The sequence below is a fragment of the Gorilla gorilla genome, chromosome 5 (assembly GCF_029281585.2).
Source record: "Gorilla gorilla gorilla isolate KB3781 chromosome 5, NHGRI_mGorGor1-v2.1_pri, whole genome shotgun sequence".
NCBI classification, from domain to species: domain Eukaryota; kingdom Metazoa; phylum Chordata; class Mammalia; order Primates; family Hominidae; genus Gorilla; species Gorilla gorilla.
Window position 1 is genome coordinate 43,926,094 of NC_073229.2, and position 142,103 is coordinate 44,068,196.

A 142,103-nucleotide genomic window follows, 5' to 3' on the forward strand; every position below is an offset into this window, starting at 1 on the left:
ATCAATTACTGGTAAACTTAATCCACCACTTGTGTCCGGGCGCGGTGCCTCAGGCCTGCAATCACAGCACCTTGGGAGACCACGGCGGGCGGATTACTAGAGCTCAGGAGTTCGAGACTAGCCTGGGCAACCAAAATGGTGAAACTCCGTCTCAACTAAAAATGTTAAATAGGAAAGTTAGCCTGGCGTTGTGGCGGACGCCTGCCGTCGCAGCTAATCTGCAAGGGCTGAGGCAGGAGAATCGCTTGAGCACGGGAGGCGGAGATTTCAGTGAGCTGAGATGGTGCCACTCCACTCCTGCCTGGGCGACAGAGACCATGCCTCGAAAAAAAAAAAAAAGTCAAGTTTGGACGGGCTCGGTGGCTCGTGTCTGCAATCCCATCTGTAATTCCAGCACCTTGGGAGGCCGAGGTGGGTGGATCACTTGAGCTCAACGAGTTCGAGACCAGCCTGGCTAGCACTGCAAAACCTCGTCTCTACTAAAAATACAAAAATTAGACGTAGACGTGGTGGCACGCGCCTGTAGTCCCAGCTACTCGGGAGGCTGAGGCAGGAGAATTGCTTGAACCCGGGAGACTGAGGTTGCAGTGAGCCGAGGTCGCGCCACTGCACTCCAGGCCTGGGGCACAGAACAAGGCTCCATCTCAAAAAGAAAAAAAAAAAGCCCAAGTTTTCGTCTTACCCAGTGAATTCTTTGTTGGGGCACTTACTGTGATTTCAGGTCATTGATAATTTTACTGCTTTATTTCTCAAGTACTAGTAATTTATAACCTAAAGTGTTTCTCCTTGTGCTTTGTCAACCTACCCGGTTATCACCCGCGATCCTGCCTCCTAACGTTTTCATTTTTTCACCATACCGAAGAAGTGGCTTCTCATCTGTTCTTTTTTTGTCAATGGTAATTCATTACATACACTGTTCCACAAATATTCTTCAACTTGGGGTTTCCTCTTCAAGAAGCCTTTACCTGATTCCTATGGGCAAAATCAATATCTGGGGTTTCCTTACAATTCACGAAGCACACTCTACACATGTCCCTAGTCCTACTTCAGAATTCCCTATATGACTTAGGAGCTACTGCACACTTAAATAGTTGGCAGTAATTCTTGCCCTCTTCCCAAGATATTTTCAGGCCTTGAACAATGTCTTTAATTTAGTATCCTCAGGACGTAGTATTTAGTTCATAAATGTTTGTACAATGACTGAAGGAATCAATGAAATACAGCTATCTGGGCCATCACCAATATACCGTTATAAGAATCATTCCCCTTTAATTAAGCAATATCTCTACTCCCACAGAACCATCTTCTCTATTCACCTTTACACAAATGTCAATATTCATGGCTGCCAATAATTTATATTACAGACTTTTTAAAATGCAGATTGAGATCCATTCACGGGTAATGAAAATAATTTAGTGGGTCCCAACCAGCATATAAAACGTAAATAGAATCCAATATAACAACTAGAAATTATCAAAGTATCCCATTTAGTAAGTAAAAATATTGTGTCATAAAATTTTAGTTTCAAATAGATGTACTTTTGGTTTTACTTTGGAACTTGAAGGAGAAAAGTTTCAAAAAATACTGGTCCATTTATTTAATGTATATATTTGTCAAATTCTCAGGTTAGGACATTGCCTCACTTCCCTGGGTTTCAGAACTTCAATACTCAGCCTCATTTGCAGCTGGAATGCAGATATGTAACCTAGGCTTCACCAATGAGTCACAGGTTTAAAAGACTTCTCTTCAAAAATGGGACCCAGGAGAGAAGAGACTGCCTAAAGCTTCTGTTTCTGCTGTGACAGATGTCAGATGGGCCAACTTTTGGTAGTAGCAGCAGCCATAGGTTACAGGTGAGTCAAGTTCTGATTCAGAAATAACAGGTGTGACACACCAGCACCTGACTAGTTCTGCAGCACAGCTTTGGAGTTTGTCCCTGGAAGTGTCATCAGGCGTGGTTCTACAGCCCTCCCAAGAATGCTAATATCTATTCAATATCCCTTTAAACATCACAGTTAATGTGCGATTACCAGTCAGCTGGCAACTAAGAATTCAGAGTTTCAAACAAAAAGGGTTTTAACTATTTTCTAATGGACTTTTGTGTATTTTAGGAATTCGGAGTCGTTTTACAACACTATTGAAAGGTTTTATGCCTTACTATACTTCTGGTAGCAATAATGCCTCCCCCCCAGATGCCCGCATCTTAATCCCAAAAGCTGCGAATATGTTTCCTTAAATGGTAAAAGTAACTTTCCAATGTTATTAAATTAAGGCTTTTGAGATTGGATGATTCTGGATTACCTGAGTGGTGCCACTGTAATCACAAGGATCCTTATAAGTAGAAGCCAGGAGAGTCAGAGTCAGAGAAGTGATAAGGGTAATGGAGTGTGATGCCTTTTGTAAACAGAGGAAGGAGCCACACTGGTTGCCCTTTGTTTCCTGAAACACATAAAGCTTTTCTCACCTTGAGATTTTCCACTTGCATGTCCTCTGGCCCAGAACATCCTTGGCGTGGCTCCCAATCTATGTGTGACTTCACACAAGAGCAGTGATATTTAAGCCAGTCATTTTGGCTACAATTCACTGTTTAAACACTATGTCATACTTTACAGGGCCATAGAAAATTATGGCAATTTCTGGAATGTCGTTTGCCAGAATAGAGTGGAGAAACCCTGAAAGGTAAAAAGCTTGGCTTTGACAGAAAAAATAAATAACAATGAGAAAATGTGTATCCTAGAAAGGGTTTTTAAATTCTAGACTGACTCTTGCATTAAAATCTATTTTGAAAAAGTTTTGTTGTGTTCTGCTTCATGTGTTTGTTGTTGTTAAACAATGATTATTGTGTCGTTTCATTTTCCCCTATGAAAGCGAAATAGTACAAATCAAACATACAACATTGTAAGGTAAAAACTCATAGATTGAGAAAGTAAATATTTAATTCTGTGGAATTAAGTATATAAAGTTTTTCTTATATAAGAGTCTGTAGATCCTGTGTGGTTTACAGAAAATTTAAACTTTGACACCGTCTCTACAAGCTGTTTCCAGTGGCAAGGCAAAGGATTGGCCAAAAAGAAAAAAAAAAACACACATGTAATAGAAACACAGAACTGTTCACGACATTTATTTTATGAAACATGTAAGTGGTGTCATTTCCTCATAAAGTGTCTTCCAGTCCGACCTCTAGACTTATTTCCACTTTCTCCTCCAAGCCCTGGGCTTTGGGAGACTAACTGTATGGTTCTGACCAATATGCTACCCAGACCTCCACCTTCTGGAAGTACTCAGCCAGTGGAAATCCCACGCAGGAGACTGGAGGAAAGGAGGAAAATGAGATGAGGTATTTATTCCCCAGTTTCCCTTTCATTGGCTGTTAGCAGCATCTCTCCAGACCAGGGATCCCTCTCTCTGCAGCTATAGCAATTGCTTCCCATGCCCCTTCGGGGTTATAAGTGATCCTTACTAGACCTGGATGGAGGCACTACTTTTTTAGTTTTCTGTATCCTGCCCTTAATTTGCAAATAATTTCTTTAAGAAACCCTCCTCCAATTATCCCACGTGAGTAGGCTACTTGTTTCCTGTCTTGACTTTAGCAGAACCCAATATTTTCACTACACAGCACAAAGTTTATGGCCATAATATCCAAAAGAATTGATGTAACTTAAATGCAAGTTTCTCCATGTCACATCTCGTTAACATGCTTCCAACAGCATAAGGTTGTCAGTTTCTCAATTTGCAAGAGGAGGCCCTCCTCAATCAGGCAACTGCCAGGCATGCATCTTTGGTCATATATGTATTCCCAGTCTCCATGGCATCAAACTACTTATTGCCCCTTGTGTCTTCACACTAGTGGAGACCTACCCTCTCCCAACAGTACCTGAAATGCCCTGTTCCCATGTCCCTCCCCTCTGGCTAACAGCTGATCAGAGTGAGAGCAAGAGGAATAAATGTGCCTGCATATGACAAGTGTCATGCAGCTCAGTGTCCTGCTACTTGCATCCTCTCTCTGCAGACAGGTCTTTTACACTTACCTGTTCAGAGACCTCTCCCGTGATGGCACCAGAGTTTGTAACAGTTTATTATGTTAATTTTTCCCAAATTTTTATTATAAAAATATTCAGAATAAAACATAACAAAAGATGGGTTTATCAGTCATCCACTACCTAGATTCAATAGAGTGGATTTTACCACCATCCAAAAGTAAATGACAGACTCATGAGAATTTACACCTACACACTTCAGCATCTAACCCCTAACAATAAGGGAAATTCCATGTAATCTCAATATATCAAACCTTTCTTTAAAAACTTACTAAAATGACCTGTTATCCAGTTCACGTTCAAGTTTGCTTGATTATCTCCAAAATGCCCTTCAAAACTTTAGACACAGAATGCAATTAATACATTTAGTTGCTATGTTACTTTAATCTCCTTCAAACTTAAAGTCCTCCAATTTTTGTCGGTGGCTTTTTGAACAAAGCAATTGTCCCAAATGTTCCACATTCTGGAAGGTTTTTTCCCCCTCTTGAGATGTTTAATTGGCTCTTTGACCCCTGTACTTGCATAAACAGTAAATTGAGACACGAATTATTGCAGTTACACCTTATCAAGGTGTTTCTATATTTACGATGGATCACAAGCAAAGGCACAAAACAGGTAAACTTCTTTTAGTGCTGCTAAATTAGATCATTGAACTAGCAAGGGGGCCAGTCCCTCCACCTCAGACACATTTGTCAGAACGGCACCTGGCAAGTTTGTGCTAATTATTGTGTATTCTCTGGTTATTGAAATTGCTTATTAAGCAGAATATAAAAGTCGGGTTATCTTGGCACTAAAACTACAATTTTAATTACGGAGGGTAATCCTAACAGTAAGGAGAAAAACACACTACCATAACCACATTTTGAGAGCTTTTAAGTGACGATGTAGCCGTTGATGTCCTCAGCCAGCCCACCAGATTTCTAATCTCTGAACACATGATTAACTTACCACCTGTATTCCATGTTGTATGTCAGCCTTGGCGTAAATTTATACTTTACAGCATTATACACTTAACAGCTTTTGGGCACCTACAGCAATAAAACACACAATATTGCTGAGTGCGTTAGTTAAGTTTCCACAATGTCAAACGTGAGCCCTTCGGAAGAAAACGTACGCGGCCCTGAAAAGGGCCATTAACGATATTGCAAGGAAAGGCCTGGCCTCACTTAACCGCCAAAGCCTTACAGGGTTCGTCCCTGGCGTTTGAGCACGTAGACCACGGCCATGGCGGTGACCGTCTTGCGCTTGGCGTGCTCCGTGTTGGTCACGGCGTACCAGATCACATTTTCCAGGAACACCTTGAACACCCGGCGGGTCTCCTCATAAATGAGGCCCGAGATGCGCTTGACACTGCCATGCCGGGCCAAGCGCAGGATAGTGGACTTGGTAATGCCCTGAATGTTATGGCTCAGTACCTTGCGATGGCACTTGGCACCGCCTTTCCCAAGGCCTTTTCCGCCCTTGCCCCGACCAGACATGATAAACAAGTCAGAACTATCTCTAAACAAAACGATTACTCGCTTTCCGCAGCCTTTTATATAACGGTGGAGTAGACCTTTTTGAAAACTGAAAGACCAGGAAAGGCGGGAAAACGTATTCAGTCCCCGCTCATCTACTTCTAGTAATAACAAGACATAAGAAATCCTCCTGTAGTAGGGAGATTTGCTGGCATTTAGAGAATAAGGATCTCTAAACGAAAGTGTCAAACATGTACCTAGAGGAAAGTATCTCGATTTTTGATGTCTGTATGTGTTTAAAGATTTACTCCTGGCCGGGCGCGGTGGCTCACGCCTGTAATCCCAGCACTTTTGGAGGCCGAGGCGGGCGGATCACGAGCTCAGGAGATCGAGACCATCCTGGCTAACACGGTGAAACCCTGTCTCTACTAAAAATACAAAAAATTAGCAGGGCGAGGTGGCGGGTGCCTGTAGTCCCAGCTATGCAGGAGGCTGAGGCAGAAGAATGGCATGAACCCCATGGGGCGGAGCCTGCAGTGAGCCGAGATCACGTCACTGCACTCTAGCCTGGGCAACAGCGAAGCCCGTCTCAAAAAAGAAAAAAAAAAAAAAAAAAAAAAAAAAGATTTACTCCTTCCCTGTATAGTAGAGCATGTACCATGCTGAAGTTGAAACAAGCCCAAATTCCAAGACATAAAGGAATTCCTAATCATATTGCCAAGACGCCCTGCTAAAGAGAAGTAGCCTGGTTTTTGGTTTCGAATCTGTGAGTGACTGCTCTCTCACCGATATTAGACATGTTAATCTGAGTTTCAATGGCCCTATCTGTAAAAAGGGTAAATACTTGTTAATAATTGAGTTACTTTAAGCAAAACACTGGCATATAGTTAGTAAATGATTTTTTTTTTTAAATACGGAGTTTCGCTCTTGTTCCCCAGGCTGGAGTGCAATGGCGCAATCTCTGCCCACTGCAACCTCCACCTTCTGGGTTCAAGCTATTCTCCTACCTCGGCCTCCCAAGTAGCTGGAATTACAGGTATGTGCCACCACTCCCGGCTCATTTTTGTATTTTAGTAGAGACCGGATTTCACTTTGGCCAGGCTGGTCTCCAACTCCTGCCCTCAGGTGATCCGCCCGCCTTGGCCTCCCAAAATGCTGGGATTACAGGCGTGAGCCACCTCACCGGCCAGTTGGTAAACGAATTCTTATTGCCACAGCCTATTTTTTACAGACAAAATAATAATGCAGAGGTAAAGCACACCGAAGGATTTTAAAACATTGCCTTTGCAACACTAATACATTCAGTGTGCTATCACTTATATTAAGCACTATACAATTAAGCAATGAAGAATTGCCCAGAAAAAAGATAGTGTAAATTGCCAGAGGCTCCATGCCCTGTTCTTCTCATGTGGAGGACAGAAGGTACAGGGGGTGACTGTCTTCTGGGGTTGATACAACTGGAAACTCAGGGAAAGCTGTCATAAATGTTAATAGGAGAAAAGGGGAATTTGCACACAAGCCAAAATAAAGACATAAGCACCACTAAATTTTTACATTACTAAATACTTGCAGAGCTAGTTAAACGAGAGCATTTTAGTGGAAATAAATGATGTCTCTAAAATAGAATGTTCAAAATAACAGTGGATTTTTTATTGTGCAGTTACGATGCACCAAACACACAGTCCTAAAGATCATGGGTTTTTGAAGCAGGGTCAGCAATATCTAAAAAATCATGTAACTGCATAAATGAATTATGGCCTAATGAGCACGTCACCACAACAAAAAGCCAAGAGTGCAAACAACTATTTGTGGGGAAAGCAAAGCAAACAAACAAACAAACTTGATAAACCATGGAATTCCAAGCAATAAAAGCAGCAATCACATCACAGCCTATTTCTACATTATTTTGAAATAATTAGATTTTTTTTTTTTTTTTTTTTTTTTTTTTTTGAGGCGGGGTCTCACTCTGTAGCCCAGGCTGGAGTGCAGTGGCACGATCTCGGCTCACTGCAACCTCCACCTCCCAGGTTCAAGTGATTCTTCTGCCTCAGCCTCCCTAGTCGCTGGGATTACAGTTGCCTGCTACCACGTCCGGCTAATTTTTTGTATTTATAGTAGACAGGGTTTCTCCATGTTGGCCAGACTGATTAAATAACTAGAATAACAAGAAATTGCGCTGGGCACGGTGGATTACGACTGTAATCCTAGCACTTTGGGAGGCCAAGGAGTCACATCACCTGAGGTCAGGAGTTCCAGACCAATCATAGTTAACATGGTGAAACCCCCCTCTCTGCCAGAGCTACAAAATTAGCCGGGCGTGGTGGCACACGCCTGTGATCCCAGCTACTCGGGAGGCTGAGGCAGGAGAATCGCTTGAACCCGGGAGGCGGAGGTCCCAGTGAGCCGGGATCCCGCATTGCGCCACTGCACTCCATCCTGGCTGACAAGAGCGAAACTCCGTCTCAAAAAAAAAAAAAAAAAGTTGCAATATTTCCTTGAACCCCGTTTTCCCTGAGCATAGTGTACAGCTCCACATGCACCTCGGGGTTTTAATTGGAAGGCTCCCATGCCACGTAAAATTTGTATTATATTAACTTGTATCCGTTTCTCCTGTTGATGTCTCAAATGAACTCTCAGGGCAAGCCAAAAAGAATAATGACTTAACTCCCCATAATGTCACAAATAAAGCTTTCGTACATTTTTGTCAACAAGTTGTTTCCTTTGTCCCTGTAGTTTTGGTTTTGCCTCAGCACACAACCATTTTCTTTTCTGTTGTTTTGAGACAGGGTTTCGCTGTCACCCACGGAGGAGTGGAGTGGCGCGATCTCGGCTTACTGCAACGGCTGCCTCCCAGGTCCAGGCGATTCTCCTTCCTCAGCCCCCGATATAGCTGGGACTGCAGGAGGGCGCCACCACGCCCGTATTTTTGTTTTTTGGTTTTGTACTTTTAGTGAAGACGAGGTTTCACCATGTTAGCCAGACTAGTCTCGAATTCCTGACCTTTGTATGAGTAACTCGCCCTCCTCGGGCTCCCACAGTACTGGGATTACAAGGCGTGAGCGGCCACTACCGGCCATTTTGAAGACAATGGCCAAGAGACAAAAGCCTAGTTTAGACGAGCCACCGGCCCTGCCCCCATCCCCTAACCCTCCACCCTCCTTGTTTTAGGAGACGTTACTCCCTAGTGCTACGGCGCTTTCAACTGAAATTGTTGGTGGCTCTGAAAAGAGCCTTTGGTTTAAGTTGGCGCACACCCTAAGTACAACTTATGCCCTCTCTCCGCGAATGCGGCGAGCGAGCTGGATGTCCTTGGGCATGATAGTCACTCGCTTGGCGTGGATAGCACACAGGTTGGTGTCCTCAAAGAGCCCCACCAGGTAAGCCTCGCAGGCCTCCTGCAGCGCCATCACAGCCGAGCTCTGGAAGCGCAAGTCGGTCTTGAAGTCCTGCGCGATCTCACGTACCAGACGCTGGAATGGCAACTTGCGAATCAGTAGCTCAGTCGATTTCTGATAGCGGCGGATTTCACGGAGGGCGACAGTACCAGGCCGGTAGCGGTGGGGCTTCTTCACGCCACCGGTGGCTGGCGCGCTCTTGCGAGCCGCCTTAGTGGCCAGCTGCTTGCGCGGGGCTTTGCCGCCAGTGGACTTACGAGCTGTTTGCTTCGTGCGTGCCATGGGAATGGGTTTCAAGCAACGGTCACAACTGAACAAACAGTTGTTCTTACTCCTATTTATAAAGGCAAAGTCCTTCTGATTGGTCCGAATCTTCCAGTTTCGCGCCCTGAATTATGTAGTGTGATAGGACTTGTGATCAGCTACTAGGTCTCATTTTAGAAAATCTTAACCTATCTAAATGCTTTTTTCCCTAGTTCCTTACATTTTATTATGTTTTATGTGACTACCTGTATTACGTACCTTCATTGATTTTATTTTAATCAGCTTGTTTGGGATTATGTTTGACAGACGGAAATGAACGTTCTGCAGTTCCGGAGCGATTTCAAAAATACCGCGTTTGAAAGTGATTGGTCCAGCTCAATTTCTCCTTTATATTTTTTTAAAAATTCTTACTTTGAAGAAATATTTTATTTTTAATATAAGTACCCTATTTCATATATTCTGAACCTTTCAACAAACACTGGTTTCACTTCCAGACACTCCGTTCCTAGGGGATATTAAAATCCCATCGCTCCTGAGATGTGTTCATCCTTTGATTACTGAAAAAGCTTAAATTTTTATGTAAGAATGCTAATGACCTTGATCAGATTATAAAAGAAAGCCAAAAGTATAATTCTGGAAACACGTAAATCTTTAGCTAATTTCCATTTTAGAATTAGTTATTCATAGATAATTTTAAATCCGGAAGCTGCAATTTGGTAGGAAACTAGAAACATAATTTCCGTCTTTGTTTAAATTCGCACCTAAGGAGACAGAACTTATAGCTAGATGTTACTGGCAAGGCATTAGTTTTTCTAATGTTTTGAATGAAAAACTACGTTTTTTTCCCCCGGGTGGTGTAGAAAAGGATTTAGGGTAGGTTTCGCATAAATATCCAATCAAAAAGTAGACTTGAATTTAACTTTTTTATTGGCTGATTTGGTCCAATCAGGGATTCAGAATGATTAAGCACCTATTTGCATAAAAGACCTACAAAAACGGCCAGCTGTGCTGTTGAGCCTCCACTTTAGGGTGTATTCTTACTCCTTTATCTTGTTGCAATGCCTGACCCAGCTAAGTCCGCTCCCGCCCCGAAGAAGGGCTCCAAGAAGGCGGTGACCAAGGCGCAGAAGAAGGACGGCAAGAAGCGTAAACGCAGCCGCAAGGAGAGCTACTCCGTATACGTTTACAAGGTGCTGAAGCAGGTCCACCCCGACACCGGCATCTCCTCCAAAGCCATGGGGATCATGAATTCCTTTGTCAACGATATCTTCGAGCGCATCGCCGGCGAGGCTTCCCGCCTGGCTCATTACAACAAGCGTTCGACCATCACCTCCAGGGAGATCCAGACGGCCGTGCGCCTGCTGCTGCCTGGGGAACTGGCCAAGCACGCCGTGTCCGAGGGCACTAAGGCCGTCACCAAGTACACCAGCTCCAAGTAAATGGACGCATGTTCAAACCCAAAGGCTCTTTTCAGAGCCACTTAATGATTTCAATTAAGAGTTTTAATGCTGGGTGCTGCTGTATTCTATGGCAGAAGTGTCGCCAATACAGGTAAAATTTTCCTACATCACCTGTTTATTCTGTGCGTTTGACAAACACTAAGCTTTTAGAGCTTATTTGTCTTTATAAAGGTGGGGTATAACTACATTGTTCAGGCTGGTCTGAAACTCAAGCAAGTTTTCCCACCTCGGCCTTGCCTTGTATTACTGAGCAGATAATTTGACACAGCAGGAAAAGTGGGCATTCTTGTTTAGGAACCAAAAACTAAGTTTGCAACTTAAAATGCAATCGATTTGGAGCAACACGTCCACCAGTCTAGAGCTGGTAAGTTTGAGTATTCAAAATGAGTTGAAAGTACATTTAGTGCCTATAATAACCCACTCTAGATAGCATAATGTGGTCTTTGTAGGAGTCTCGTGGAAGTTAATGTCAACTGGGATATTGTAGTTTACCAAGTACCTAAGAAAAATTTAAATTTCTTAATAGATAAGGATTAGGAGACAAACTTTATGGAAATGAAAAAAAAAATGCCATGGAATAAACCTTTAGTTATTCGGCAAGTAGTATGAGGGCTTTTAGCTGTCTTTGAAAAACTTAAGATTTGTTAAGACAAGGAAGAGCAGAGAATATAAATAGTAAAGGTCCTGGCAACAATGTGTCTTTGTTTTTAGGTAATGTTGGTTGGCAGTCAGCAAAAAGGCCAGGCTCAGGCAGTCTTAACTTGAAAACGCTAACAGGAATCACCAAAACTATGTATACAACTCCTGCTGTGGGTTTTTTAAATACCAAGATTACTGATTTTAATGGTAGGGTAATATAGACTGAAATTCCCACATTCCTCCACCCTCATGGGCATTTCTCTTGGCTCATAAAATGTGGGGGTAGCAGGAGGAAAGGGAAGATTATTTTAAGAGCCTATATCTGAGAGGTACGTTCAGTTTTTCCTCAAAAGTATCTGGTGGTTGGACTAGTAATTTATTCATTTATTGAGAACCTATTAAATTACAGAAAATACTTAGTAAAGAGCAGTGAGAAAGAGAAACTATCCCTGTCCTTTACCTGGATTGAAATCTAAAGTGGATATTTGTACAATAAACTCACAAACTGAAGAAAGAAACATAAGTCTGAAGGTCACGTTTTTCTTTTAACTGGCTTTTGATGGGACTGAATTTAAATTGCCAAAAGGTGAATTAACATAATCTTGAAAACTTGCAAGTTCCTGGAGGCAGTTCTGGAGGGAGGGTGGAGCAAAAGAGATGGCAGAAGAAGAGGAGCCAGCAGCATGGAATTCAAAAGTAGACATTCTTGCCTCCTCCCCTAGTGGACAGGGAGGAGGGGTGGGGAGAGCACAAGAGAGCCATGACAGAGGAAGGGAGAGAGCACAGAGTTTAAGTCTATATTGATGGAACTATGGTTACAAATAGCGGCAACCCATTTATATTCTCATCTGGCCATGTCTCATCAGTGGTTTACAAGGATTTCATAGAAGTGCTTTAGCAAAATGTACAACCTCACTGAAATATAGAAAGTAATACTATAAGACAGCAAATATTGTATATTTATGCAAATAATTTTTTAATAAAAGGTTTTTTTAATGTCCACCTGTGTGAGTTAGTATTTGATACCTCTGGAAGTAACAATTTAAAATAGCTACTAGTTAATAAAAATGAAAGTCTACTTTTCCCTCACACAAAGCTAATACAGCCCAGACATGGGAGTTCGAATATCCTTAGAAATTCCCTCTCACGGCCGGGCGCGGTGGCTCACGCCTGTAATCCCAGCACTTTGGGAGGCCGAGGCGGGCGGATCACGAGGTCAGGAGATCGAGACCATCCTGGCTAACACAGTGAAACCCTGTCTCTACTAAAAATACAAAAAAATTAGCCGGGCGCAGTGGCAGGCGCCTGTAGTCCCAGCTATTCGGGAGGCTGAGGCAGGAAAATGGCGTGAACCCGGGAGGCGGAGCTTGCAGTGAGCAGACATCGCGCCACTGCACTCCAGCCTGGGCGACAGAGCCAGACTCCGTCTCAAAAAAAAAAAAATAAAATAAAAAGAAATTCCCTCTCTCACGGCCGGGCGTGGTGGCTCACGCCTGTAATCCCAGCACTTTGAGAGGCCGAGGCGGGCGGATCACGAGGTCAGGAGATTGAGACCATCCTGGCTAACACAGTGAAACCCCGTCTCTACTAAAAATAGAAAAAATTAGCTGGGCGTGGTGGCAGGCGCCTGTAGTCCCAGCCACTTGGGAGGCTCAGGCAGGAGAATGACGTGAACCCTGGAGTCGGAGGTTGCAGTGAGCCAAGATCGTGCCACTGCACTCCAGCCTGGGCGACAGAGCGAGACTCCGTCTCAGAAAAGAAAAAAAATTTTTTTCTCTCTCTCTCTGTGTATATATATATATCATATATACATAAAATGTGTGTTTGTCCTCTATATATGTGTTTCTTATTATTTGGAATTCTCTCAAATATATTGTGCTATTGAATTCTCCCATGGAGGACCAACCTAACAAATGGGACAGATGAAATTCACAAGAAGTGTTAAGTATTACCTATACAAGAAGTCTGTGAGATGTAGACAAAATTCAAAACCTATATTCATAATCAGTCATAGATCAGTAGCCTGTGAGACGTGTTAGACATAGAGAAATTCAGTAGGACTTGTGTGTGCACTACTCAGAGACAGGAAGAGATGAAAGAACCAAAAACTGCTGGATATTTATGAGACACCACATATTTATAAAGTACTCAATATTTATGGGGTCATAAATTGACCGCCCACTGTTAACATCCATTTTGGCTGGTTTCATTGGCCCTCTACAGACAGCATGCATATAAAAGGCATGGCTGGTCCGTATGCCACTATTGAGCAATATAAGTGGCTGTATACCAATAGAGCAAGCATGTGTTGGCTCCACATAATTTGCATCTGCTGACTCCTTTGCTTATCATGAACTCTGTTTCTCGAAATCACCCTCTCAGTGGGGAAAATATGCAAGGGGGAGAGAGAAACCTCACACATATGACATGCATAACCAAGGATTCAGGTAGTGAGACTGTGTCATTTGCAACCTATCTGAAATGTGTTCACTTGCCAAAGCTCTTTCCGCTTGTTTCTAGCTATATGTTTCAAATTGATTCAATAAAATTAAATAAGCCGTGGAGCTCAGGAAACTTACATTGGGCTATGAGACTTTCTATTCATAGCCTCTGGAACAGCCTCCCTGGTAGCGTATTTGGAGGCTATCATTGCATTAAAGTAGTTTTCCGCATGACATTGTAATTTTGTCTTTCTGAATATATCCCTGTTCCAGCTCCAGCTATCATGTTTACATTTAATCCTGAAGGAAGGGAAGGCCTGTGCAGTGGCTCACACCTGTAATCCCAGCACTATGGGAGGCCAAGGCAGGCGGATCATCTGTCAGGACTTCGAGACCAGCCTTGGCCAACATGGTGAAAGCCCATCTCTACTAAAAATACAAAAATTAGCTGGGCATGATGGCCTGTGCCAGTTATCCCAGCTACTCGGGAAGCTGAGGCAGGAGAATCACTTGAACCTGGGAGGTGGAGGTTGCAGTGAGCCAAAATTGCACCTCTGCACTCCAGCCCGGGTGACAGAGTGAGAGACCCTGTCTCAAAAAAAAAAAAAAAAGTAAACATTGGCAAGAATTGCTTCAGTTAGGAAGATAAGAAAACAATGCATCTCTAACTAGAATCAAATGTTCATTTTAACATGAACAGACGGTGCTGACTTCAAATGTAGCTGTTTGCAATCAGCATAGGGCTTAGGAAATCAGAAAAACACCTTGAGAAGTGAAGTCAGGGCTACATGGTCAGACTCAATGCCTAACATGAATGAGACTGGGCTGAGTTTGAAGTCCAATGGCACTCTGTTTTTCTGTTTTGTTTTTTGAGACGCGCTCTCACTCTGTCACCCAGGCTGGAGTACAGTGGTGTGATCACGGCTCACTGCGGCTTCGACATCCCTGGACTCAGGTGATCCCACCTCAGCTTCCCAAGTAGCTAGGACCGCAGGCACACAACAACATGCCCAGCAAATTTTTTAATATCTTCTTGTAGAGACAGTGTTTTGCCATGTTGCCTAGGCTGGTCTCAAACTCCTGGTCTCAAGTGATCCATCTGCCTTGGCCTCCCAAAGTGCTAGGATTACAGGTGTGAGCTACTGTGTCTGGCTATGCTATTTTAAATATCCATTCTAGCCAGCAATCTGGTGAAGTTCCAATTCTACCTGCCTTAGTCCTGTCCTCTATCTTCCTGGATTTTCTCAACTCAACATTGGAGACATACCTATTGGTGTCAATGTTCTTTATGCATTGACTCCCCCTGACCCTCACCAATAAGATTCAACCTTGCCTTTTGCTTACTTGCTTGCTTGCTTGCTTGATTTATTTATTTAATTATTCTGAGACGGAGTTTCACTCTTGTTGCCTAGGCTGGAGTGCAATGGCTTACTGAAACCTCTGCCTCCAGGGTTCAAGTGATTATCCTGCCTCAGCCTCCCGAGTAGCTGGGATTACAGGCATGCACCACCACGCCCGGCTGATTTTGTATTTTTAGTAGAGACAGGGTTTCTCCATGTTGGTCGGATGGTCTTGAACTCCCAACCTCAGGTGATCCTCCCGCCTTGGCCTCCCAAAGTGCTGGGATTACAGGCATGAGCCACCACACCCAGACACCTTTTGCTTTAAACAATTCAGCTTTCTCATTTCAAGGTACTCTGCGTTGTTCCTCAAAGCCTTTCACATCTGAAATGCCCACATTACTTGAATCAAACCACAAAGGTGAACCACACATGGTCCTTATTATCTAGGATATGAAACATTGTCCCATGGAGAAAATAATGTCCCATGGAGAAAACATTGTCCCATGGAGAAAACAACTTATCAAACAAAAATAACCAAAAGGGTCAGAATATATTTTTCTTGTTTTTGTTTAAGCCCTTCTTCTTGCACACTGAAGAATATAAAGAATTTATTCAAGCACAAAGCATAAGGATGGAACACCTGGAAATACCAATAGCTGAATAGAGAATAGCTGAAGGCAACTGTTCTCTAACCTTGAGGCAGAGGGTAAGGAGCAAGTGCAAGGGAGCAAGGGGAAATTATCTTGATCAGGCTTGTTTGAAGTTATCCTGGAATTGACCTTTGAACATCCATGTGTGTGTGACATTCCCTGAAAGGGGAACAATAAATATTAATTACCCACAGATTGTGTTTGCCCCAGGCTTTCGGCATTCTGCCTGCACTGAATAAAAGCAAGCAGCTCCAGCTTCTCGGGGCTGCACTTTGGCCACTTGAGCCAGGCAGTCTCCTAGCTGCTCTTACACACTGCATAGCTGTGTATGAGTACTCTTTTCATCCATCAGTCAGCCAGGGTCTGCGGGACAGATCCGGCAAGTGGTGCCCTGTGTGAGGAATGCTGCAACGGATCTGGACTGAACCCTCAAAAATAAAGTAAAGTGACTGCTCAGTAAGTAATTGGTCCCCACTGGGGATTTCTAAGTTCGAGGGGATTTTCAAGCTAGGGTTTCATCATGGGACAACAGTTATAAGCTCAACAGCAACAGTAGATAAAAGCATTGAAACAGCTGCTTAAAGCTAGTGGAGACTTGGTTTCGGAGGCTCAATTAAGGGATGTAATGCAAACTGTTGTATTCCATAACCCATGGTTCCCAGAAGAAGGCACACTAGACCTAGGGCTCTGGGAGCAATTGGGAAGAAATCTTAAACAACATCATGTACAAGGGCAACAGGTCCCAGTAACATCTTTAATGTTATGGGCCTCAGTTAGGGCTGCTTTGGCCCTGCTCTACACAGAAGAGCCTAAAAAAGGAGGGGAGGAAGAACCACCTTACTGCCTCCTCCTCCTCCCTCAGCCCCGCCATTACCCGGGTAAAGATACCAAAGAGGAGACGGAGGTTTTTCCTAATTCCCCTCCCCCAATAAATCGGGAAGAAGACAAGAGATATACTACAGTTATGGGACCCTGTCTTAGGCAAGCGGCATTAGAAGGGGAGCTCCTGGCTTGTCCCGTGATGGAAGATCAACAGGCCAATTGGGTACATGAGCCTATTACTTTCAACACTTTTAAGGAAATCAGGAAAAGCATTAGAGAAAATGGACCTGCTAGCCCATTCACAAGAGGATTAATTGAGGTCATAGCAGATAACTACCATATTGACTCCATGGGACTCGTCAGTGCTAGCTAAAACAACTTTAGAGGCCCGTCAATACCTCCTCTAGAGGGCAGAATATAATGAATTGTGCAAACAACAGGCTAACCAGAATCAATTGGCAGGACAGAACATCTGCTGCTATGCTCCAGGGGAGGGGTCCCTATGTTAATGTACAACAACAATTAAATTTTGTCCCTCAAGCCTATGCGCTACTGTCTTTGTGCACTCACAGGGCCTGAGACCAAATTCCCGAAGGTAGAGTTCAACAGGGATCTTTTATAAATGTTCCACAAGGTCGTCAGGAGCCATTTGTTGAATTTATCAATCAGTTAACCCAGGCAATTAAGAGACAAATTAGTCATGCCAAGGCCGCTGATATCTTATTGTTGCAATTGGCCCATGAAAATGTTAATGTGGATTGCCAGCAAGCAATGCAAGCAGTCAGAGGGAAAGCAGCTACAGTAGGGGAACTCATACGAGCATGTCAGCTGGTGGGGACTGAAACACACAAAGCCAGAATATTGGCTATGGCATTAAAGCCTCCAAAAGTAAAAAGGGATAAAAATCCAAATTGTTTTCAGTGAGAAAAGCCAGGTCATATGAAGCGGGAATGCCCCAATAGTAAAGACCAAAGTAACTCAGGAAAAGAACCCCCTTCTATATAAGGACAAGCCATAAAACAGAAAAGGGGGAATATGAGTAAGGACCCTACAACACTACTAGCACAAGGCTTATTTACCCTTAACTTCTTAAATTTAGACTTATTTACCCTTAACTTCCTAAATGTAAACGATAAATTTCAATCAGCCATAGAAAACCACTTTGCAAAAACCTTTCAAAACATAAAACCTTTAGTTTTTATGGAAAGATGTAAATAGTAAGCTATGGTGAGGTCCAAATGATTTGTTAACGTGGGGAAGAGGATATGCTTGTGTTCACACCCCCTCAGGTCCTCTTTGGATTTCTGCGCGACATATGAAACCATACCATGGCATGGCTGGAACCCAACCCAGTACCAAAAATAAAGGAAATGACCCTGCAGGACCCGCAGCCCCAAAACGATGCGGCTACCTCGGACGACACAGGCCCCGGACATTATGCTGAAGAAGACAACTCAGGAAGCTGAGCAAATCCTGCTCCAGACACAAACACCATTCACTCCAGATAATCTGTTCCTTGCTATCCCCTCCGTTGTACATTGCAACACTCGTAGGGTATTGGTTTTTCTTATTCTCTCACTCTGCCTGCAACTCGTACCTGCTACACTCTATTAGGCCCATCTTCTAGATCCACCTTTCTTCTGCCCTGTTACTTGGGCAGACACCCCCTTCCCAGCTTCTACCAATGTGACTGCTTGGGTAGGAGGGATAAACATACCCCTGGTGGGGTTCCTCAGTAACAGCCCTATAGAACAATGTTTAATATACTAAATTTTTTTTTTTTTTTTTTTTTGAGACAGAGTCTCACTCTGTCGCCCAGGCTGGAGTGCAGTGGTATGATCTCGGCTCACTGCAACCTCCACCTCCCAGGTACAAACGATTCTCATGCCTCAGCCTTCAGAGCAGCTGGGACTACAGGCACGTGCAACCATGCATGGCTAATTTTTTGGTATTTTTTAAGTAGAGATGGAGTTTGGCCATGTTGGCCAAACTGGTCTCGAACTCCTGACCTCAAGTGATCTGCCCACCTGGGCCTCACAGGCCATAGACTTTGTGTAACTTGTGTTTCTTTCTCCCACATGCATCTTCAACCTTGGCAAAAATAAACCTGTGAATCAGTGATCTGCTCAGTCACTTTTTGGTTTACACTATCGGGGAGAACAAAAGAAGTACAGAAAAGAGCTTTCACTCTTATGGGCCTGGTGATGCACCAGAAGATTCTATAAAGCAAGGTTTACTAACTACCCTTTATCTATTTGTTTGCTTTCCCCAACATTGCTGCCCCTGGAGACTCAAAGTATTTCTCCTTTGTCTTCTAAATTATCTAAAAATTTACTGTTCTTTGTTGAAGACACTACACAAAAGCTGGAATTCAAAGCCACCTCAATGTGTACTCATTCCCTAGGTGTCATTCATGTACATGTAATATATATGTTAATACACTTCTGCTTGTTTTTCATTTGTGAATCTGTCTTTTGTTACATGGGTTTGTTTCAACTAAGAACCTGTGTGAGAGGTGGGAGTTGAAGGGAAAATTATTCTGCCCTTTCTCCACCTTCATCTCCTGTCCCCTGCTCATTCCCCATAGTCACCATGGTGCCTCAGCAGTCTCCCTCCTCTTCTCCCTGAACACATCCTCACAGGTTGCTTCCTCACCTCTTTCAGCTCTTTGCTGAAATATTATCTTCTTAGTGGGGTCTTCATTGGTTGCCTTATCTAAATTTCACCTTCCCATGACACTCCTTAGTCTTGCTTTATTTTTTTTTCCTTCTCACCATCTAACATATTACATAAACATATCTAGTTTATTTTCTGTCTATTCCAGACTCAAATGTAAATTCCATGAAAGCAAAAATTTTGTGTTTTGTTCTCTGGGTGTATTTCCAATGCACAGACCAGCATCTGGTACATTGTAAATTCTCAACCAGTGTTGTTTGCAGTAAATAAAAATCAATGTTGAAGAAACATGTCACCCAAAATGGATCATATTAAATTTTTTTTAAAAAAATACTATTTGTTATAAAAGTAATGATGGCATCATAATTTGTTTTTATTTTTGAGATGGAGTCTCGCTCTGTCACCAGGCTGGAGTGTACTGGCATGATCTCGGCTCACTACAACCTCCGCCTCCCAGGTTCAAGAGATTTTCCTACCTCAGCCTCCCCAGTAGCTGGGATTACAGGCGTGCACCACCAGGCCTGGTCCAGCTAATTTTTATATTTTTAGTAGAGATGGGGTTTCACCAAGTTGGCCAGGTTTGTCAAGAACTAACCTCATGTGATCCTCCCACATCGGCCTCCCAAAGTGCTGGGATTACAGGAGTGAGCCAAGGCACCTGGTCCATAATAAGGTGTTAAATAGCAGATAACATATATAAAATAGATGAAATGATATTGAAATTGTCATTGCAAAATTGTAACTGAGACAAAGAGATCTGACCTAACCAACTCCATCTTGCTTCTAACCTTCAAGCTGTCCTTGTTCATTCCTGGGTGTAGGCTGAACTACCTTTGGGAGGAACTTAGTTTATAGTTTAAAACTAATATGATAACAGCCCTTTCCCAAAACAAACCTCCTTGCCTGCGGACTAGACTGCCTTTGTAGGACTAACAAATTACTCCCAAGATTAGAAATTATGGTTTACGGGTAGGTCGTAATGGCTCACGCCTGTAATCCCAACATTTTGGGAGGCGAAAGCGGATGGATCACTTGAGGTCCAGAGTTCGAGACCAGCCTGGCCAATATGATGAAACCTCGTCTCTACTAAAACTACAAAAATTGGCTGGGCATGGTGGCGCAAGCCTGTAATCCCAGCTGCTTGGGAGGCTGAACAGGAGAATCGCTCGAACCTGGGAGGCAGAGTTTGCAGTCTCCATCCTGGGCAACGCAGTGAGACTGTCTCAAATTAAAAAAAACACACACACATTATGGTTTAGGAGTCCTGCAGCTGGAACCTACAAGATTCTGACCCCACGTAAACTGCTCCTAAGATCAGTGCTTGAGATATTTTGCAGACCTGATGGATCAGTTGGCCCCACCCAGATTGGTAAACTGACTCATCCGATCTTGTGACCTCCACCCAGAAACTGACTCAGCCCAAGGAGACACCTTCGGCTCCCTATAATGACATCTCTGACCTGACCAATCAGGACTCCTGGTTCATCGGCTTCCCCCCATCTGGAATGCTGGGGAAACTGATTTGAGTAACAATAAAACTAGGGTCTCCCACACAGCTGGTTCTGCGTGAATTACTTTCTCTATTGCAATTCCCTGCGTAGATAAATCAGCTTTGTCTAGGCAATGGGCAAGTTGAACCCATTAGGCAGTTTCATTATTTGCTTTACAAAAATCAATAGATAAAACACTTAGCCAATGTTGTTATTGAAGCTGGATGAGAGGAACATGGGTTTTATTAAACTATTATCTCCTTTCCCATATATTCTGGAATGTCAAATAAGTTTTTAAAATAAAAGCAATTTGTGAAAAAAAATGACAAGTTGCTAAATTAATAAAGATCATAAAGAAGGATCTGCTGAATACCCAAACAGGGCCTTGTGCTAATCTGTAAAGGAAGGGTTCTATATGAAAACATATCTTGGTTGTATGCCAAGCAGCCCAGGATGGTATGTGTTCCTCCTTGTAACATCCCTAAAAACCTGATACTTCCAATCACTGAAAGGACCTCGGTGTTTCAAAAAAACAAAAAACAAAACAAAACAAAAAAGAAAAAACTTACATTAGTGTTGCCCTAAGAAATTCTTATAAAAGCCAGGTGTTGAAAGATAGTCAAGCAAGCCAGAAAGTCTTTAGAGACCAGTATATTCTCTCTGAAGGCAAACTACAAGGAAACTGATTCAATTAGAAAACTGCTAAGCCTAGAGTCAAACCAGAGCTAATGAGAGTATTAAAATTTATGTAGCAAGGAGTCTCAGCCCCAGCTGTTTGTTAGAAGCACCTGAATTTTAATAATTACCATTCCCTGGGCCCACTCTAGATTGCTATTAGTCTCATTGAACCCCAGGTAGATTTTTCTAAGGCCTTCCCATGTGACTGTAATCTTACATTGAGAAAACTGATCTGTAGAGAAATCAAACTATTTTAGGGGACTGTTCTGTGCACTTGCTTTAGAGAACATTTCATAGAATATTTCATTCTGTAACATAAATAAACATGCATTTTGCAAAAGCTCACTCCTTGTAAGAGTTCACAGGCAGGATGCCTTTACTGTTGAGACCAAAACCATCAACCTAGGCTTCCTAAATCAGTGTTCATGAGAATCATCTGAGGTATACGCAGATTGACTCCAGCCCTAGATGGGGATTGAAACAAGCTCCCATATAATGCCCTGGGAGCTTCTAACAAGTTCCCAGGTAATGCCCATGCTGCCAGTAATGTAGAGGCCAATCTGGCTTTCGTTTCTGTCGCCAATTTCTAATATTGAATTAACTATCAGCCAAAAATGGATCATTTCACAGAAAAACCAAGAACTGTTTAAAAAAAGGGGGAATTGTAGAAATAGCTTGCTTCAGACACTAAAAAGCAGCAACCAAGGATATCCCTACCTACTCTCAACTGCCAATGCTCATACCTGTAAAGTTTTAAAAGGGATTAACCAGAAATACACAACGAAAAAAAATCCCATCTATAATGGGGATAAGTAGACAACGCGATTAACGCTTGAGACAAACAATGTATAAAACGCCCCTAGGTGGCCCCTTCCGCTACCAAATCGAAGCACCAAACCCCTAAAAGCCAGTTTAGAAAAGGACGCTGACAATCTGGCACTTTCGGGAAAAAGCACGGGAACAAATATAGCAAGCTTACCATTAACTTTAGCCAATCAAATGAGGACTTAAGTACTAAAACCAACGTCTAGTTTCAGAGATTTGATTAGTTAATCACAGCTATTTTCGGGTGAAAGTAGGCGGCTCTTAAAAGAGCCTTTTTAAGTTGGATAGAATTACTGCCCAGAAACCTCTACGCTCTCTCCCCACGAATGCGGCGAGCGAGCTGAATGTCCTTGGGCATGATAGTCACTCGCTTAGCATGGATGGCACACAGGTTGGTATCCTCAAAGAGCCCCACCAAGTAGGCCTCGCAGGCCTCCTGCAGGGCCATCACCGCGGAACTCTGAAAGCGCAGATCTGTCTTGAAGTCCTGAGCGATTTCTCGCACCAGGCGTTGGAAAGGCAACTTTCGGATCAGCAGCTCAGTCGACTTCTGATAGCGGCGAATCTCGCGCAGAGCCACGGTGCCGGGGCGGTAGCGATGAGGTTTCTTCACGCCGCCGGTGGCCGGCGCGCTTTTCCGAGCCGCCTTAGTGGCCAGCTGCTTGCGCGGCGCTTTGCCACCGGTGGACTTGCGTGCAGTCTGCTTGGTGCGGGCCATCTCAGACTACCTGAAAAAAAAAACTCAGCCACTTGGCAGAGTGGAAACTGCCCTTATATATACTCAGAAACATTCTAATTGGCCTTGTTGATTTTCAAAAGTCCCGCGCAACAAAACCATTGGCTGAAGAGTCCAACGATGTGATTGGTGAATTACTGGAAAATCTGATTGGATGAATCACTTCATTTTTGAATCCTCTCTTCTCGGTTAGTCTGCGATCCAAGAGCGTTAACTTCTTAAAGTTCTAATTCTGCCCTTTTCAAGCTGTAGTCCGTAAACGACTACTTTAAGACTTTGGAAGACGCGAATTCTCATTCAGCAGATGTGTTGTGGGGCCAGATTCGGAGGACCACGTTTTGAGAAGTTTATCTTGTGCCGTTTTCTTGAGTCACCTGGACTGCTGCTAGCTAGAAACCTTTGACCATTATAAGGCAGGATTCCTGGGTGATGTACCTGGGAAATCACAAGCCAAGAAGTCACCGACATACAACAGTGAGCAACAAGTGTTAACTGAATTCTATTTTGTCCCAAATGGTGTTTTGCTTCGGTTGAGAATTTTTAAAGCACAGGCTAATTTTAGGTTTTCCAACGACTCTTATCATTTACTTTTCGTTGGGTCCTATTGATGATATTCCAGGATACCACCCCCACTAGCCTCTTCTGCAGGATAACTTGAACACTGCAGTGGCCCTGTCCATCTAAACTTTACAAGGTTTTGTAAACGTTACTGAACTTGCTTCTTCCCGACTACATTAAAGCACTTACTTGAGATGTTAAACATTTTCTCATTAGTCCTGTTTGCCTAGTCAGTCACTTGTATAGACAGGGCAACAGCACGGCCTGAATATTGGGCAGGACACCGCCCTGCGCGATAGTAACTTTGCCCAACAGCTTGTTGAGCTTCTCGTCGTGGATGGCGAGCTGCAGGCGTCGGGGGATGAGGCGGGTCTTCTTGTCTCGGGCCGCGTTGCCCGCCAACTCCAGGATCTTGGCGGTCAGGTACTCCAGCACCGCCTCCAGGTACACCGGCGCACCGGCCCGAACCCACTTGGCGTAGTTGCCCTTGCGGAGGAGGCGGTGTACTCGGCCCACAGAAAACTGGAGACCAGCCCTGGAAGAGTGCGTTTTAGCCTTGGCGCGAGCTTTGCTGCCCTGCATTCCACATCCAGACGCATTGAAGTATTTAAATAATTGTTTAGAAGAAGGAAAGTGATTGATTCTAGTAAAACGCAAGCAGCTAAACTATTATAATCTATATTCGGCAAAGTAGACTGTGCTACCTCCTGAACACAGATTTCAGCCAATCGAAAAGCAGGTGTTTAAAAAAATTAAAAAAAAAAAAAAGAAAAAGAAGAAAAAACCCAACTCTGACTTACATACTTATAGTTGAAAGGTCAAATTATGCAAGGTTGAGCTTCTGGGAGAGCCAATGAGATTTAGGAGTTCAGAAATGGCCTATCATATATTCAGACACTAAAAGAACCAATCAGAAACCGAAACTCAGCAAGCCTCATTTGCATATGCACGAAATAAATAATGACGGCGTTTGGGCTCACCAGCATTTTCCTGTGGTCATCTGACGGTATTACTTCAGCTGCGAACATGCCTGAACCAGCTAAGTCAGCTCCTGCCCCGAAGAAGGGCTCCAAGAAGGCGGTGACCAAGGCACAGAAAAAGGATGGCAAGAAGCGCAAGCGCAGCCGCAAGGAGAGCTATTCCGTGTACGTGTACAAGGTGCTGAAGCAGGTCCACCCCGACACCGGCATCTCGTCCAAGGCTATGGGGATTATGAACTCCTTCGTCAACGACATTTTCGAGCGCATTGCAGGCGAGGCTTCCCGCCTGGCGCATTATAACAAGCGCTCGACCATCACTTCCAGGGAGATCCAAACGGCTGTGCGCCTGCTGCTACCCGGGGAGCTGGCCAAACACGCGGTGTCGGAGGGCACCAAGGCTGTCACGAAGTACACCAGCTCCAAGTAAACTAGTTACCTGGGTAAAAGCGCCAACGACCCAAAGGCTCTTCTAAGAGCCACCCATGTTGTCATTTAAAGATCTGTAATTTTCCAGACTTGGCATTGGCAAGGTAAAATGGCTAAGCAACACATTGGGATAGTAAGGGTTTACTGAAACATCCAAGTTCGGCCGGGCGCAGTGGCTCACGCCTGTAATCCCAGAACTTTGGCAGGCCGAGGCGGTCGGGTCACCTGAGGTCAGGAGTTCGAGACCAGCCTCGCCAACATGGTGAAACCCCGTCTCTACTAAAATATACAAAAATTAGCCGGGAGTGGTGGCAGGCAACTTAATCCCAGCTACTTGGGAGGCAGAGGTAGGAGAATCGTTTGAACCCAGGAGGCAGAGGTTGCAGTGAGCCCAGATAGAGCCATTGCACTCAAACCTGGAGTATAAGAGCGAGACTTCTCTCAAAAAAAAATCCAGGTTCGTTGTTTTTTTCCCCTATAGACATCCTACTGCCTGTGGCTGTTTGATTTCCCTATCGTTGCTTGCCAGTTCAAGCAACATGTCTCATATTTTCCAGGGACTGTCTCATGCCCTCACTGGAACTAGGGGTGCCTCATTTAATGGTCAGATGTGTTGAGTTGTAAGGAAACCTAGAAATTCACATGAGAAGTGCTTAGTACTTTTTTACTCTTTTTTCTTCCCAAGTTTCCTATTAACTTTGCTAACCTTGCTACATTTATTTTCCATCCATTTGTTGACTAGGTTTCCCTCATATACCTCCAAATCACAGCCCTGTTTTCAGATGAACTTCTGCACCTTGATAAGTATGTTCTTTAATTGGAACATAGGAAATTGGCTGGCTAATGAAGGCCACACTTTCCTGAATCCATTGTATCCCTGACATAGGTCACTTCAAAGGAAACTGATTGGTGTAAATTCCTGGCCTGAAAAGCTGAAGAACACCACCTCACCACTAGAGAAGTAACATCATTTTTAGGCTCTGATTTGAGTAGCTGCTACTATTGTATTTGTCACTCCTGCGGTAAATAATTTCTGAAAAGAAACAAGAAGTTACTATCTCCCATCTACCCTCAGCAGCGTGTATCTTGATGTCATTCAGAACATACTATCTCAAAATATGGCCCCTTGACATACTGAAAATTTTAAGGTGAAAGAATATGAGAAGCATCGTGGGCAGGAAGGTCTCTCTGATTTTTCCCAACTCTTCTCCCCTGAAACAGGTCATAGGACCCTCATATGAGTCCTAGAGAGTCTGAGAGAAATCTGAACAAAAAGACCTTGCTAGGTTTCTGTTTTACCCTTAGCTGACAGTCTTCTTTTTGTCCTATTATATTTCTGCATGACTCTCCACTCTTCATCAAACCTAGTGTAAAAATACTCAGGTTTACCCCTTCTCCAGGTCTTCATTTCCTTACGAAGCCTCCCATGTCATGTGAAATTTATATTAAATAAATGTTGTATTAGTCCATTCTCACACTGCTATAAAGAAATAACTGAGACTGGGTAATTATAAAGAGAAGAGGTTTCACTGGCTCATGAAACCGCAGGCTGTACAGGAAGCATAGCAGCTTCTGCTTCTGGGGAGACCTCAGGGAGATTTTACTCATGGCGGAAGGCAAATGGGAAGCAAGGCATCTTACATGGTGGTGCAGAAGCAAGGAGAGAGGTGGAGGTACCATACCCTTTTAAACAACCAGATCACAAAACTCACTATCCCAACAGCTCCAAGAGAGTGGTATTAAACCTTGAGAAACCACCCCTGTGATCCAATGACCTCCTACCAGACCCCACCTCCAACACTGGGGATTGCAACTGAATGTGAGATGTGGGTGGGAACACAGATCCAAACCATATCAAATGTATATGCTTTTCTCTTGTTACTCTGTCTTTTGCTACAGGGCCCCAGCCAATGAATTTCAGATGGGTAGAAGGGAAAGCTGTTTTCTTCCCTACAGCACACAGTAGGTGTGGGCAGGCATCTGTGTTCTCTATGTCTGTCTTGCTAGGGTAGAGAAGCAGACATATCGCTGAAAAAATGCAGAGAAAAATAATCCCAGAATGAAAATGTTTGAGATGTGTATTCGTTTGCTAGGGCTGCCATAACAAAGTACCACAGACTGAGTGGCTTAAACATTTATTTTTTCACAATTCTGGAGGCTACGACTCTTAAGATTAACCTGTGAGAGCAGGGTTGATTTCTTCTGAGGTCTCTCTCCATGGTGTGTCGATAACTGTCTTCTCCCTGTGTCTTCACATTATCTTTCTCTGTGTGTGTCCAGTCTTCTTTACTTATAAGGACACCAGTCAGATTGGATTCAGACCCACCTCAATAACTTCATTTTATATCTTTAACGACCCTAACTCTAAATGCAGTCATATTTTCAAGGACTTCAACATATGCAGCAGGGAGGAGGGTAAATCAGTCTATAACAACAAGTGCAGTAATTAGTCTTCCAAATACTATATGAACTAAGTATTCCACAGGTGGCTCAAACCCAGCAGGACCAAGACTGTCCTCATTATCCTCATAGCTCTGTTTATCCAAGTTTGAAATTTGGTCCTCATCCTAGATTACCACCATTCATTTTCATCATATATTTAATAATATACCAAATCCTATTCTATTGATTCTATTTTAACATATTTTTGTTTATTGTGGCTAAAAATTGGAAATATGTTGAAGAGCAGGAGTTTCACTAAAAATAGGTTTTATCAGGCCCGGCACAGTAGCTCATACCTATAATCCCAGCACTTTGGGAGGCCGTGGTAGGCAGATCACTTGAGCCCAAGAGTTTAAGACAGCCTGGGTAACATGGTTAAACCCCATCTCTACAGAAAATGCAAAAATTACTCCGGTGTGGTGGTGTGCACCTGTAGTCCCAGCTACTCAGGAGACTGAGGCAGGAGGATCACTTTAGCCAGGGAGGCAGAGGTTGCAGTGAGCCATGATCCCGTTACGGCACTCTAGCCTGAGCAACAGAGAGAGACCCTGTCTTAAGAGAAGAAAAAAGACAAAAATGGTTTATGCATAATGAAATACTGTGCAGCTATTAAAACTAACGTCAAAAAAATAAACATAAAATATGCTTGAAGGATAGTACTTTGGGAAAGGTGCCAAATCATATATTCTCATTTATATTAATATATCATATACATGTGTAGTATAGCTAGTAACAGGAAAAAAAAACTGACTAGAAGGCTCAATGCCAAAATGTAAACAATTCTGTTGCATTCTTTGGGATGAAAGGATCAGCTCCTCTGGAGAGAACTTTCTCTATTTGGCTGTCTCTAAAACTCCCAATACTGTGGTTAAGAAAAAGGAAGTTCTCCATTAAGCCCTTTCCTTTTCCAAGTTTCTCTGTCCTGTGTTAAGAAAAATAAAAGTAATTTTTTTCTTTTTTCTACTGCCTCCATATTTTCAGGAAAAAAATTAATTATTGGACACCAACTATGTATACAGTATTATTCTAGGTTTGGTATATAAAAAATTAATAGGATAATTGTAAGATACAATTCCTTACTAAGGAAATTGAAAAACAAGGCAAGAGACAAGTATCCTAACATTAAAGGAAAGAATAGAGTAAGATTAGTGAACCACTTAATAATCCATGTGACTCTAAGTATATGTTCTTGTTTATAAAATAATGCACTAGTGACCTCAAAGAGGAGCAAATGGGAAAGTCAAGCAAAACTTGCAGTATTAGTGTAAGGACCAGAAAAGCATAAGGAATTTTAATGCCTAGCAAGCAACATTTCAAGGCAATGGCTACCTCAAGGGGAAGTAGTGGGAGGTTGAGAGATGAGGTCAAAGTTGTTATTTGTAATATTTGTTATACCTGGTTGGCAACTGGGTTCAAGCATGGTCATCATATTATCCTTTATAACTTGTATGTGGATTTAATACTTTTTTTTTTTTTCAGACGGAGACTTGCTCTGTCATCTAGGCTAGAGTGTAGTCGCAATCTCAGTTCACTACAACCTCCACTTCCTGGGTTCAAGCAATTCTCCCACCTCAGCCTCCAGAGTACCTGGGACTACAGGCACGCACCACCATGCCTGGCTAATTTTTGTGTTTTTGGTAGAGACGGGGTTTCACTATGTTGGCTAAGCTAGTCCCGAACTCCTGACCTCAGGTGATCCACCTGCCTCAGCCTCCCAGAGTGCCAGCATTACAGACATGCACTGCAGTACCTGGCCTTACAGTTTTTTGTTTTTTTTTTTTTTTTTTGATACGGAGTCTCGCTCTGTCACACAGGCTGGAGTGCAGTGGCGCAATCTCAGCTCACTGCAAGCTCCGCCTCCCAGGTTCACACCATTCTCCTGCCTCAGCCTCCCGAGTAGCTGGGACTACAGGCACCCGCCACTGCACCTGGCTAATTTTTTGTTTTTAGTAGAGACGGGGTTTCACCGTGGTCTCGATCTCCTGACCTTGTGATCCGCCCACCTCGACCTCCCAAAGTGCTGGGATTACAGGCGTAAACCACTGCGCCCAGCCTACATTCTTTTATATGTATCTAGAATTATAAATTTTAAAGCAAATAAAGAAACAATAATGAACAAATGTATTCACGGAAAAGTCATCTCGCCTTCCATAAAAATACAGAACCTCCATAAATATTGCTGGTATTAGAAATTTGGTTATACAAAAGGCAATCTCCCCTTATACTCAAAGTCTGTAGATGCTCAAAAGACCAGGCACTTTACAAAAATCACTGCTAATATACAAGACTTGCTGTGTAAAGGATAATTCTTGAAATATCTTCCTTTTCTGCCAGAAGGACATAACCTAAAATGTACACTAAAGTATATCATTTTGTCAATTGTAAATTTAGATTTATGTACACTAAAGTATATCATTTTGTCAATTGTAAATTTAGATTTATATTCATTTTATTTATATTCATCTAGGCACTTATTAAGATAAACACATAATTTGAGTCTAATATGCTCAGTTAAAAAACTAGTTTCATGAAAGATGCTAGAATTGTGACATAATCAGAACCAAAGCAGGGAGGGGAGATTTTGTATGGTTCTCTGCTGTCCACAGTAAAGTCTACATTCCTGTCACTGGCCCAACAGGCCTCCAACATCTGGCACCAAGCCGGGAACTATCACTTCTGATACTGACTTGAATTACACTCATCTGACATTCCATATAATATTCCATTCCTGCTTTCCTTTTCATAAGCATATGTTCTCACTCTCCAAATAGACTGCAGGATCCCTAGGAGCAGGGAAAAATATAGTGGGAAGGCCGTGAGGAAGGGAGCAGGATTGTAATGCCAGTGGGGTCACAACCAGCCTCACAGAGAGGGTGTTATTTGAAAGAAGTGAGGCAGCAACACTTAAATCTAGAAGCTGAGTTGCCCACACAAGGGGAACTGTCAATATATAGTCCCTGAAAGAGATACATACTTACAGCAAGTTTGAGGCTAGCGGAGCTGGGCGAGGAAGGAAAGGAGTAGTGGGATTTGAGGCCAAAGAGATAACAAGAGCCGGAGTGTGGGGCCTTGCAAGGTACTGAAAGGACTTTGGGTTTTCTTTTTAGCGAAATGAGAGCCATTGGAGGGTTTTCAGCAGAAGAGTGACCTGATTTTATTCCCCTTTTATTGGAAATCTGTGGGACAGAACTAGGCAATGAGGGTGCTACAATAATAAAGGTGAGTGTTGGCAGTGGCTTGACCAGAGCAGAAGTGGGAATGAAACAGTTGGATTCTGTTTGTTTTCAAAGAAGAGCTCATAGAACTTACTGATGGATTGTTATGTAGGATGTGAAAGAAAACCACAGAAATGACTCCAGCTAAAACAGTAAAATGCCATTCACTAATTTCAAGATGATGGGAGAAGCTGTTTTGCAGAGATAATGAAAGAAATTCTGTTTGAAGCCTATTAAAGTTTGAAGTGCATATTAATTGGACTTTCAAGTTGAGATGTCAAGTATGTAGCAGGGTCTCTGAGTATGGAATACAAGGCTGTGGGCTAGTGACTTAACGTCTGCAACATCAACATATAGGCAGCATCTCCATAGCAACAAACATCAGTTCAAAATACTCAGACAGATTTTCATCCTCCACGTCCATCTTCTCAGATCCATCAGGAGCCACAGAACTAAGGGAAGAAAAAAGGCAGCATCAAATACAGAGCTTTCAAGCTGAGATCCACAAATACATTTCAGGAGGCCTGAGAACTCCTGGAATTGCAAGCAAAATATATGGGGAAAGTGGGCACATTTTGAAAAAGGTGTGACTATCTATCACTGGGTCTCCAAAGTAACCCCTTCATGGCTCTAACTTTAATAGGTTATTTGAATGAAAATTGCAATATTATTGCATACCCTTATTACCAAGGGCATTTTTCCACATTTGTAAAATAGGGATAACTTTTTCTGTTTGTTCCAAAAATTACAGAAACAGAATTACTAAAGAAAGCACTTGTAAAACTGTAAGTTAGGAATCCAGATGTCGTATATACAAAGCAAACATTCCTTACTTCCTTAACCCAGGGCCCAGTCCTTGCACTGCTTCTCTTCATTATCAATCCTCTTTTCCTAACAGATATCATTTCACCTTCTGGCTTTTTTACTCTCATGGGAGTAAAAACTCAATCTATGTTTCCAGCCCAGACCTCTTTTCTGAAATCCAGATTTATATATCAAACTGTTTACTTCGTATCTTCCTCTTAGATATGTGTAATAAGCATCTGACACTCTCTCTGGATGTCCAAAACTAAGATATGGAATTCTTTCCAAAACTTGTTCCTTCAGTATTCTTCCCCATTTTAGCAATTGATACCTCCATTTCAGTTGCTGTCAATGAAATCACTGGAATCATCCATAAATTTTCTTTCTCTCATACTCTACACATTCAGTGACTCAGAAACGAACTATCAACCTTCTTTCAAAATAAACAAAGAATCCAACAACTTTTCACAGCCTCTACCACTAATACACTGCTCCAAGCCACTGCCATCTCAACTCCTTTATTTTAGTACCCTCCTAACTGGTCTCTGCTCCTATCCAGGTTCCATCACAGTTTATTCTTCATCAGGCATCCAGACAGCTCATTCTAAAATATAAATCAGATCATCTCAGTCCTCTGCTCAAAACCCTGAGTGGCTCCCACCTCACTAGGAATAAAAGCCAAAGTAGTTACACCGCCCATATAGGAACTGCTCGCCTCCATTTGCCTTTCAGACCTCATCTCCTTTCCTCTGCACCCTTCTCGCCTCCATTTGCCTTTCAGACCTCATCTCCATTCCTCTGCACCCCTTCTGCCCTTTTGCCCAGACACAATAACTCTCTGCTATCTCCAAGGCTTTGCTACTTGGTCGTCTATTTGGAATATTCTCTCGTCTTTTTTTCTGCAACCATCGCTCTATCAGTAAAGCTTTCCATGACTCTATCATTTAAAATTATCACGTTCTCGACTGGGCGCGGTGTGCTCACACCTGTAATCCCAGCACTTTCGGAGGCCGAGGCGGGCGGATCACATGAGGCAGGAATTCAGGACCAGCCTAACCCCATATGTACTAAAAATACAAAAATTAGCTGCGTGTGGTGGCGCATGCTTGTAATCCCAGCTACTCGGGAGGCTGAGACACTAGAATTGCTTGAACCCAAGCGAGGCAGAGGTGGAATGTGCCGAGATCGCGCCACTGCACTGCAGCCTGGGCAACAGAGCAAGACCCTATCTCAAAAAAAGTAACTAGGCCGGGCGCGGTGGCTCACGCCTGTAATCCCAGCACTTTGGGAGGCCGAGGCGGGCGGATCACGAGGTCAGGAGATCGAGACCATCCTGGCTAACACAGTGAAACCCCGTCTCTACTAAAAAATACAAAAAATTAGCCGGGCGTGGTGGCGGGCGCCTGTAGTCCCAGCTACGCGGGAGGCTGAGGCAGGAGAATGGCGTGAACCTGGGAGGCGGAGCTTGCAGTGAGCCGAGATCGCGCCACTGCACTCCAGCCTGGGCGACAGAGCGAGACTCCGTCTCAAAAAAAAAAAAAAAAAAAAAAAAAAAAAAGTAACTAATTAAACATCACCTCGTCCCTCCACACGTCTTTAGCCTGTTTCAGTGATAGCACTTAGCACCATCTGATAGTTTCACTTACTTTGCGTGTAAACGCACACCCAATAGACGCCATGCATACAGAAAATACTGTTTTGTTCACTGTCATTCACTCCTATAATTCTCAGAGCCATGAACAGTACCTGGCATACGTTATGTGCTCAAGTTTTGTTGTTAAATTTATATCCTCATACAAACCAGTGCCTTAGCTCTGATAACATCGTTCATATTAATGTACAAGTCCATATCTTTAAAAAAGATGAAACCCTAACTCCATTGATTTTCTCGATTTCAAAGTTATAACCCTACAATTTGCTTGCTGACCACAAAGGGGAAAAATCTGATTTTACAATGGAACTATCATCCTAAAGCAGCAATTGTCCTATTATCTTCAACGTAGATAAACCAGACATATGTCTCTGTATAAACTGACAAGCATATTAACCTGATTTCAACTAAGTATATAAAAGTCACTTCTGCTCAGGACAGAGTATAGAAGCCAAGTAAAATGATGCCATAAGAAAAGCCAATCCAGGCCGGGCGCGGTGGCTCACGCCTGTAATCCCAACACTTTGGGAAGCCGAGGCGGGCGGATCACGAGCTCAAGAGATGGAGACCATTCTGGCCAACATGGTGAAACCCCACCTATACTAAAAAATACCAAAATTAGCTGGGCGTGGTGGCGCGAGCCTGTAGTCACTTGGGAGGCTAAGGCAGTATAATCGCTTGAACCCGGGAGGCAGAAGTTCCAGTGAGCCGAGATCACGCCACTTCACTCCAGCATGGCGAGGGTGAGACTCCGCCTCAAAAAAGGAAAAAAAAAGCCAATCCAAATCTCCTACAGGTTTGGTCTCTAGCAAATTATTGTCCTGATGCCTGAATGTATACTTTTTCAAAAGGCGATCATTGCTGGTTAAGAATTTAAGTTTTCGTGGCCGGGCGCAGTGCCTCATGCCTGTAATCCCAACACTTTTGGGAGGTCGAGGCGGGCGGATCACGAGATCAGGAGTTCGAGGCCAGCCTGGCCAACATGGTGAAACCCCATCTCTACTAAAAACACAAAAATTAGGCGGGCGGCTGTAATACCAGCTATTCAGGAGGCTGAGGCAGGAGAATCGCTTGAAACCGTAAGGCGGAGGTTGCGGTGAGCCGAAATCGCGCCACTGCACTCCAGCCTGGATGAAAGAGCAGAACTCCGTCTCAACAACAAAATAAGTTATGGTGATGTTTCTATATGGCTCACTAAGCGATACCCTACCTACCTTTTAATATTTTCGTAATATTCAAAAACACATTTTAGGTCTATTGGAAACAATACTTGCAAGCTCTCAAGTGAACATTTATATTGTTACCCCACACTGCCTTTTGTTGAAGAGTTTTGTCACCAACTCAAAAGCAGCAGCGCGCACGCCGCCTGGACCTGGGTCTGCGATCCTACTCACGCAGATGTGTTGCGCTCACGGATTCGCCTTGGTTTAAGGCCCGCCGTCTGGGTGCGAGCTTTCTTTGTTTTTAGCCCTTCCCGCCATTTTGGAAAGGGTAACTTGCAGTCTCTCCGCGAGTTTCCAACTTCTGTAGTCTTTGAGAACCTTACGAACGCTTCAAGCTTAAACCGAAGGAGGAAGGCCCACGGGAATTATAAACTGTGGCAATCCAGCTTACTCACTGATATTTAAAGTGTTACAATGCCACAAGAAAGCTAAACATATTCAACATACCAACTTCCCTCAAGCAGAAAACAGTGACTTTAAGTACTTTATGCCCAAATCCTAAACATGCGAGATTAAGCACGAGTAATTAAACGTTACCTGCAAATCTACACATGTGCACAGTAACTACTTCTCAGCAAAAATCTGGAACAAAACAGGATAACAAGATGTCCGCTCTTCTATGAAAAAGGTGGGCGGCCCTGAAAAGGGCCTTTGGTTGAAAATGAAAATAGAGTGGAGCAAGCAGAAGCTTTAGCCACCGAAGCCGTAAAGAGTGCGCCCCTGTCGCTTCAGCGCGTAGACCACATCCATTGCTGTCACGGTCTTGCGTTTGGCGTGCTCTGTGTAAGTGACAGCGTCACGAATCACGTTCTCCAGGAACACCTTCAGAACACCGCGAGTCTCCTCATAGATAAGGCCAGAAATTCGCTTGACACCGCCGCGACGAGCAAGGCGCCGGATAGCTGGCTTAGTGATGCCCTGGATGTTATCGCGCAAAACCTTGCGATGACGCTTAGCGCCTCCCTTACCCAAACCTTTTCCACCCTTACCACGGCCAGACATGACTAAGCAACTCCTAAAACCAGCTTAAGAAACCTAAACGCCAAAGCAAAGCAACGCCCTTATATGCAGGGAATTCGGACCTAATTGAAGACTGAAAGCGCGCATACCGGAACTTTGGTCCTGCTTCTTGACCCCACCCTGCATAGCCCAGCCCTGGATGACGTCACCAACAACTCCAGCCTTTGGCATCTGAGCGCCGGCTCCACGGAGGCGTCTCTTGCAATTGCTGGGAAATAGGAATGAGAGTTTTAAGGCTGTTTTAACAACCAAATCAGATTAAAGAAATTAACATGTTTAAATTGTTATCAATTGTTCCTTCAGTTGCTTTAGGACGATTGGAGAGGAGCCTCGGTCCACAAGACCGGAAGCCTGAGGAGTGCAGCTTTGTCCCCAAGGTCACAGTGACTGGCTTTCTGCTGCCTGCTGTAAAGCACATGCGGACCGAAACCCCCCTTCGGAAGTGTTTGAAAACTGCAAGATTTCACCCTCTCCATCACCAAGCCAAGGGAAACATAACCAAAAGGGTTTTCTTCCCGATGGCGAAGGCATGATAGGTTAGTGATTCGTGGTAGAATTATCGCCCTCCGCGCGGAGGCCTGATTCTATTCCCAGTTTGTTCTCTTCTTTTCCTGCTTATTAAAATTTGTAATTGCCATTTAAATATCTAACTGCCCCTCACAACTGCACCCAGTGTGTAGGTTTCGGGGTGGGGTTTTTTTTTTTCCTTTTTTTAATTTTATTGAGACGGTCTCGGTATGTTGCCTGCCTGGGTCTCCCAAAGTGCGGTGCCTACAGGCGTGAGCTACCGCGCCTAGCCCACCAGTGTATTGATATTTATTTTTCTATCCCTAGTTTTGTTTTCTGTTTGATTCTGGTGATGCTTTTTTCCAAAGTGAGTTGGCAACCTGTGGTAGCCAAAGAAGTAGGCAACTGCTCTTAGGTTTTTTCTTAAATTACGAGGTAGTCTGAACGCAGCTCCTGTAAGTAGTTAAGAGTACTGTGAGAAAGTGGGCTTAGCAGAACAGCAGAGTGGCGCAGCGGAAGCGTGCTGGGCCCATAACCCAGAGGTCGATGGATCGAAACCATCCTCTGCTAGGTCTATTTTCTTTTTTCCACCTTGTCTATTTTCCTGAGGATCCCTTTTTTTTTTAAGTTACAGTTTTTTAGGTTAAACAATGACGAAAGAAAACAAAAGGAAGCCGAGTATTTCTTTAATTCCAGAATTACAAGCATTTCCGGGAAATAATGTGAAACTACAATCTCTGCATGTACAATTTTGATTTTCATAGACACCCAAGTGTCATTAATCAATATTTCATCTGTAAACAAAGCAAATTTCTCTTGTTTAGAGACTATACCACTGTTGCAGCCAGTTATGACAGTTGTAAGTTAACCTGCCAAGCAAGGAGAATGCTTACATAAACTGAGTGCCAAGGGTGGGGTGGGGTGGGAGCCCAGGAATGGAGTTTTATATCTTTTGATACATAATTCAGAAAGCACTATTTGCCAAGTACTTAAGGCAATCGACTAGGAATTCCTAAATCCCCACACAGATTCTTTTCGCCTACAAGGATCTTAATCTCGGAAAATGAGTTGCATTTTGAGGTGGGTGTGGAGTCTTCATAGCACTGATTGAACTCTGACCTGAGAAAAACATTTTTGCGGACCCTACTGGTAAATGTGTCTCTGCTCTCTACCATCTCTTAATATCTCAAATAGAACTATTCACTGTGCTTATTTTTTAAACATATGTGTGGACTGCTTTATGCTTCTCTCTCTCAGAAAGGATTCCTATTCAGATATTTATGTGTCACATACTGTATTAGGAACTAAGAAAAAAAAAACAACCTTAAGTAGTCTACAGTCTAGATATGCTTTTGTTGTTTTTGTTTTTTGTTTTTTGTTTGTTTATTTGTTTTTGAGATGAACTCTCACTCTTGTTGCCCAGGCTGGAGTGCAGTGGCACAATCTTGGCTCATTGCAACCTCCACCTCCTGGGCTCAAGAGATTCTCCTGCCTCAGCCTCCCAAGTAGCTGGGATTACAGGTGCCTGCCATCACACTCAGCTAATTTTTGTATTTTTAATAAAGGCAGGGTTTTACCATGTTGGCCAAGCTAGTCTTGAACTCCTAACCTCAGGCAATCCGCCAGCCTTGGCCTCCCAAACTGCTGGGATTACAGGCTTAAGCCAACGCACCTGGCCCATATGCTTTTAAACAAGTAAATATGTAGAGTGCAATACAGTAGTTCTGTGAAAGGATTGTACACTAAGTGCACTGGGAATAAGGAAAATAGTGCTTGTAATCCCATGACCACCCACTAATTCAGTAATTCACCAGAAGTAATCACATGACTCAGTATACTCTCAGTTAAGATTTATTATATCTATTGAGCATTTTTTGTTTGGGTTAAAGAACATGTTTTAAAAATAAAAACAAAAAAGATTCATTATAGCACAGGATACAATGCAAGAAAAGCAGAAAAAATATGTATATACACAGGTAAATGTGGCTGTTACTATAGGACTGAATGAAGAAGGATGAACACAGAAATGAAGACAAAGACAAAAGGATTTGTTTAAAAGTAGGGGTCAGGGGGCTCCTAGCTTCTAGAGAACAAGGGCCCTGAGCTTCTACAACCCTTCGTATTTATTAGGTAGAGTGAACAGGGAGGAAGGGGTAACTGTCGGTCAGCTACTGGATTTATCACAGGCTCACATGATTGCTTTCTTTGTTCAACAGACTCTAGATGTTCCTATAGATAACCTTAAGGAACACAGTGCCTGGGACATGATTGCTCTCAGCATTCCTTCTAGTGGCAGATGCACTTGTCAGTTTGCCAGCATCCTGCTTTCATGAGAACAGTTTGCTGTTTGCTCATATAGCCTCCAGTGGTATATTGAGTTGGTCACGTCCCTCATTCCTTTGGCCTCCAACATCTCCCCCTTTTTGTTTTTGCATTAATTGAATAAAGGCAATTCCAGACTGCAGCTTTCAATTGCCAGTTGGTGGTCCAGCCGATGTTACAGACTATGAACAGAAAACAGAGACACAATAACATCATTCCTATAATTATAAAAGAGACATTGAGGTGCTGTTTAAAGTAGGTCCAAGGGTTAAGCTTCTCTAAACCTTGCTGGAATTAGGTCCAAGCTTCTAAAGAGGGCTGATAGTCTTAAGTTTGCCTATTCAAATCAAGAATTTTACTCTGTAAATCATTAATATCAAAAGTAACATTGGATGTAAAAGCCCTTGCAAATGGGCCTTTACAAGTCTCCATGGATATTCACTTTGATTATATTACACAAATTAGTTACACAAATATAAGTATGGTTAAAATGACAATGCAATTGCTGCTGCAACTGCAAACATTGTATTTGTTCTCCTAGCCACAGGACAGTAGTCTTTAACATTGCCACCTCTGTTTGTATTTTGGTGTTAATTTTATTTTGAAGCATCCGTGCCTGGTTGGCCATATGTGTCCAATTTTTCACATATTGAGCTGTTTGAATAGAGCTGTGCAGTGCTACTGAGGACACTACAATAGAGGTTATTAGTGTAACTAGGGAGACTGTAGCAAAAAATATTATGCCTAAGGCTCTACAAGCACAGTGAGTGAGCTGAGTAAGAAGGAGTTGTACAAAATATAAAGCCGGGATAGCCACCCAAGGCTCAAACAAATTGACAGGAATCCATAATCTGGGAATGCGACCCGGAATTATTAAGGTGGATATGTTGTGTGTTTGTATCATGCTATGATTTATGCAGTGATACAGTTGACAGGAGTCACAAGTCAAATGGGTGACGTTTACCTGGAGTTGGTCCTTTTTAGCCGCCAGAAAGATACAGGGATTAAAAACACAAATTGTAAATTGAGTGGTAATATTTCTTACAAAGGTAACATTAAAACTGTGTTGAGTCCTATTACTATTATTGGATAGTGTCCTGACCCAGATGCTGCCATTCATAAATGGGAGTGCTAACTTCCATATCGACTGCTGAATTGGGCCCCTCTTTCCTTGATGATGCCACTGAGGCAAAGGCAGACTAAAGCCTGTTCCATGCCAAGCCAGTTGCGTGGCAGATTAGGATTGAATCCCAATGCGATATAGCGAAGAAATGTTAAATGTTCACCACCAGTGGCAGCGAAGTTTGTGCCATGAGGTCTAATTCTCATCTCTCCCATCCAAATGACCACAGGGACCCCAGTCAATAATGTCTCCCATTAACATAGACTTGTCTAGCTAAGGGGTCAAGACACTGGATCCAAGGAGGGGGGTGAGAATTATTGAAGGGAGCCCATGCTGTATAATCAATACAATTTGGACGATGGGGCTGGGAGAGATTAGTAAATCCACCAGTAATATTAATAGAGCTAAGGCCTAATAGGTACATAATTTTTCCATGGTGACTCAACCATGCCTGGGATTGGACTGCAAGGCAACTGCCATTGAGCGATGTATCCTTGGTGATGCATAAAGGGAGTCCCTCCAATGGGGCAGTGTAATTGATACTATTGTTCTGAGAGTCTAATAGTTCTGTGTCAGGGGGAGTTAGGGGTCCTGGGGTCCATGCTCCCTGATCACTATATACCTCAGGAGGAGTGTCACTCCAGAGTACGGGTCGCACTACTCAGGGGTTAGGAACATATGCCCAACGTGTTTTTGCTTCTACACAGGGGAAACATACCACACAGGACATTACAGCTAGTATGGCCAAGAACATTGATTCAGGGGTTTTTGCCTGACCCTGGCACTCCAGCATTTTCTCAGCTTCCTGCATGGTTTTCTTGATCTGTCCCCATGTTATGAGGGTGGATGTCAATGTGACTCCAGTCAGCCCTTGTTCCATCTTTGCATTCAGATTCAACTGGCCTATGGCTTGTATTGGGGGAACCGGGCCCATGGTCGCGATCCACGGATCCCTCCAGTCTCCCGTTCCATGGTTGCACATACCTGGAGGGCACCTACACAGTTTGTCCATCTCCTGTAAAAACACAAGCATACCCTCATCCCCACATCAGCAAATCCATTGGGCCTTTCCATTGTCCTTTTTCCGGGGATTTCCATAACACCTTTGGATAAACTTGCCTCTTTCCCTCTAACACTTGCCAATGTTGTTCTGCTAGAGTCTTACCATCCATACCAGGCATCAAAAAATTTAAAGTAAACAGGGCTAAATGTAATTTTGTTTAAGGTGGTAGCTGGTCTCCTATTCCCCCTTTTTTTCTCAACATACGCTGTAGTGTTTGATGTGCCCGCTCTATAATGCCTTGTCCTTGGGGATTGTAAGGAATTCCTGTTTTATGAGTGATTGCCCGTAACTGTAAAAAATTTTGAAAAGCACGACTAACATAAGCAGGTCCATTGTCAGTTTTTAATTGTTTACAGACCCCCATATGGGCAAATGACGACAAACAATGCCATTGGACATGGCCAGCAGTTTCCCCTGTTTGACATGTGGCATGTAACATATTGGAGTAGGTGTCTATAGTCACATGAACATAGCTAAGTTTGCCAAAGGCTGCTGTATGTGCAACATCCATCTGCCAGATTTCATTTGGAGCCAAGCCTCATGGGTCGCATCCTTCCACGGGTGCAACACCAGGGACATGCTGACAAGTGGGGCAGGCTTGCACAATAGCTTGAGCTTGACTGCAAGGCAGATGAAACATATGAGTAAGGGCAGAGGTGTTTTGATGCAGTAATGCATGGGAAGCTTGGGCTTGTTGGAATACAGAACCAATTAATTTATCTGCTTTATCATTACCTTGAGATAGTGGTCCAGGAAGTTGCGTATGAGAGCGAATAGGAGCAGCACGAGAGAGAATGGCTTGTTGAAGTCTTAGAAACAAATTAAGCAGCTCTGGTTCTAGGGTGCCCTTAATAGTGGCAGTCTCAATGCAACTAGCTGCATTTACAACATAGGCTGAATCACAAACAATCTTAATAGGAGATAAAGCCGTGAGCTCTAAAACCTGAATAACTGCGATTAACTCTGAGCATTGAGCTGAAACTCCAGAGATCTTTATTGTTTGAGTATGTTTAGTTGCATAAATAGCTGTGCAGCCTTTGTAAGAGCCATCAGTAAAATATGTCTTTCCACCTGGAATGGGCTTGTGATGGGTAATTATAGGGAGGATAAAATTGCAAAATCTTGTCTGATGGATAATGGTTATCTATTAATCCCACAAAATCTGCAAAAGCAATTTGCCATGCAGTCGACATTTCCCATGCTGCGGCCTGTTGTTGCGAATCCAAGGGAACAATAATTTTATCAGGATCATATCCCGTAAGCATTTTTTACCTATGCCTACCTTTTGTTATAAGTTGAGTAATTAAAGAAAGATAAACTTGCAAAGATTTCACTGTCTGATTGAATAAAAAAAAAAGCCATTATATTACCATTACAGATTTGTCTATGAATTGGCCTAAAAATCCTGATGGAGAATGGGGGGTAGGAAGAATAAACAAAAGCAAAGGCTTTTGTGGCTGTAGCCGGGAGGCATGTTGTTGCTGAAGGATCTGTTCTACACACTGTCACTCAGCTTCTGCCTCGTTAGTAAGTTGCCGAGGAGAATCTAATGAAGAATCTCTTTGGAGGGTTTGATAAAGGTGTGTGGGTTGGTAGATGGCAATACCTAGCATCAGGCACAGCCAATTGATATCCCCTAATAATTGCTGGAAGTCATTCAGAGTTTGTACCCTCTCCCTACAGAAAGTTACTTTCTGAGGCCGAACACTTCTTCCAGTAACAATAGTACCTAAGTACTGGTATGGGGAGGTTGTTTGCACCTTTTCAGGAGCTATTTTGAGATTCCATGCAGTCAAGGCTCATTTTATTTCCCTGAATAACTGATGTAACATTTGATCTGTAGGAGCGGCCAAAAGAATATCATCCATATAATGAATGATGTAGGCATTGGGAAATATATCGTGAGGCTCCTTTAAAGCTTTTCCTACAAAATGCTGACATAACATAGGACTGTTGAGCATGCCTTGGACTAAAACTTTCCACTGAGAGCGAGAGACAGGCTCTCTTTGATTAATAGAAGGCACAGAGAAGGCAAATTGAGGCTTATCCTTTTTGTGTAATGGTATGTTAAAAGAAAAAAAAAAACAATCTTTAAGACCTATTACTACAAGAGGCCAATCTCTTGGAATGGCTGCTGAGGATGACAGACCTTGCTGTAATGCACCCACTGGTTTAATCTGTGCATTAATAGCTCTCAAATCATGTAGCAGTTGCCATTTTCCCGACATTTTCGGATCACAAATACTGGTGAATTCCAGGGGCTGACTATTCTGTATGTTCTGCTTCCAATTGCTCTCTCACTAGCTGATGGAGTTGCATCAGTTTCTCCTGTGATAGGGGCCATTGATCCACCCACACAGGTTTGTCAGTCAGCCACTCTAGCGGCAAAGCAGTGGGTGGAGGAGAAATATCAATGACCCCCACCAAAAATCCTGATGACCCAGCCCTTTTCTGTTTTGTCCAGTTATTGATATTGGATCAGGGTTTCCCTGCAGGGGCTTTCCTAAGCCTTTTCCACTCTGAATCACATTTTCTTTAACATTTTAAATCCTGGATTATCAATAGTTTCATTTTTAAGTCTCATGTCCCATGCTGTCAGTAAATCTCGGCCCCATAGATTAACAGCTATATTCGCAACATAAGGTTGAAAAGTACATGACTGTCCATGTGGTCTGAGACAGGATAAAATCTCAGCACTCCATTGAACACTTTGAGCTTTCCTAGTCCCACTAGGGATGTAGAAGTTAATTACAGGTGTCAAGATGGTGGGCCAATAGTGTTTGGATATTACTAACACATCAGCTCCCGTATCCATAAGCCCATAGAACTTCTTTCCTTTAATTTGCACTGTACAGGTGGGTCGATTAAATGCTATGGGTTGTGATAGATAAATTTACCACCTAGTTGTACTTCCAAATCCTTGATTCCCTCGTTTTTCCTTTCATGCGGAAGGGTGCAACTTGCAGGGAATAAGCAATAGTTGAGCAGTATATTCTCCCAGTTCAAAAACCCAAAGATCTTGTGACATTACTACTACTTGAATTTCTCCTTCATAATCACAGTGAACAACTCCGGGGACCATGGTAATGCCCTGTAAGTTAAGACGGCTTTTGCCCAAAATTAATCCCATATATCCTGTTGGCAAAGGTCCCCAAATACCAGTGGGAATCTTCGTGGGTTTGTCTCCTCCAACAAATGTAACCCGTTCTCTGACTGGAAGATCTAATCCTGTGCTTCTGGGTGTTCCTGGGGAGAGGGAATCAATGTTCTTCTGGGAACCCATCCCTGAAATGGGGCTGTGGCCTGGATGGGAAATGCCCTCATTGTTTGAGGGGCCCGGATCCAGGCCCCCTTCTCGTTTCCCGACAGGGGGGTGCTATTCTGATGAAATTTTGAGCAGCATTGATTAACCCAATGATTTCCTTTATCACAACGAGTGAAAAGTCCTGGCGTTTTTTCTGTTGGGGGGGACTGCATTATAAGATCCTCTCTGCCCAGAGGTCTGATGGCATTCTTTTTTGAAATGTCAAATTTTTCCACAATTATAACATTTTCCTACTTTAGGGCTTGACCCTTGGCCCTTTTTAGATTTGTTTACTACTAAATTAGCCATTGCTTGAGCCAACATTGTAGAATGATGGAGTTCAGTTCCCACTTCCTGACAGGCTTTGAGAAATTTTCCTAAGATCTTTATACACCTCACAGGTGCCAGAGCACGTTTACAATCTGCACTTGCATTTTCAAAAGCTAGAGTCAAAGTAAGCATTTCTGCAGCAGCGGTATGAGGAATCTGATGCCTCACTGCCTCTTGTAATCGTACAACAAAATGTGCATAGGACTCCTGCGACCCTTGCATAACTTGTAGAAAAGATTGTACTGGGACTCCTTGCTCTGGAATGGTGTCCCAGGCGCGTTTAGCGGCCAAGGCAGACTGCTTGTAAGCAGTGCCTGGGAGTGTCAATTGTCACAGCAGATCTGAATAAGGGCCATTACCCAGTTGCATATCCTTTGTAATGTCCCCGTGTCCAGCAGCACGATTCTGTCTAGTCTGGTCTGCACACAGATCTAGCCAGTTTAAATTCCATGTCAGATATGCACTACCAGACAAACAAGTGTGAGCCAAATGCTTTATATCAAAGGGTGGAAGGCACATAGCACCGAGTACAGATTCTAGCAATCCTAAAGTAAATGGGCTCTGTATTCCATTATTAACTACACTAGCTTTTAATTCCTTCAACAACTTAAACTCTACCTGGGTGTGTTCATAAGTAAACTGCTGTGGATTATTCAGATTGGGCCTTACGGAAATAGGAAAAGCGCAAGGTCCTAGGGGCTCTCCAGCTATGGCAGCAGCACAGAGAATTCTTTGTATTGGGGTCTCTTTCTGCTACTGAAGGAGGTGGTACAGATGTTTCTGCTATTGGGGGGATGGTACAGGCCAATTTTCATCCTTTCCTGTTTATCATTTTCTTTTTTTTTTTTTTTTTTTTGAGACAGAGTCTCGCTCTGTCACCCAAGCTGCAGTGCAGCAGCACGATCTCAGCTCACTGCAAGCTCCGCCTCCCGGGTTCACGCCATTCTCCTACCTCAGCCTCCCAAGTAGCTGGGACTACAGGCACCCACCACCACGCCTGGCTAATTTCCTCGCATTTTTAGTAGAGATGGGGTTTCACTGTGTTAGCCAGGATGGTCTCAATCTCCTGACCTCATGATCCGCCCGCCTCGGCCTCCCAAAGTACTGGGATTACAGGTGTGAGCCACTGTGCCTGGCCTCCTGTTTATCATTTTCAATGCATGCTGTGGGTGAGACAAAAGATTCTTTCAATTTTTGAGATTCAGAACATGGCTCCTGTGGTCCAGCAGAATAAGAAGGGGACAATGGCAGAAGGACAGTACAGACTAAACCCCAAACAGAGAAAACAGAAGGATCAACTTTGAGACCTTTTTGATGAGCCCGTTTTAATCCGTCTCCTACTGGGTCCCAATTTTCCACATTGAGGGTGCCTGTCTGTGGAAACCATGGGTTATGCATAATAAATTCCTGCAGAAGCTTAGTTAGTGTTTGAGAGCTAACCTGAGCATTAAGCAACTGCACATAATGTTGCTCCTCCATAGACAAATTCTGCCCCATGTTACCCTGATTCAGAAACTTCCCGCTCCCAGTACCTCCTCAGGGCACTGACTTTATATCCTCCGCTGGCTGACTCGTCCTGGGGTTCCTCGTTCATCTGATCAGTTTCACTTTCTCTGCTCCAGCAGACCTTCTTCATTCAAGTCTCTGTTTGGGTGCCATTGTGGCTGTTACTGTAGGACTAAACGAAGGAGGACAAATGCAGAAATGAAGACAAAGACAAAAGAACTTGTTTAAAAGAAGGGGTCAGAGGGCTCCTTGCTTCTAGAGAACAAGGGCCCTGAGCTTCTACAGCCCTTCATATTTATTAGGTGTAGTGAACAGGGAGGAAGGGGTAACTGTTGGTCAGCTACTTGATTTATCACAGGCTCACATGATTGCTTTCTTTGTTCAACAGACTCCAGATGTTCCTATAGATAACCTTAAGGAACACGGTGCCTGGGACGTGATTGCCCTCAGCATTCCTTCTGGTGACAGATGCTGTTGTCAGTTTGCCAACATCCTGCTTTCATGAGAACAGTTTGCTGTTTGCTCATATACCCTCCAGTGGTATATTGAGTTGGTCACGTCCCTCATTCCTTTGGCCTCCAACAGGTGAAGGCTAAAGAAGGCTTTCTCATCCAACGTCTTCATTGAGGATAGGAAAGCCCTTTCTCTCCAATTGTGAACTGCATGCATGTGTGTAAGCTGTGCTTGCATAGCAAAGTCCACTTGGGCATTAGAGTCAAAGTTGTTAAGGGGAGCTAGTCATAGCTACCACGTGGCCAGCCATGTGGAACCAGACACCAGGCACACATCATGAATCATCATATTTACTTTAAATAATGCTGACAACCTAGTTCATAGTGACTCACTACTTGAGATATATAGAATAACATTATTACCCAGTAAGTATGTGAACATTCTGATATTTTAGTAAGGGTCATCACCATGGCACTTATCTACAGAGATAAATGAAAACTAAAACAGGGTTGCTGCATTAATTTTGCCCTGGCAATTGTCTGATTCTGAAATGGTGGCAGGTTTTGAGCCAAAACTTGAATGAGTAAGAACTTGCCATATAGCCGAGAAGAGCACTCTAGCAAAAAGAAATAAATATAAGGAAGCATAATAGTTAAAGGTTTTTAAGGAACTACAAATAATTCAGTGTGATGAAGTATGGAGGTGAGGTCATGTGAGGGAGAGGGATTTGGAGAGAAAAGTGGCTGTGTTCCGATCACCTCCTGTGCACCTGTTGAAAGACAATAAATTCTCCTGCCCTAAATAGTAAGAAGGCTGGACACATGACACTCAACACTGAATAAATGAGACTGGCAGAAATTTATTAGTCATATGTACTCACAGCCTGGAAAAAAGAGGGCACTGCACACCGTGCAAGGCCACAGAAGGTTTGCACTCAGGAACAGAATGAACCATTAGGGGCTGTGAGAGGTAGGCTTTGTAGTCATCAGAGGGTTGGGTGACTCCTGGTTCCCTCCAGAGAATGTAGTTGGCTTGCTTTAACAGTTTTAGGGACTGGCAGTGAGACGAAACCCATTAGGTTGAGGCCTGAGTGAGATGCAGCTGGTCTGTCAGATAAGGGAACTGGACAAGTAGGGAACCTTTCCTGCTTGTGGGAGTCATAGCTATCAAGACAGGGGAACTTGTGGATAAGCATTTTTGGGGAGCTCTGTGAGGGTCAAAAATCTCAAGGCAGCAGTTGAAATTTTAGGTCTTACAATACCTACAATTGGTTTGGAGTTATGGCAGAACAAAAAGGGAAAGAACAGGTCATAAGGGGGTGAGTATACAAGGCAAACACTTGGATTTTATTTTTCAGTGGGCAATAGGAAACCACTGACCAATTGTGAGCAAAGAATATTATTCCAGTTCTCTCCTGAGAAAAAAAAAAGTCTCTGTCCCATTCCAGGAGGTGCAGCAATCAATCAATCAATCAATAAGGGGGGAAATAAAGGAAAAAAGTCTTTAGAGTTTTCATGTTTATGATCTGGTCCTTGATTGGTTTATTTTTCAGCAAGTCACTTCTTTTCTAACTTGGGAAAGGGAAAGTTTGGGACTGTATATATGTATTTAAATCTGACCACTCCACACCAGTCCTCTCCACTTGAATGTTCAATACACAACTTGAAGTAAATGCTGAAACAGATTCTAGATCCCCACCACACACATACACACTCCACTCTCAAAATGCTCTTTCTGAAGTCATTCCTGCCTCAGTAAATGCAAACTGTGTTGTTACAGCAAAAGAAACTGGAGATATATATGACTTTTCTATTTATTTCACACCAATTTAATCACAAACCCTTTAAAACATACCCAGAATTCAACCACTCCTTGATACTTCTACAAACACTACCCATAATGGTTTATGGGTCATCCAGATATTATAATAGCCTTTCAATCAATCTTCCCCAGGAAGGAGAAAGAGAGAGCAACAAAGATTTTTGCAGAATAGAAGAATATTGTTAAATAATTATCACATTGGCCAGGCGTGGTGGCTCACGCCTGTAATCCCAGTACTTTGGGAGGTCAAGGTGGGAGGATCAGCTTAGGTCAGGAGTTCGAGACCAACCTGGCCAACATAGTGAAACCCCGTCTCTACTAAAAATACAAAAATTAGCCAGGCATTGGTGGTGGGCGCCTGTAATCCCAGCTACTTGGGAGGCTGAGGCAGGAGAATCGCTTGAACCTGGGAGGCAGAGGTTTCGGTGAGCCGAGATGGTGCCACTGCACTCCAGCCTAGGCCACAGAGTGAGACTCTGTCTCAAAAATAATAATAATAATAATTCTCACATTGAAGATGATTGCAGAATACAAAAATAAATGAGAAATTCGGCATATTTTTATTGAGCTCCTACTATTTGTCAGATGTTATTCTATGGATAGGGAAAGAAAGACTATGTAAAAGGCCCAATTTCTGTGCACCAGAAGCCGCTATATTTGCTAACCAAGAGAAACCAAGACTTATCACAAATGAGCCAGGAGAGCCATTATTCCCAGTATCTGGGGTTTAGGAAAATTAAGGAAATGTCTTATATGTAGGCTGTTGACATTATCTTCAAATGAAGTACTTGACTTCACAGAGATTCACTGACAGGCTTGAAAGAAGCCACACAAAATAGAACTTTATATGCCATGATGGGGCCAAGAGTGCTACAGAACATTATAAATTCTATAAATATCTTCTCCATAGTATGATGCTAATGCATTACATTTTCGTGTTGATTCATCTATTAAATGTAAAAATTGTTAATAATAAAAATTTTTGCATTTCTATTTCGTGTTCCTTCACTTCTTAATGTATGGGAACCTCAAAAACTGGTAATGGCTCTAGTCCACTCGGCACTCCTGAGAAACCCCAAGGAAAGTATTTTCTTTCCTTTCTAAACAGAACCATACCATGAAAAGTGCTCTGATATCACATTATCACAATCAGAGAAAGTACCAGAACAGCATGGAGAGGGGGTAATTGTCTCCGGGGTCTGCAGATATCCATGCAGGGTGGCGAGAAAGACCACGGTGCAGATGTTGCCTTGTGGTAAAACTGCCTTCCAGGTACAGTTTTCTTAACAACTATCTGGGCAGACCGTGCAAGAACCTAGTCTGTAGATGGTGAATGTGGATGAGCATCATAGGGAAGAAACCTTGAGTAAGCTTATTTTAACATATCCTTCCATGCAGACAATATGCAGAATTTTAGCATCTTTTAGATGCCATAAACTCCACTTCTTCTGCCTTGGGAGTCAGGACAAACGACTTTTCTCTCCAAGGGGTAGTCATACTACCAGAAGACTAAAATAATTGTCTATACCAACCGTTTATAAATCCCGATTCTGTGGCCCCAAATATCCCACCTAATCTAAAGTTTTCATTTTCTCATTGGCGAAAACATGGGCGCTGTGGATGCCAACACGGGGGGTTGGAGGGGTGAGGGGGAAGCTCGTTTTATTTTCTAAGTATTGCAGCAAAAAGAGAACTGTGAGGGACCACGTGGCCTAGTGGATAAGGCGTCTGACTTCGGATCAGGAGATTGAGGGTTCGAATCTCTTCGTGGTTAAGTAGAGTCCGTTTTCGGGCCTGAAGATTTTATTACCCATTTCATTCCAAGAAAAAAATAAATTATACACTCTCTGGGTTTTCTGAATCCTTTTTTTTTTTTTTTTCCATCTCCTCTCCTTTAAAGGGAAGAAGGAGACATTCTCAAAGGCCTTAGGAGAACAAGAGACAGAGTGAAGAAAGACTGGAAAGTCAAAACTGAAATACAGCCATCTACTGTTTTGGAGCTGTCAGGTTCTCCCCAAGTCTGGATTTTAAGCACCTGCATTTCGGTTTTGTAGGCTTAGATTCAATTCAAGGATTCAATTCCTTGAAAAAAAGAAATTCAGATCTATAAGCCAAGCTGTCTCAAACTGTAGCGTCTCAGACTAATGCCAGGCCCCAGTGGCTAGCACAGTAGGAAACCTGTTGCTTCTTCTGATTAAGCACTAGGCCAAAAACTCTTCACATTTCTTTTTTAGTCTACATCCGCGTGTACCAAGGAGTTTTGGCAGCTGCTGAAGGCTATGTTACTAGTTCTTACTCTCCATTTTAACTTTTTTGTTGTGGGTGTGTTGCCATCAAAAGGATGAGAATACCTAATATTGAATTTTATATTGCAAAGCAAAAATATAAAGGTAATTAAAATAGCCCAACTGGTTACAGTGTGTGTGTGCAAACAGGAAAAGACAGGGAACACAGCTGTGCAAAATATATACAAAACATTTTGTATTCCTAAATAACATTTTGTGTGCCTGAATTTAATAATAATTTAGGATTAAGGAAAAGTAATTTCCAATTGCTGACATCATGATGAAACATAAGACATTTGACTCCATCCAGATGAGATCATTGATTCAAATCACATAGTGTTTCTAGATCAAAGCAAAGAATATTAAAATTAGTAATAATTACCTCTCCCTGTCCCCAGCTTCTTCCATAGCTCTGTTTCATTCTGGTTTCCTCTAGTCATCTGTAGATTCCAAGTTGTATAAAAAATGTGGCGATTGAGCATTGGTTTCCAGACTTTGAAATTTATTGGATTAGAAAGTGTCAATGTCCTAATGTCATGCAAAACCATGTTCTGCCTTGTTAATGGCAAAACCCACCATTTGCACTGAGCATCCTTTTATAAACTAGAAAAAGGATATAACCTCAAAAGAAGAGTAACCTTTTAAAATGAATACAGTGATACTTGCGAATTACGTAGCCCACCTTTTTTCTTGATTCTAAGAACAGGAAAAAGCTTCCTCCTCTCTCTCTGATCAGTATGTAACCATGTGTACCAGAGGATGAACAAGACTTTTTCCAGGGGCCCCATAGCCTCCCTCAAGCATTTAATGAAAGTGGAAATTCTGATGCAAGAATATAAAAATTTGCCTGTCATAACCCTTTCTCTCTTCTTTTTCTTTCTTTCTCTACTGCACTGATAGCAAAGAAAACCAAAAGGAGGAGAGAGACTTTCCAGACTGGGAAGTGCCAAAAGGGAGAAAACTGAAAAAGATGGGGAAATCTGTGGACATCCTGAGTCTTAAATGGTCACCGTAATTTAGGAACTTGTCCCAAATCCACCAAATAAAAATATATGCACCCTTTGATGAATGTGTAAGCCTTTCTGCTTTGAGAGTGGGATTCAGAAAAAAAATAAATAAATAACATGAAAAACATCTTTTGGAGCTGGATTAAAAAAAAAGCAACTGGAAGAAAATAAATCAAGAAGAAAGATTTCTAGATGTGTATCACAAACACTGGGAGTTGGGTCCAGTTGCACAGGGGATTAAGAGATTCATGAATTTAATAGAGTAGCCCCCCTTATTTACAGGAGTTATGTTCCAAGACCCCAGTGGATGCCTGAAACCTTGGATAGTGCTGAATTCTATATACACCATGTTTTTTCCTATACATACACATATGATGAAGTTTAATTTATAAATTAGGCATTTTAAGAGATTAACAACAATAACTAATAAAACAATTATAACAATCTAAATATAGTAATAAAAGTTATATGAATGTGATCTCTCTGTCTCTCAAAATACTTTATTGTACATTACTCACCTATTTTCAGACCTCAGTTGACTATGGGTAACTGAAACCACACAAAGTGAAACCTTGGATAGAAAGGGGACTACTGTAAATGTTTATGGAGCACCTACCCTGTGCCTGCTTCTCTCCCCAGCCACTGTGCTAGGTACTGGGATTCTAGAATATAGGATCTAGCAATCTAGGAACACAGTAACAAAAGTACACAAAAACCCATGTCCTTAAGAGGTTTGGAGTTGAAGGAAGAGAGGAGGAGACAACACAGAAAACACAAAATGAATAAGTAGATTATATAAGTAAATTATACTTTATATTAGAAGAGATATATTCTGAAGGAGTTAAAAACTATGCCCCTCTGGCATAGTGACTATTTTGAGTTAAAGGCACTTGAAAAATAGCAGGTGCAAGAATATCACTCTGACTCTCATTCTGTTTCTTAAAAGCAGAAGATTAAATTCCTCTGTGAAATAAGTCCTCCCTAAACTAGAATGACAGTATCATTCATTCTAGTTTCTAAGGTAACTGAGGCTGAGGGAAATCTGTGTAAACAAATCTTGTTAAATGAGCCTTTATCCTCTCAGCCACTTCTCTACCCAAGTAACTACCCAAGCCCAAGCCCCTTTGCCTTGTTACATTTACATAGTTTACCACTTTCTGTCTAATTCAGCATGTAAGTGTTCCACTCTCACTGCACTGTAGTATCTTCATTTTCCAATGAAGCCTCTTGTGCCACAGAAAACTATTAAATGAATTTGTATGGTCTTTTTGTATTAATCTGCCTTACATCAATTTAATTCTCAGGTTCAGCTGGAGAAATTGTAATAAGAATAGAGGTAAAATTCTGCCTCCACTACAGTTCAAAAACGTAAAGATTATATTATATATTTTTAAGACATAGGCTCTCACTTTGTCACCCAGGCTGGAATGCAGTGGTGTAATCATGGCTCACTGCAGCCTCAACCACCAATCCTCCTGCCTCAGCCTCCCAATTAACTAGAACTACAGGTGTGTGCCACCACATCTAGCTAATTTATTTTTTGTAGAGACAGGGTCTCGCTATGTTGCTCAGGCTTATCTTGAACTCTTGGCCTCAAGCAATCCTCCTGCCTCAATTCCCAAAGTACTGGGTTACAGATGCGAGCCACCATGCCCAGCCAAAACCATAAAGATTTTTATTACGACTTGCAAGGAGCAAAGACTATGTGTTTCAGTCAGCTATTGCTCCATTAAAAGACACACACACACACACACACACACACACACACGAATGCTTAAAAACATATAATAAGCATCTGTGTGTGTCAGTTGAAGGTCAATAGCTCTAGGCCAAATTATATGAATGGCTGTACCTTAAGATGTAAGTACACTTCAGCTTACCTCCTTTGCGCTTCACAGTAGGAACTCTAGTTAGTTCAAAGCATGTTCTTTCTGGGGCCAAGGGTGAAAAGACAGCAGCTACCCAAGGGAAAATTTTTCTCATGAAGATGGCAGAGGTGCATATGGACACCCAACTTTGCAGGCATATTCAAAGGCCCTAATTGACTCATGCCTGCTAACATCACATTGACCAAAGTCATTGTCATGCCCAAGGCCAAAGTCAAAGTGGTATGGAAATATACCACATATCTTTGGGAGGAATTGCAGAGTTGTTAGGCAAAGGGCTTAGATATGGAAAGAAATGAAGAATTTACCAAAACTTACAAATTAACCTATATCTTGAGGAAGAGAAAAACAGCCCCAGTAGCCAGAACATTAACAGCTTGGAGTTGCTGGGAGCTGGCCTGGCTCTCACAGCAAAGCTCTGGTCAACTCCTATTGGATGTAACCAATCTCAAAAAACACCAACAGGCAAGGACACTTTGTGGCCATTATGACTTGAGATAAAACAAGACAATTCATAATCATGGTGAGTAAAAATAAGAAACAAGGACATCGTCAAATAACAAAAGTAACCAAACATCTCCTCCTTTCTGGCTAATATGGCTACTGCTTCTTTACCAGTTATAGCAAGAATCCTGCTTTATCCTCTTTGTTTGTTTGTTTGTTTGTTTGTTTTTGAGACAGAATCTCACTCTGTCACCCAGGCCAGAGTGCAGTGACGCAATCTAGGGTCACTGCAACTTCCTAGATTCAAGCGATCTAGGCTCACCCACCTCCTAGGTTCAAGCAATTCTTGTGCCTCAGCCTCCTGAGTAGCTGGAATTACAGGCATGTGCCACCAAAACCCAGCTAATTTTTGTATTTTTAGTAGAGACGGAGTTTCAGCATGCAGGCTCAAACCCTGACCTCATGTGTCTGCCCGCCTCTGCCTCCCAAAGTGCTGGGATTACAGGCATGAGCCACCACACCCAGCTTATTCTCTCACTTTCTAGATAAAAATTATTAGGATATACAATCTCAAAATTACGGTCAGCTAATGGTTCACCATGGCATTTTGTCTCCCTCTTTGCAACAAACCAACAAATCCAATTTTGCTTGTCTACAGGTGTGTCTCTGGTGGTCTTTGTCAGGAATTTGCCAAAAGTCTTGCATTCTGAAACATTAAACATCACAGACACAGAGGCAGCTAACTTTTATGTAACACCTCCCCTTTGTCCACCACTAAACCAGATGAAGGGGATATGTGTTAAACGTGGAAGACAACAGAGCCTCTGATAAACCACATGAAAAAAAAAAAAGAAAGATTTTTTTTTAAGTTGAAAAGTTTTGCATGGCATAAGCATAACCAATTTTTCGTGTTTTTTGTTTAGATATGGGATGTTTAGATATGGGCCAAATGGCAGTTTTAAATATTTATTTAGCAAGTTTAGCAGTCTTTTTTGTGTGTGATTTTTATATAACATAAATTTTAATGGTCCTGTGGGCTTCATTATTTAGGAATGACATAGCATATGTAACCAATTCCTTTTTTCTTTCTTTCTTTCTCTCTCTTTTTTTTTGTTTTTGTTTTTGTTTTTAATGCGGGGAGGTTGGGGTTGTTGGGGGGTGGCGGTCCTGACATATTGCTCAGGTTGGTCTCGAACTCCTGGACTCAAGTGATCCTCCAGTCTCAACCTTCCAAAGTGCAAGGATTGCAGGCGTGTGCCACTGCGCCAGGCCCAATTCCTTGTGATTACACATTTATGATGAAAACTGCCAAAACAGCGAAACCAAAACTAAGAAGGAAGTGAGGACAGTGATGGTTCTTATCCCGGGAGACCCAAGGCACTTGCAAAACGACCACTAGACTCCACCCCCTAAAGATTTCGATTTAACTGGGTCTAGGGGAGGGGAGGAGACACGAGCATTTTGAGAAATCTCCCCAGTTATGTATAATTAACAACCACCGGATCACAGCTAGATAAGGAGAAATGCTAGGCGCTACTCAGGGGGTTAAGCAAAAAATCAGAGGGTCGGAAATCAGTTTTCAACTACAACAGAGTCTTGCGGATCTGGAGCAGCGGTGGATACACCTCTGCCTGCGCGGAGGGAGCGGAGCTAAAATACTGTAATTTTTCGGTCCTTTGGAATCAGTAATCATGTTACCAACACAAGGTTGTTAGTGCCAGCACACGTTAGTGAGCTAATACGTACTGAAGAATACCTCTCTTAAAGGGAGCTAAAAACACCTAATTCTCAGTGAGCAAACAGGGAGGTATAGCAGACCTTACTGAGGGGAAACCTTTAAAAAATTCCTGTTAGCAGAGAAAGCCGAGCGACGAGGATGGGATTCGAACCCACGCGTGCACAGCACAATGGATTAGCAGTCCATCGCCTTAACCACTCGGCCACCTCGTCACATGGCTGGACTTCTCGTGATATGTGTAATGTTTCTCTTCTCAACAGTTTGATTTGGCAATTCCTATTCTTTTGTTAAATGTTTTCAGTGACGGAAATAATGGATAAATGGCCCTCTTACTCTCATAAAGGAAGAAAAACTAAAGAGGAGACTGGGAGGGAGGAATAGACCCTAATAAAGATGACAAAGTACACTTTCTAAGGGAAAAATAAGAGAAATTGAAAAGGAAAAACGAATTAGTGACTGCTCCTGTTTTTTAAATCAAATTGGATTTTGTCTTTTTTCTTAGGTCATGTATATGAACACCATCATTAAACCAGGTATGTCTATTGTTGCATTCCTGGACACTCCCTGGTAGGATTCCCAGAGGGATGCCTGCCATATGATGGCACTAACGCATCTGAGAAATAACCATTGTCTCTCCTAGAAGCCCAAGTGGGTGACAGGTAAAGTGTTGAAGTGATGGGTTACAGTCAAATTGTGATTGGTTCTGAGTATCAGACCCTAGATTTTGGACTGTATCTTAAAGAATCGTGGGGCCATCTGAGGGATTTTTGTTTTGTTTTTGCTTATTTTGCACAAAGAAATGTGATGAAAATGATACTTAGTGTTGTCATTTTTATTATCTCTTTGTATTTCATTTAAATTCTAAATTAAAAAAATAAATTTATTTTTACAGAGACAGGGTCTCACTATGTCACTATGTTGCCCAGGCTAGCCTCAAACTCCTAGGCTCGAGCAATCCACCCACCCTGGTTTACCCAAAGTACTGGGATTACAGGCATGAGCCACCGTGTCCAACCTTTCTTTGGTTGTTTCTGACTCATTTCATCACAATCAGAAAAGTCAGTCTGATGCTAATGTTCTGTGAAATTAGGCAAAACAGAAGAACCCCATGACTTAGCAGTGACTGCCTGGCCGATTCCTGACAACATGCAGGCCTAGTGAATACGGTCAGACCAGTTCCTGGATACCAGGGGCTGTTTTCTCACCTATACCCAATAAAATTACAAAAACAATAATATTGTGTATGTGTGTGTTTTGACATGATGTAGCATTAAAAAAATAAGGCCGGGCACAGTGGCTCACACCTGTAATCCCAGCACTTTGGGAGGCCAAGGCTGGAGGATCGCTTAGGCAACATGACGAAACCCCGACTCCACAAAATATATAAAAAATTAACCGAGTGTGGTGGCTGGTGCCTGCAGTCCCAGCTACTTGGAAGGCTGTGTTGAGAGGATCAGCTGAGCCTGGGAGGGCGAGGCTGCATCAAGCCATAATCACACTACTGCACTCCAGCCTGGGTAACAGAGTGACAGAGTAAGACCCTGTCTCAAAAGCAAAGCAAAGCAAAGCAAAGCAATTAAGAATATGATCAAGATTCAAACTGTATCCCCTAGGGAGGTACCAAGGAATTACCTAACAAATATCAGACATATTAGGTATCAAATCACCATCAAAACATAGCAGGCCAGGAAATGTACGAATTTTCATTTTTTTAAAGCTTCAGTTAGCAACAAATTCTAAAGTGTTCTGAAAAGAAAAAATATTGCTTGGTCTTGATTGTGTTTGGATTAGAAATTATAAAGCATGATAAACAAACCTGGACCTGAAGGGTTCATTAGTTCTTTGATTCATTCAATGTTTTGATGAATATTTATTGAGCATTGCGTATGTTCCAGGCATTGTTCTAAGAACAAATGTATATGCCACACACAAAATTCCCTGCCCTGGTGAAACCTAATTATGTAGAAATAAGCAATAAACAACTTATAAAGCAAAATATAGGCCAAGCACAGTGGTTCACACCTATAATCATAGCACTTTGGAAAGCCAAGGCAGGCAGATTCCTTGAACTCAGGAGTTCGAGACCAGCCTAGGCAATATGGTGAAACCCCATCTCTACAAAAAATACCAAAATTAGCTGGGCGTGGTGGTGCACATCTGTAGTCCCAGCTACTCAGGAGGCTGAGGAGGGAGGATCGCTTGAACCCGGGAGGTCGAAGTTCACTGAGCCAAGATTGCACCACTGCACTCCAGCCTGGATGGCAAAGTGAGACCTTGTCTCACCAAAAAAAAAAAAAGCAAAATACACAGTATGTCACAGGATGGTATATGCATAGGAGTGGTGGCAAGTTAAATAGGGTGGTCAGGGGAAAATTAGCTCAGTGGTTTTCCATGCTGCACATTTGAATCCATAGGGAACTTTTGAGAAGGATTCATGTCAGGGCATTATCCCTATAGATTCTAATTCACTTGTTCAGTCATGATATTAAAAGAGAGTAGCAGTCAAGCTCTTCAATACTGGCTTGATTATAAAGGAAGATACACAAAGGAAAACTAGTTTTAAAAAGGTGAGGGCAAGAGATAATTTTCCCAATCCAAAAGGTACCAGGAATTGCTCCCAATACAGCACTTCCTGACCAAGCAAAAGAAGGTGTCTGCAAAATATCGGTCATAGCATTAGACCAGCTCCAATTAGGGCTTATTCTGCCCTGAGGTCTCTACACTGTTTAACAGTGTGGTGGCCACACTTCCTGTGTAATCTCCTCCCTTTGAATGTTGGCTGGATCTAGTGACCTGCTCCTAACCTACAGAATATGAAAAATGTGATAGGATATTACTTTCATGATATCTCATGTAAGATATGTGTCTGTTGTTTTAAGCTTCCAATTTGGGTGCAATTTGTTATACAACAGATAACTAATACATGCAGGAAGGCCTGATCAGCCAGAGAGCAGTGGATCCTACGGCTGAAAGGGAGTATAGTTGAGAATGTAAAAATACAAGACATCATTGCCATAAATTTGCCAAATCTGAGTTCAGATGCTAATCATTACATCATAGACCCTTTCCATAAGATTCTCCTATTGAAAGACTTGTGTATAAGCTTGGTGTAAATCTATACATTATCTTTTTGAAAAAAGCCATGACCAATAGATTAAATCTAAAGAGCATTAACAAATGCCTGCTATTTATTAATAAAGGGTATGGTAGGCTAAATAATGACCCCCAAAATAGGTCCACAACCAATCACCAGAACCTGTGAATAAGTTACCTTATGTTACCTTAAGTGGTCAAAGGAATTTTGCAGATGGGATTTCATTGAAGATTTTGAGATGGGGAAATTATCTTGGATTATCTAAGTGGGTCCAATGTAATCAAGAGGGTCATATAAAAGGAAGGCAGGAGGTTCAGAGTCAGGAAAAGAAAATGTGACTACAGAAGCAAGAAGTGATGCAGGGAAGGGGCCACTAGAAGCTGAAAAAGCCAGGAAAATGAATTATCTCATGATGTCTCCAGGAGATACACAGCCCTGCTAATACTTTTATTGTAGACTTCTGATATCCAAAACTGCAAAAAAAACACTTAATTCACGTTGTCTTAGCCAGGGATGGTGGTGTGCACCTGCAGTCCTAGCTACTTGGGAGGCTGACAGGGAACGATTACTGGAACCCAGGAGTTTGAGGCTGCAATGAGCTATGATTGTGCCACTACAGTGCAGCCTGAGTGACAGTGTAAGACCCTATTTTAAAAAATAAATAGGCCGAATGCGGTGGCTCACGCCTGTAATCCCAGCACTTTGGGAGGTTGAGGCGGTCAGATCAAGGTCAGGAGGTCGAGACAAGCCTGGCCAACATAGTGAAATCCCGTCCCTACTAAAAGTACAAAAAATTAGCCGGGCGTTGTGGCAGGCGCCTGTAATCCCAGCTACTCAGGAGGCTGAGGCAGGAGAATGCCTTGAACCCGGGAGGTGGAGGTTGCAGTGAGATGAGATTGTGCCATTGCACTCCAGCCTGGGCGACAGAGCAAGACTCTGTCTCAAAAACAAATAAATAAATAACAAAAAATAAATTCATATTGTCTTAAACCACCAAATTTGTGGTAAGCAATAGGAAGCTAATAAAAAGCCACTAAGATAGTACCATGAATAGGGCTAAACAGGCAGAAGGAAGTCTACAGGGCTTTTTTCTGGAACAATTTTTAGAGGCCAGAGGAGTTCACGGAGCTCTACTTTTGTTGTCATTGAGAGCCCTGGAGGATATGTTTTGAACTGTAGAGAGAGTCAACAGAAGGAATTTAGAGTCCCACAAACAGTTGGGATTTCTGTATTTGGAGTCCAGAGTGTTAACCGTTATACCATGGTATCTTTGTATAACAAAGGTTCTAGGGAAGACTTGTATACTATTGCATCTGGTCAGTTAACCTTTAAAATGGGCATAGATTCAATGTAAGGAACAGTAACAGCTTCTCATAGGGAGACAAATGCAGGCTCTCAGATGACTCAATTTGTGGTTTGCACATTTTCATGCCCGAGTCCAGAGATAGCATAGAGAGCATTCGGAGTGAGCTCTGAAGAAGAAAAAAGTCATAGGTGGGGCCTCTGACACATGAACCTTTACTCATCCCAGCAGATGATTAACTTACAGTGGTCTAACTGACTTCAGGCTCCAGCAAAGCAAAGCAAAGCTTTCAAAAGAAGAGTTTCTAGGATACATGAGGGTGACGGGCAGTGGACGACTTTCAGTAGCCAGAGAAAAGAGCAAGAAGCGAGATGTTGCTCCAGAAAAGAAATGCAAATATGTGAGACTATCTATACATGCCCAAGTGTGCTTCTCCATTTGGGTAAACTCAAGAGCAAGGTCACCAAAACTGAGACAGGTCCACTGAAATTTGAAGCCTAGGTGCTAGCCATTAAGTCACCAGGACATGGAAATTGAATCCCTACTGAAAGACTGATATGTACTTTTAACATACCAGCTAATCTTTCAAATAATGTGGACAATGTATTAGCTTAAGGAGTTTGGATGGCGCCCCAACTGAGTACAAACGGTAGAGGCTCTAAGATGTGTACAACTGCAGTGCTGTGCAGTCCAAACATTTTAAGGACAGTGTTAGTGCTTAGAAGCAGATGGGACGCTTTAAATAGGCTCTAGAAAAGGAAGAAACTGAGATTGGGGGCTGTAAAACATAAACTCTTAATCACTGGGGCCAAGATTCTAACTTACCAGAATCTGAGAAACTCTGGGCAAAAAGGCAAAAAGAGACATCAAGTAAAATAGGAGTAGGGCTAAAATTTCAGAGGTCAGTAGATAGAGACAGTTTTCTCTAGGACAGAGTGCCATGATGATTGGCAGCGCTTGCAGCCAAGTGGGTACACCTCGAAGGTGGGCTAATGATTTAAGAGAACCACAGAGGAACATTGACCAAGATGTTGCTAAAATCCCAAAGAGATTTGGACTCAAATTCCTGGATTCAGCATCCCGAGTGCTAACCGATATACTATGGGTCCCTTACATGGGGCACTTGCTACTATAATTCTTATGTAAATCCTTGCATTTTGAGGGGCTTCCAAAGAAGAAAACATTCGCGGGAGGGACCTCTGACACATAAACCATTAAGCACCCTGAGCACGCAAATAACACCCTGGCTGCCTTTGGGAACTCAGGGAAGTGTGGATGCTAAGAGAAAAGACCAAGAATGTACAAGGACATGATACTACTCAGAAGCTAGAAATGACAATCAGGAGTTACATGACACTTGCTAATCCGAAGAAGAAACCGTGAATGAGAAAGTAAATCCACAGACCGGTGTGTGTTGATTATTTAAGACACGAACGAAGGATGGGTTACGAAAAGCAGAACGAAGGATGGGCTACGAAAAGCAGAACAGGTCCCACCGAGATTTGAACTCGGATCGCTGGATTCAAAGTCCAGAGTGCTAACCATTACACCATGGGGCCGACAACACAATAATCTCCTGACATATTTTTGATAGCATGAATGTAGTACGTGGAATTGGTCCATTGAGAATGCTGTTTACTTTGGCATCTCAAAACAGGTGCATAGTCCCAGATTCCGAGAAAGCAACAAAACTGCTCCAGCAGGCAGAAAGCAAGAACAGAACTCACCTTTCCAAAAACTTGTTCTGATCTGCCCACGGAGATTACGAATAGGAGCGTTCCTTGATTAATCAGAACTTCGCATTTGCTGAACTTTTAGGTCACGATACTTTTTTCTACGTAAGGGTTTATAAAAGAAAATATCAACACTTAGACATCTCTTAAAACATCTTAGCAACAGTTTTGGAGATTCTCTATCTGGTGTTTCCTCTGCAATTCTGGCCTCTGAAAGTAGGATGATACGAGGGGAACCAGAAAGGATCTGTTTGAGATATTTATTCCATAAGTTAAAGGCAAGCACGGTTTTGGAAGTCAGACGTGAGCTGGATTTCAGACAGGGAGACAGCATTTCAGGAAGACTGAAAGGCAAAACAACTTGAGCGTTTTTCCATCATTTTTATAGCAGGGTCAGAAATTACTTGTGTTTTCAAGTGCTTTCCAATGTAACACTTCAAAAATCTCTAAGTCTTGTTACACAAAAGAACTAAAATTATCTGCTTACACTTTTATGGAGAAAGATAATAACAGGAAAATAAAAAGTACTACTCCATGTTATTCTGTGTGATTGCACAGGTAGTGCACCGGATTTCCTCTACGTGAGAGTAAAAAAACCACGCCGTAGTCGGCAGGATTCGAACCTGCGCGGGGAGACCCCAATGGATTTCAAGTCCATCGCCTTAACCACTCGGCCACGACTACGTACCTCCTGCAACAGCGTGGATATATTCCCATGAGGAATATATGTTTCTTTTCACAGACATCTTTAAATTTGTTTATTTTGACAAGGTAACAACTCTGGAATGTCTCTCATCCTGGTTAAAAAACAAAATCAAAATTTTAAAGATTTAGATATTGGCTAAAAGAGATATTGCAAATTGCAAGACTTGTCTGATGTAGGAAGTACGAAAGACTTTACGAGGGGGCCACACGCCAACCCCTAAATGGTCTCCAAACCTACAAAACTGGCTGGAAGCTCTCCACACCAAATTAGTAGGATTACAGATATTGAAGCCTACAAATGCGCATTTCCACCAGGATACCTTGTGGATTCTTACATGGGTCAGGTCCGCCGACGTTTAGCATGCCTAATTTAAAACCCCTTTTCTGTAGGGTCCTAGTCTTCAAATAAAAGACACGCAGCCATATAGCAGAGGATGGTTTCGATCCATCGACCTCTGGGTTATGGGCCCAGCACGCTTCCGCTGCGCCACTCTGCTATTTCCGCAGTCTACTGCGCCACTCTGCTACTTCAACATTACTCTTGTCAAGTATGTATTAAAGGCTACAATTTTCGGCATCTTCCTAATTTTAAATGATTTGTTGTCGTTTGCCAAATTATCCTGGAGAATGAGAAGTGCACACTGGCCATCCATATGGGGCTGCACGCCACTTCCAAACACCAGCGGTTTAGAATTCTTCCTCGATAAATTCGAATCAGCTGAGGTTGAAGTTCTCTAAAACGGAAGCATGTTTCGAGTTATGGGAAAACAAAGGGCAGGCTAATTGGCATAATTTATAAAGGTGAAATTATAAATGCTTGGGCAAATTTCAGCCATTCCTGGATACCGGAGGGAGTCGTTATTACTTCCAAACATTTTTTACTTGAGATTTTCATCGAAAATGTTCACAGGAAAAAAAAAATTACAGTTGCAGCGAGGAGGCAACAGAACCTAGACCTCCCGCGCGGCAGGTGAGAATTCAACCACTTAACCACCGGTGCTAAACGTAGTCACATGGATTTGTTTTCTTTTACATCTATCATCATATCTCCCTTAAAAAAAGTGACAATGTATGTTCTCTGTCTATAATGTTTTAAAAATCCAATCAAATATTATGTCTAAATATTCTGAGTAAACGTTTGAACATAGAAGTAAGTAAATACGTAAGAATATTTTTCAGAACGTTTGAACGTAGAAGTAAGCAGAAAGTCTGCTGATACATGACCCTTGGAGACTTTCAAGATGAAAAAGACACTCAAGCCTGTAATCCCAGCATTCTGGGAGGCCGAGGCGGGTGGATAGCTTGAAGTCAGGAGTTCGAGACCAGCCTGGCCAATACGGTGACACCCTGTCTCTATTAAAAATACAAAAATTAGCCGGGCGTGGTGGCACGCGTCTGTAATCCCAGCTACTCGGGAGGCTGAGGCACAAGAATTACTTGAACCCGGGAGGAGAAGGTTGCAGTGAGCCGAGATGGCCCACCAAATGCACTCCAGCCTGGGTGACAGAGGAGGGAGGAGAGGGGAGGGAAGGGAAGGGAGAAAATTTGCGTTTCAGGAAGGAAATTAAGCTCATTCACTTGGCTGTTAACTGGAAGCCTCAGTTATGGCTTTTTTTTTTTTTTTTGACGGAGTCTCGCTCTGTCGCCCAGACTGGAGTGCAGTGGCGCGATCTCTGTTTACTGCAACCTCCGCCTCCCGGGTTCAAGCAATTCTCCTGCCTTAGCTTCCTGAGTGGCTGGGATTACAGGCGCCCACCACCACGCCTGGCTAATTTTTTGTATTTTTAGTAGACACGGGGTTTCACCATGTTGGCCTGACCTCAGATGATCCACACGCCTCGGCCTCCCAAAGTGCTGGGATTACAGGCGTGAGCCACCGCGCCTGGCCATGGCCTTCTATTAAGAAGTTAATATGTGTTTCAAGAACTTCCTGGAATAAACAATAGGGTCCTAGAATAAATAAAATTTATTTGCAACTTTAGCTTCCTGGGCAAAGATCTCTGGGAATGGTAAAGGTATGTTGATGAAAATAGTGGAATAGTAAAGTCATGTTAATATAGACAGTAAATTGGGCCGTGGCTCATACCTGTAATCCCAGCAGTTTGGGAGGCCGAGGCAGGAGGATCCCTTGAGGCCAGGAGGATCCTCTGAGGCCAGGAGTTCAAGATCAGCTGATGAATTGCCCAAGGTTATTTTTAAAAGGTGACTTCTACGTGTTAACTCTGCATCGTGTCGCAAAAACTCAACAATTACAGTTGAACTATCCAGTGCATCTTTCCTGATACAGAGTAATCTAAGTTTTATCTGTCATATATGAAAACAAACAAAACTATGTCTACCTAGTTTGTAGATCAGTATATAGGTTCTTTTCTCTGTCCTCTCACTCTTTTTTAAAATCATAGATAACTCTCATAGCAGTCCAAAATCCTGCTTTGGTGTAGATAGTCTGTGATTTCCCCCCTAAATCCCACATTCTGCACTCTTGGCACTCACATTATCCAGTCAGAGGCCATCACTCTTATATCAATGCACTATATCTGGGTCAAGCATAGGCTTATCCTTGTAAATTTCATCCTTTTTCTTTATTATGAGTTGATATTGTCTGTCTTTTCCACTGGACTACTATTTCCTCCAGAGCAAAAACTTTGTGTGATGTATCTTTCTATGGAGCTGGCACAGAGTATATGTGCAGCAATTTTTTTAACATAATTTGTATATTTTCTTTTTTCAAAGAAAAACTTTTCATCTTAAAATATTTTAAAAATACAAGTCAGCAAAAAGCAAGCAAATTAAAATAATGTCTAATCCCACACCCAGAAATATTTACTCTTATTATTGTAGTATAATCATTAGGCATATGGCTTATACTGTATAATCTGACTAATCTATAATCACACATGGCAATTAATTGCTTAATACGTCATTTGTCTATTTCAAGTGTCCTAAGCATCTTTCTATATCAGATATTCTTCAATATCACGTTAAGGGCTACATAATATTCTGCCCTATTATAAATAATAAATTTATTTAACCAATTATCTCCTGTTAGTGTTCTGAGTTTCTTGTTATTTTTCACTTCTGTAACTGAATAATACTGCTACTATTGCTCCCCAATCAAACCGAGGGTCAGGCTGCTTATTCTTGGGGCCCAATAATGAGATGCAGATGAACTGGGAAATAAGCGAGTTTCTTTTTTCTTTTTCTTTTTTTTTTTTTTTTGAGACGGAGTCTTGCTCTGTCACCCGGGCTAGAGTGCAGTGGCACAATCTTGTCTCACTGCAACCTCCACCTCCCGGGTTCAAGTGATTCTCATGTCTCAGCCTCCCGAGTAGCTAGGATTACAGGTGCGTGCCACCGCACCCGGCTAATTTTTATATTTTTAGTAGAAATGGGGTTTCACCACGTTGGCCAGGCTGGTCTCAAACTCCTGACCTCAGGTGATATGACCACCTCGACCTCCCGAAGTGCAGGGATTACAGGCGTGAGCCACCGTGCCTGGCCAGGAGTTTATTTTTGTAACGGGGTACACAGAGAAGGCCTGGAAATTATGGCCAGACCAACTCAAAATCACAAAGTTTTCCAGAGCTTATATACCTTCTAAGCTGCATGTCTACAAAGTGTGCATGCATTTAAAGACATACCCTTGGTGGGCTTTGGTTACATTCCAGCCTTTGTATAAGGGCACTGGCTTTTTTTTTTTTTTTTGCTTTTAATATTTAACTTAACCACTCAGTCAGTGCTAAAACCGTTGTCATGGAGGCCTGCCTGTTCAGCCATTAGGGAGACCTGGCCTGCCGCACTATGTTCTGCTATGTCAAATGAAAACGATTCTCTCCTTGACCAAACTCTAGCCAGGCTCCACTGTACATTCTTCTCAACTAGGCCTCAACCTTGACCTTTAAAGACTAAAGACACTAACATAGTTTCTAAGACCACATCCCTAGGATGACTTTAGTCCCCCTTAAAGTGCCTGCCTGAGAAAACTCAAGACTGCCAAAAGAATGCACTGTTGTTCCAAACAACACCTGAAGATAAAGCCCCTGTCTCCCACTTCTGTGGGAAGGTAGGAGCTTAACTTCTGTAAGCACCAGTTAGCAAATGTAGATGGGTTTCATATGAACTAATCTCTTTCTGATTTTTGTACTTTTTCACTCCACTGAGCCCTGCTCACCCCCTTTTCTGTTCCTTCATTTTGCCTTTAAAATGCTCAGTGACAAGCTGGGCTCGGTGGCTCATGCCTGTAATCACAGCACATTGGGAGGCCGAGGTGGGCGGATCACCTGAAGTCAGGAGATGAGACCAGCCTGGCCAACATGGTGAAAACCCGTCTCTACTAAAAATACAAAAATTAGCCAGGCACGGTAGCAGGTGCCTGTAATCCCAGCTACTCAGGAGGCTGAGGCAGGAGAATCCCTTGAACCTGGGAGGTGGAAGTTGCAATGAGTGGGATTGCGCCATTGCACTCCAGCCTAGGCGATAAGACCAAAATGCTCAGTCACTTCTGCACAAATTTAAGTTGAATTCATTTCATGCTCTACTCTTCTTTATTGGAATATTGTATGGATTAGAATCTGTACTGGGTGCAGGGGTCTCAGGATCAAGTGGCATCTCTTGATCTGCTGAAAAGCTAAATCTCAGAAATGTCTCAAATGCCACGTTTTCGTTTTGTTTTTATTTTTTGAGACAGAGTTTCACTCTTGTTGCCCAGGCTGAAGTGCAGTGGCGTGGTCTCAGCTCACTGCAACCTCTGCCTCCCAGGTTCAAATGATTCTCCTGCCTTAGGCCTCCCGAGTAGCAGGGATTACAGGCGCCACCACGCCGGGTTAATTTTTTGTATTTTTAGTAGAGACAGGGTTTCATCATGTTGGCCAGGTTGGTCTCGAACTCCTGACCTTAGGTGATCCACCCACCTCGGCCTCCCAAAGTGCAGGGATTGCAGGCATGAGCCACCACTCTCCGCCGGGAAGTTGTAAATCATGCAACCCCCAGTTAGTGACTGTGGGGCAGTAAAAAACTTACAGAAATACAAGCTAAGCAGTGGCACGTTATTGTCTATGCCTATTCTTTAGCAAAGTTCGGGACCCTACCATAATTCTTACCTGTTCTTGTGAATGCAGCTTCAATCTCCACAAAAGAAGGTGGAGGTCAGTTTTCCTGCCTCAAAGTTTATCTGTAAACTGAATTCCTCTTGTAATTATCTTGGCCTCTGCTCTAGAATCAGCAAAAAAACAGTTTAGCCTGTGAGGTGAGAAGCAAGATGGAGTCAGTCAGTCATGTTAGATTTCTGTCATTAGCATCAGTGTGAGCAAATAAATTTCTGCCATTTAAGCCTCCCAGTGTATGGTATTTGTTATGGCAACCCTAGCAAACTAATATGATTACTAACAGTGAAATCTGGAGCAAGAAAATAATTACTGTGCAATAACAGTATAGAACTTTAACAGAACTCTAATTATACACCTTTTAGGAATACAGTAAAATAGAAAGTGCTTGCTTGTTAAAAAAAAAAAAAAAAAAAAAATGACAAGTGGGCAGGACATGGTAGCTCACACCTGTAATCCCAGCACTTTGGGAGGCCGAGGCAGGCAGATCACCTGAGGTCAGGAGTTCGAGACCAGCCTGGCCAACATAGAGAAACCCTGTCTCTACTAAAAATACAAAAATTAGCTGCGCGTGGTGGCGCATGCCTGTAGTCCCAGCTACTCGGGAGGCTGAGGCTGGAGGATTGCTTGAACCTGGGAGGCAGAGGTTGCAGTGAGCCAAGATCCCACCACTGCACCCCAAGCCTGGGTGACAAAGTGAGACTCCGTCTCAAAAAAAAAAAGATTTATGTCAATATCCTTGGCAAGAGAGAAAAGATGGAAGCAAATAGGCCATTGTAATAATTGAGAGAAGTGGATAAACGGGATATGAAATACGAGGAGGTAAAACTCAGCACAACTTGGGACTCCTTTCAGAAGCGAAGAAGAGGTAATGTCCAGGATGGCTCCAAGTTCCTGACTCCAGGTCGAGTGGAGATGAAACTGAGAAGAAGGCATGAAGTGTTGCAGGCAGATAAGCAAAGGAAGAGTCAGGAAGCAAAGAGGGCAGGGCATGAGCATGGAAAAAGCGCCAATGTTTAGGGGTTTATGTGTAGGAAAAGTTATCTAATGCCAGAAGAGAGCGTTTAATCTCCCTTTAAAGAGGTGGCCAAAGATAGACTGTCCACGAGGGGAATTCTTCATTTTAGAGTCATAACAGCAAACCAAGGGCAAAAGAGACAGATCTCACTTATCTGTGAATGCAGAAAACAAAACGCGTCCTTTATGTCAATGTCTTGAGTTCTTTTTCCCGGGTTGACTGACTAAATATCTCAGTACAGATACTTTTGCCCCCTTCCAAAACACATCTTCCCATGACCCCGACGTGATTTGAACACGCAACCTTCTGATCTGGAGTCAGACGCGCTACCGTTGCGCCACGAGGTCACAGAAACCATCTATTTTCCTTTTAAGATAAGTATCTAATCTTCTCCTCCTCCCAATTTCTTTATTATTTGATTTGATCTCTTTTCACAGTTTCGCTAAGGCTTTTTTTGAGAAAAATAAGGGAGTGGCCGGATTAAATATTAACCCCAAACCCAAATAAATGCTCCATATATGAAAAACAGTTGTTTCTCAAGTTCAATCTTTCTATTTCTCGAATTTCTCTGTTTCGAGAAAAAGTGTCTATGTGTTGGGTTTAGATTAGCAGTGAAACAGTAATAAGAACGGTTATGAAGTTTGTACTACTACTTTCTGTAAATGCGCTAGACTACTCCCTCTTCAGGAAGAGAATTCCAGCATTGCACTGCCCCGCAAGACCTGGCCTAGCTAGCACTTACTTCACTCAAACCCATCCGCACACCCGCCCCATCCTCAACCTAATGGGATTCGAAAGCCTAACATAAATAATATCTCTTGCCTAAACGCTCACTTCTCAGTTCAAATTCGCGGGCCCTCTGGTCTCTATTGTGTACACAAGCCATTCAGTTCACAACAATAACCCCAAAGAATCCGTTAACATTTACTGAACTCACCGTTTTCCACTAGCCCCATGGATTAACTTCCTCCAGCCTAGCTATTCTCAAGAAGTGCCTCACGGTCGAAAGCAGCAGGGAACCTAGGAAAAAGGGAACCCCACACCTACTGAATCAGAAACTGGGCGTGGGGCCCACCAGTCTGTTTTAACTAGCCTTCCAGGAGATTGGGATGTAGGAAAAAGTTTGAGAATCACTGTTCCAGCCTAGAAACCCGATATTTTGCTCTTTCAAGAAAATAAGGCCGGGCGCGTCGGCTCTGGGAGGCCGAGGAGGGCGGATCACCTGAGGTCGGGAGTTCAAGACCAGCCTGACCAATATGGAGAAACCCCGTCTCTACTAAAAATACGAAATTAGCCGGGCTTGGTGGCGCATGCCTGTAATCCCGGCTACTCGGGAGGCTGAGGCAGGAGAATCGCTTTAACCTGGGAGGCAGGGGTTGCGGTGAGCCGAGATCGCACCACTGCACTCCAGCATGGGCAATAAGAGCGAAACTCCGTCTCAAAAAAAAAAAAAAAAAAAAAAAAAAAAAAAAGAGAGAGAGAGAGAAAGAAAAGAAAAGAAAAGAAAAGTCCAGCCTTCCAAGATGGAGGAAGGACAGTGTATTAGTTAACTGTGCTCCTGTAACAAATACTACAGACTGGGTGGCTTAGACAAAAATCATTTTCTCACAGTTCTGGAGACTAGAAGTCCGAGATCAAAGTACTAGTCTGTTTGATTTTTTTTTTCTCCCCTGAGGCCTTTTTTGTTGGCTTGCAGGTGACTATCTTCTCCCTCTGCCTTTAAATGATTTTTTCTCTGTGTGTCCGTGTTCTAATCTCTTCTTATAAGGACACCAGCCCTTATGATTTGGGCCCTACTTTCATGATCTCAAAATACCTTAATTACCCCCTTTAAAGACCGTATCTCCAAATACTGTCACATTCTTTTTCCCTTTATTTATAAACATTATTTCATTCATTTGTCCATTTTGCAGATGAAATACTGTCACATTCTGAAGTACTAGAGATTAGGGCTTCAACATATGAATTTAAGGGGGTTGGAGGAAGGCTAAATTTATTTCACACAGGTAGTTTCCAGACGAAGCTGTACTGACAATATCCGAGCCTGGCATAGGGAAAAGGGATAGGAATGGGGGCTCTATGGTGAACATCTACTGTCTCTTTGCTTTTCCCACTCCTGGTTTAGGATTTAGCTTTCTCAGGGCTCTCAAAATCAGCGACTCCTCAATCAGCTTTCCAGATGACAAAATTTTGTTTCTGTTATCTCCTCTCCCTATTTGGATGTATATTTTAGTGCTGTTTGAGTGAGATCTGCGGAGTATGCAAAAGTAAATTCTTGTGTTTAACCCTCGATCTTTACCTGGAAACATCGTAAGGCAGCGGTGGTTCCCTGCATGTGGAAAGCAGTCTGGTTCTGCCTTTGCCTCTCCAGCTCTCAACTCAAACATTCCTTTCTCATCGTGGCCTTTCTCTCTGCCAATCAAAAGATAAAGCACTCGATCAGTAGTTATTGACGTACCATATTCCTGCCCTTGGCAGTTATCTAGTTGAAATTTCACAGCATTTTTTATATAGTTTAATATATTTTAATAGCAAACTTACAGGAACAGCACAGAAGACAGACAACATTAAAAACATGTATTTGCATATAGGACAACTCAGAAAAGTATAGTGAATGGATGAAATCTCAGAAAAGTATAGTGAATGAATGATAAAGATGCTACAACACCATTTAGTTTCCGTCAATAAGAAATTTACTTGTTTTAAAAAAAAATCCAAATGCTGGCATTGTCCAGAAAAATTTAACAGATTTATTTATAATTATTATAAAGTTGAACCGCTGAAACTTGTTCACTGAAACATTTTAACTTGCATTAAGGCTGTTATATTTCCGCATTTATATTAAAAATTCACACCCAAATGAAAATGGAAAAACTGCCAATACCTGATTTCTGTCCCCTATTTTTCCACTCGCAATCATATACCTAAGTACCTTTTGACCCCATGGGAAAAAAAATAACGTTCAGAACTACCAATAACAGGAAGAAGATAATTTTTTTTAATGAAATGTTTCCCATCATGGTGGATTCTTAAGCACGTTCTCCACGTATGCGGCGTGCTAGCTGGATGTCTTTTGGCATAATTGTTACACGTTTGGCATGGATAGCCCACAGGTTGGTGTCTTCAAAAAGGCCAACCAGATAGGCCTCACTTGCAAAGCAACTATAGCTGCTCTCTGGAAGCGCAGATCTGTTTTAAAAGTCCTGAGCAATTTCTCGCACCAGACGCTGGAAGGGAAGTTTGCGAATCAGAAGTTCAGCGGACTTCTGATAACGTCTAATTTCACGGAGTGCCACAGTACCGGGCCTGTAACGATGAGGTTTCTTCACCCCTCCAGTAGTGGGCGCACTCTTGCGAGAGGCTTTTGTAGCCAGTTGCTTCCCGGGTGCTTTGCCACCGGTCGATTTGCCGGTCGATTTGCGGGCAGTCGGCATTCTACGAGCCGTGGTAGAGAGACCTCCTTACTTACCCCGCTTCTCCTTTGGCTGGAGCTCGGCGAGCGAGAGGCGGCGCTGGGCTGGCGTTGGAGAGCGACGGCAGGACGGCGGCGGCTACGAACACAATTGCAGTATTTTTTTTTTTTTTTGACAGAGTCTCGCACTGTAGCCCCGGCTGGAGTCTGGAGTGCAGCGGCACTCAGGCGGCCGCCACCACGCCCAGCTAATTTTTGTATTTTTAGTAGAGACGGGGTTTCTCTGTTTTGGCCAGACCAGTCTCGAACTCCCGACCTCGTGATTCGCCTGCCTCGGCCTCCCAAAGTGCTGGGATTACAGGCGTGAGCCACCGCGCCCGGCCATTAGATTTTTTTTTACCATTAGATTAAACTTCGTCTTTCCCCAACCAGGCTGTAAGTTTTTTTCAGGGGTTGGAAATTCCTTGGTTTACAACAATGATTTCACTATACTTAGTACATTTACAGCTCATAGGGAGGAGATTATTTTCCATCAAAAAATTGTTCTGATTCGTAACCCGGGACCACGTGGCCTAATGGATAAGGCGTCTGACTTCGGATCAGAAGATTGAGGGTTCGAATCCCTCCGTGGTTATTTGAGGTACTCACTACTCTGGTGTTATTTTCCTTCCTCAAAGCTGGTAATCAGAAATGTACTTCTTTCCATTTACTTCACTAAGTTATCTTCATTGTAGATCCCTTCCTTCACATCCCTTGCCTTTGCTGTGTACTTAGTCTGTTTATCCTCTCTCTCTCCACCATAATGCCATACAGTCCATCTTCTGGGCCTGCGCTACTCAAAATTTGGTCCAGTCCCTGAACCAGTAACATAACCTGGGAGCTTCTTAAAAATGACAACTTTTCGAGGCCGACCTCCCTTGCTAGTCCGCACTACACTTGACCTACCTAGAATCGCTGTGTGTAGGCTCTAGGATTCTGGGTTTTAACCAAGCTATCCAAGTGGTTCGTTTGCACACTCGAGTGTGAGAACCATTTACAGACCTTACAGGCTGTAGAATGCACTCCAGACCATAAAGCACGTCAGACCCAATTACAATTTAGCGCCAACCTACGTGAGTTTTAAGGCTATTACGACAGGGGTAATGTGAAGCTCCCACGGGAACCTCTTGGAAAGACTGGGGTACGAAGGAAGGCAGAAAAGAGGTCCACACGTTTGACAAAAGTATCTTCTAACAAATACAGAAGACTGGTAGAATTAGAAGAATCACCATTTGCAACCCTTAGAAAAATAATAGAGCAAAGCAACGAGCGAGCTTAACGACCTTAATTAAAACCGTTAGGAAAAGGTGGTTGGGAAATAACATATGCTCATGGTGTTAAGTGCCACCCCAAAACTACTTGTCAATTGCAGAGAGAAATAAAGAACCTTGGGGGGCACCACTCGGTCTTCACCATCAGCAGGATATCCCTACAAGTGCCTTCTGATGTGAAGTTAGCACAGTGTAAAGAACAGCGTCTGGGCAAAAATGTTTAACCTAAATCTAATCACTCAAATTAATCACAAAAGCAATCATTTAGATTTATCTTCTAATTTAAAAGGAACAAAAATAAATTAAAAGATGCCATAAGGAAATAATGAGACAAATCCAGAATGTAGGACATTCTGTGAGACAATTAGACTTTTTTGCTTATTTTGTTTTGTTTGTTTTGTTTTGAGACAGGGTCTTGCTCTGTCGCCCAGGGCTGGAGTGCAGTGGTGAAATCACGGCTCACTGCAGCCTCGACTTCCGGTGATCAAGTGATCCTCACCTCAGCCTCCCGAGTAGCTGGGACCACAGGCACACACCACCATGCCTGGCTAATTATTTTTCTGTTTTTTGTAGAGACCGGATCTCCCTGTGTTTCCCAGGCTGGGGGAAGGAAGGGAGGAAAGGAGGAAGGGAGGAAGGGAGGGAGGGGAAGATTAAAAGATGTCATGAGGAAATAACAATAAAAAGAAAAAGCTGGGAAACTGTTCTAATGTGAAAGAATAGGAAACATAAAAACTGACTCTAAAAATATATTAGATAAATAAATACTCAGATGTTTTTAGTCACTTATTTAGAGTTTGTTTCCGTCGCCCAGGCTGGAATGCAGTGGCGCGATCACTGTAACCTTGAACTCCTGAGCTCAAGCCATCCTCCCGCCTAAAATTCCGGAGTAGCTGGGATTACAGGAGCGCGCCACCAGGCCAGGCTGATTTTTTAAAATCTGTTTTGTACAGAGGCACAAGAGAAGGGCTTGTTTTGTTACAGGTGCTCTCAAACCCTGGGGTCAAGAAATCCCGCGTCAGCATTCCAAAACGTTACAGGCATGAGCCACTGCACCCAACCAGATATGAGATATTTTTAAAGAATTGCTCGATTGTTTTAGTTTTGTTCATGATATTGTAGTTAAATAAAAGACGCATGTTTAGGCGACACATGTTTATGGATTTTGGTGTTCTATATCATAATGTCTGCAAGTGAGTTTCATATGATTCAGTAGAAATAGGTAGATGAGGCTAAGACGGCAAAATGTTAATTATTGAATGTGGGTGATGAGTATACAGATAATTGCCTATTCTTTCACATTCTTTATATGTTTGAAAGTTTTTACGATAAAAAATTTAATTTTTCAAGAAGGCTTGACAGAGGCTGTGCTATTTTTAAAAAGGCCTTGAAGGATGAGCTCTGGGGCTCCAAGCAAATATGGCAGAGGTCAGGCTGAAGAAACCCGCACCATCTGAGATAGGGCTGGTCCTTTCACGTCTCAGGAGTTCCAGGCCCCCTTGACAGAGTGACCAGAAGAGGAGCTGAAAAGGTCGGACAGATGCAGAAGATGAAGGCCTCCCATGTCATCTGCGATCTTCTCGCTAGGCCACAGGGTACCTTAAAGGCATTAAAGGAGGTAAGGGACACAGTCAGAAACACATTCTGGGTTAGTGCTAACTTAGCTCTACCTACATAATCTGCCCTCAACTACATTTCCGGTGTTATCTCTCATCAATGCCCTTCCCAGTACCCCTCCAAAAAGCAATGTTTCAACTAGAGGGAACTTTCTTCAGTTTCTCCCATATTCCTTGAGGTTTAGTTTCGGAACACTACCCTACCCCATTTTCTCACCCCACACCAATTTGTCTCATTTTAACACATCCTTCAGATCCAGATCTGAGCTTAAGTATAATTCATTCCAAAAATACTTAATTAAGCACCTATGGAGGACTCAGAGGTAAAGAAGGTAAAACTGGAACCTTTCTTCGTGAAGCTTGGAGTCTAAGTGACCCTCCAGGCAACCACCTAAAACCTTTGTGGTTGAGATCCAGAACTCTTTCTGTGGGCCACTTACTGTGTTACGGCTGCACTTCTCACTTGCACTCAGTTGTTTCATTGTTAACTTCTGTAATCCTTTAGAAATCTCGCTCACCATTGAATGAGCAGTACCTAGCAAAGTGCTTGGCTTTTGCTATTTCACATAAAAAGAATTTGAAAAAAATAGGCAATTCTCTGTCTCACTACCCATATTCAAAGTGCTTATTTTTATTCTAAAAAAATAAAATTTTTGGAAGAATGAAGAAATGAATATATTATTTAAGAGATCAGGAACTGGAGGCCAAAAGACTAAGAAGTTGTTGCAATAACTTAATGAGAAGTTTCTCATGAGTACGTCTAAGTACCTAAACTAAGTACCTCATTTTAAAAAGTGGTCTGAGTAGCTGGGCATGTTGGCACGCGCACCTGTAATCCCAGCTACTAGGGAGGCTGAGGCAAGAGAATTGCTTGAACCCGGGAGGTGGAGGTTGCAGTGAGCCAAGGTCGTGCCACTGCACTCCAGCCTGGATGACAGAGCGAGACTCCGTCAAAAAAAAAACAAAGAAAAAAAAAGGTGGTCTGAGGGCTGGGGAAGAAGAGCCAGATTTGAGAGCTAATTAGAAGGTTGAATTGAGGGCCTGCTGGGAAGGGAATCAGAGGGAGGTAAAAGGACAAGGGGAGTCTTCGGTCTTGGTAGCCAGTCTTCGGTTTTGGTATCTCATCAAAAATTTGGATTGTTGGAGGAAATTCAAGTTTGAGGAAAATGATGGAACATTCCTTTGGGGTTGCATTGCTTTTGAGATGCCCATGGACATGCAAGAAAAAAAAATAGGACAACTGTATATTCTGGAGCCCAGAGGAGAGAGATCTGGAGTAGAGACGATTTTCAATCCATCCGCACATGAGCAGTAGTTCATCAATCATTCCTTACCCTTCTTCTGTTCATAGAGTTGGGCCATTGATGAAATACAGAATCCCTGACTTGCTCACTAATACTCACACACACACACACGCATAGTATTGTGGTAATGGTAGTGCAGTTTTAGAACCTGGGGTTCTGCTCTTCCTTTGGAAGTGGTCTTTGAATATAATTTCAAACTATTCACAGAATATCAGATGCAGTTGTTCTTCCCCTTGTGAGAGAAGGCCCCATAAACGAAAGAGGATTTGACCAGCAAAAATATTTTTTACTTTCTAGTTTCTTTCAGAAATGTTCTTTCAGCTGGTTAAAATATTCTGAGTTTTATGAAAAGACAGAAGCCTATCTTCACTGCAGAACATTTTGATGAATCTAGATTCTGGGGTTTTACAATGATAGTTACAATTGTACTGACATTTGTTGAGCCGATAGTATGTCGCAGGCACTGGACTTTGTCAGAAAATATAGGGGATCTCTGTGGAACATCTTTGTTATTTATTGAGGATAATTTTCTTTCTTTTTATTTTTTAATCTATTTTTTATTTTTTTTTACCCCCGAGACGGAGTCTTGCTCTGTCGCCCTGGCTGGAGTGCAATGGCGCGATCTCGGCTCACTGTAAACTCCGCCTCCTGGGTTCAAGCGATTCTCCTGCCTCAGTCTCCCGAGTAGCTGAGATTACAGGCGTGCACCACCACCTTGGCTAATTTTTTTGTATTTTTAGTAGAGACGGGGTTTCGCCATGTTGGGCAGTTTCAAACTCCTGACCTCATGATCTGCCCGCCTTGGCCTTCCAAAGTGCTGGGATTACAGGTGTGAGCCACCGCGCCCGGCCTGAGGATAATTTTCTTACTAGGCAAAAGTATGAGAATTGTAAAAGTTGTTGAAACATATTCCTGATTTGCATTATAAAAAAGACCCAAAGAACATTCTTAGCGTATCATGTATGTGCCTGAATTTGAAGTTTGTTGATTGCTTCCAAGTTTTATTCTTAAGATACGAATTCAGCTATTATTAAATCCCTAATAAAAGGAGTACAATGTGTGATGTATAGAAACATGTAAGATATTTAATAAGCTTCTTGGTATCTGTAGTCGTGGCCGAGTGGTTAAGGCGATGGACTAGAAATCCATTGGGGTCTCCCCGCGCAGGTTCGAATCCTGCCGACTACGGGGGTGGGCTTTTGCATCTTCAAGCAGGTTTCATCCAACCGATCGATATTTCACATGTAAAAAGGCTTTCGATTTTTTACTAGTTAACATCAAAATGGATTTCTTGGGGATTCAGGGCAGGACAATTTCAATTTATGTCTCAGAGGTCCTCAAAATGGATTTCTCATTGCCCAAAGTAAACCTTATCTCTGATCTTTTACAAGTTACATCATAATGGATATTTCATTGTTCAGGAAGGAATCATTGTGCACAAGGATGGATTTCTCATTACCCACGAAGGAATCATACTTCATGAGTAAACCAAGTCAAAGGAACAAATAAAACTATATTTTGTTTTAATCGGAGGGTTTTGGGTTCAAAATCCTTATAATCAGAAAGAAATAAAATTTCATATATTCATGTTTAGGAGGACGCGGTAATCCCAAAACGTTTTTTTCTATACGTATAACGCCTATGTTGGTTCATCGGAGGGCCAGTGGCGCAATGGATAACGCGTCTGACTACGGATCAGAAGATTCCAGGTTCGACTCCTGGCTGGCTCGTTCAATTTTGGCGGAAACTTTGAGGTTTACATAAATGCCCCTTCCCTGGGCACTTATACATTTTATGTATTTTATTATTTTAATTTTTAAAAGAATTACACAAGATGACAAAAATTTTTATAATACAGACTCCAGCTTCAGTTCACTATTGTTTTACATACATAAGTCTTTTTTTTTTTTAAATCACATCACCAAATTGATAAGTTTCAGAACTGACCAATTTTCACATTGCTTGATAAAACTTAATACAGGGGATTTTTTTTTTCTTTTTTTGAGATGTATCACTGTGTCTCCCAGGCTGCAGAGCGGTGGCGCGATCTCAGCTCACCGCAACCTCTGCTTCCTGGGTTCAAGCGATTCTCCTAGCCTCAGCCTCCAGAGTAGCTGGGATTACAGGCATGTGCCACGACACCCAGCTAATTATTTTTGTATTTTTAATAGACAGGGGGTTTCGCCATGTTGGCCAGGCTGGTCTGGAACTCCTGATCTCAAGTGATCAGCCCGCCTCGCCCTCCCAAAGTGCTAGATTACAGGCGTGAGCCACCACGTCTGTTTGGGAAAACCTTGTGTCATTCTGTGAGAGTTACGATTGAGAATTCACAAACAGAAAATTTCTAGATAGCAAACAATTTTTGTTTCTTTTCTATCCTTTTCGCATACACATAATTTCAAGAATCACTTGAAACAAAAATCAAGTCTCTTCTCTGCTCCCTGTCCTCTAGCAATTTTTAAAGTTATTGAAACATATTCCTGATTTGCATTACAGAAAACACCCAAAGAACATTCTCAGCTTACCACATATGCGCCTGAACTTGAAGTTTGTTGATTCCTTCTAAGTTTTGTCGGCAGGACGTGAACTCAGCTATTAAATTCCTGGTAAAGCGAGAGGTACAATATGTGACATATAATAACATGTACGACGTTTGAGAAAACTTTTGACACCTATAGTCGTGGCTGAGTGGTTCAGCCTACTTTTTAAACATTTAAATAGCTTATTTTAAAATTATTTACCTACATATCTCTAAATAATATGTTTGTATGGTCCTTCTGTTGACTTTATATAAGAGGAGTAACTGGTTCACTTTCTTCTTCACACCCTAGGACCCCCGACACACACATGCTCCCTTTCTAAGTCTTCTCATATGGTTATAGCACAATATATGATACTTTTATTTTTGTAGCTTAAAATATGACAACTTTATAAACATAATTCAACAAGTGGGCAAAGAAATACATTGTTAAGTTTTCCTTTCCTTGCAATTTTTATTTTTCCCTGGCATTAGTACATAATTGTCTTTTCTTGTTGTTTTACTGCTTAAGTTTCTAGACACTTTTCATTAATTCAACCCCAAGCATTTCGTCAGTTGTCTAAACATTTCTCCAAAAGTTCAAAAGCTTTGCACAGTCTGTAGATTTCATCCTACTTTAAACATGTCTCCTTATGCATCTGTATTAGTTTGAGTAAACAGAAAAATAAGAACAGGAAAAAAAGTGTCACCTACAGCCTGCTCAAATCTGGACATGTTACTATATGTCACATATGGTACCTCTCATTTTACTAGGGATTTAATAATACTAGGTGAGTTCGTGTCCTACCAATAAAACTCGGAAGGAATAGCTGAAATAACTTTTGAAGTTTGCTGTAAATGTTAGTGTTTGTAATTATGCAGAACGGCGGTTTAGAGTTTTATCTTTGCTCTACCATTTACTAGCTGCATGACTTTGGGCAAGTTAGTTAACCTCTGCAAACCCCAACTTGCAGACAAACCCCAATTTGTCTCATTTGTAAAGTAAGAGTAATAGCAAGTATTTACTTCGTAGAATTGCGAGGAGTAAATGATTCAGAACTTGGAATAGTGCATGGTATCTATTAACTGTTCAAACAATCAAAGCTAAAACTACTGCTTTTGCTATTTTTAATCTAATTAGGATAGTAACGTATTGCAACCATAGATATGGATCTCTGAGGGAGGTGCAAATCAAAATAAGTTCCCTTACGGTGTCCATGACAATTATACCAATTTCCTCCTCCTATGAGGTAGATCTATTTTTGGAAGGGGAAAAAACAAACCCACAGAACGCTCCCTAGCAGAGGATGGTTTCGATCCATCGACCTCTGGGTTATGGGCCCAGCACGCTTCCGCTGCGCCACTCTGCTCCACGGGTCAGAAAACCTAGAGTTAATAGTCACCTTTTTTCTAGCGTGTCAAGTTTCCAAATCTCAAAATTATGTCTTCTCTTTTTTTTTTTTTCCATAGCAGTAATCTGTTCGTAACATGGCCATAGGCTTAGACTACTACTAAGAAAAGAGTTAATAAGAAATAGGAAAAAGGTTATCTTAGGTACACTTCTCCGATGTAATGTTTGTCACTGTGTATTGTGTGAATGTGTACAGTAAATACATAAGAGAAAATCTGCTAATATTTCAAATGTCATGTTTTAAAGTCATTGTAAGTTATAAAAATTTAAACACTTCTGAAGAAATAAACGTACTTTTCCTTTTTTCCATGTTGTAATTTGCTAATTCATAATCTGTAGGGGGTCTTGAGCCACATGTGAGGAAAAAAACGGCACATTCATGCACATTTTCAGATAATACTATAAGGGGGTTCACGGAATATCTAGCCTTCTCTGATGTAATGGTTCATTCCCTGTATGAATTTGAGAAAGTAACTGCATTCAGGTTTTCTGCCTCTGGAAATCAAGTGACTTCTTCCGTGATTTGCAGGGAGGGTTGAGGAAATCGCAGAGATCCAGGGAAGTTCTATGGAATCGCTTTAGCCTGGAACAGCTGATCCAAATATGAAGCAGGTAACCTTAGGTCATCCACTCAAACCAGACTACGTCTCTGCGAAGATCTGCTAAGCTTCTGAAGGTTGGAGAGACAGACACGGATGAAAAGATAAGGCCGCGGGCGTGGGAGTGAGTATGGAGAGAAGTCCAGGAGGGTTTAACAATAGGAATGAGTTGCTGAAGAATATAATTCAGAATGTTTGCAATAAAAGAGTGAAAACGTCTCTATAAACCCGGAAATAAGCCCCAAAATACCATAACATATTCCTGTATATATCTGCCTACTAAAAAAAGAGAAGGGGGTAGTTTTGAGGAGGCTAAAGTAACTGAGTATACAAGTGCCTAAGAGAAGCAGGAAAAGCAACTTTTTTCCCCCTGTAATATGTAATGTACTCCCCGCCATACAGTTATCTGAGCCAGCGAGCTAAAAGCTGTTGACCCCGACGTGATTTGAACACGCAACCTTCTGATCTGGAGTCAGACGCGCTACCGTTGCGCCACGAGGTCTCCGGGACACCTACTTTTTATTTACCTGTCAATCTGATTCATGAAAATAATTTCGGTACTGGTGAAGACCAGGCAGCTATTAACAGATACAAAATAGTACCTAGCTGCTTCCCTCTCGGTAAAATTGCTGTCCGCCCAATCACTGATTTCCTCTGCCTCCGAATTGCTTCATTTTCACCTGTCCTTGTTTATATTTCATTCCGTTTCTTACCTAGTTTTCCCTGTATATTCCAAATATAGACGTCTTGGGAGTTTCGTTGTTTTTATCTCTATAGAAATACATTCTGTTGAAGGTCAGTCCCTTTGGAATGGGGTTGTAGAGAGGAGGTAGCGAAGAGGGAATAATGAGGATCCTTCCTCTCCCGACTCCTCATTAAGGAACTCTGATCAAGGTGAGTTTTAAATTCGTTTCCAAAGTTCACTGCAGGTCACAACCAGTGTTTCCGTTAACGAATTCACGCGGGGGCTGGCAGGTTGTTTGTGCTGCATCTTTTCTGAGAGATAACGGCGCCTCCCTGTAGCCTCCGTTCTCAGCTGATGAGAGAGTTGATTTCACACCCCGATAATTCTTCAACATCAGATCGCTGGACCTGAAACTGACCCTAAAAAGAACAAGAAATCCTGTCATCAGGAGTGAGTGGGTTATTCTGGCACTGTGCTTTGTTTGGCTGGTTAAAGAGCCTGCCTTGGGTAACCAGAGATCGGAGTTTTCTAAAGTCAGCGGGGTTTGTCTGGGGACCCCGAATCTACATACAGACGATCTCCGCAAATAGTGCAGGGGCCGCTTTGAACTCTTAGGAAAAGATATTCCAAAAAGTGGTCCACTGCTATAAAACACTCATCTTTCTCTGAAAATTAAGGACCCCCCGCCTCGCCCCACCCCGCCCCACCTTTTCCCCCACCTTGCTGTGGACTAGAGAAAGGTTTCCCTGTCTTAATTCTGAAAAACTGTCCAAAGCCCAAGGGCTCCAGCTGGCAATTGTTAAGGACCATAAATCCTAAATTGAAGGAGTTTGTGTTTGACCTGTAGATATCAGAGTAGCTTTGGTAGGTTGTGTGCTGTTATTTGGCTGTTAACAAGCTAAGGTCATTCTACGGGGTCGTGGAAAGAGATTAGGGGGCTTGGGTGAGGGGTGCGTTGGGAGTCAGAAGCAGTGGGCAACGAAATGAACGGGCGTTTCAGAATATAAATAACCGAGGGCTTAGGAGGATCTGCAGCAGCTTACAGAATGAAAGGATACTCCGGATTTGGTGTTACCAGAGAATCCTGTGTGATCTGCTGTTCACTGAAAGTTGAAATACATACTTTTCTCATCTATAAAACTGTGATAATAATATCCACCTCATAGGACTGTTGTGAGTTTATTTACGTATTGTGCGCTAAAAGAGTTTATACATACTTAGAAAGATGCCTGGCACATCAATTGCTCTCAATAAATGTTAGTATCACTATAAAGTTTGGTGAAATTCTTACTTTGTTTTTTGTTTTTGTTTTGTTTTGTTTTTTGTTGTTTTTGTTTTTGTTTTTGTTTTTGTTTTCAGAGACAGGGTCTCTCTCTCTCTCTCTGTTACCGAGGCTGGAGAGCAGCGGCTCCAACACAGCTTACTGAAGCCTCAACCTTCAGGGTTCAAGCCATTCTCCTGCCTCAGGTTTCCTAGTAGATGGGACCACAGGGCCACCACTCACAGCTAAAGTTTGGTGACATTCTTAAATGCATTTGGTGTAGCCTCATTCAGCAGAGAGTGTAGTAAAATTTACATTTATCAATTCTTGATTTCTTCCATAAATTTACATTTTGGTGTTAGCAAACAATTAAATACACTTGCTCATTTTAGATGTTAGAATTTTTCTGTAATGAGGATAACAAAAAAAAAGTAGTAATAATGGACATCATCCCAGGTTGCAGCTAAAATTGGACAGGACATTGACAGCATCCAGCTGTGGAGAAACCTGGAAATGAACACAAATTCAGATCAGCAACTGGAATGAAAAACTCAGTGAAATACTTTAACTTATAGAAGTTTATTCACTCATTTTAATTGATATTTAAATCTGCTGTGATTCACAGCACAGCAGATTGTCTGGTTATTTATAATGAATTGTTTTTAACACAGAAGCTAGTCTGGGCCCAGCATGGTGGCTCAGCACTTTGGGAGGCTGAGGTGGGTGGATCACTTGAGGTCAGGAGTTCAAGACCAGGCTGGGCAACATGATAAAACCCCATCTCTACTAAAAAATACAAAAATTAGCCGGGTGTGCCTGTGATCCCAGCTACTCGGGTGGCTGGCTGAGACACAAGAATCACTTGAGCCCATAAGGTGGAGCTTGCAGCGAGTCAAGATCATGCAACTGCACTCCTGCCTGGGCGACAGAGCGAGATCCTGTCAAAAAAAAAAAGTATGAAGGTCTGTTTCTTTTCCCATCAGAAACACAGCCAATCTACATTTCCCAGCCTCCCTTGCAATTAGATGTAGCCATGTGGCTGAGAGATGGACAATGAAATGTGGGAAGAAGTCTTGGTTTAGGAAAACTTCTCATGAGTGTTCCTTTCTCTTTCTGTTGGTTAAATGCTGAAGATCCAGTGAAGAACTCCATGATCCTAGAGCCAAAGCCGCTCAATGATCTCTTGGTGATCACTGGTAAGACCAACCAGAAAACCTGCATTAGATGTTGCCTGAGGGGAAAAAAGACATTTATTGAGTTTAAAAACTGAGACTTATGGTTATAGCTGTGTTACAGCAAGTCCATTATATAGTAACGCAAGTGTTAAAGCTAATGGTATCACTAGCTATTCATAACTAATATAACAATGCTTTATTTCTCCTTGCTCATTTGTCTCCCATGTTTTAGTGCATAAACTAATCTCATAATTACAGCATTCTCATAAAACACCATGTAATAAGGTAACTAGAATCATTAACACATACATGCTAAACATATGGCAGAAAATAGAATTTTCCAAAATTCTAAAAATTATTACCTCATTTAATAATGCATCATTGTTTTGTAAATTAATTAGGATATCTCCTGCACTTTACTTTCTCACCCTAAAAAACCAAGCTGAGCAGAAATATATAAATAGATAATACTCTTTAGTAAATGCAATACAAGGCTGGGTGTGGTGGCTCACAACTGTAATCCAAGCACTTTGGGAGGCCAAGGCACGTAGATCCCTTCAGCCCAGGAGTTTGAGACCAGCCTGGGCAACTTGGCAAAACCCCATCTTTACAAAAATTAGTAGGGCATGGTGGTGCACACCTGTAGTTCTAGCTACTCTGGAGGCGAGGTAGAAGGATTGCTTGAATCCAGGAGGTCAAGATTGCAGTGAACCAAAATCGTGCCACTGCACTCTAGCCTGGGTGACAAAGTAAGACCCTGTCTCAAAAAGAAAAAGAAAAAAAAGAAAGCTGGGTGCGGTGGCTCATGCCTGTAATCCCAGCACTTTGGGAGACTGAGGTGGGCGGATCATGAGGTCAGGAAATCGAGACCATCCTGGCTAACATGGTGAAACCCCATCTCTACCAGAAATACAAAAAAAAAAAAAATTAGCCGGGTGTGGTGGCAAGTGCCTGTAATCCCAGCTACTCAGGAGGCTGAAGCAGGAGAATCACTTGAACCTGGGAGGCGGAGGTTGCAGTGAGCTGAGATCGCGCCATTGCACTCCAGCCTGGGTGACAGAGTGAGACTCCACCTCAAAAAAAAAAAAAAAAGTAAACGCAATACTACCCTAAAAATGTTATATTAATGTGAACTTTGTTCTAGGTATAATCTTATTTTAGCCTGACTCAGATTTCTTCCCACTCTCATCAAAGCAAAGATGTTTTTTAATTTATTTTTTAAGAAATTAGTAAATTTCAATCCCACATTTATATTTTGTTGAGCTCCTTACTGTCTTGGTCATTCCCAGATGGGTGTGCTGGTAAATGTTTAACAACCAGCTCTTGAGGGAAAGACACTGTCTTAGCAAGTAGTGCTTGCAAATTCTCTCACCATAACTGATTCAAACTACAGATGCAGAGTCACTGAATGTGAAGTTGGGAAGAGATGTGCATAACTGGCTCCTGTGAGCCAGTACAAGGGGCTCTATTGTACCACCAAGGTCTAGTCTATAGTTTTCTCAACAGTAATGACACTTAGAAGAAACTAATTGTCTTAGTCTGTTTGTGTTGCTATAAAGGAATAACTGAGGCTGGGTAATCTTAAAGAAAAGAGGTGTATTTGGCTCATGGTTCTGCAGAATGTACAAGAAGTATGGCATCAGCATCTGCTTCTGATGAGGGCCTCAGGAAGCTTCCACTCATGGTGGAAGGTGAAGGGAAGCCAGGATGTGGAGGTCGCATGGTGAGAGAGAGAAAGTGAAAGAGGAGGAGATGCCAGGCTCTTTTTAACAACCAGTTCTGTGAGAACAAAGAGTCAGAATTCACTCCCTCCAGTGAGAATAGCACCAAACTATTCATGAAGCATCCGCCCCCATGACCCAAACACCTCCCGCAAGGCCCTGCCTCCAACATCAGGATCAAATCTCAGCATGAGATTTGGTGGGGTCTAACAAACCATATCCAAACCATAGCACTGACATTTATTAAGCGTTTATGTGCCAATAATATTTCTCTGAATTTTTATATGCTGACATATAATATATTCCATCTTTACAGTAAGTCTGTGAAGTTGGTGCTGAAAACATAAAAAATTGCCCAACATCTAGATGCTAAAAGCTAGGACAATTGAACACACACAATTTTTACACACAAAAAAATTGTTTTTGTTTATCTTGTTGCATGGTATAAACAATGATCAGATAAGGCCGTTGTGTTACCTGAGATGGAACAAGATGAAGACAAGATCACTCCGTAACTATGTATGACACAGGAAAGAAATAAGGACACTCTACATCCATAAAAAAAAGTAAATACCCCTTTTGCAGGATAGTAGAGTGACTACGATTTCTTACAAATGACATCCCCAGCCCCACTTTAATTCTTCTCCTGCCTCCTAGATAAAAATTCAAAAAAGTGACTCACACTGTTACTGAATTGCTCCACTTCCTGACCACACCCAGTCCAGAGCTGATATTTGATTCCCTTACACTCTCCTTAGAATAGTAAGCTTCTCCAAACTCCCCCTTACCTAGATGCCTTACTGTTCCACTGTTCATTCTCTCTTGCTGTAGCAAGTTTAATAAACCTAGCTTTGTTTGACCACAGGTGTGTTCCTAGAGGTCTTTGGTAGCAGACTTTAACAGTGTCAGTAGTTTCATTTTACAGAAGAGAAAATTAAAGTTTAAACTGAAGAGTTAGGGAGCCTGTTGTTTGAGATAAGATTTCATACAAGAGATCACTTTACCTTCCTGCAAGGAGCAGATGATCTAGGCTGAACTTATAAGACATTGTCACAAACAGCAAAATGAACTGGCTGCCAAGATAAGGATTCACAGATGGGTAACCCAGAGATTAGCCACAACAGGAAGCTATTATCACCCCTGAGGATGGAGGGGCAGTGGGAAGAGGCCATGTTAGAGCCCAGAGTGGGAGGTAGAAGGGTGACAGTGGTCTGCAGAAAATGACCATCAGGAGCTAGAATTCCAAAGGGAGAATCTCAGACCTTGGAATGGATGCAGCTATTGCAGGCAATGCTACAGGAAGCAGAAAGAAAGAATATCCTGGCCTCAGGGTTCCTCTTGAATTCCAACCTTTTGTCATTCTCCCATTGGCTAATCCTACCCAGAAGCCAGAAGGCAAGGATGTTCAAAGCAGAAGAAGGATGGGGAATGAATCTGAAAACAAAAAGCCAACCTGATTTACAAGACAACTTGATTGACACCTCCCAATTATGATCAAAGTATTAAATCTACTGAAAATGTTTTAATGAGGTCGGGAGCATGCCTGTAATCCCTGCACTTCAGGAGGCCAAGGTGGGTGGATAACTTGAGGTCAGGAGTTCAAGACCATCCTGGCCAACATGGTAAAACCCCATCTCTACTAAAAATACAAAAATTAGCCAGACATGGTGGCACGTACCTATAGTCCCAGCTACTTTGGAGGCTGAGGCACAAGAATCACTTGAACCCAGGAGGTGGAGGCTGCAGTGAGCCAAGATCATGCCATTGCTCTGCAACCTGGGCAACAGAGGGAGACTCAGTCTCAAAAATAATAATAATAATAATAAATTGATAGTAATAAAAAGTTTTAATGAATGTATAAATGAGTCTTCTCATTAGAGTTTGCTCTTTGAACTAATTGCTTCTAATATGCAGTTTCTAATCATAAGAACTCCAATATAACACAGGGTTATATTTAATATGTATTTATAGAAGTGCCTAAGTTTTATAGCATAAAAATCACAGGGAACAACAAATTACAAATATTCAGTTTAAAAAAGTTTTCTTTTCTTTTCTTTTTTTAGACTGAGTCTTGCTTTGTTGCCCAGGCTGGAGTTCAGTGGCACAATCTCTGCTCACTGCAGCCTCCGCCTCCTGGGTTCAAGCGATTCTCCTGCCTCAGCCTACTGAGTAGCTGGGGTTACAGGCGCGCATCACCTCGCCCAGATAATTTTTGTATTTTTAGTAAAGACGGGGTTTCACCATGTTGGCCAGGCTGGTCTTAAACTCCTGACCTAGTGATCCACACACCTCAGCCTCCCAAAGTGCTGGGATTACAGGCGTGAGCCACCGTGCCCAGCCAAAATGTTTTCTTTTCTAAGACATAATTATCAAGTATATAAAACATTCCATATCCCAGATATAAAAACAGTAGTAATTCACTTATGAAAGAGTGGCATTTTGATAGTAGGACAGTTTGATGGTTTGATAATAGGATTTTTGTTGGTTTGTATTCAATATAAAGCACTTTAACAAAAAAGCCAGGCCATGATAAGTTAAAGGTCAATTCTTTCACTAGATTTCCTTGCTTTGAGCAAAAAACGTTTAAAAACTTTTTTTTGTAGGTTTGAAAAACCAGGCCACAGAAAACATCTCAAATATCCAACAGTCCTTAGGGTAGATCAAGGGTCAGGAAACATGCCTGCAGGCCAAATGTGGCCTGCTACCTGTTTTTGTATTGCCTACAGCTGTTTTTACATTTTTAGATTGCTGAATATAAATTAAAAGCAGAATAATCATCTGTGCCACATCAACATTATATGAAATTCCAATTTCATTGTCCATAAATAAGGTTTTATCGGGACACAGCCATGTCCATTCATCTATGGCTGCACTACAAGAGCAGTTATGAAAGACACAGGAGGACCTGCAAAGCCAAAAATGTAGCAGAAAATATACAGAAAAAGAGTTCAGGCCCCTGCACCACAGAAAGGTGTTTTCTTGCAGACAGAGGCAGCTGTTCCCCTCAGCATCAGACGCATCTCCAGAATTTCTTTCTTATGGGGTTAGCACAGGTATCGGTAAGCAGAAAGATTCAGAAACTTCCAACACATACTGTTGCCCAAGGCCACAGCCTGTGGGAGACCTGAACTTGGGGTGGCCCCTAGTTCCAGCTGACTCCTCTGCTTGCCAGCTTCACTCCCTCTGCTCAGGTTCCCAGCTGTGACTGGAGGCCCAGCTGGAGCTCTGTGCTTGTGCTCCACAGTCCCCATTGTATCCTTATAATAGTATGATACATTCCTTTTTTGTTTTCCTTAATTGAGTTTGAGTTGCATTGTTAGAAACCAAGTATTAGGATATGAAAGCTCAACTTTTGTGTATGTGTATGTGTATGTTACTTTAGAAAAAACATTCTTTCCATTTTGCAGGGAGGGTAGGCCACCATGTTCTTAATCAGCAGGAAAGTAAACAGGCTCTTTTGTGGTTCTAGATGAGTGATCCATCCATCCATTCATTTATTCATTCAACAAATATTTATTGTTGGCCTAATGTGTGTGAAGCACTTTTCTAGACCCAGGGGATACTACAGTTAACAAACCAATTAAAACAAATTCCTCTGTTCGATGTTACTCTGCCTGGATATGATCCTAGGGACAATCGTAGCCATCTTGTGAGCATGAAGGGAGCTAAGCTGATGCATTGCATTAACCTTGCAAAATGTAAAGATGGAAAGAACCTGGGTCCTTAATGAGGATATATTGGAATTGTCCTCTGTGTTGGTCAGGATTAAAATGCAAACAATCAAACACACTTTAGATTGTTTAAACAGGAAAATATTTTTTACAAGAAATGTTGTAACATTTCTATGTTGAGCATTCAGATTGACTTCCAATGCCACACTGCAGAATTGAACCACCGAGGGATCTGCTGGCTCTTCTAAAATCACTACAGTGTCACTACCACAGCACTACAGCATCACTGCCACAACCAAGAAAACCACCACCATCAGAAAGCTCCTGCCTGCTGCCAGCTCCAGAACCATGCAGCACCTGCATCAACACCAGTAAAACAGATGACTTATGGCCCGCCTCTCAAGTCTTAAAAATCCATTATGGGTCACTGGAGACTCTGCTAACAACACTATACAGGAGAACCAAACAACAGTTAAAACTGCAGAAATGTAGTCCCCGCCTCATTTCTAGCCTCCAAATTCCATGTGACTACATCTGATTTGCTAGATATAGTTTGTTTAAGCTACATTTTTTTTTCCAAATCATGACTGCCTGAGAACCTGAGAGATGTAGTGTTTTGTTTTCCTGCCTCTACAGTACAGAAAAGATCACTAGGAGGAGAGAGAATGACTGTGGCATGCCACCTTACTAGAGCCTCTCCATGTCCTACCTGAGAACTTCTTGTTAATTGAGAAAACTCTTCTTTATTGTTTAAGCCAATAAATCAATCTGACGCTCCAGGGTGTGGAATCAGTTCATGCCAGAATTTAGGCCTTCTAAGCCCCAACCCTGTTCTCCCACACCTACCACCCCTCACTAACTTTGGTTTTCACACCTCTCCCTTCTCTCATGTGTGGTAGTCACAATATTCAACTAAAGAGCTCAGAGATGAGACTTTCCAGAGAAGAGGGTATCACAGCCAAGTTAAATCTATAGAGGTCTTTCTTAACAGATAACTGAAACAGAATTTCTGAGATCTGGTGAACTCAGCAAGAAACATAGGACTGACTTAGTTTCTTTCTCCATGGGTGAAGATAGGAAGACAAGTTTCTCAGAGAGTGAGAAATGCTTTAAGAAAGAAACTAAGACCTTCTCCATCTGCTGAACTATCCTTGACAATACCCTTATTTTGGGTTCCTTCTTAGTTACTCTTTCAAAGAAAATGACTTCCCCATTTCCATCCCCAAGTAACTAAAATGTCTACATTTCCTATAGAAACAATGGCATATTTCAGCAACTACCATATGCTGATCATTGTTTAGGAATGCACAAAATATATCATTCTTGTAGAAGATGTTTATTTTCAGTCTTTAAATGAAATCTCTCTTAATAGCAGGCTCAATTCAAAATCATCTTCTAGTTTTTAAAAATTCGTAGATACGTGGACTTTTGGAACATGTTTTCTAAAAGGACCCCAACCACCTTTTTATGGATTCAGTTTTGTGTCCCCCAAAATTCATATGTTGAAATCCTAATCCTAGTACCTCAGAATGTAACCTTATTTGGATATAGCTTTGGGAGGACCTGAGGCAGAGCTGTAGGGTGTAGGGGAAGCTGTGGATGCTTCCTGGTTCCTCTGGGTGTGAATGTGGCTGATGGGTTCAGAGGCTGAGGATACCTTGTACCTTGCCAGGATGCTGAGGAAAGAAGCCAGGATTTTAGTGGTTCTGCACTCAGAAACCAGGGCACAAGAACGCAGAGGCAGATGCCCTAGTGGACAGACGACCAGGGAGGGCCAGCGGTTCTTCTCCATGCGTGGACACAGCAGCGGTCTTCTCTTCATGTCCAAACTGAGATACCATCTGAGGAAAAGGAGAGGCCCAAAATTAATTAATAAATCCCTGAATTGACTAGGACGAAGACCATTATTGACTCAGGAGTAGCCTGGTTTGACTAAGATGAAGGATATGCCATTAAGCGGGAAGGGGCAGAGGATGGAAATAAAGCTCAGTTTGTATTCATATAAACGTACAGGCGCGCACCATCATGCCCGGCTAATTTTTGTGTTTTTATTGGTCAGGCTGATCTCGAACTCCTGAGCTCGCGATCAGCCCGCCTCGGCCTCCCAAAGTGCTGGGATTACAGGCGTGAGCCACCACGCCTGGCAACGCCTCTAGGAGCAAAACATGTGCATTTCAGCTTTTGAGGTTCCCTGCTGTGCACAGCCCTCAGCTTGCCATCTATAGGCCGCTGCATTGACAGGGGTTGAGAGGGTGAGACTGTCTCAGGCCCACGGCACAGGCAGTGATGCATATCCGCCATGAGGGGGCGGCGAAGCCTAGAGAAAGAGAGAGACACCTGAGACATGAGTTCGAAGAGGCGGGAGGAGGGAAAAAGCTGGGGCGGGAGGAAAGGGGACGGGCAGGGAGGGATGGAGAGGAAGAGAGAGAAGGAGGGAGGGAGAGGAAGAGATGATAGAGTGAGGGAACGAGGAGGAGACGGGGAGGACTTGTGGGAGGAAAGAGAGAGCAGAGAAAAGGTGAGGAGTGGGAGGAGGGAGAGGAGAGAGGGAGGAATGGGAAGGAGGAGAAGAGTGGAGTAGGAGGGAAAGAAGGAGGAATGAGAGGTGAAAGGAGCAGGGGAGGAGGGAAAGCAAGTTACTGAAGGGGAAAAACAGTTCTCTGGACAGCAGTTAGCGACAGTTGTAGAGTACTTTACATTTTACAGTGTGTCACAGATACTGGCTCATGTTTCCCTCACAGTAACAACCCAATTAAGCGGTAAGCAGTAATTGCTGTCCACGTATTATTTTCAACCTGAAATGTTATTTTTAACAAAACATACTTTATATATGACAAAATAAAGAGAAACATTGGGGCAAGTGTACAGACTAATGGACATTTACTACGTTTTAGTTTAGTGGTTTTTTGTTTTGTTTTGGTTTGGTTTTTGACACAGAGTTTCACTCCTGTCACCCAGGCTGAAGTGCAATGGTGCTGTCTTGGCTCACTGTAACCTCCGCCTCCCCAGTTCAAGTGATTCTCGTGCCTCAGCCTCCTAAGTAGCTGGGATTGCAAGCATGCGTCACCATGCCTGGCTAATTTTTTATATTTTTAGTAAAGACAGGGTTTCACCATGTTGGCCAAGTTGGTCTTGAACTCCTGGCCTCAAGTGATCCAGCCACCTCGGTCCCTCAAAGTGCTGGGATTACAGGCATGAGCCACCAAGCCCGGCCTTGTTTTTTGAGACAGGGTCTCAAAAACCAAGGCTCTGTTGCCCAGGCTGGAATGCGGTGACACAATCACAGCTCACTGCAGCTCCAACCTCCCGGGTTCAGGTGGTTCCTCCCACCTCAGCCTCCATAGTAGCTGGGACTACAGGCATGAGCCACCATGTGTGAGCTACATTTCATGGTCTCTTTAAATCCATTTCTATGTTAATTCTCAGATCTCTGAATAGCATGTCACCAAAAAGCATGCTGTCTGAGCATGTCAGAGCTCAGACACAGAGGCAAAGGGACAGAGCAGCACACAAAACTTAACAGAAGTGCGTTCTGAAGGAGTCGGCTTGCTAATGGTACAGAGAGAAAATAAGTAACATGTAATGTCAGATGATGACTTAAATGTTATGGAGAAAAATTAAGCATAGGCATGGAAGTAGGATAAAGAGGGGCAGGGGACAGGGAAGTGGTTAGGGAGGGTTTTAAGCAGCCTTCTCATCTGTCAAATGGGGACAATAGCCCCTACCTGCAGGCAACACACCCTCTTTCCACCAATCATCCTTGGACTCCTCTCAGGGAGTCAGCCGGGACAGTACCCAGGGTAAGTCATCTTACCTCTCCCCTCCAGCAGGTCTCCAATAGGGAAGGAGGGATGGTTACTGTACATGTTCCCTTCACAATTTCAGATCCTTATAACTGGAAGGCTCATTCTAATGACTAGAAAGAGATCCTGAGGGGGTCTTATTTCCAGCCCCTCCAAACAAATTTCAGATCAGAATACCATGCTAGTCTTCAACTTCTTAGCAGAAAGGGAAGTTATAAGGTCTCCCAGGGAAAAGCACAGATTTCTCAGCAGCAGGTTACCTATTTGGGGTCCCTCCTAGAAGGAGAACAACGTTTGTTCCAAGACAGATGGGAGGTAATATGCAAACTATAAGCACCAAGGACCCAGAAGCAACTCTGAGAGTTCCTGGGAATGGCCTGGTTCTGCCACCTCTGGATTCCTAATTTTGGCCTCATTGCCCACCCCTCATATAAACAATCAAAAGGAAAGGAGATGGGCCCTTTTAAATGGATGGTAGAATGCAACCGAGCAGTCCAAGTGGTTAAGACCCAGCTTATGAGGGCCCCAGCATCAGCCCTATCAGCTGTAAGCAAACCCTTCCATCCTTATATCCATGAGAAGAGAAGGAATATCCCTAGGGGTATTAAACACTAGCCTCTCTGCCTCGAGTCTACTTTTCTAAGCAACTGGACCTGGTTGCTAAAGGCAAGCCATCTTGCCTCTGGTAAGTGGCAGCTACAGCCCTCCTCCTGAAGGAGACAGAGAAGCTAACCTTTGGACAGCCCTTAACCATCTGGACTCCTCACCATACCCAAACTCTCATAAAAGAAAGGGAGGCAGAACAGCAATCCCCGGGCAGGACCCTCTAGTTACAGGTAATGCTTATTGATAACTCCCATATAATTTTAAAGGTGTGTAATAATTAGAACCCTACCACCCTCTTTCCATCTAAGGATGGGCATTTATTCCACAACTGTCTAGAAGTGATGGAAGAAGTATACTCCAGTAGACTAGCCCATTGAAGATGCAGAAGCCAGCTGGGCGCGGTGGCTCATGCCTATAATCCCAGCACTTTGGGAGGCTGAGGCAGGTGGATCACAAGGTCAGGAGTTCAAGACCAGCCTGGCCAATATGGTGAAACCCAATCTCTACTAAAAATACAAAAAACTTAGCTGGGTGTGGTGGTGGGCACCTGTAGTCCCAGCCACTTGGGAGGCTGAGGCAGGAGAATTGCTTGAACCCGGGAGGTGGAGGTTGCAGTGAGCCAAGATCATGCCACTGCGCTCCAGCCTGGGTGACAGAGAGAGACTCCATCTAAAAAAAAAAAAAGAAAAGAAAACAGAAAATGCAGAAGCCGAATGGTTGACTGAAGAGAGTAGCTGTATGCAAGGAGGACAAAGGAGGACAAGTTATGCTATCTCCTATCTCACTAAAGTTATAGAGGCCCATGCCCTCCCTATGGGATGCTCTTCACAAAGCAGAACTTATTGCACTAACCCGGCTGCTGGAGTTGGGGGAAGGAAAAATTATCAGCGTATACACAGATTCCAAGTATGCCTACTGTATGCTACACACATGGAGCTATTTGGAAGGAAAGGGGCATGTTAACATCTGATAACAAACAGGTCAGAATGGTGCTGTCATTTTTAAAGCTATTGGACTTTAAATAAGAGAACCAGCCCATAAGAGAACAAGCCAGGTGGCGATTGTTCACTGCAGGGGCCACCAAAAGCAGAAGCACAAATATAATTATTAATGATTATTTTTCAGGGCACGTCCTCAAATTTTGACCCCAGGATGCATGGGACCCTGAAATAGAACTGGGGTCCATAGGGTTACATGCCTCCCACTTCCATGCCTGGTTACAAGGGCTTACCACTGCAACATCTGTTCTTTCTCCCCTTCCTTCCTTCCTTCCTTTCTTTTCTTCCGTTTCTCCTCTCTCTCTTTTTCTTTCCTAAGATAGAGATGGGGTCTTACTATGTTGCCCAGGCTGGTCTTTAACTGCTGAGCTCAAGTGATCCTCCTGCCTCGGCCTCCCAAAGTGCTGAGATTACAGGCATGAGCCACCACCCCCAACCTGCAGTGTCTTTAAAAGGAACTGGAAACCTTCGGTCATGTGGCATAACCCTCTTTATTACTATCTCTCATTGTTAGAAGGGAATTTGCATCAATACATCTCATCTAGGGTCCTCAGGGAAAGTATTTAACCTTAGGGTATTCCTTTCCACTGCTTTAAATATCACAGGATCCAAGGCTGTGGAGAAAGGAACCTATATGATCCAGACCAACTCCACTTTGGGCCCTTAGCTACCTCTAATCTAATTATTAGTAGAAGTGGTATAGGGCACTCCCTATAGCATTTTCTGGTGTCTAGGGATAGGTGACCTAAAGAAGTCCATTAAAAACATCTCAATCCTTATTCAACAACCACAGAAAGCTACAGTCAATACTCTGGATGCTCAACAGACAGCCTTGAACTCCCTACTTCAGTGCTACAAAACTGAACAACCCTAGATGTACTCACAGCAGAGGCAGGGGCACATGTACCATGTTAAGAGAGGAATATTGCTTCTATATAAATACCTCAGGCCAAGTTGAAGAAAACTTAGAAATCTGTTATCAAAATATAGCTATACTGGACAAGACAAAGGGAGACCCCTCTTCACCCATCCTAGGCAGGATAGCTAATGATTAATTAGGGTGGTTGGGACCATGACTAAGCCCCATTGTCTCAGTAATTATTCACAGCAGTAACCCTTTTAATTTTTGGTCCCTGACTTCTGAACTCTGTCACTAAGTTTGTTGCAAAAAGCCTAAAAGCCATAAACATTCAAATGTTGGGCTACTCAGGGGTACCAACAGCTAAGCCTATAGCCAGGAGAGAATCAAACCTATCTGAAAATGACCAGGAAGAGTTTCACTCCTTTAACAGGATGCTTGCCTATGCCCAAACTCAGCATAAAGAAGCTACAGAAAATAGACTTTGCCCTTCAGCACCCCTCAAGAATGAGGCGTGAACATTTAAAAAGGGAATTTGTTGCCCTTGCAATGCCTACATGACTTAGCTGGACCCCTATTCTGCTTTTGTTGCCCAATGCAAGGCATATGTGATATACTGATTAAATTCCTACTCAGCTTAACTCTGCTTAATTTTAGGAAACAGGATGTCTGTGATCATAGATTTCTTCTTAGGCAGCTTATTCATCCCCTGAAAAACCTCTAGCTTCATTCTAATCCAGTTTCCATGCTAAATGACATTCGCACTTGCACCATGACAGTTGACAATCACCATGATAATGACTGGAAGAGACTGAAAAAGGACAAAAAAGAGGAGGCTCCTTGATTCCAAGAAAATCTTCGTCCCTTCTCAAGAAAAAGCAGGAATATTCCTTCCCTTGCTCTTAATGCCCAGCCTCTTTACTAAGTAAGATACCGTACATCTGTGACTTCCCAGTTCTCAGGGGCTGGAAAGTTATTTGCAAGCTATACTCCCACTTCTCCAACTCCACGGTCATTAGATAAAGCCTACACTGCTTGACACTTGGTTTTGTGTATTGGTTTCTGGACACCACACAGAAAAGAGCCCCTTTAGGAGTAACTGGGACCCCCAGTAACAATATAGCAGAAAGGAAGACTAAAGTCTGTCCAGAAATCTGAACGGATTTTTGTCAAAACCCATTGTCCACTCTGCGGGCCCAACAGACTTTGCCCCACACCACTGTATGTTCTTCAAACCCATTGGATTCTCCCTAGAAATTATTTATTGCCCCTCAACAGAATTCCTCTTCATCCTGCTTCCATAACCTGTTTTGCCAGGATCCTAGCCCCCATTCTTTCTGTAACCTCAAGATGATATACAAGTCTCTATACTCATTGAGGGGTTGAGCCTTCATTCTGAAGGCTCCTGTACATACACATTAAGTAAATTTGTATGCCTTTTCTCCAACTAATTTGCCTTTTGTGAGTCACTTTTTCAGTGAAACTTCAGAGGGCCAAAAGAAAAGCCTTGGTCCCCACACTCACAAATAGCAAGCGGCATAACTCCTTCCAGCATTACTTTCATAAAGTCAAAATGTTTTTCTTCATGAAGTATTTATTTTATAATTTCTATAGTCTGAGAAGTAGTTCACTATTTTCTCTATTATCGTGCACAACACAGCAGTTATGAACAGAAACTTCAGTATGAGACACATCTGGCTTTAAATATCAGCAATCTGTTCATCTCTAAGTGACCTGGGCCGGATACTTAATTTCTCTGAGCCTCATCTGTGGGATAAGTGTAACCCAGGATCCCCAGGTCACTGCAGAAAAACTACCCACTTGTAACTGTTGCACCTTGAGTTTTTGTTATTTCAAAAAGTTTCCAGGAACAATCCCAGCCCCTGCAAAACAAAAACCAATTGGATCCAGAGATGCCTGAGTTGGAGAAGAACTTTTTTGAACTTTCCACATTACCATACTAAAACCAAGACGGGAGCCTATTCATCATTTTTTGTATATGTGATGTATGAAGAAACATGATCAACGGCTGCACTTGCGCTGACTTTATCCCACTTTTACATACAATGACTCAGCTGAACAGCACAATAAAGGCCCCACTTTCACCTTTGTTCCAGGAGGCACTGCTTTGGGAACTACTCCAATGTTCTCTTTACTTGTTGCAAGTAGTCAAATACCTTTGTTAAATCCTCCGTGGTTGCAGTCATTGGACTGACACCTGCCAAGCGATGGAACCTGTCATGTGGGTAATGTAAGCTCAGCACTAACTGTTTAAAAGTGATGTTCTGAGGATTAAATGAGATCATGCATATATAAAACACAAGTATAGTGGCTGTAAAAAAGCCAATAATTAGCAGTTGATAAAAATTAGTTTCATTCTCATCCCCTACACCACTGTCTGTTACCTGCATTAAATTGCAATGATCTGCCTGTATTAAGGCCCTCATTTGAACAAATCAATTATAAAAATACATTTTTGAGACAATTGGGGAAACTTGTGTAAGACTGGGTTTAGACGATTTGAAGAAAATGCAGTATTAATTTTACTAAACATGATAAAAGCACTGTGGTTATGAAAAAAAGCTTACCAGAGATTCATTCTAAAATGCTTATGTGTGAGGCTGGGCACGATGGCTCACACCTGTAATCTCAATGTTTCTGGAGGCCAAGGCAGAGGCCTCTTGAGGCCAGGAGTTCAAGACAAGCCTGGGCAAGACCCTGTCTCTACAAAATAAAAATAAAAATTAGCCGGGTTGGTGGTGTGCCTGTAGTCCCAACTACTTAGGAGGCTGAGAAGATTGCTTGAGCCCAAGAGTTCGGGGCTGCAGTAACCTATGATTGTGCCACTGTACTACAGCCTGGGTGACAGACAGAGCAAGACCCTGTCACAAAAACAAACAACAAACACACACACACACACACACACACACACACAAATGCACAGAAAATGCTTAGAGGTGAAAATGTATGGCATGTGGGAAGAAAAGGGAGGTTACAGAGACAGAACACTTTCCATCTGGCAAAATGTTAAAATTGCTGAAGTTGTGAATGGGCACATGAGGGCTTCTTTTGTTTTTTGTTTGTTTGTTTGTTTTGCTTATTTATTTTTCTTTTTGTATTAGGGCTTCTTTATACTGTATTCTTTTTTTTTTTTTTTTGAGATGGAGTCTCACTTTGTCACCCAGGCTGGAGTGCAGTGGCGCGATCTTGGCTCACTACAACTTCAGCCTCTCCGGCTCAAGCAATTCTCCTGCCTCAGCCTCCCAAGTAGCTAGGATTACAGGTGCATGCCACCACACCAGGCTAATTTTTTATTTTTAGTAGAGACGGGGTTTCGCCATGTTGGCCAGGCTGGTCTCAAACTCCTGAGCTCAGGTGATCCGCCTACCTCCGCCTCCCAAAGTGTTGGGATTACAGGCGTGAGCCACTGCACCACCGAGCCTGGCCTTTTTTTTTTTTTTTTTTTTTTGAGATGGAGTCTGACTCTGTTGCCCAGGTGGGAGTGTAGTGGCACGATCTCGGCTCACTGCAACCTCTGCCTCCCGGTTCAAGCAATTCTTCCTGCCTCAGCCTCCCGAGTAGCTGAGATTACAGGCACTCGCCACCACACCCAGCTAATTTTTTTTGTATTTTTAGTAGAGACAGGGTTCCACCATGTTGGCCAAGCTGGTCTTGAACTCCTGACCTCAGGTGATCCGCCTACCTCGGCCTCCCAAAGTGCTGGGATTATAGGCATGAGCCACCGTGCCCGGCCTGGTCTTTTTTTTTTGAAATAGGGTCTCGCTCTGTTGCCCAGGCTGGAGTGCAGTGATGCCATTTGGGCTCACTGCAACCTCTGCCTCCCAAGTAGTGAGATTACAGGCATGCGCCATCATGCCTAGCTAATTTTTGTATTTTTGGTAGAAATGGGGTTTCACTATCTTGGCCAGGCTGGTCTGGAACTCCTGACCTCAGGTGATCCACCCACCTCAGCCTCCCAAAGTGCTGAGATTACAAGCATGAGCCACCACACTCGGCCTTATACTATATTCTCTACTTCTGTGTTTCTCGAAAATTTCCATAATATAAAGTTTTAAAATCGAATTTTAAAATGACATGAAAACGCTCCTAGTACATTGTTGAACCATACAAAGACAGGTCACAAAGTATTAAGAATTCATTTAGGAATAAAAGTACATCATTCACAAATCCATTCCACAAGTATTTACCAAATGCCTACTATGTGTCAGGCACTGTTCAAAGAGAACGGTGTTCAGACTGGGTGCAGTGGCTCACATCTGTAATCCTAACACTTTGGGAGGCCGAGGTGGGAGGATCACCTGAGCCCAGGCATTTGAGACCAGCCTGGGCAACACAGTGGGACCCTGTCTCTACAAAAAAAAAAAAAAGAAAGAAAGAAAAAAGAAAAAAGGCCAGGGGTTGTGGCGCATGCCTGTAGTCCCAGCTTACTCAGGAAGCTGAGGTGGGAGGATCGCTTGAGCACAGGAGGTCAAGGCTGCAGTGAGCCGTGATGGAGCCACAACATTGCAGCCTGGGCAACAGAACAAGACTCTATTTCAAAAAAAATGTTGGGGGTTGGGGGAGAAAGATGATTGTTCTGCAGAAATGTCAGTCTCAGCTCCCAGGATGTTAATTTTCAACGGACAGGGAAAGTTAGAGCACTTCTGAAAGCTCATGCATCCATCAAATGTGGAACGTCTTTAAACTCCATTTATATTTGTTTCAAAAATAGACTGTACCTGAGACCAATTTGTGGAATTTGAGAAGTTTGACTTCATGATATCCAGTCTCCTCTTGGTACTCAGTTTCACATACCCAGGACCTGCTGACTTTTTAACACTATCCCTTATCAGATAAATTCTGCAAGGCAAGGCCCTTATCTGTTTCACATTTGCATACTTGAAGTAATGAAGTTCATGCCTGAAAGACAAGCTGTAGATGACCAAACCATTGGTTGCATAAGGAGAGAAAGAGAGAGAAGAAGAGAGGAAGAAATTATCATTATTGTTTACCTTTGACTTAAAAATTCATTTGCTCTAACTCATTTTACATTGCATCTGATGTCATTCATTTCTAATTGTGGAATAAAAGGCTATCTCCCTCATTAAATAGACTTCAGGCAATAGCAAGCAGGTTAGAAACATATTTTCGGGTATAAGAGAGTCTCCTCTCTCCTAAACCATGCCTTAAAGTTAATAATGATTTTTAACATTTTCTCTGGGGTGTGGAGAGCAATATCTGTTTCTCTTCATGTCCTTCCCCACCTTCATAGTCAGCAAGATGATTAAGCTGTTCTGATCCACAAAATGCGGAACCTCACACCTAACTAATAGAGTCCTCCCTCTGATCAGTGGCAAGGAGTAGCCATTATCATTTTTTAATGGTAATAATATTTATTACTTTTTTAACTTATTTTTTAATGATAATAACATTTATATTATACTGGGTGTCTGTATATTGAGTTGCCATTCCAAAGGACTATATAAAAAATATATATCTAAATGCTTGACCAAAAAAAATGCAATTTTTTTGGAAAGGAATATATTTGGTGGCTGCCTCATGCAGCTTAAGTGTCCAAAATATGATAGATTGGTGTATCCCAGTGGTAGTTTTCTGTTGCCACAAACTCCAATCAGCAGGAATGGGGGTTGTAACTCCTGTACAATAGTTCTACCTTATCCACAGTTCTGTTTTCTGCAGTTTGAGTTGCTCCTGGTCAACCTTGGTCTGAAAATATTAAATGAAAAACTTCAGGAATAAACATTTCATATGTTTTAAGTTGCAACTGACTCTGGGTAGGATAATGAAATACCACCCTGTCCAGGATATGAATCATCCCTTTGTCCTGCTTATCCAAGCTGTGTATGCTATCTGCCCATTAGTCATTGACATCATCTGCCCCTGACATCCAACCACAGACATTATCATGGCTTAGTGATTCAGGATCACCCAGGCAGATGATCCTCCTTCTGATGTATCATGAGGTCAACAGTAGCCTAACGTTCCATCACAGTGCCTACTTCACTCACCTCGCTTCATCTCATCACTTAGGCATTTTATCACCTCATCACCATCATAAGAAGGGGGAGTACAGCACAAGATGATATTTTGAGAGAGAGACCCCATTCACATAACTTTTATTACAGTGTATTGTTATAATTGTTCTATTTTAAGCTAGTGTTGTTAATCTCTTACTATGCTTAATTTATAAATTCAACTTTACCATAGGTATGTCTATGATAAACATTGTATATATAGTGTTTGACACATCCATAGTTTCAGGCATCCACTGGGGGTCTTGGAAAATGTCCCCCAAGGATAAGTGGGGACTACTCTAGTGCCATCAAGCTAGCAGGCTGTAAAGGTTTTAATGGCAGTCCCTGGACCATGGCTTATTTAATTGCTTCCAAGGCCCACTGCTACAAAGGGCCCCATTCAAAGCTGGTGGCTTTGTTGGTCACCCTGACTTAGGGGACCAAAAGAACACTCAGGTGGGGTACATGTTGCCTCCAATGCCCCAGTACCCAAAGAGACCTTCCAGCTGTTGGGCCTCCTTTTTATTAGTGGATGCCTCCAAAATTAAATTTTTTTGCTTGGTTGTATCTAGAATACTTTTCTGGCTTACTGCCCATGTGGCCTTCGCATTTAGCCCAGGAACAGTCCACTGTTAGTCTCCACATCCGAAAGCCTTTTTGACTAGCCAAACTGAGCTGTTACATTATGACAGGGTAGTTTGTAACATTTCCATTTGTAACAATAATTAACACAATAATGTCGTGTTCTTCAGTTAGTATGCAGTACTGTTTTGTTGAATAACCCATTGGGACTTGGGTGGCTTAGGTGGCAGACAGGCATGGATATGCCCCTTTGTAACGGCTGGAATTCTTAGCTGTGAGCGGGTGCACCCCTCAGGCAGTGATGATGTGCTGAGCCCCAAGCAGCCAAAATGTCAATGACTATAAGACATTCAGCCACAGGAACCAAAGTCACCGGCACCTCAAATGGCCAGAGGCACCCCACAGCAGATAAGCACCGTAGGTCACTGCTTTTGTCCCCAAGCCTCTTACTGTCACCAGTTTAATTTTTCCCTTAAGGAGACCTGGAAATATTGTCACATGGGTTCCAATATCTAAGAACACCAGAAAAATATGAATTCCTTTTTTCCCCCTTTTTATCTTTTACAGGAATATTATTAATTTTAAAAGCAGGGACCATGCTAATCGTCTCTATGTCATTCCAATTTCAGTATATGTGCTGCTGAAGCAAGCATGTCTTTTTTTTTTAATTTTTAAATTTTAAATTTTATGAGCACATAGTAAGTGGATATATTTAATAGGTACGTGAGACATTTTGGTACAGGACGCAATCTGTAATAATCACATCATGGAAAATGGGGTATCCATCCTTTCAAGCATTTATCCTTTGTGTTAAAAACAATCCAATTATACTCCTAGTTATTTTAAAATGTACAATTAAGATATTATTGACTATAGTCTTCCTGTTGTGCTGTCAAACATTAGGTCTTTTTCATTCTGTTTTTTTTGGTTTTGTTTTTTTTCTTTTTTCTTTTTTCAGATAGAGTTTTGCTCTTGTTGCCCTGGCTGGAGTGCAATGGCACGGTCTCGGCTCACTGCAACCTGGGCCTCCCGGGTTCAAGTGATTCTCCTGTCTCAGCCTCCTGAGTAGCTGGGATTATAGGCACACACCACCATGCCTGGCTAATTTTTGTATTTTTAGAAGAGACAGGGTTTCACCATGTTGGCTAGGCTGATCTTCAACTACTGACCTCAGGTGATCCACCCGCCTCAGCCTCTCAAAGTATTGGGATTACAGGCATGAGCCACCACATCCGGCACTTTTTCATTAACCATCCCCACCTCCTCTCCCGCTTCCTCCCACTCCCACTACCCTTCCAAGCCTCTGGTAACCATCCTTATATTCTCTATCTCCATGAGTTTAATTGTTTTGATTTTTAGATCCTGCAAATAACTGAGAACATCCAAAGTTTGTCTTTCTGTTCCTGGCTTATTACAAGAACTCCTGTTTTATCTTGACAGGAATATAGAGTGACTGACCTCCAGTGGGGAGGAAACCAGAGACCTTGGCCCCATTCCCAACTGGGCCATTCAGTCTGAGACATTTGGATTTGATAGAACCTCTTTGATAGAACCACGGCTTATTGATGAAGTGGAAGGAGTGATACCCGAAGTACCCAGCCCAGGGTGTAGACATCAACCTACAGGGGTGCAGAAGCTGGACACACCACCCAGGCTGCACAAGATTTAGCTGGCTATTCTCCATTTTTATTCTTTGGATAATGAGTTTCTGCTCTGTAAATGCCCTTATGAACTGTGTTTGGTTCCCTCTCAGATGCCTCAGGGACCACCAGAGGACCTCTTCCTCTTCCCTCTCAGGGTTCTCAGGGATCATCTGAGTATCCATTTCCTGAGTTCTCTAGCTCTCGGGAATGAACAACCATACAAGTGTCCAACAATCAGAGGGTGGCTTGCCACTGTCCTATTCTATATTTCTTTCTCTCTGCCCCAGTCAGTGCAGCCAGCTCACTCATATCCGCAGGGTTGGGGGTGACCTATGTCCTGTTTACAAAAAGAGTCAAACTGTAAAACATTTGAAGAGATTTATTCTCAGCCAAATATGAGTGACCAATGGCCTGTGACACAGCCCTCAGGAGATCCTGAAAACATGTGCCCAAGGTGATCGGGGCACAGCCAGGTTTTATAGAGTTTAGGGAGGCATGAGACATCAATCAAACACATGTAACAAATTCATTGGTTGGGTCTGGAAAGGCAGGACAGCTCGAAGCTGAGAAAGGGTGGTGGGGTGAGGGTGTGGCTTCCTGGTTATAGGTAGATTTAAAATTTTGTGATTGGCAACTGGTTGAAAGAGTTATTATCAATAGGAAGGAATGTCTGGGTTATAATGATAAGGGGTTGTGGAGAACAAAGCTTTATTATGCAGACGAAGCCTTCAGGTAGCAGGCTTCAGAGAGAATAGATTGTAAATATTTCTTATCAGACTTAAGGTATGTGTTGATGTTAATGCTGGTCAGCTTTTCCTGAAAGCCAAACTTGAGTGGGGTATAATTGGCCCTTCTTTCCTGTCATGACCTGAACCAGATAATCAAGTAAACTTTGGAATGCCCTGGCCAAGAGGAAAGGTCCATTCAGATGGTGAGAAGGCCTTCAAATTTTATTGTTGGCTTATAATCTCACCTCTCATTCTTCCTTTTATAAATCATCCGGCTGCTTGTCCAGCTCCTGCACCCCTCTAGGTTGATGTCTACACCCTGGGCTGGGTACTTCGGGGTATCACTCCTTCCACTTCATCAATAAGCCATGGTTCTATCAAAGAGGGCCCTGCTCACTTCACCAATTTTGTGAACCAGATTCACCATGCACTGGTGAATTTTGTGAACCTGCCTGAGCCTGGTGAGACAGAAGACACTCACATGCAACAAGCTACATGAAGCAAATGTATTACTTACAGATAGGAAGCAAGAGACAACAGAAGACTAGAATTCATTATGTGCCAGTTTCCCAAGGCTTATGAAAGCTGCCTTGGGTGGATGGAGCTTCAGTTGCACATGGCCTACTGTTGTTGCAGCTGAGGGGCCCCAAAAGCAGCTTACCCCAGGCTCAATACCTCAGGGGCCACAGGAATCACTGGGTAAATCTCATCCTACTTCCAGGGAGAGAGGAACAAGGCTCTGGTTGTCCTAGCAGTTCCTCCTTAATTCAAGATGTTACATTCTTTAGGAGAGCCAGGAGCCAGGCCCAGGCTGTTTCAGGCAGTTCCTCCCTGCCTCAGGATATGGGCATTCCCACACACTCTACAGTTGTTCTTCAGACTACAAGCAAGAAATGGAGGAGAACTGGGTCAGTCCCTGGCCACTTGGAGAACAGTTCTGCAGAAAGAAGTCACACCTGTGAAAACTGCCTGCCAAGAGGAAACAACTACATTGACATATATGTGAGCAAGAAATCAATTGCTATTTGGTTAAGCCATTGAAACTTTCTATTTTTCTTTCTTTTTTTTTTGAGAAAGGGTATCACTGTAGCTCAGGTTGGAGTACAGTGGCATGTTAATGGCTTACTGCAGCCTTGACCTCCCAGATCCAAGCAATCCTTTTGAGTGTCTAGAACCACAGGTGCACACTACCATGCCCAGCTAAATTTTAAACTCTCTAAAGAGACAGGGTCTCCCTATGTGGCCCAGGCTGGTCTCAAACTTTTAGGCTCAGGTGATCCTTCCACCTCTCGACATCCCATAGTGCTGGGATTACAGGAGTGAGCCGTCTTCCCTGGCCTGAAACTTTTAAATATATTTGTTACAGCAGTTGACACTACTCTAAGCAGGATATATACCTTGCATGTTCAATAAAGAATATATAGAAATAGCAACAGTTTTCAGGGGAACATTGTCTTTGAGGATGAAACTCTGACTTTTTTTCTTATCTTGGCCAAATTCCTCCCTAAGGGACCTTGGGAGTCACCCCTACAAACCATAAAGTTTCATCAGACGGGTTTTATTTAACCCTATGTGACGTGGTTTGCTTTCCAACCTGGCTCTGGCATGACCTCACATAATAAATAAGGAAAGAAATGAAAATATTTTAGCCCCAAATATATTTCCTTGTCTTGAAATGACCCTGCAAAGTTGTCTCTCTCTTGTGGGAATAAAATCTACATCTTTTTTTTTTTTTTTGAGGCGAAGTTTCACTGTTGTTGCCCAGGCTGGAGTGCAATGGCATGATCTCGGCTCACTGCAACCTCTGCCTCCCGGGTTCAAGCGATTCTCCTATCTCAGCCTCCCGAGTAACTGGGATTACAGGCACATGCCACCACACCCGGCTAATTTTTTTGGTATTTTTAGTAGAGACGGAGTTTCATCATATTGTTCAGGCAGGTCTCGAACTCCTGACCTCAGGTGATCCACCCACCTCAGCCTCCTAAAGTGATGGGGTTACAGGCGTGAGCCAACGTGCCCAGCCCGTTCTTTTCCTTTTTTTTTTTTTTTTTTGAGATAGAGTCTTGCTTTTTTTCCCAGGCTGCACTGCAGTAGCGTGAGCTTGGCTCACTGCAACTTCTGTCTCCAGGTTCAAGTGATCCTCCTGCCTCAGCTTCCAGAGTAGCTGGCGTGCACCTCCACACGCAGCTAATTTTTCTATCTTTATTTATTTATTTATTTATTCTGAGATGAAGTTTGGTTCTTGTTGCCCAGGCTGCAGTGCAGTGGTGTGGTCTCAGCTCGCTGCAAACTCTACCTCCTCAGTTCATGTCATTCTCCTGCCTTAGCCTCCTGAGTAGTTGGGGTTACAGGCATGAGCCACCATACCTAGCTAATTTTTGTGTATTTTTAGTAGAGACGGGGTTTCTCCATATTGGCCAGGCTGGTCTCGAACTCCTGACCTCAGGTTATCCACTCGCCTTGACCTCCCAAAGCACTTGGATTACAGGAATGAGCAACCGCAGCTGGCCAACTTTTGTATTTTTAGTAGAAATGGGGTTTCACCATGTTGGCCAGGCTGGTCTTGAACTCCTGACCTCAAATAGTCAGTCTGTCTTGGCCTCCCAAAGTGCTGGGATTACAGGCATGAGCCATCTCGCCCGGCCAAAACTTTTTTTTTTTTTTGAGACAAAGTCTCACTCTGTCACCCAGGCTGGAGTGTAATGGTATGATTATGGCTCACTGCAGCCTTGAACTCCCAGGCTCCGCTTCCCAAGTAGCTGGGACTACAGGTGCATGCCACCACGCCTGGCTAATTTTTGTATTTTTGTAAAGATTGGGTTTTGCCATGTTGCCTAGGCTGGTGTTGAAATCCTGGGCTCAAGTGATCCACTGTGCTTGGCTTTTTTTTTCTTTTTTTTTTTGAGACGGAGTCTCGCTCTGTCACCCAGATTGGAGTGCAGTGACTCGATCTTGGCTCACTGCAACCTCCGCTCGGCTGGGTGCGGTGGCTCACGCCTGTAATCTCAGCACTTCAGGAGGCCGAGGCGGGCGGATCACCAGAGGTCAGGAGCTCAAGACCAGCCTGGGCAACATGGTGAAACCCCGTCTCTACAGGAAATACAAAAATTAGCCAAGAGTGGTGGTGGGCGCCTGTAATCCCAGCTACTCAGGAGGCTGAGGCAGGAGAATCATTGGAACTTGGGAGGCGGAGGTTGCAGTGAACTGAGATTGCACCCATGCACTCCATCCTGGGCGACAGAGATAGACTCCCTTTCAAAGAAAATAATAATAATAATAATAATAATGTTTTCATGATGCTTTGTTGATATCTCCTTCATCTTAACATATCCAGAGGCTGCTGGCCATAGTCACGTGTGAATCTTGGGAATAAAGTAATAGAACCATGGGAAGTACTCGCTATGTCTATTGACTTATGTGCTCACAACTACACAGATAATAATTGGGGGCATATTTAATCCACGTTTCTCAATTGAATGACAGTTGTCAGAGGCCAGTGATCTGCTGTTGCTGTTCATCGTGCCTTCCAGCTGCCTCCACATTCTAAGGCAACTACAACATGTGAGAAGAAATCGATAGGTCACCAAAGTGTGGTATCATATGTTCTATATTATAGAGCACATATGATTTAACAACAACAAAAAGCTTTCTAGGCCAAATGCAGTGGCTCACACCTGTAATCCCAGCACTTCGGGAGGCCTAGGCAGGAGGATCACTTGAGCCCAGGACCTCGAGACCAGCCTAGGCAACATAGTGAGACCCTGTCTCTATTAAAAAAAAAAAAAAAAAAAAAGCTTTCTAAACACATCTGAGAACTGTAGAAATCACTGTGGTCTAACCACCTCATTTATAAATGAAACCATTGATATTCAGAGAGGAAGTGATTTGCCTATGGCTACCCAGGTTTTGTCCTGGGATGACGATTTAATCCTTAAAATAGTAATCTGTTTATGAGTTTTCTGATTTTAAAAGTAATTTGTTTTTATTCTGGAAAATGAGAAAAATAAGGAACTTTTTTGGAGGTTCTAACAAGGGGGTGAGTGCAGCTACTCATATATCCTTAAATGATCCGGCTGGGCGTGGTGGCTCATGCTTGTAATCCTAGCACTTTGGGAGCCCAAGGTGGGCGGATCACTTGATGTCAGGAGTTCAAGACCAGCCTGGCCAATGTGACGAAACCTCACATTGTGAGGGGGCCTGGGGCTAAGCAATAGAAAAAATTTGCTGCTGAGCATTAGGAAGTTTCTCCCTCTCGAAACTGTGTGCTCAAAGAGGATGACCTTCCCCAATAGAGGAGGCTCATTCTTATTTTTTAATTAATTAATTTATTTATTATTATTATTATTTTGAGATAGAGTCTCACTCTGTCACCCAGGCTGGAGTACACCCAGGCTCACTGCAACCTCCGCCTCCCAGGTTCAAGCAATTCTCCTGCCTCAGCCGCCCAAGTAGGTGGGACTACAGACATGTGCCACCACGCCTAGCTAATTTTAGTATATTTAGTAGAGACGGGGTTTCACCACATGGGTCAGGCTGGTCTCGAACTCCTGACCTCGTGATCCACCCGCCTTGGCCTCCCAAAGTGCTGGGATTACAGGCATGAGCCACCACGCCCAGCCTCTTTCTTCTTTTATTGCAGACCCCTGGGATTCAGTTTACCATGGCCCTTCTCTCAGCAGCAGCCACCAGCAAACCACTTAACCCCTTGGGCTCCTGCTTCCCTTCAACCAAGAGCAACAATCATCCTTTTCTTTTCTTTTTTCTTTTTTGAGACAAGGTTTCACCCTGTCACCTAGGCTAGAGTGTAGTGGCATGATCTCAGCTCACTGCAGCCTCTGCCTACGGGGTTAAAGTGATTCTCCCACCTCAGCCTCCCGAGTAGCTGGGACTACAGGCATGTGCCCCCACGGCCAGTTAATTTTTGTATTTTTTGGTAGAAATGGGGTTTCACCATGTTGGCCAGGCTGGCCTCGAACTCTTGACCTCAAGTGATCCGCCTGCCTCGCCTCTCGAAGTGCTGGGATTACAGAAATGAGCCACCACGCCTGGACAGAAATGTTAAAATTTTAAAAAATTATTTTAATGCCAATTTAAATCTAAAAATTGTAACCTAAGCAGACTCTATATCATCTGGTTCACATCCTTATAATCAACTGTTGTGGAGTGGTTCCAGTTTCCAAGGAAACTACCGTTTATCAAATCAGTGAACAATGACTTCCCTAATAACAAATTTTAACTTTTAATGCTGCATTTTTTAACTAGTTCCCATCTCTTTCAGTAGTTAGAAGACATATTTTCAGATGTATTATAAAAATTAGTTTTTGTCTAAACAAGTTTTTTACATAACTCAGCTGAAGAAACTCTGGCCTGAAAGATGAAGTCCAGCTTTCTTGGACTTTTTTTTTCTTTTTCTTTTTCTTTTTTTTTTTTTTGAAACAGAGTCTCGCTCACTCTGTCGCCCAGGCTGGAGTGCAGTAGTGCGACCTCAGCTCACTGCAACCTCTCCCTCCTGGGTTCAAGCGATTCTCCTGCCTCAGCCTCCCGAGTAGCTAGAGCTACAGGCACCCGCCACCACACCCGGCTAATTTTTGTATTTTTAGTAGAGACGGGGTTTCACCATATTGGCCAGGCTGGTCTCGAACTCCTGACCTTGTGATCCGCCCACCTTGGCCTCCCAAAGTGCTGGGATTGCAGGCGTGGGCCACCGCGCCAGGCCTCCTTGGACTTTTTATCTGCATTGCAGGCACTCAGTGGTCCAGGCCACCTACTTCTGCTCTACCTTTGGACATTCTGGCCATGTGCTGCTCCTCAGCCTGACCACAACACCTGCAGTGTCCCAAACATACCATGCAGTTTCATGCCTCTGCACCTATTTCCTCTCCCTGGTCAACACACCTGGGTGACCCCTATTCTACTCACTCAGACAAACCAGGACAGGATCCTTGACCTTTCTGCAACTCTATTTTTCTCACCTAGAAATAGAATTAATGACATCTACTTCTTTAACAGATGTTTAGGAATGAGATACGGTGTGGAGAGCACCTGGTGCGAACACAGCGCGTATCTGTGATAGTGACCGTTAGCCGTTATCCTCATCACCACATCCTTTCCCCACATCTCAGATGGTGCCACAGTCTACCACCTCAGAGAGAAAATAGAAAAGGGAGGTCCCAAACTTCCTGCTCCACCGCCTATACCTGTCCCTCATGATCTGTTTCCTCTGATTTCAACAAGCAGGTGTTCTTTCTCCTGTCTCAGGCTAATTCTGCACCCACATCGGGGAGCCCCCACCCCAGCTTCCCTCAGGCTTCTCTATTTGGTCAATTCATTAATTCATTCATTTGACAATGATCCATGAACGCTAACTATGTGCCAGTCACTATTTTAGGTGGTGGAGTCATAGAAGTGAACAAAACAGAAAGTTCTCATTCAAAAACAACATAACTTGTGGTAGGAGGCAGACAGGAAATAAAATAATTAGTAATATATATGGTGTGCTGGATGATGATAAGTGCTCAGGAGAGAAATAAACCTGGAATAGCACAACTTGCATTTCTTTTTGAAGGGGTCTTGCTCTGTTGTTCAGGCTAGAGTACATTGGAGTGATCATAGCTCACTGCAGCCTAATTTTTTTGAAAGACAGAGATCTTGCTATGCATACTGCCCAGGTTCTTGAACTCCTGGCCTCATGCAATTCTCCTCCCTCGATCTTTCAAGGTCCTGTGATTACACCTGTAAGCCCTCGTTCCCGGTTGGAAGTTACAGTTTAAAATAGGGTGGTTTATGAGCAAGGGGAGCGAGGCACAGAATACTTGGGAGAAAAGCATTCCGAGTTGAGACAACGGCAGTGCCAGAGCACAGAGGCAGAAGCACTGTGGTTTGTGTGAAGAACAGCAATGAGGCTGGGGTGGGCAGAGCACACAGGGTGATCAGGAGAAGAGGAGGTGACAAGGCCAGAGGGGGTTGAGGGCCAGATCATGTATGGCCTTGAAAGTCATCATGCTGACCTGGGCTTTACCTCTGAGAGGGGAGCCACAGGAAGGTTAGAGCAGAAAAAGGACTGGACTGGCTTATGTTTTAAGAAGTTACTTCACATGCTAGACTGAGATGGGCTGTGGGTAGGGGTGGTGGATGGAGGCCTGAAGACCCAGCTGGCAACTACCGCAGTGATCCAGGGGAAAGATGCAGATGACTTGTACCAGGGAGGAGCCATGAAAATGTTATGATGCTGGATTTATTTTCAAGATAGAATAAAAAGGCTTTGCTGATAAACTTACAGATGGGGTGTGAAAAAGGAGGGCATCAAGGGTGACCACAAGGTTTTGGTCCTAAGAAATGGTACAGATGGAGTTGCCACTTACTGAGATGGGGAAAATGAGGGAGAAGCCGCTTGTGGAGGCCAGAGGAGGAGCCAGCACAGAATCCAAAGGTCAGTTTTGAATATGTTGGGCTTGAGGAGCTTACTAGAGATTCCTGTGGAGATGTAGAGTAGGCAGGTCAATAATAATCTTGCAGTCCAGGCAACGGGTCAGGGCTGGAAACACAAGTTATTCTCTTTGTCTTCTTTATATTCATGTTTGTTGCCACTGTGTGTTTCACTTACCTAACGCATTCGTGATTTATTGCTGCATAACAAATTACCACAAACTTAGTGGTTTAAAACAGTACACTTTTCCAGCCTGGCCAACATGATGAAACCCCATCTCTACTGAAAACGCAAAAAATAAAAGATAAAAAATTAGCCCAGCGTGGTGGCACACACCTATAATCCCAGCTACTTGGTAGGCTGAGGCACAAGAATCGCTAGAACCCAGGAAGCGGAGGTTGCAGTGAGCCAAGATTGTGCCACTGCACTCCAGCCTGGGCAACACAGCGAGACTCTACCTCAAAAATAAATAAATAAATAACAGTACACTTTTATCACTTCAGTTTCTGTGGGTCAGAAGTCCAGGCAGAGCTTAGTGGGCTTCTCTGCTCAGAACTTCACAAAGCAAAAGTATTATTCATGCCTGTAAACCTCTAAGCACAATATCAACATCACGGTAGGTTCTATGTGAGTATAAGCTATTATTAAGAATAATAATCAATCCTCTTCCCTCTCCTCCACCCCTAAGGCCTCATCATTTCTTGCCTGGAGTGTCACAGTAGCTTTCTTCCTGGTCTCCTTGTCTTCTACCATCTGATTCTCTAATGAGGACTGGCTATATTGTGTAATCATAGCGTCATCATTCCACAGAATACAATGTAAATGGCACTCTTACTTCCCATCTTCCCTGGCACCTTTCACACTATTGTTTCCAATGTACACATTTTCTCATGCCATTTTTTAAAAAGATTTTCTCTTCACCTTCAAACTAAAACTCCAACTCCACAACAGGCACCAGCTGATACCAAACCTTTCATAATGGAAAATAATGACATTCATAAAGAGTTAATATGTGCAGGTGCTGTGCTAGGTTCTCCCCAAACAACTTAAGAAGCAGGTCGCATCCCTACCCATAGCTGAAGAAACAAAGACATTGAGTGAGAAATGGACTTAGGGGTCTCATAGTTTGGAAACTGCAAAGTTCAGAGATATGAAGAGTTGGGCTCAGAAACTCCTAATCTGAAGCTTAGCACATTGGCTGCTTCTTTGTGTCAAAGTGACTTGGATCCTCCAGGCAAAGGTGGGATGTTCATTCTTACTAATACGATTTCAAGCAGCACAGCTTCTGATAGACTCTGAATTTAAAAATAAACAAATGAACAAATAAACAAATATTGATGGATGAATGGGGTGAACAGCAGGATGGATTTATAATAAAGTAAGAAACTAAAATATTAATTATACAATCTACATGGTAGATATATTAGAATTTACTGAAAATTCTTTCACCTTTGCTATATGTTTTAGAAGTTTTATAATAAACTGTTGGGGAGGGGGAAGGGGGAGGGAAAAATTGTGTTTTTCTGTTGATAACAGAGACCAGAAGTACCATTGGCTTAAACAAAACAAGGATTTGTTTTCCTTTCATGAAAAATAAACTTATTTGGAAATTTACCCTGAGTACTAATATATAATAAAATATTTTAAAAGAAAAAAATTTTTTAAATAAATTTAGATGGTGACAGTCCAGGGCTGATCTGGCACCTCAGATATGTCATTCATGCCCCAGCCTGCTTCTGACTTCATTCTCTGCTGTCCCAGTGTGTGGCTTCCAACCTCAAGGCTGCCTCATGGTCCCAGGGTGGGCTACTGCACCTCCGGGTCCAAAGTCCATGTTCTAGGCAAGAGGAAGAAGGAAGAAGGGAGAGTGTACCCTCGCACTCCCAGCTATTTTGGCCTCCCTTTGAAGGATTTCTGGGAGAAGTACAAGCCCACAACTTTCACCTACAAACCGCTGGCTCCAACTTAGTCCCTTTGCCTGCCCTATCTTCAAGGGGGAAGAGCAGGATGCAGTACCCCAGAAAATTAGGCCTTGTCACTAAGAAGAAGGGGGCATGCACGCTGCAGAAGCAACCAGCCATCTCAAGCAGATACCACACAGCCTAAATTCAAACTGTTGCAATATAATCAAATCCCATCAGCTCCAGTCACATATTAGCTCTAGGAGCTTTCTGGCTTGCAGCCCAAAAAAGTGTGTTTTGAGGTCCTAAGCCACAGGGAGAACAAGACTGTCCCATAAACTCCTTACAGAGATGGTGTACAGGAAACCAGCCTTACAGAGACCACAGCCTATGGAGTGTCTAGCTTCAGAGAATATGTACTCCACTGGCAGCGTGAGAAACAAATACCCAAGAAAATACAATATAGCACAAACCAGGAGCTGAGGGTGAATGAAGATGCTCAGAAAGATCTGCAGTAAGAATTTCCTGGGAAAGGTAAAACAATGTCAAGCAGCACTGCCTCTGGAAACCAGAAAAATTATATTATTTGATACCATAACCTAAGCCTAAATGCCAGAAGTTCTTAAAGAGGTGCAGTTTGTCTCATTTTCTTTCCATTCATACCTTTATTTGGCTCTGTAAAAAAGATCCTCCTCTTCTACGTACCTATCTACATGCAAGCAAACTGCCACAGAAGCATCTTAATTAGTGCACATCTTCCTCTCTTTGCACATTAAATTTTTTTATTTTCCTACTCCATTCTGCTAATATTTCTATTACCATATAAAAGACACGAGACAGGTGAATATAAAGAAATACTTATACACATCCACGCACAAGAATGATTCAAATAGATAAACACAGAAACACAAACACTAAGGGAGGTAGGGCTGGAGTTTTTCCTCAACTTGTACAATTCAATGTACTTTCAGTTTTCATTTCAACCTTCCTCAGTGGTTTCTGCCCAGCAACTGATGAGAAACATCACCTCTGAGCCAATCAAAAAACTAATTCTTCCAAAGAGCGACTCTTACTGTTTCTCATGGTGAGAAGACAATAAATATTTGCTTTCTCTTTTTCCTTTCTTCCGGATGAGAGGCTAAGCCATAATAGAAAGAATGGAGAATTATTGATTGATCACCTTTATTCTGTGGGCTCTGATTCTCCAATGGGAATACCAAGGGATAAGTGCAGGAAATTGATTAGAGCCTGGGCTACAACGCATGGGAGGAGCGGGGCTGAATCGCTGAGAGTGGTGAGTGGGCATGCAGGGAGAGTACTCGCCCAGAGAAAGAGGTGCAGTGCCTCTGTGTGTGTGTGTGTGTGTGTGTGTGTGTGTGTGTGTGTGTGTACATGTGTACATGCGCACACCCGCACATGCACATATGGGCAAGTGGGAAGACGGGAGAAGTACTGCAAAGTATAAGGAACTGCAGAGGTTGGGATTTAGTGGAAGGAGAGGGAGACAACATGAATGAAGAAATATTCCAACTGCATGTTCTTAACGTATTGTGGTCAGAAAAGGGCAAACAAACAAACAAACAACAAACCCTTAAAATCTGTTCTGGCCAACTCAAGGCATCTATTCTGAGAAATTCTGAAGAAGAAGAAAAAAAAAGACATGTGCCTCATAGATTTATATGTAAATGTGTTTATTACAGAAGTATTTATAATACAGTAAAATCTGAACCAACATACATATTCAACAGGTGGGGAATAGACAAACAATGCATGATTCAGTCATAAAACATGTTCCATTTAACCATTAGGAATCATAATTTTAATTAAGTGAAATTCTTTATAATTTTAATAACACTGGATCCTTATATTAAACCATTTTTGGTATCTTTTAGGGATAGTACTTGGTTTTCTTTCCATTCATTTCCCCAAAACCTAAAGCATGCTTTCCCATGGTTACAAGCTACTACATTGTATGAATATATAATTATTGAGAGTCTCTGTGAGCCTACTCTGACTCAGAAAGCTGCTCCTAAAGAAGAAAAAGAACAAACAAACAAATAAAAAACCCGAATTATTTTTAAAACTCTTTCTTTATTTTGGATTTTTCAGTTTCTACATTTTGTTACTGTAGATTTTACTAGATTGAACAGCTTTAACCATAAATATTTGCATCAATCTCTAAATTTTTTTCTTCAACACTAACTTTTATAGTTGGAATTTTGGGGGCAGATAATACAACATTTTAAAGGCACTTGCCATGTGTACATGGTCAAATGCTTCCAGAAACATTTCCACTACCATTAGCAAAGTATATGATTATAACTACAGAGTATTTAAGGTTTTATTCCTTTATATTTTTTTCTTTGGCAAAATTGTCTATAGTAGAGAGAATGAATAATAAATAACCTAAAAAATAAAAGTTCTCCCTCTGAGGACAGCAGAGAAATTTTTAGCTAAGGGACTAATAATAATAATACCTCCTTCTCCTTAGGAGCATAAAGAGCAGTTTCGAGGAGCAGAAGATGTGGTGAAATATAATGTTTAGTCTGATGGTGGATGCAAGATCCAGGCAGGGGTGGAGCATGACCAGCTGCACAGACCTCTGTTCCCTTGCTTCCTCTACATCTCTCCCCACCTCCATCTGCAGACCTTGTTTTCAGAGGCCATTCCCAGACCCACAGCAGCTCGTATTATGGCTGCAGGCCTCATGCTCCTTTGTTTGGGGAGAAACTGTTGAGGAGTTAGTATTTACTGAGCAGCTAATATGTTCCAGTCACTATTATTCCTCATAATAATTAGTTATTAACTAATACATGAAAATTTTAAACTTAAAGCATTCCAATAATTTTAAAAGTAAAGGAAGCAAAAGGCCAAAGTGTCCTTTCACTCACTTAACCTCCAATTTTCAGTTTAGCATCCATCATTTTAGACTTTTTCAGGCATTTACATATATAGTTATGCAGAAATGTACAGCTTTGCTTTTGTTTTTCAATTGAATCATTAGTATAGTTCTGCAAGGTGCTTTTTAATCACTTAGTATATCTCCATTATCCAGGCTAGTGACATTAAATCACTCTTTTTAACTGCTGCATTGAATTTCCTCATAGGGATGAGCCATCATTCCTCTAACCAGTCTCTTGTTAGTGGCTGGTTCAGTTGGTAACCACTTTTATACTTTAAAAATGGTGCTGCAGTGTCATTCTCACAGAGGCTTCTCTCTGCACCCATGCGAGTACTTCGCTGAAGTAAGCATCAGGAAGTGGAATTGCTGGGCCAATTGTGAACATTTTAAGTCTCATACTCGATATTTTTGAGTAACTAAAGTTGAAATGGTTTTGTCCCATGACCGAGATCATCAAGCTTGTGACTTGTAGAGCCTTTACCTATTGTCTACCCTCTTTGTGTCCCTAACTCTACCATAGTGGGTCCAGCCCATTGTGGGTGCTCAGTAAATATTTGTTGAATAACTTTATGAAGGGAAGAAAGAAAAGATGAGTAAAGCCTGGTCTTATTCAAAGCTCTCCTAATCAATATCTTTGTGATTAAATGTGGTGGGTTCAGCCCCTGACTGACTTCAGAGCCTCTGCCAGGCAGTCTGCCTGGATCCCACCAGGAGCCACCAGGCCATAAGTTGACTGTAGTAATGGCCAAGAGTTTGACGCTTGAGGAGTCCATAGTGTTGGACACCCACAGAGCTGAACAAGGGTGGAACCAGGGAATCCAGTGAAGAGGGTCCTTCATGAATCAGAGGGGGATGATGGAAGCTTGGACCTGGCAAGGGAAGTGTGGGGAAGTGATAGGATTATGAATATTTTAATATTTTAATGCAGTAGAGTCAGAGATGTCCTGATCAGATAACAGATATTATTTTTACAGATGGTTTTCCATACTGGAACTCAAAGACACTCAAGGGCAGACATTTTTGGCAGAGGTAAGATCTTCTTTGGTCACCATACTTGAGTTAGCCCTGGGAAAGTGGACATTTCCATGCAGAATCCTAAAGCTTCTTCCAGGCCATAGTGTCTGTCCCACACCTTCTGGTATCTCTTGATATGCAGCACAGATGAAAATGGCAAGTTCCCTGGCTTTCCTTTTGCTCAACTTTCATGTCTCCCTCTTCTTGGTCCAGCTGCTCACTCCTTGCTAAGGTAGGGAATGTTTCCATGACTCCACATTTATGTTTCTGAAGCAGACAATTATCTCAATTACCTAATTAAGCAGACAATTACCTAAATGCCCTCTTAGAACCTTTAACTCATTCCCATACCTGGAAGTCCATCCCAACCTGAAGGATCACCTGTCACAAAGAGACAAATGGTCCTTCTGTTAGGATTGTGTTCCCCTCTAGGTTCTCTGTATCTCGCCTTCCCCGTCTGAGAAGCACCCTTCCTCTCATGACCCCAACTCCAAAACCCTCTGATGGAGCTTCCCCCTTGTGCTGACAGCTCAGTTTTCTGTGCTTGGACCCTCTGGGCCCATCCTGGCCATGGTGGGTGAAGACGCTGATCTGCCCCGTCACCTGTTCCCGACCATGAGTGCAGAGACCACGGAGCTGAGGTGGGTGAGTTCCAGCCTAAGGCAGGTGGTGAACTTGTATGCAGATGGAAAGGAAGTGGAAGACAGGCAGAGTGCACCGTATCGAGGGAGAACTTCGATTCTGCGGGATGGCATCACTGCAGGGAAGGCTGCTCTCTGAATACACAACGTCACAGCCTCTGACAGTGGAAAGTACTTGTGTTATTTCCAAGATGGTGACTTCTATGAAAAAGCCCTGGTGGAGCTGAAGGTTGCAGGTGAGCCTCCAGGTTTTGTTCTGAGAACATTTCTCTGTAGGATCTAGAGCAGATGCAGAGTCCCTCTTGCAAAAGCACTGCAGACACTCCTGGCTGCTCACTAGCAATTGCCTGCACTGCCTCCCAACTTAGCTTCTCTGAGGCCCTTGAGTAAGACACAGGTTTTCCCTTAGGAAGAATTCCTGCTGTACACTACATGCTCAAGTAAAGAACTCCTTTCCTCTGGCCACCAGAGATATAAGGGAAGTGAAGGACAAGGGATAGGAAGCATAAGAAACCATCTCTTCAGTGACTGGTACACAGTCATTTTGGTTTAGTTGTGTAACAGACGGCTTCTGTTGTGTCTCCAAGTGCACACTACCATGGGTCCTGGGAGGTGGAATAGTGACTGTGTCTGCTGCCAGTGTTTTCCAACTAGCCATCCCCAGGAATACTCCTGTTGTAGAACTATCTGTATTTCTTACTTGTTGCTTTGAGGAAGAACACACATCATGGGGAGCTGTGGTGGGTCTCAGTAAGAAGGTGTTAGAGCAGACTTGGTATACAATTTGGGCTTGTGTTAGGGGATTGGGGCCGGGGGTGTTTATAGACTTAGCCCTCTGCTCTGGATGAGATTCCATCAGGAAGGTGTGGGCAGGTTAATTCTGAGTGAGAGCCTTAATCAATCTTATGTAGGAAGAAGGAGACCAGGGTGAGACAAAAGCTGTAATTGATGAAGGGGCAGCAATCCCTCATTGCTGATGGGGGATGTTTGGTCACTGCTGTGGTTTGGACAATGTTCATGTTTTTCTCTATGCTCACATATGATGTGGGGTGGTCTTGTTTTTCCCATGATCCATCATAGTCACAAAGTGCCATTGTCTGTGTTCTGTGAAATTGCTTATGTTCAACAGGATGACACAGAGACCCGGTGTCAGTTTCCATATGTTGGGACAGCTTTTCTCTTTCTCAGTGCAATCCCTTGCCCTGTGGCTTCTGGTTAGGTTTGGTTTAAGGGGATCTATAGCAGACAATCATAGGAGGAAGAGAAGAGGAAGACGTCTGGGTGCTTATTCACTGGCTTCCTTACTGCAAGTTACCCTCAGGCTGGCTGCATTGCCTTGCTGAAGGTAACAGCTCCTCTAAAGGAAGTCCTCAATGCATGAATCTCTTCTTTTTTGTATTCAAAACAGCTTCCTCTCCTCCTCCATCTCGTAATTGGGGTGGGTGGGAATAGCCCCACTGTTTCTGACCCTGGGATACTGCACTAGCAAATTTAGTTTTCCCCTCATCATGACCACACTTTTGTAAACAGCTCCTGAATGAAATATCTCTTGAATTATCAAATCTGAGTCTGACATTGATTCCCATTGAGACCCTCCCTAATACAGGAGCTATCCAGAATTTAGGCCAAATTATCCTTCCACAGCACTGGGTTCTAATCTTCACGTAGAAGTGAAGGGTTATGAGGATGGAAGGATCCATCTGGAGTGTGGGTCCACTGGCTGGCACCCCCAACCCCAAATACAGTGGAGCGAAGCCAAGGGAGAGAACATCCCAGCTGTGGAAGCACCTGTGGTTGCAGACGGAGTGGGCCTATATGAAGTAGCAGCATCTGTGATCATGAGAGGCGGCTCTGGGGAGGGTGTATCCTGCATCATCAGAAATTCCCTCCTCAGCCTGGAAAAGACAGCCAGCATTTCCATCGCAGGTCAGTACCTGCTTGGCCTCAGGTTTTCTGAGCTGAGCTGTGGCAGTTGAATGAAGGGGGATGTGTTAATATCTGTGGTCGACCTGGGTCTCTGCACTGAATATAAGGCCCAAAGCACAGACCTGGAGGCTCCTCTTTGTGCCAGGGGAGCTTCTTTCCTCCATAAATGTGTTCGTAACACAAACATTTTCTGAACATTTCCTATCTGCCAGAAAGTATGACAGGCAATGAGAATTGGAGGAAAAACATTAAGATAAGCTCCTTATATAATGTGAAATGACAAAATGGTTATATATATATATTTACAAACATATCATAGAGAAAGAGCTGATCTCCTTGAATCAGAAGGAGATTCTAAAAACCTAGTAAAAAGTTTTGGCCAGGCATGGTGGCTCACGCCTGTAATCCCAGCACTTTGGGAGGCCGAGGCAGGCAGATCATTGAGGCCAGGAGTTTGAGACCTGCCTGGCCATGGTGAAACTCCATCTCTTCTAAAAATTCAAAAAATTAGCCAGGTGTGGTGGAGTGCACCTCTAATCCCAGCTACTCAGGAGGCTGAGGCACGAGAATCACTTGAACCCAGGAGGCAGACGTTGCAGTGAGTGAGAGCAGACCACTGCACTCCAGCCTGGATTACAGAGCGAGACTCTGTCTCAAAAAATAAATAAAATAAAATAAAATAAAATAAAATAAAATAAAATAAAATAAAAACCAAGTAAAAAAAATGTTAACAAAGCCCATGAATTATCAATTCACAGAAAAGGAAATAACTCACAAAAGGGTGCTCATTCTCCCTCACTGGGTAAACATATGAAATAATTTTTCACTTATGATATTTGCAAAAATCAAAACTGCTTTGGCTTATAATACATGATTCTCATAGGAATGTAGGAAGGCAGTGACTCTCAGTCATTTGCTCAGGTAACTTCCTGTATTTTTGATGTGCATTAGGTCAACCTCTGTTGGGGGCTCTATAGCAATATCTATCCAAACTACACACTTATCGATCCAAACTTCCACTTCTAGGAATTTATCTGATAGATAAGCTTGCTTTTATATGAGATGATCCATGTAAAAGGTTTCTGTTTTTCGTTGTGTGTGTGTCTTTTTTTTTTTTTAGACAAAGTCTCACTCTATTGCCCAGGCTTGAGTGCAGTGGTGCAATCTCAGCTCACTGCAGCCTCTGCCTCCCAGGTTCAAGTGATCCTCCTGCCTCAACCTCCCAAGTAGCTGAGATTACAAGCATGTGCCACCACACCCAGCTAATTTTTGTATTTTTAGTAGAGACAAGGTTTTACCATGTTGGCCAGGCTGGTCTCAAACTCCTGACCTCAAGTGATCCACCCGCCTCATCCTCCTAAAGTGCTGGGATTACAGGCGTGAGCCACTGCAACCGGCCTGTAAAAGGTTTCTTATAGCACTGATTACTATTGCACAAGGTTAGAAACTGTGCAGCTGTTCACTGCCAGGGAACTTCCATACAAGGGAATACTGCACAGTTTGTAAAAGGAAAAAGAAGCAATTCTCTCTATACTAATATGGAAAGATCTCCAAGATACACTTTACACAGAAAAAGCAAGATGCAGAGGGACGTGTATAGAATGCTATTTTTAGTTTAAACAAGAGGAAAAATAAGAATATATTTTAATTTACTTTTTTTTAGTTCTCAATTGGGTTAGGTTACATTTTTAAACTTCAACAAGCAATTTTGTAACACTCACTGTACATCAGGCACTTAATAAGTATTAATTCAATTCTTCTAACCTCAGGAAATAGGTATTATCATTACCCTCATTTTACATCAGTAGATTAGGCCACTACAAACAGAGAGGTTATGTAAGTAGTCCAACATCACACTGCTAGTCACATGGGGGAGCCGGCATTGAAACCCATACCCTCTGACTCCACAGGTTATGTTCGTAAGCATCATATTAAGTGGACTAAGAAGTTAATACATGGAGGGAGGGAGGACAGGGTGGATGAGAGAGTTGCGTGACTTTATGTGTATGTAGTTTTGAATGATGTAAATGTGTTACCTATTGAAAAAATATTTAGAAAAAATGTGTATGACTTTGCTCAAGTTACTTTCCATGTGAGAGGCAGACATCTCAAGATAAGTAATAGTAGTAGCTTGTAGTGAGGGTTTACCAAAGTCTTATCTATAGTCCTCTGAGACTTTAGGGACAGAATCCTTATTTAACCTCATGAGATAGATTCCCCACCCCCGACCTGAGCTGAGCAGCTAAAGCTTGGGGCGCTGCAGGCTGGGGAGGCTGAGTGCACCAGCGCCCATGACCTACAGCTCTCCCCTTGGCAGACCCCTTCTTCAGGAGCGCCCAGCCCTGGATCGCAGCCCTGGTAGGGACCCTGCCTATCTTGCTGCTGCTTCTCGCCGGAGCCAGTTACTTCTTGTGGAGACAACAGAAGGAAATAACTGCTCTGTCCAGTGAGATAGAAAGTGAGCAAGAGATGAAAGAAATGGGATATGCTGCAACACAGCAGGAAATAAGCCTAAGAGGTATCCAATGCAAGCAGAGAATCTAAGCTCTTGGCTTGCATGCCCCAGCCTGAAAACCTCACCTCTCTCCCCCACCCTGGCACTGCATCATGTTTAAGGTTTATTTCCCAAAACATCAACCTCACCCATAACAGTTCATCTTTTTTTTTTTTTTTTTTTTTGGTTATTTTCCAGAGAGCCTCCAGGAGGAACTCAGTAAGTTACCATTCCCCCAGAGATCCAGACATGTCTTCCTATCCTTGCTTTGAGCACCTTGATGACTCTTCCCTGTTCATTCCATTGCAGAGAGGAAAAAAATCCAGTACTTGACTTGTGAGTGGCTTTGACATTTTCTCTGAATTCAAATCTATTACTCTCTCTCTGCTTCATTATTTTCTAGCCCATAAGTCATAGCCCAGGGTTGAAAAGTGGTCTTGGATCCCTTTACCCAGAAAAAGAAAACAAGTGTGGCTCTTTGGAGAAACCACCCAGTGCTTTTTCTCTCTAGAAAAAAAAAAAAAAGAGATCTTCAATCTCTTTGTACTAGGGGCTACAGACCCTTAAGCTCTAAAAAGCACTGAGGAATATCCAGGGGTACACTTCAAAAGGAAGAGGGAAGAGAAGGATGAGGTGCATTTTCTATGGCAAGAAACTTACTTGTTGTTTCCCATAATCTAGAGGCTGTTGAAAGGAAAACAAGAATGGAAGATTTAAGAAATAAGAAAATCAGAAAAGAGAGAGGGAGGGAGAAAAGTGTGTTTAATAAAGAGGAGTAGCTACAGTGGCTCAGTTGGTACAGATAGATCATAACTGCTTTCAAAAACTAGTCCCTGAAATTGCTCATTAAATTTCCCAAATTCTTTTTAGAGCAAGGTAGGAAATGATACAGATTGAGAAGGATGAATCTTGTACTCCTAGGCTTACACATATAGACATGGTGACACCTATGCCCAGGTACAGATTCAAAACAGATGAGCTGGACCCCATTGGGAAGGAACTCTCACAGTGACTTCCCTGCCACTAGCGTTCAACCGATGTTCCCAGACTTGATATTAAGAAGAGGTGAAGAAAGAATTGTACCTGCAGATGGAGACCGTGGGGAAGGGTGGGATGGTAAAAAAAAAAAAAAAAAAAAAAAAAAGACTAGATGGATGCAAAAAGAAGGGGAAGGGGCCAACACAGAAAAGGCAGAGTTCTGGTGACACCTCTACCTTTCTTTCATTGTAGGTGGAGAGGAGTCTTCGTCCGATACCAATAAGTCAGCCTGATGCTCTGTAAGTTTGCTGGGTCACATGCCCTGAATATTTCAACTTTTTCTCCACTGTGACCCATGGATGTTCTCAGCTGGATTAATTAGATCTAATCTAAAGACTCAATTTCTGTGTGGTGGAGGTTCACCTCCGCTTTTCTGGAGCCTCTGAGAAACTCCTGATCCTGCACACCCCCTTGTAAAGCCTGGCCATGCATCCTGCACCCCCCATGACACAGGGAGCCAAGCCTGACATTTTTGAGAAGGTGCCACCTCTGATCCATCAGAGCTGTAGAGGAGGGAAGCTGGACCCTGGAAGAGACTCTGAAGAAAAGGAGAGAAAACATGTAGTGAGAGGAGAATGGACTGGGAAAAGTACAAAAATACTGACCTTTTTCTTATCTGTGTCTCCTTCCTTTCAGAATGGAAAAATGGCCCTCTTCAAGCCTGGTGAGTAAATTACTGCATGTTCACTGGACCAACAACCTGAGGGACTATATTCCTTTTTCCTTTTTTCTTCTCCAACTCTTGTGATTTGGAGCAGAAAAGTTCCCTTGACTTCCTTCCTGGGTAGGAAGACACATAAAGGGTGGAGGTGAGGGGAAGGAGACACACACTGAGTAATACTGCAAGGAGAGTGAGGATGTAAATGCCAAGGAGAGGAGGTGATGCCTGCCCAAAGAACTTTGCCCTTCCCAGGCTTCTCATGCCACCTACTGCCTGTATCTCCTCAAAGGATTTAATGCTTCCAAGCTTTGGCCTCCACATTTTTAGATGATGATTGCAATCTGTTTTTCATGGGGTTTGAGGTGAAGACTGAAGGAATAATGAACATGCTTGGCAGAAACCTAGCAAGAAATAGATGGTGAGCTCAAACTGGGTAGTTGAACAAGGTTTCCAGAAAGAAGGGTTAAGGGAAAGCAACAAGGAAAAGTGCAGTGCCCCCATGGTTCCCAACAGTGGGGAGCTGTCTCCACTTCTAGCCTGGGAGGGCTAGAAAGGGGAGGCAATTACTGGAACCCAGAGAAAGAGGTAGCTTAAAGAGGGAGCTTCCTGAGAAGAGTCGTCAGGCCTTGTTAGAGCACCACCAGCTGCTGCTGGCAGGGAGGAAGCAGGAAATTAAACGGTGTGTCTCTCCTTTCTTTCTCCTTCTAATCTTCTATCAGGGCCTCCCATTGGCCCAACACAACAGCAAACCAGAGGACAAGGGATCCCAGTGGCACTGTCCATAGAGGACAGATTCCTGGGGTCCAGAAGAGGGTGGAGAAAGCTGAAGGCTGGAGAGTGAATCTAGGGCATATAAGGCCCCACACAGAGCCCAGCACAGAGGCGGCCTTGCAGCTATCAGGAAGATGAGGAGCTTCCTTCATGGCCTGCTGTGGGCTGAGTAAATAACATGATTGCCTTCTACAGTGCTAGAGATTCATATGTTTATCCCCATTTTTCAGGTGAGGAAATGCTTCAGATGAGGCTCCACCTTGTTAAATAAATTGGATGTATGGAAAAATAGACTGCAGAAAAGGGGAACTCATTTAGCTCACGAGTGGTCGAGTGAAGATTGAAAATTAACCTCTGAGGGCCGGCGCAGCAGCTCATGCCTGTAATCCTAGCACTTTGGAAGGCCAAGGAGGGCGGATCACAAGGTCAGGAGATCAAGACTATCCTGGCTAACACGGTGAAACCCCGTCTCTACTAAAAATACAAAAAAAAATAAATAAAATAAAAAATTAGCTGGGCGTGGTGGCAGGCGCCTGTAGTCCCAGCTACTCGGGAGGCTGAGGCAGGAGAATGGCATGAACCCGGGAGGCAGAGCTTGCAGTGAGCCGAGATCACGCCACTGCACTCCAGCCTGGGAGACAGAGCGAGACTCTGTCTCAAGAAAAAAAAAAAAAAAAGAAAGAAAAGAAAAGAAAATTAACCTCTGAGTATAAAGCATCAGTGGGCAGAATCAATGTGGGGAGGGAAACAACAAAAATGTAGAAAGAGGATCCTTGTTGCTTCTTGGGGCCGCATCAGGGTATTGGGTTAGGCAGATACTGACCTTACTTTCATTTCCCCTCTGGTCACAAGACCACTGGGGCTTTCACCAATGACATTGATGAGAGAATCACATTCAGGGCAGGCTAGGGACACGGGGTTCTGGAAGGACCTCCTCAGCATGGCCCAAGCCTTGCATGCTGTGGCTCTTAAATCCAGGAAAAATGGCTGACCCCATGGACACCTCCTCAAACTCTCTGCAGTGGATGTGATTCTGGATCCAGACATGGCAAACGCCATCCTCCTTGTTTCTGAGGACCAGAGGAGTGTACAGTGTGCTGAGGAGCCCCATGACCCACCAGACAACCCTGAGAGATTTGAATGGCATTACTGTGTGCTTGGCTGTGAAAGCTTCATGTCAGGGAGACACTACTGGGAGGTGGAAGTGGGGGACAGAAAAGAGTGGCATATAGGGGTGTGTAGTAAGAACGTGGAGAGGAAAAAAGTTTGGGTCAAAATGACACCGGAGAATGGATACTGGACTATGGGCCTGACTGATGGGAATAAGTATCGGGCTCTCACTGAGCCCAGAACCAACCTGAAACTTCCTGAGCCCCCTAGGAAAGTGGGGGTCTTCCTGGACTATGAGACTGGAGATATCTCGTTCTACAATGCCACGGATGGATCTCATATCTACACATTTCTGCACGCCTCTTCCTCTGAGCCTCTGTATCCTGTATTCAGAATTTTGACCTTGGAGCCCACTGCCCTGACCATTTGCCCAATACCAAAAGTAGAGAGTTCCCCCGATCCCGACCTAGTGCCTGATCATTCCCTGGAGATACCAGTGACCCCTGGCTTAGCTAATGAAAGTGGGGAGCCTCAGGCTGAAGTAACATCTCTGCTTCTCCCTGCCCAGCCTGGAGCTAAGGGTCTCACCCTCCACAACAGCCAGTCAGAACCATAAAGCTACAGGCACACACTGAAGCACTTTACTGATATTCATTCGATTATTCCATAGGACAGTTGTTTGAGTTTGGTGCCACCTTATTGTCCCCTTTATACAGATAAGGAAACTGGGGTGTAGAAAAGTGTATTGACTTTACAAAGCAGACAGGAATAGTGAACAACAGAGCTGGGATCTGAACAACAATGACTAACATTAATGGAGAATTTAAAATGTTCTGAGTGCTGTGTTATGAGCTTTGGTGGGTGTCACTCCTTTAATCCTCACAACACCCTGTCAGGTAGTCTCATTTGGCAAGTATGGAAGCAGAGGCAGGGCAACATTAAGTAGCTTACATAACTCATACGGTAATTTGTGCAGTTGGGAGATGTTCAGCTTCAGTGCCTGGCCAAGTGCCCGTTCTTTTCCAGCCTGATTTTTCCCGCATGGGAAGAACCCACATGTAGCCCTGAGTTTCCCTTCCCAGGACAGCTCCAGGATCGAGATCATTGTGAGTGGTTGTGGAGTTAAGACCCCTATGGACTCCTTCCCAGCTGGTTATCAGAGCCTTAGACCCAACACTCCTTGGATTGGCTCTGCAGAGTGTCTTGGTTGAGAGAATAACGTTGCAGTTCCCACTGGGGCATGTGACTTTGAAAGAGACTAGAGGCCACACTCAGTTAATAATGGGGAACAGATGTGTTCCCACCCAACAAATGTGATAAGTGATCGTGCAGCCAGAGCCAGCTTTCCTACAGTCAAGGTTTCCAGGCAGAGCAAATACCCTAGAGATTCTCTATAATATAGGTAATTTGGATGAAGGAAGCTAGAAGAATTACAGGGATGTTTTTAATCCCACTATGGTCTCAGTATCCTGGAAAAGGATCTGTCCACTCCTGGTCATTGGTGGATGTTAAACCCATATTCCTTTCAACTGCTGCCTGCTAGGGAAAACTGCTCCTCATTATCATCATTATTATTGCTCACCACTGTATCCCCTCTACTTGGCAAGTGGTTGTCAAGTTCTAGTTGTTCAATAAATGTGTTAATAATGCTTACTCCTCAGCTTGGCTTTTTCTAGACTGTGGTGTCTACTCAGCACAGTAGAGTAGTCTACATACCCACTGTACTCCCCACAGTTTCAGTTTACCTCACTGCAGCATTTTCACAAAACTGTTATTGGATGCCTCTTCTATTGCTGCCATCTGAATTACCAGAAATTCATAGATTTAAAGCAACACAAATCTATTATCTCACTGTTCTGTAGGTGAGAAGTCCCACAGGGATCTCACCAGGCTATAATCAAGGTGTCTGCAGGCTGGATTCTTTTCTGGAGTCTCTAAGGAAGAATCTATTTCCTTGCTTATTCAGATCGTTAGCAGAATCAGTTCCCTTCATTTACAGGAATGAGGTCCCAGTTGTTTCCTGGTTTATAGCCAGGGACTGTACCCACTTCTAGAGGCTGCCACACTCTGACTCTTAGCTCCCTTCCTCCATCTTCAAAGCAGCAACAGTAAATTGAGTCTCCTCTCCTAGTTCTTTTTCTCCATTGTATCACTCTGATTCTTTTACCTTCTCGTTTTTTTCCTTCCTTTTATTTATTTATTTATTTATTGTTGACAGGGATTCGCTCTGTCACCCAGGATGAAGTGCAGTGGCATGATCTCGGCTCACTGCAAACTGTCCCCTGGGCTCAAGCAATCCACCCACCTCTGCTTCCAAAGTAGCTGAGACCACAGGCCCACATCACCATGCCCCGGTATTTTTTTTGTAGAGACAGGGTCTTGCCATGTTGCCCAGGCTGGTCTCAAACTCCTAAGCTCAAGCAATCTGTCCACCTTGGTCTCCCAAAGTGCTGGGATTATAGGCATGAGCCACGGCACTCAGTCTGCCTTTTACTTTTAAAGACTCCTGTGATTTGACTGAGTCCACCCAGACAGTTTAGAATAATCTCTCTAAGGTCCATAATTTTAATTTTGTGTAACATCCATTTTGCCATGTTATACATTCTATTCATAGGTTTCTTAGTGGATATAACTCAAAGGGTGGGTGGGGGGGGACTACTCAGCTCACCGCACTGATTTGGGAAGTGATCCCAGGAAACACAAGTGCAGAAATAAATTGAGAAATGAAAGAAAGCCAATTACATGAGAAATGAGGTAAAGAGTTCATTCATGAGTCAGTTACCATGTGGAAAACTTGGCTCAATCCCTTTTAGGACTCTCTGAGAAACCATATGAAATGTGTGATATAGCTCAGAATCTTCCTAAGGACTACAGGGCCTGCGACTTTATCTCCACTTCCCATCCTCCTTTGCTTGAATTGATTGAAGATTGGCCTGGGAGTGTTAATTCTAATGCACTTTAAGATTGGGCTATATAACTGCAGAAAAGCAACTATCACAGGTGCGATAAAGCTCACAGGCAAAGGAGAAGGGAGATACTCACTGGAGGTGGGAAGTTTGTCATCTTTGCAGAAAACTGTGCCTCAGCTATTGGCAAACTGTGATAGGCCAAGAGAATATGGGATGGGGCATCAACAGCGTCTGTTATAAGGGCTCACCTCTGAGAATATAGTGAATGCCTTTCAAGGTCTCTCTGCCCTCCCTGCACCACATTTATTTAGCATTAGTGACCTCTTGTCTTCCAATACATGCCCATATCACATGGCCCTGCAGCCTCACCACATGGACTGGGTCTAGGATGGACACTGACCCAGGCTAGGCCAGAGGACCAAGTGACATGTGGCTAGTTACTCCTGTAACAGATGTGCATGGGAGCTGTGGGAAGAAATGTTCCATTCATGGTGTGGACTGAAGGATGGTGGACTGCAGAGAAGACCGAAGCAGATGAGCAGAGAGAAGGCTCCAAATGGAGAGCTTAGGCAATTTTATCATGTTTGTTTCTTTTAGAAGCCCAATATCATTTCTTCTCTTTGAAAAAATTTGTTGTGTTGAGACAAGGTAAATGTACTAGTTAATATTGCGACAGTCGTAAAATTTGGAAGCTTACATAAGCATTATAATATGCTCATTGATTCTGTGAGTCAGGAAACTAGAATTTGAACAGGACAAAGTAGAAATGGATTTTCTGTGTGCCAAGATGCCGGCGGACCCCCTCGGAGTACTCCATAGCTGGACATGACACACCCATATTACTTTCAAAGATTGGAGTTTATTGCACAGCAACAGTGAATCATTGCTCACTCTGGGTCCTGGTTCTTCCAGGATTGGCAGGTACACCATATCCATAAAGAATCTTTCTGAAGTGACCCTTCCTGTCTCTTTTTCCATCCCAGGACACAGTATGATTGGGTTAGGTCATTACTATCTAACCTGGCACACCCCAGTAGAACCTGGTTTCTTGCTAAGCTACCCCATGGCCAACTGATCCTCTTCCTTCTCAGAACACACATGTTTCCCTCCTGCTCAGATCAACTTTGGCAGAGGTTGAGGCCTGGCTTGGCTGGATGCTTCTTGCACAAGCTGCTTCAAAGCCCTGGGCCTTATTTCTTCAAATAAAAATATGAAGCCAGGTCTCATCCTGGGTGGCCATGCTCTTAGACCCTTGCATCCTTCTCTTCTGTCCTTTCCCAACAGCTGCCCAGTCCTGGTTGGAATATTCTAATACTGACGTATTTACCCTCATTAGCCACTCAACCCAGAATCCAATATTAATTATAATCCAGAAACATCAGGTGATGAGTGAGGCTGCTGTATGAGAATGGGACAGTTCAAGTGTCAATTCAATAGTAAAAGCAGTTCTTAGGCCTTTCTTTATCTTATTCTCATCAAAGAGCTTTCTCTGCAGAAGGGACCTACTGGTTCATCCTTCCTGGTCCTTGAACTTCTGACCTAGAGTGGCTTAATCGTGCTGCCACCTCTCTCTTGAACTCTGGTGCTGAATGATTCCAGGAACTGGGCCATGATGTGGTGGGAATGACCTTACCCTGAGCATGTCACTCATGCTTTGAACAAGAGCTGAGAGCAGAGCTTAGAGTTGGGCCTTTAAGGAGAGAAGAATCACATCCTAAAGAAGTCTGTCCTGAGGAACAGGTACTCCAGTCACAGCAAAGACACAGTTGATACCTGGATAACAATAATAGAAGACAGGACATGGGAACAGCAAAAGATATGGGTGTCAGAAGAGGCCGAGAACACTTCAGGCAGGAACATTCAGAGTTGTTCTTGGAGGAAGTAGGCACGAAGGCTGGGCAGGATTTCAAGGGGCAGAGATGGAGCAAGCAATTCAAGTGAAAGGCATGGCATGGGAAAGGGAGCGCTGGCCACAGGGAGTGCAACGTTGTGATGCAAGGCCACTGTGGAGCCATTGCTAGCGTATTAACTGCAGAGTTTTGAATTGAATCAGAAGGGAATTGGAGGCCTCCAGACTAAGCATTTATTTATGTATATTTTATTATTTATTTATTTATTTATTTTGAGGCAGGATCTCACTTTGTCACCCAGGCTGGAGTGCAGTGGCATGATCTCAGCTCACCCTAACCTCCACCTCCCTGGTTCAAGCCATTCTCCTGCCTCAGCCTCCTGAGTAGCTGGGATTACAGGGCATGTGCCACCACACCCAGCTAATTTTTTTTTTTTTTTTTTTTTTTTTTTTTTTTTTGGTAGAGATGGGGTTTCATCATGTTGGCCATGCTGGTCTTGAACTCCTGACTTCAAGTGATCTGCCTGCCTCCTCCTTCCAAAGTGCTGGGATTACAGGTGTGAGCCACTGCACCAGTTCCAGACTAAGTATTTAGACATTTGAGGGGATTATTGACGACTGGGCCTTGGGAAGATTATTCTGGAAGATATCTTTACAATGACAAGATTGGATTCTGTGGGGGAGGGATTATGTTCATGGGGAGGAGGGTATGTGTGCTGGTGTGTGTGTGTGGTCCTTGGACTTAACCCCACCACCTACTGGCAGAAGGGCAAGGTCAACTGAAAGTCTTTGCTCACTTCCGTCTTCTGCCTCCACCAGAATACCACCTCCCCGTGGGAAAGGGTTTTTAATCCTCACTCAGTATTCTCAGCACGTCTTATCCAATAGCTTTGGAGCGAACAACAAGACCTTCATAACAGCCACTGCAACTGCTGTCTCCTTTCCTTTGCTACCCCTCCCACTCCAGCCATGCCTGCTTCCCCCAAGGCCTCCCGCGCACCAGGCCCAACCTCCAAAGCCAGCAACATGAACAAGAGTCCTCTGGCTTTGGAAAGACGGCGGCTTATGTTTTCCTCCTCATGTTTCCTCCCCAGCAAAATCACTCTACATAGAGAGCCCTCTCCTCGTCGACACCAGCAAAGCCACTGACACCTTGGGGATCTCAAGGCTTTGTAAAAGAACGGAAGGAAAGAAAGAAGGAAAGAAGGAAAGAAAGAAACAAAGAGAGAGAAAGAAAGAAAGAAAGAAAGAGAAAGAAAGGAAGGACAAGAGAAGGAAGAGAAAGAGAGAGAAAGGAAGAGAGAGGAAGGAAGGAAGGAAGGAAGGAAGAAAAAAAGAAAGAAAAAAGAAAGAAGAAAGCGAGAGAGAAAGAAAGAATAAAGTGAGAGAGAGACATATGAAAGAAAGAAAGAAAAGAGAACGAGAGAGAAAGGAAAGAAGGAAGCAAGGAAGGAAGGAAGGAAGGAAAATAAAGGAAAAAAGTCTTGCTTCCAAAGACAGAAAAAGGAAATAGAAATACCTAATAATCCCAAAAGGTTATTTGCTGCTTGAGATTTTTGGGGGGTTTTTGTGTGTGTATTCTACCTAGTAACTGCTGAGAAATAAGGCTCGAGACACCATTGGCTGGTTCAGCCTCACTCGGCCAATCCTGGGCTCTAAACTGCTCAGTGGAAATCTTGGGACTTTTTGGACACCCAGAGAACAGGTCCCAGATACCGAGTCCGCAACTCCAAACATCGCGATTAATAGGAGGTGAACACAGCTTTTCTCTTCTCTTTGTGATGCTTTGTTGTCTGGTGGTGACTGTGCCCATGGGTAAGTTGTATCGGAAAATCGTCATGTGAGGATCAGAGGGGAAAAGAAAACAGAGGTTAGTTCTAGAAGGTAGGAAAGGGAGAGGAGGAGCTACAGCTCAGGGGTGGGGGCGGTAGCTGGGGGCGGTAGTTGCGGGGAGCGGGATCTGCTCTGGAGAGGAGAGGGGGTCCTGGGAGACAGGAAGCCTACTGGTGGGGAGGCGCAGCCTCGCCTGGCTTTACCTCGAGTGCCCCGACCTGGGTCTCGGGGAGGGGGAAGTGGAGGGACAAGGGTGTGAAAGAATCCAGGGACAACTGAAGAAACCGGACTGTGGCCCGAGAAGTGAGCAGAGGAAGGAGGAAAACGGCCCCCTTGATCTCTGCATTGATGGCTTACTTATGGAATGTTTACGGAATCCCTCTTTCGGAGATACCTGAGCCTTGAGATGCAAGCGACTCCCAGAAGTTGGGGCACCGATGAGACCTACTTGAGTGACAGGAGAAGTTGGGCCCGACCAGCACTGAGGTGCCAAGACTCCTAGGCTGATTCTCCTCCTCTGTAACCCTAGGCCTCTGGTCCCTGCCTGCCCTGGGTGCTCATGGAACCAGCTGCTGCTCTGCACTTCTCCCTGCCAGCCTCCCTCCTCCTCCTCCTGCTCCTCCTCCTTCTCAGCCTGTGTGCACTGGTCTCAGGTAGGCATGTGTGTCACTTGCTGCTGTCCCCTCTCAGAAAGGAACATCAACCCTGTAGTCTGCAAAGGGAAAGAAGGAAGGACTGTGGGGTTGTTGACTTATCCTTTCATTCTGAACATGTTCACTGAATTTATACCAGCACTGTCCAAAAGAAACACAGTGAGGCACAAAGGTCAAGTGCATATACAAGTGCAAATCTTCAAAAAGTTTTTTTAACTTTTTATTTGTTTGTGTATTTATTTAAGAGAGAATATATTGCTCTGTTGCCAGGCCGGAATGAAGCAGATGGAGAATGAGATCATAACTCACTGTAACCTGAAACTCCTGGGCTCAAGGGATCCTCCCATCTCAGCCTCCCAAGTAGCTGAGAGTACAAGCAAGGGCCACCACACTCGACTAAGTTTTATTTTTTGTAGAGACAGGGTCTCACTATTTTGCCCAGGCTGGTCTCAAACTCCTAGCTGTTAAGGATCCTCCCACTTTGGCCTCCCAAATATCTGCAATTACAGGCGCAAGACCCTATGCCTATTCTACTTTTCATTTTAAAAGGTAAAAACATACTTGAAATAAATTTTAATAATGTATTTTGTTTCATATAATAATCACATATCAATATTTAAATGCTTAGTTAATAGAACTATTACCAATGAGATGTTTGACATTTTGAAATTTTAAATCTTTATAATCTGTGTGTGTTTTACACTTAGAGTTCATTTTAATTGGAACTGTTAAATAGCTAGTGGATAGATACCCTAATGGACAGTTCAAGTTTACACTACACTCAGGCACAGTGCTAGATTGCAAAATGGAGGAAAATCTCAGGGGCACAGGGGCTCCCCAATGTTTCCTTCATGAAGCAGGAGCAACCTCAATAGTTACTGCTCCCAGGGGTTGGTGCTGCCGACCAGCCACAGCTACTGGTCCCCAGAAGGGTTCTAAGCCCAAGAACCCCTGTGGCCTTGGAATATCTGCTTCCTTTCATCCCTGGAGTTTTTTTTTGTTTGTTTTTGTTTTTTGTTTTTTGTTTTTGCCTTAGAGATGTGATAACTGGCATCCTTGTCTGATTCTGCCCTTGTTGAACAGCCCAGTTTACTGTCGTGGGGCCAGCTAATCCCATCCTGGCCACGGTGGGAGAAAACACTACGTTACGCTGCCATCTGTCACCCGAGAAAAATGCTGAGGACATGGAGGTGCGGTGGTTCCGGTCTCAGTTCTCCCCCGCAGTGTTTGTGTATAAGGGTGGCAGAGAGAGAACAGAGGAGCAGATGGAGGGGTACCGGGGAAGAACCACCTTTGTGAGCAAAGACATCAGCAGGGGCAGCGTGGCCCTGGTCATACACAACGTCACAGCCCAGGAAAACGGCACCTACCGCTGTTACTTCCAAGAAGGCAGGTCCTACGATGAGGCCATCCTACGCCTCGCGGTGGCAGGTGCATCACTTCATTTTGCTTTATTACTTTTGCACAGTGTGACTTTTGGGGAAAGTTTCTCCCTTAACCTCAGGCCCATTGCAGACCAACGGATTTCTATCTGGTGTCCCCTTTCCACAGAGAAAGTGGCTTCCTCTTGCACAAAGGCCACATGAGTGGGTTTGCCCTGCTAAGCTATAGGTTTCACTTTTTTTTTTTTCAAGACAGAGTCTTGCTATGTTGCCCAGGCTGGAGTGCAGTGGTGCGATCTCGGCTCACTGCAACCTCTGCCTCCTGGGTTCAAGCTATTCTCCTGCCTCAGCCTCCTGAGTAGCTGAGATTACAGGCATACACCACCATGCCCGGCTAATTTTTGCATTTTTTTAGTAGAGACGGGGTTTCACCATGTTGGCCAGGCTGGTCTCAAACTCCTGACCTTGTGATCCACCCGCCTAGGTCTCCCAAAGTGCTAGGATTACAGGCGTGCACCACCACGCCCAGCCTGGGCTTCACTTCTTCAGAAGCACACGCATTCCTCAGCTGAGGCCATGAGCAGGGGAAAATAGTTAATCCCGGAAAAGAAAGTCTTATGCCTGCTTTGGCACTGAACTGTGCACGTCTGAGAGTGAAAGGAGACACTGTCAAAAATTGTCCCGGGGCAATCAGAATCAATAAGAACTGCCCAGAGAACTATGACATGAAATCTTATTTTTCGATAAATATTGATCTTGACATTTTCTTCTTTCCTGAAATACTGATTGCAGAGAGTGACTTTTATATAAATAGATGATTTTTATTAAAGCACAACTAAATACAGAAACAAAATTATCTATAATTCCTGCTAACTCCACAGAGAAAGACTAAGAATTTAGCTGGGAAGAAATTGGCAAGGCTTCAGCATAGAAATGCACTTAAACTGGGATTTCTAAGAGTTTGTTAAAAGTGACACTAAGTGATTACCTCAGTGTTGCGGTTAGTGTATTTTGCTTTAAAAGGTATATTTCAGGACTGAAAAAAGCCTTTAAGTTGCAGAATAATTCGTGGTGACATTTCAGTCCATCAGACCAGTGGAGGCAAGGACTAGGAAATTGGGTTCTTCCCAGGGGGCCCCAAATCATAACAGGTAGGAGACCCCATCTTTGCTACTCACAAAGGCAACCTTACATCTGATTAAAACAGCATATCGTGGATGGAGGGCTTCTTGACCCACTGTCATGACTGTGTTCACAGCAGCACTGCAGTGTTGCCCAGTAATGAATGGTTCTATGTGGCAGGGACCCACTACTCTTTCTCTGTAAAACCAACCCTGTCCTGGCCTTCCCTAGTCTGAATTGGGTTGCTGTAGGACTTTTTGTTTGCTTGCTTATTGTACTCTGTTTGTTGGATTGGTTGGTGGCTGATTTTTCCCTTAAATCTATTGTGTCATGCTTACCCGTATTGAACCCATGGAATGTTTTGTAGGACTTTGTTTTCCAATTTGCTGAGGTATTTTAATTTCTTTTCTAATTCAGGATTTCTGTGTGAGCCTTCAAATGCACAACTAGCTTTTTTCTCCTGACAAAAATTAAACAGAGCAGAAAGCACTAGGCTTAAGTGATTGCTTTAATTTTCTGTCTTTAACATAATTTGTTGGGAGACTTTACAAAGGAATTATTCAGAAGAAGTTTGGATGATCACGCATGGCTGAAGGGTCTCCCAGGACCATGCTTTTGCAGCTCTCTCACCCTGGGTATTCTCTTTCATTGAAGGTTCTAGTAAAGATAGAATGTATTTAGGATGAGCCTGAATTATTAGGATTTTTGGTGATGATCTCTGACATTGAGGAGGCGATATGGTTATCTTAAGGATCCCAGGGGCATCCAGATATTTCTAATACATTGATGTTCTTAAAGGACTGTAAGAAAATTCTCTATTGGATGGAACCTCTGGGAGGTAAACAACTGTGAATTAGAATAAGAGTTGGCTTTGCCAGCTAGCTCTGTCTATTCTCCTAAAAACCATCACCTCCTATGGAGGTAGATAGCCATGGTGATGTGAGGCCCTGAACTAGACAGAAGTGTCAGTGACTTTGGTTCAAAAAGTTTCTTAAGATTTAGCCAAGGCTGAGCATGGTGGCCCATGCCTGTAATCCCAGCACTTTGGGAGGTCAAGACAGGTGAATTGCCTTAGCTCAGGAGTTTGAGACCAGCCTGGGCAACATGGCAAAACCCCATCTCTACCAAAAAAAAAAAAAAAAAGAAAGGAAAAAAAGCTCCTGCCAACCTGATAGGTTTCTGTCATTAGTGTATTATTTTAGAGCTTCAGGAAATTGAGGTCTGCAGAGAAGTCATCCCAGGAGCAGAAAGTGAACTTCTCAACCTGCCTGTTGAGAATTTGGACACACCCTCCTGGAAGTGAGAAAATTAGTCTTTGCCAGAATAAATCGCTCAGCAAGCATTTATAGCAGACAGATAGATGCTTGGTGCTGTGATGGGGCCTTCAGGTGGAGCATAAAGAAAAGTGTGCAATGTGATCCTTTCTCTTTGAGATCTCACAATTTATTTTGCATATTGGTTTCCTGATGTTCTCCAAAACCAAGGGTCTTTCTAGCGACCATCCTTCAAGGTGCAGTAGGGGCTAAGACACCACTGCCTTTTGGCTGAGCCCTGGTCTCCCTTTCCAGGCCTTGGGTCTAAGCCCCTCATTGAAATCAAGGCCCAAGAGGATGGGAGCATCTGGCTGGAGTGCATATCTGGAGGGTGGTACCCAGAGCCCCTCACAGTGTGGAGGGACCCCTACGGTGAGGTTGTGCCCACCCTGAAGGAGGTTTCCATCGCTGATGCTGACGGCCTCTTCATGGTCACCACAGCTGTGATCATCAGAGACAAGTATGTGAGGAATGTGTCCTGCTCTGTCAACAACACCCTGCTTGGCCAGGAGAAGGAAACTGTCATTTTTATTCCAGGTTAGTTCTCTGCCCTCTGAGACCTATCGAGTGTATGCAGGATCCTCAGCACCCAGATGGAGCCCAGAGCGGGAATGGGGGCAGCAGTGTGGGTGGAATGGTCCTGGGCCCTGAGGAGCTGGAGGCTGCAGCTGAGTTGAGACATCTCCCCTCCTCACAAAGGGAGATTCAAAGAGTCCCAAAACACAAGAGTAGGAGCCTCTTCTCTGAGGGTAAACCTGGTCTTTTTTTTCTTGATTAGGTCTTTATGCTGCAACAATTGTAAAATATTAAGGACAACCATCAAACCTGGAGAGTAGTGTGGGTGGGTGACTGTCTATGCTTGGCATTCCTGTATGCTGCAGCCATCCCTTCCTGTCTATGGGACTTCCCAAAGGACAGAGCTGGGGAAATTCCCTATCAACAGACATTCATAAATGTATTCAACAAATGTTCAACAAGCATTTCTTATGTTTAAGACTGTACCGGAAACCAAGGGTCAATAATTGAACAAAATATATCAAAATTTCTCTCCTCAAGGAGTTCATATTCTAGAGAGAGACAGCGGCCAGGCACGGTGGCTCACACCTGCAATCCCAGCACTTTGGGAGGCCAAGGTGGTTGGATCATGAGTTCGGGAGTTCAGGACCAGCCTGGCCAAGATGGTGAAACACCATCTCTACCAAAACTACAAAAATTAGCCGAGTGCGGTAGCAGGCGCCTGTAATCCCCGCTGCTTGGGAGGCTGAGGCAGGAGAATTGCTTGAACCCGGGCGGCAGAGCTTGAGTCAAGATCGTGCCACTGCACTCCAGCCTGGGCAACAGAGTGAGACTCTGTCTTAAAAAAGAAAAAGAAAAAAAGGGATCGCGAGAGAGAGACAGCAATATATGAAATAATTGAAACAAGTGATTAAATAAATAATAATCTATATATTCTATCACATGGTGATGAGCATGTAGGAAAAATTAAGCAAAGAGAAAATAGTTCCAGGGGTGTGAGGCATCAGAATTATTAACAGGGTGGTCAGGGAAGACTTCACTGTAAAGATGGAAATTGAGCAATCAAGACAAGGAACCATCAGATGCTTAAGGACTGAGCAGCCAAGGTACAGGAAGAGCATATGCAAAAGGCCTGAGGAAGGAGCGTGTCTGGCAGTTTCCAGGACTCCCAGGAGGTGATGCTGGTGTGGCTGAAATGGAGTGAGTTCAGGAAGTAGGGGGAGATGAATTCACAGAGTGATGCAACTACGTTACATATGGCAGCACAGGCCACAAACAGGCTTTGGCTTTTAGAGTGAGTGAGTGGGAAGCATTGGAAGGTTTTGAGCAAATAATTAACATGATCTCACTTGGGCTGCTAGGCTGAGAGTAGATTACAGAATAGGGCAGAACAAGAAGGAGGGCACTCTAGTATTCCAGGTGTGAGTGATGGTGGTTTGAGGCAGGGTGATGGCTGTGCTGACTCAGCATGGCTGGTTAGTTTTATGCACTCTGGTCCTTTCCATGGTGACTCCAGATGTTTCTGCTTTGCCCCCTTCTGGGCCCGGCCCTGGCAGTCACTGAGGTGTCAGCCAGTGTTGAGCCAGCATCGCTTTCTCCATCTGAGGTTTCTGAGGGAGAAGCCAACAGAACAGGTGGCTGAGGAGCTCTTCAGATGTGCTCTTAGGGGCACTCTCATCCGGATGTTCTATTTCAAACTAAATGGACTTTTCTGGCTGCCTTTTCAGAATCCTTTATGCCCAGCGCATCTCCCTGGATGGTGGCCCTAGCTGTCATCCTGACCGCATCTCCCTGGACGGTGTCCATGATTGTCATCCTGGCTGTTTTCATCATCTTCATGGCTGTCAGCATCTGTTGCATCAAGAAACTTCAGAGGGAAAAAAAGATTCTGTCAGGGGAAAAGAAAGTTGAACAAGAGGAAAAAGAAATTGCACGTAAGGAATTTGTAAAGAAAGTGTGGAAAAATAGAAAGAAATTCAAAAAGAAAAGTTAAATGAGTAGGAGGACAATTGACTGTCATAGAAAGGCCACAGCTCTCACAGGTACCGGCTTAGGGAAGAGAGAGAGGAAATGCACAGCAGCAGCCACAAGGGCTTGGAACTCTCATGTCATAAGAAGTAATCATTCAGAGCTTTCTTTCTTCCATGCTGCACACATTGCATTCATTCACCTGGCTATATGCAGCACTACATGGCTGAATGAAAGTTCAGACAAAAGTCTAACAATGTACTGATACTACCCAGCCATCTGATCATACATCATTGCTGGTTTCTGACTGTTCCCTAGGCATAAAGGAAGGGTGATGTTGGTGTTCATAGAAAGGACGGTCCCTACGTTGTTTAATACAAGCTCAATTTCTCTTAGTTCTTCTGTTGAAGACATGATTTTGTTTCTGTATTTTGTTTTCAGAGCAACTTCAAGAAGAATTGCGTAAGTTTAGCCTTTCCTGAACTACTCCGTGTACAATTTGTGTTCTGCTTACTTAGCAGTGTCTCATGACATTCACCTCTGTCTGTCCCTTGCAGGATGGAGAAGAACATTCTTACATGCTGGTGAGTGCCTCTGATGTTCTCTCAGATCTCAGCTTTCTCCCCACTAGCCAGCTAACAGGACTCCTTAGAGGAGATGAGCAAGGGGCCCAGGGCTAGACGGGGACCATAGGGAACTGGGGTCAGTTCATCAACAGTGTCCCAGCAATGATGCATCATGGCTCTTCTGTCAGGGAACCCCAGCAGCTCTTAATGAACCCTGCAGTTTACGTCCCCAGGACCCTTTCTCTTTTGGAATAATTTAATGCATGATTATCAAAGGTTTCCCATGCATAGTAGCCTCCCAAGAGTTACATTTCAGAAGTCATTGCTCTTTGATTCTGGATCAATTTGAAAGAAAATAATGCTGTCTTAGCAATTTATATCCTGGGAATGGTATAGACTGTGCACAGTTGAAGACCTATGTGAGGAAGAGGCCATAAGGGTCCCCAGTAAGCCTGATGCAATGGTGTACAAACAGGTGGCCAGAAATACCTTTCTGCCTCTAAGAGAGCACTGATATTCTGCATGTAGTCTGCCAGGGGAAGGGGTTTGGGTGAGTGGGAGGGTGAGTGGGAGAGCACAGAGAAACCAATCGCCCACTTTCAGTGAGTTCTCATCTTGTGATTCGGCACCTCTGCCTGTCAGCACCAAAGAATCCAAACTTTACCAGATACCAGGGCCCATGGACCTTTCCTCTTTGGTGAGTTTCAAAATTGCCACTGTCATTTTGGGACACAATCACAACTTGTCACAATCAGACATATCAACTTGTGGAAAAGATAAAATCATTTTAATGCAATAGAAAGGTAGACTGAATAAGTAAGAATACATGCAGAAGGTAGAGGTTTTCAGAATGCTCGGCTCCTGGGGCATTTCCTGTATGGGAGAAGTAATCCTGGTAGATGTCAGACTCATATTGTTAAAGCAAAACTGGATTGAAGTATTTCTTCCCTAACTTTGCCCACACACCCCTCAGGCACCAGGTTTTCTTTTGCACACATTTATTCTCCTTCTTTATCCTTTGAAGTGTGCCCTTGTCAGCCACTTAAATCAGTTGTCACCTATTAAAACAACCTATAGGACCAACGAAGAGGTCCTTCACCACCTAGGACAGTGTGTAATGATAGACTCACTTAATTGATCCATTGAGAGGTATGTGGGGGAACAATAGGAGATAAAGCTTCTGTGATGGTTTAAGCCAAGTTGGAAAGTTTCTAACTAAAGAAAGTCCCACAGATCATATGTCTTGAATAGAAAAGGGATCAGATCTTAGAATGCTGAGAAAAACTGGGAACCATTAATTTTGGCTCATTTCCTAAACTCTCTGGATTTCATAGAGCCACAATTCTTCTCAACCTGGGGGCACTGCTTCTGTCTCCGGAGAGATAGAAGTGCATCTTCCGTAATTCTCAGGGTATGAGCTGCCTGGGATCAGGGGACCTTCATGGAAACAGCCACCACATGGGGAACCCCCTTCAGCTTTCTGAGACTTCTCTGGGGACCAGGAACCACACAATCCCCAGGGTTCCTGAGACCCCAGGCATAAACCTGAGACTTCCTCTGCAGCTGATGTGGTCCTGGATCCAGACACCGCTCATCCCGAGCTCTTCCTGTCAGACGACCGGAGAAGTGTGAGGCGGGGCCCCTACAGGCAGAGAGTGCCTGACAACCCAGAGAGATTCGACAGTCAGCCTTGTGTCCTGGGATGGGAGAGCTTCGCCTCAGGGAAACATTACTGGGAGGTGGAGGTGGAAAACGTGATGGTGTGGACTGTGGGGGTCTGCAGACACAGTGCTGAGAGGAAAGGGGAGGTCCTGCTGATTCCTCAGAATGGCTTCTGGACCCTGGAGATGTTTGGAAACCAATACCGGGCTCTGTCCTCCCCTGAGAGGATTCTCCCTTTGAAGGAGTCCCTTTGCCGGGTGGGCATCTTCCTGGACTATGAAGCTGGAGATGTCTCCTTCTACAACATGAGGGACAGATCACACATCTACACATGTCCCCGTTCAGCCTTTACTGTGCCTGTGAGGCCCTTCTTCAGGTTAGGGTCTGATGACAGCCCCATCTTCATCTGCCCTGCACTCACAGGAGCCAGTGGGGTCATGGTGCCTGAAGAGGGCCTGACACTTCACAGAGTGGGGACCCACCAGAGCCTATAGAATCAATTCCTTGGACTCACAGCCATGCAGATAAGCCCT

General features: G+C 43.2%; 6 protein-coding genes, 2 long non-coding RNA genes, 12 other non-coding genes and 2 pseudogenes across 38 annotated transcripts in view; 11 read left to right on the forward strand and 11 right to left on the reverse strand.

The window, feature by feature from the left end:
• Positions 1-5,218: 5,218 nt before the first annotated feature.
• On the reverse strand, positions 5,219-35,318 carry LOC101144695 (uncharacterized). The gene is made up of 8 exons (XM_031012369.3): positions 34,906-35,318; positions 34,384-34,547; positions 30,886-30,986; positions 24,764-24,879; positions 24,452-24,607; positions 23,733-24,047; positions 22,567-22,901; positions 5,219-5,531 (listed from the first exon to the last, which is right to left on the reverse strand). The coding sequence occupies exons 1-8, from the start codon at positions 35,212-35,214 to the stop codon at positions 5,219-5,221; spliced, it is 1,809 nt and encodes a 602-aa protein (XP_030868229.1). The 5' UTR covers positions 35,215-35,318.
• LOC109024886 (histone H2B type 1-H) lies at positions 10,152-10,640 on the forward strand. Its single transcript, XM_055390508.2, has one exon. The coding sequence runs from the start codon at positions 10,212-10,214 to the stop codon at positions 10,590-10,592; it is 381 nt and encodes a 126-aa protein (XP_055246483.1). The 5' UTR covers positions 10,152-10,211; the 3' UTR covers positions 10,593-10,640.
• On the reverse strand, positions 20,883-24,256 carry LOC101144335 (histone H2A type 1-H-like). The gene is made up of 2 exons (XM_004043416.4): positions 23,661-24,256; positions 20,883-23,348 (listed from the first exon to the last, which is right to left on the reverse strand). The coding sequence occupies exon 1, from the start codon at positions 24,051-24,053 to the stop codon at positions 23,706-23,708; it is 348 nt and encodes a 115-aa protein (XP_004043464.1). The 5' UTR covers positions 24,054-24,256; the 3' UTR covers positions 20,883-23,348; positions 23,661-23,705.
• LOC101143962 (histone H2B type 1-C/E/F/G/I) lies at positions 24,443-24,934 on the forward strand. The gene has a single exon (XM_004043415.3). The coding sequence runs from the start codon at positions 24,498-24,500 to the stop codon at positions 24,876-24,878; it is 381 nt and encodes a 126-aa protein (XP_004043463.1). The 5' UTR covers positions 24,443-24,497; the 3' UTR covers positions 24,879-24,934.
• Positions 35,319-36,237: 919 nt separating the features above from the next.
• TRNAM-CAU (transfer RNA methionine (anticodon CAU)) lies at positions 36,238-36,309 on the forward strand. Its single transcript has one exon. It is a non-coding gene; the product is annotated as a tRNA-Met (tRNA).
• Positions 36,310-49,362: 13,053 nt separating this feature from the next.
• TRNAR-UCG (transfer RNA arginine (anticodon UCG)) lies at positions 49,363-49,435 on the forward strand. Its single transcript has one exon. It is a non-coding gene; the product is annotated as a tRNA-Arg (tRNA).
• Positions 49,436-55,151: 5,716 nt separating this feature from the next.
• TRNAS-GCU (transfer RNA serine (anticodon GCU)) lies at positions 55,152-55,233 on the reverse strand. The gene has a single exon. It is a non-coding gene; the product is annotated as a tRNA-Ser (tRNA).
• Positions 55,234-60,905: 5,672 nt separating this feature from the next.
• TRNAQ-UUG (transfer RNA glutamine (anticodon UUG)) lies at positions 60,906-60,977 on the reverse strand. Its single transcript has one exon. It is a non-coding gene; the product is annotated as a tRNA-Gln (tRNA).
• Positions 60,978-61,753: 776 nt separating this feature from the next.
• On the reverse strand, positions 61,754-61,835 carry TRNAS-UGA (transfer RNA serine (anticodon UGA)). The gene has a single exon. It is a non-coding gene; the product is annotated as a tRNA-Ser (tRNA).
• A 446-nt stretch (positions 61,836-62,281) lies between these two features.
• On the reverse strand, positions 62,282-62,353 carry TRNAM-CAU (transfer RNA methionine (anticodon CAU)). Its single transcript has one exon. It is a non-coding gene; the product is annotated as a tRNA-Met (tRNA).
• Positions 62,354-68,251: 5,898 nt separating this feature from the next.
• Positions 68,252-68,323, reverse strand: TRNAW-CCA (transfer RNA tryptophan (anticodon CCA)). Its single transcript has one exon. It is a non-coding gene; the product is annotated as a tRNA-Trp (tRNA).
• Positions 68,324-70,968: 2,645 nt separating this feature from the next.
• Positions 70,969-71,758, reverse strand: LOC101145566 (histone H3.3 type 1-like; annotated as a pseudogene).
• A 191-nt stretch (positions 71,759-71,949) lies between these two features.
• Positions 71,950-72,022, forward strand: TRNAR-UCG (transfer RNA arginine (anticodon UCG)). The gene has a single exon. It is a non-coding gene; the product is annotated as a tRNA-Arg (tRNA).
• Positions 72,023-73,917: 1,895 nt separating this feature from the next.
• Positions 73,918-81,004, reverse strand: LOC101153836 (uncharacterized). Its single transcript, XR_002006342.4, has 3 exons — positions 80,860-81,004; positions 78,144-78,221; positions 73,918-74,297 (listed from the first exon to the last, which is right to left on the reverse strand). It is a non-coding gene; the product is annotated as an uncharacterized lncRNA (long non-coding RNA).
• TRNAS-AGA (transfer RNA serine (anticodon AGA)) lies at positions 76,725-76,806 on the forward strand. The gene has a single exon. It is a non-coding gene; the product is annotated as a tRNA-Ser (tRNA).
• TRNAR-ACG (transfer RNA arginine (anticodon ACG)) lies at positions 77,276-77,348 on the forward strand. The gene has a single exon. It is a non-coding gene; the product is annotated as a tRNA-Arg (tRNA).
• TRNAM-CAU (transfer RNA methionine (anticodon CAU)) lies at positions 79,435-79,506 on the reverse strand. Its single transcript has one exon. It is a non-coding gene; the product is annotated as a tRNA-Met (tRNA).
• TRNAW-CCA (transfer RNA tryptophan (anticodon CCA)) lies at positions 80,577-80,648 on the reverse strand. Its single transcript has one exon. It is a non-coding gene; the product is annotated as a tRNA-Trp (tRNA).
• A 138-nt stretch (positions 81,005-81,142) lies between the features above and the next one.
• Positions 81,143-89,257, forward strand: LOC129534208 (uncharacterized). Its single transcript, XR_008680683.2, has 3 exons — positions 81,143-81,281; positions 83,226-83,288; positions 88,873-89,257. It is a non-coding gene; the product is annotated as an uncharacterized lncRNA (long non-coding RNA).
• A 27,958-nt stretch (positions 89,258-117,215) lies between these two features.
• LOC101154199 (butyrophilin subfamily 3 member A2-like) lies at positions 117,216-125,091 on the forward strand (annotated as a pseudogene).
• A 470-nt stretch (positions 125,092-125,561) lies between these two features.
• LOC134758720 (butyrophilin subfamily 3 member A3-like) lies at positions 125,562-127,450 on the forward strand. The gene has a single exon (XM_063707394.1). It carries the CDS (start codon positions 125,733-125,735, stop codon positions 126,411-126,413), a length of 681 nt encoding a protein of 226 aa, XP_063563464.1. The 5' UTR covers positions 125,562-125,732; the 3' UTR covers positions 126,414-127,450.
• A 4,051-nt stretch (positions 127,451-131,501) lies between these two features.
• BTN2A2 (butyrophilin subfamily 2 member A2) overlaps positions 131,502-142,103 on the forward strand; it is a 12,465-nt gene continuing 1,863 nt past the window's right edge. The window contains exons 1-9 of one of the 19 annotated variants that reach the window (XM_055390490.2): positions 131,509-132,370; positions 132,918-133,041; positions 134,125-134,472; positions 137,114-137,395; positions 139,102-139,308; positions 139,784-139,804; positions 139,900-139,926; positions 140,512-140,605; positions 141,319-141,402. In XM_055390490.2, the coding sequence (XP_055246465.1) occupies positions 132,948-133,041; positions 134,125-134,472; positions 137,114-137,395; positions 139,102-139,308; positions 139,784-139,804; positions 139,900-139,926; positions 140,512-140,605; positions 141,319-141,325 (1,080 nt within the window). In that variant the 5' untranslated portion in view covers positions 131,509-132,370; positions 132,918-132,947 and the 3' untranslated portion in view covers positions 141,326-141,402. Of the gene's footprint in view, positions 132,426-132,917; positions 133,042-134,124; positions 134,473-137,113; positions 137,396-139,101; positions 139,331-139,783; positions 139,805-139,899; positions 139,927-140,511; positions 140,606-141,242 lie in introns of all 19 variants that reach the window. The other 18 variants (XM_055390492.2, XM_019029306.3, XM_055390481.2 and 15 more) reach the window with 18 other exon arrangements.

Bases quoted from the DNA above. Each gene is read 5' to 3' on its own strand.
- LOC109024886 (XM_055390508.2), top strand. From the start codon at position 10,212: ATGCCTGACCCAGCTAAGTCCGCTCCCGCCCCGAAGAAGGGCTCCAAG.
- LOC101144335 (XM_004043416.4), bottom strand. From the start codon at position 24,053: ATGCAGGGCAGCAAAGCTCGCGCCAAGGCTAAAACGCACTCTTCCAGG.
- LOC101143962 (XM_004043415.3), top strand. From the start codon at position 24,498: ATGCCTGAACCAGCTAAGTCAGCTCCTGCCCCGAAGAAGGGCTCCAAG.
- LOC101144695 (XM_031012369.3), bottom strand. From the start codon at position 35,214: ATGTCTGGCCGTGGTAAGGGTGGAAAAGGTTTGGGTAAGGGAGGCGCT. The intron at 24,048-24,451 runs GTGAGCCCAAAC...TGTGGAATGCAG, and splicing joins ATGACCACAGGAAAATGCTG to GGCAGCAAAGCTCGCGCCAA. The intron at 5,532-22,566 runs GTGTGCCATCCA...GTTTAGAGATAG, and splicing joins CTCTTTGAGGATACCAACCT to TTCTGACTTGTTTATCATGT.
- LOC134758720 (XM_063707394.1), top strand. From the start codon at position 125,733: ATGGCAAACGCCATCCTCCTTGTTTCTGAGGACCAGAGGAGTGTACAG.